Below are 136770 nucleotides of genomic sequence, written 5' to 3' on the forward strand. Positions count from 1 at the left end.
TACTTTCATAGTGGATTTCCGAATTTCCACCTCACAATTTCATTTCATTATAGAGATATGTTTTGAAATTGAAAAACCTGCAGCGTGCTGTACACTACCTATCAGTTTCGATTGTGACCACTTTTGTAATTTACCGTTCAACAGTTATATCCTTTTATTATATAAATTTGTAAATTGTATCTTATTTGTATCCTAATAATGATAGAAATAACAATGTACAAACTGTGTCTGTCTTTGTACAATAACTTGAACCAAGCAAACAGATTTAAATTCGATTGGCACAGTTATTCCCGTGCTTGCATTGCCTATCATGATTTTCGTGATAGGGGGTTGCTGCTCACAAGAAAGCAATTAAACCAAGAGTTCCAAATGGTGAGGTCTAAATCATCCCTTCGTAAATTTTATGGACGCCATCACGAGTTGGTTGACAGTTATGGAATACCGTTTCACAAATGATCTCTGATATGTTCCTTACGTCGTAACTACAATCCCCTTCCCTTTCATGAATGTGACCTACCGAATTAGATCATTTACCGGATTTGTAATCACATAAGCAACACGACGGGTGCCACGTGTGGAGCAGGATCTGCTTACCCTTCCGGAGCACCAGAGATCACCCCTAGTTTTTTGGTGTGGTCCGTGTTGTTTATTCTTTAGTTTTCTATGTTGTGTCATGTGTACTATTGTTTTTCTGTTTGTCTTTTTCATTTTTAGCCATGGCGTTGTCAGTTTGTTTTAGAATTATGAGTTTGACTGTCCCTTTGGTATCTTTCGTCCCTCTTTTAAGCTAAGAATTAAAAACAAGTGTATTCTACCTAAAAGTTTTCATGTCATTATCATGCACAGGTTACCCGGGCTAAATATATCATCGGAAAACATATAAACATCTAAACCAAGAATTTGTTCATTTAGACAAAATAACCCAGAAACGTTGATGTAAGAAGTTGCAACCTTTATATTTGTGTAGAGCTCTTTACATATCTCCATCAAACTGCAGTCTCGTATCTTTCATACTGTACACTCATATTGACCTTTTATTTACTACGTACAAGGCATAGAAGATGATTTATATTATAAAATGAACATCAACACATTATATAAATACAATGAGTAGATAAACGGATCAATCCAGGACACAATTTACATAATCCCTGGTGTGACATGTCCTGTTTATTGGCAAGAAAGATAAATGGTGTTAATAACTCAACATAGACCTACATCTAAATCCGAATGTTACATGTTGTTAAGGACATTGTAAAGCCGTCACTATTTCCGTGTCGGAAAAACGCTGTTATCCTTAATTTGATAAATTTTTAAAAATATATTTACTTGTTGATTTTTTGATGATAGGTTTTTCTAGGTTAAAATGCAGTAAGGTATTATAAGAAATTATAATAAAGTTAACTTAGTTAGTGAGAGAGTTACTAATCGATGTCAATCCAATACCGGCAAACCTTTTTTGACATTTAATTATTATCTACCGTTTCTTGTCATCTTCGAGGCATAATCTTCTTTTTTCGAGGTGAATCTTCAGAAACAAATAAATGAAAAGTCTTCAACTTTGTACTTGTTTGGCTTTACAACTATTTTGATCTGAGCGTAACTTATGAGTCTGATGTAGAAGAAACGCGCGTCTGGCGTATTAAATTATAATCCTGGTACCTTTGATAACTATTTACACCGCTGGGTCAATGCCACTGCTGGTGGACGTATCACCAGCCCAGTCGTCAGCACTTCGGTGTTGACATGAATATCAATTATATTGCCATTTTAATAAAATTTCTGTTGTCAAAACTTTAATTATTTCGAAAAAAACAGAGGATTTTCTAATACCTATATACCTTAGTCATATATGGCTTTTCTAATCCATATATACCTTAGTCTTATATGGCACAAATATTTGGATTTTTTTGGTCCTCAATGCTCTTCAACTTTGTACTTGTTTGGCTTTACAACTATTTTGATTTGAGCGTCACTGATGAGTCTTATTTAGACGAAATGCGCGTCTTTTGTATTAAATTATAATCCTTGTACCTTTGGTAACTATTTACGTCACAGTACCCAAATTTAACCGAGTACCCAATTTAGAATGTCATCCAAACCAACATTTAAAAATGTTATGAGTGTTGTTTTTTTCGTATGATTTTCAATTATACACGACTTTCAACATAGCTAAATTCACATAGGTAATAGGTAAACATACTTTGATCCCATTATACAACAGATGAATCGAAGCACCCGAGTGATAAAAGTAAAATTGATGGCAACTTCGAATAAGACGCCAATAGAAGTTTAAGTTTCATAAAAGAGCAATTAAAAATGAAATAACAAAAATACTGAACTCCGCGGTAAATTTAAAACGGACAGTCCCTAATCAAATGGCAAAAAACAAATGATAAAACACATCAAACGAATGGACAACAACTGTCATATTTCTGACTTGGTACAGTCATTCTCAAATGATTCAAAGGGTATAGAAATTATGGGGTCAATGTTTTTACGGAAGTAATGTTCAGGATGATGGCATTTTTAGAACTTTTAATTACATAGTTAAGATATAAGGTCATTTTAGGTACGGTTAAAACCCTGTCTTTTATGATTCGGTATGAATTCAATGTTTAATTTTCGGAATGTTATAGTGAATTATGATATATCTACATATTACACACAGAATGGAAACTCGTGTCAGTTTCCGAAAACACGGAAATTAAAACAACTTTTAAAATCGGGCAGTGTCGGCAACCTCTTAATATGGTTTTTAATTCAGTGTTTCATGAAAGTGTAAAAAAAAGTAGACAATTGAGTTCCTTTAAGTGACCTGAATTTACATTTCCATCTGTAAAATATATTAAATCCTTTACAATAAAGACCTTACTTTTAATTGTGTTAAAATACCAGCCTAAAATATCTGTATATTAGTATGACAATATGAAATAGATTTGATCATTCTTTCACAAAGGCTTCCGTTACAGATAATGGATTATTATGTATTCAAATATGCACATTGCATTTGTCGATGATGAAGGATTCACATCCGTTTAAGATTGTTTATATTTCGTTCCTAATAAATTCCTTTAAATTTTCCTATCCCAGTCTTGACTAACAACCATATTATGTCACATATGATATCATTGTTTCAGTATCAGACGTTTAAGTCCAGCTGGAAACTCTCTAATTTGAGTTGTTCATCTGGTAAATCTTAACAAATTTCCCTCAATTAGTAGTTGCCTTACATTTCATCCTGAGACACATTTATTCTGAACTTTGACATTACATATGTCCTTCAATCAGTTTTATCTACTTTGTCTAAATTTATACCAGGTTTTGTAAATGACCCTGTCAGTAACAGTGTTAGCCATTGAAAAATATGTTGTGTTACTGTACAGTTGACTGTATTTATAGTGCGTGATATGAAAACATGCAACGCCTTCAATCTCGCTATTTCATCCCATATCATGGGTTATGATATAACCATATCAGGTTTTGAAGAAATTACTTTTAATAGATTGAACGGTAAACCTTAAACTTTCAAGTTGTGGCATCACTTACACCTTTTAGTTAAATTTAAATTATGTATTGGGTTATCAAGTGATCTGTGCATTAGTTGAACGTGGTAGTTCAATATCGATTATTTTAAAATTTGTATTGTTTTACTTATGATAAAATGGACTTTTTAACTTTTTGTAAATATCTCCCTGTGCATACAAAATTTGCAATATTTTTGTTTCTCATTGAGGGATTCTATGGTTTTACAAAAGTAGACAGAAATAGGAATGTCTGTAGTCGTTTTCTTTAGTTAAAAATGCATTAACTTATTTTCATTAACAACGTATTGATGTTAACTTATTTTTGGACAAACAGATAATACCCCTGATTAAACACTTATAAAGACAAACGCACTTTAGCGCAGATATTCTTAATTCGCAATAACTCTAGTATCTACGATAACATGTAAAATTGTTTTTTTTTTTCATTTATCACTTAATATTGCAACAGCTTCATTATAGGTAAAAAGTCACAAAATAAATACTTACCCTAATCTACGTTAAGACGTAACCAAAATTATATTGTCGTCGAAACATAGAATTTCTGTTATAAGTCATCATGTGCTTTGTATTCAATGGGAGAGGAAGGAAGTTATAAAAATAATAAAGCAAAAGTATTTTACAGAATTCTAATCTATTTTGTAAAACCCAAATCAAGATAGAAGGACAAAAAACCTGGAATTCTGGAATGAACCCAAAACAGAGCGATGTCAGATGCGTCGACAAGAAAACAATGCTACGCAGTTAAAACTTTTGAAATTTTAAAATACTAAGGCTTTTCTACCTCAGGAATATATAGATTACCTTAGCTGTATTTGGCAAAATTTTGAGGAATTTTTGGTCCTCAATGCTTTCCAACTTCGTACTTTTTTTTTACTTTTTGGATTTGGGAGTCACTGATGAGTCTTTTGAAGACGAAACGTGCGTGTGGCGTTAATATATATTTTTATCCTGGTATCTATGATGAGTTAAGTTATGTGAATCTATACCCCGTACAATTTCATAGCGTGAAAAGAACAGTCAGAAAATTTACAGATCAGACAGTTGTTCCAGTAGACAAATATATCCAAACCATGCAAAAATGGCACTAGTGAGTTGAGAGAAAAAAAAAGACTCTTTGTACTCATTCGCCATTTTGTGATGGTGTCTGTTTTCATCCATTTGTCTTCAGAACTCTGTTGGACCACTATTTTCAGGAGTGCATACCGGTAAATGAAGTCAATATCGTATGAACATTTTTGAGCGTAATGTGTTAACTGAGATACCAACACGCTAATGATGGGACGGAGGGAATGTTTCTACTGAGAAGTTAACAATTAATATGTAAAATTGTTTATCGATGATCGTGTATGATGTCAGAGTAAATATTTCCTGCTATGCATACATTAGAGACTATGGGATTAAAAAAAATAATCCATTTTCAGGTTTTAAGGTTCAACATATACGTCATGATAAGCTTGCGGAATAAATTACTAACGTTATTTATATCAGTGCATTTAGAAAGTTTAAAAACTGTGATGGTGTAATAACGACAATATTACATGCGAAGTGAACTTTGTAATAAAGGTAATTTAGAGTACAAATATATTACTAAATTGCCTTAAGGTGAACACAATTGGTATTATCGCAACGTAGATAATTTGACGATACAAGATCCGAGCATTTTGTTTGTTGCTATTGAGAATCGGAAGTTGCAAATAGGAAAACTGACTTATCACGTTGAAATAAACTCATAATAGATACCAGGACTAAATTAAGTATATACGCTAGACGCGCGTTTCGTCTACAAAAGAATCATCAGTGACGCTCGAATCCAAAAAAGTTAAAAAAGGCCAAATAATGAACGAAGTTGAAGAGCATTGACGACCAAAATTCCTAAAAGTTTTGCCAAATACAGCTAAGGTAATCTATGTCTGAGGTAGAAAAGCCTTAGTTTTTCAACAAATTCAAAAATTTGTAAAAAGAAATTTATAAATATAAATAGATGCTAGATTGTTATTGTCAAGATATCTCGGGACCTTATATAAGAAATAGTAACCCTGGACATTAACTAAAGTTGCAACCGATCATAAACGATGAATGGGGGAAGTTGTGGGCACGAAACTCATAACTGTCAACCGAATCATAATGTCGTCCGTAAAATGTCATGTCTTAACTTTTCCATTAAGAAACCTTTGATCAAAATTTTTCTTAATAGCATCAATCTCCTATTGAGAAAAAAAATAACGCGGATACAGGAAACGTCCTGTAATGTTACACAACTGGGAAATAAATATGAATATAAATATTCATTTTTCCTGCATGACCTCGTTTTAGAAAGAATTTATGTGTACACAACTTGGACAGCTAGTCGACGTTTAACAACACCATCATACTTTACATGAATGTTTATGCGTCTGACGTAGTATTTTGGATTGTTTTGTTTAAAATAGTAACTTAAATGGGAAATTCCCTGTAGGTAGTTGTAATTGTGTAGGATGAAAAAATCATGTCAGTGGGTCATACACATAAATGCATTTTCGCAGTTCAAAGGTGTATGTCTATCCTTTTTATAAAAATATATGCTTGTCGTTTTAAGAATTTTAAGAAACAACATGTACTGTGATAATTAACAAATAGTTTTTAAACAGAAAATCTACCGTATGCCCATACATGCATCTTCTACCTGCCTTTCAGAATTCAAACCACCTGAGCTTAGAAATGAAAAGGAGTGAATAATCTAAAATCGGTTTTCAATTCTTTCAAAATATATTCAAAATCAAAAACAAAACTAAGAATAATTGATCCATTTCTATAATTACCTTTGAACGGAATGTCATGATGAATATGTTAAAGGATTAAAGGGATATAACAAATTAAAAGTCAATATATAACTGGTCTTTTGTTTACAGGCGGATACGCCATCCAATACAAAAACAAAAATATATTTCATTTTTTCCAACCCGATAATGCATGATATCCGGAGTGTATACTAACCCTTCAAGCTTTTGGCATGTAGATATGAGCTACATCCTTAGGTCTTCGTTGCATCATTTTATGATAATTATATTCATAAAATACATGTATATAAAAGGTTTAATACGGATAATTAAACATATAAGACAGTACAACAGTCCACTAAAATCCCAAAATAAATTATAAACTCTTTTGAGACACAACAAGACTTATAAAAACAAACATAAAGAATCAACTCATAAATACTTGTCACGGGGAAAATAAACCTTCATACCAGCTTAGATTGTTGCAAATATTTTGGAGACAGTAGGTCACTTAAGCTGACTGGTCCTATAGACCTCGTCGTTGTAGGTCAGATATCATTTCACTTACACTAAACTTATGCCAATTATCATATGAGCATCAATATTAAAGTTTATGTGGGTTTTTTTTTACTCAAAAATTAACTAACATAACCAACAAGGTTTTAAACAAAAACTAATCTTACAATACAATTGAATGTCTAAAATCTAACCATACATGATAGAACTCATAAAACAATAATGTTAAGGATGTCAAGATTTCATTCTCTTTATGTTTCATCAGATTCTTCAGATTCTTCAGATTCATCAGACGAAAATAAAACTATGAACCTATCAACTAATAATATAACAACCTCAAACCGATGGCATATAATGGAACGGATTAGAACCGGTCCGTAATTATTGTCAATAGCAGTTGTTCCCCTTTAATGACGGTATGTAAACAATTCTATTTGTCTGCCTAATATTTGGACACTGTAATATAGACACATAATGTAATTAGCAAAAATATGAAACAAATTCCATCAAAATTACATTACTACTAAAACGTTCAACCGAATGCTTAAGAGTTTTCGTTTGGTGTTTACATTATCTCAGTTGCATTGACCTGTTCTGCTCATGCATATTCACACTATACATATTTCCAATACAGGAGTGTGCCCCTAACGCAGAAACTGCTCCAACAAAAATATAGGGGAAGAAAGATTTAAAATGACACTCCGTATATTTTATGGACCTCATCACGAATTGGCTGATCCTTACGATGTGTCTATGTGTAAACTAACTAAGGACATTTTTACCACGTCTTAGATTATGGTTAACCTTTTACGTCGTCTGTTTTTTTTAAGAACCGAACATGACCTATTCCCGAATATGACTGTTTTGTTGAGTGTGAATTCGCATTGCTATAAGACGTGTCATGGTATTTGATTATCCAACATTCATGTATTTTAGTTTTGATGTTTTATTACAAAATATGATCGGATATCGTTCACATATTCACCGTGTAGAACGCCACATGCGGGGTGTCGGCTATGTTTGACACGGGGTGGCAATTTCGAAGCGAAGAAAAACTGTCAAAGTAAGTTCAATTATCAAAATTTCTTTATTAAGAATTCTTAGTACCATATAATAATCAGCACGGAAGGAACTGAAACACAATCTATTTCCTACAAGCTAAATCAGTCGTTTTCAGTGATCTGTTTTCTCAAACACCTCTCCCTAGTTTTCCGTGTTGCCGATTTTGAGGCTTCATATGCACATTTCTGGATAAAAATCTACTTTAGACGACTCCCCTCTGCGTCATTTATATAGAATTGAATTCTTATTATGGAATTTAACCAAATACCAGCTTCATACTTAAAATTACTTGGTTTTAAAACTAGTTTTTCATCAAAATATAAAGTGTCGCTTGGGGTGTCGGATTGTGCATCTCAAGGGGTAGAGGCTTCCAATAAAAAATCGAATAGATTTGCATATGAATCATGTAAATCTGTCTTTTTTCTGATCCTGTTTAAATCAAACACAACTGTAATAACATGATAACAAATAAAAAGACTGAAAGTACTTCATTTTGCCTCGTTTTGAGCTTTTTTCATCACTTGGCGTCCGGCGTCCGTCGTCGTCGTCCGTCGTCGTCGTCCGTCGTCGTCGTCCTGCGTTAACTTTTACAAAAATCTTCTCCTCTGAAACAACTAGGCCAAATTTAACCAAACTTGGCCACAATCATCATTGGGGTATCTAGTTTAACAATTGTGTCCGGTGACCCCGCCAACTAACCAAGATGGCCGCCATGGCTATAAATAGAACATAGGGGTAAAATGCAGTTTTTGGCTTATAACTCAAAAACCAAAGCATTTAGGGCAAATCTGACAGGTGTAATATTGTTAATCAGGTTAAGATCTATCTGCTCTGAAATTTTCAGATGAATCTGACATTCCGTTGTTAGGTTGCTGCCCCTGAATTGGTAATTTTAAGGAAATTTTGTTGTCTTTGGTTATTATCTTGAATATTAATTTAGATAGAAATAAACTGTAAAAAGCAATAATGTTCAGCAAAGTAAGATCTACAAATAGGTCAACATGACCAAAATGATCAGTTGACCACTTTAGGAGTTATTGCCCTTTATAGTCAATTTTTAACCATTTTACGTAAATCTTAGTAATCTTTTAGAAAAATCTTCTCCTCTGAAACTGCTGGACCAAATTATTTGAAACTTGGCCACAATCATCATTGTGGTATCTAGTTTAAAAATTGTGTCCGGTGACCCCGCCAATTAACCAAGATGACCGCCATGGCTATAAATAGAACATAGGGGTAAAATGCAGTTTTTGGCTTATAACTCAAAAACCAAAGCATTTAGAGCAAATCTGACATTGGATAAAATTGTTAATCAGGTGAAGATCTATCTGCCCTGAAATTTTCAGATGAATTGGACAACCTGTTTTTGGGTTGCGGCCCCTGAATTGTTAATTTTAAGGAAATTTTGCTGTTTTTGGTTATTATATTGAATATTATTATAGATATAGGTAAACTGTAAACAGCAATAATGTTCAGCAAGGTCAGAGTTACAAATAAGTCAACATGACCAAAATGGTCAGTTGACCTCTTTAGGAGTTATTGCCCTTTAAAGTCAATTTTTAACCATTTTTCGTAAATTTTATATATCTTTTACTAAAATCTTCTTCTCTGAAACTGCTGTGCCAAATTGATCCAAACTTGGCCACAATCATCTTTGGGGTTTCTTGTTTAAAAAATGTGTCCGGTGACCTGGCCATCAAACCAAGATGGCCGCCACGGCTAAAAATAGAACAATGGGGTAAAATGCAGTTTTTGGATTATAACTCAAAAACCAAATAATTTAGAGAAAATCTGACATGAAGTAAAATTGTTAATCAGGTCAAGATCTATCTGCCCTGAAATTTTCAGATGAATTGGACAACCTGTTTTTGGGTTGCGGACCCTGAATTGGTAATTTTAAGGACATTTTGCTGCTTTTGGTTATTATATTGAATATTATTATAGATATAGGTAAACTATAAACAGCAATAATTTTCAGCAAAGTAAGATCTACAAATAAGTCAACATGAACGAAATGGTCAATTGACCCCTGTAGGAGTTATTGAACTTTGTAGTCAATTTTCAATCTGCTTCCTTTGTTTAATATTCACATAGACCAAGGTGAGCGACACAGGCTCTTTAGAGCCTCTAGTTAGTCATATAAAACATGTGATTTTGATCTCATAAATAGTTAAAAAAATAACTCAAATTGACAAAATATTTTGAGTTGAAGCTACAAAATGATTCCCTGTCCTTTTCAGTCACTATCATGATCGATAAAAAGTCATTGATGTGGCTCAATGCACCGAAAGATGAAGTAAACACATAGAGTATATCTCCATGTAAGATTTTGCCGAAGCCACCACTGAACACTGTCAATTTCCATCATTTGCATCAATTGTTTTCATCAGGTTCTTCTCAAAAGCGCTTGTGTATGCTCTAAAAAAACCAGTCACTCCGTAACTAAATCGATTTATCTCTGCAATAAAAAAAACACACCGGCATCTTTATCATCAAATGAAAATACTGCTTGAATGAGACCTGAAGCCGATGACACTCTATTCCCAACAATATTAAAAAGCGATTCAAAATCTTAAAAAACTCTTAGTATATGGCTGTTGATTCCAATCATTTATCCGAATGATAAAAGCAAAAAAATATCATCGCTTTTCGACAATATTTCTTTTCGGCTTTTCTTTGGGACGTTCAGATTTATGTCAAAACGAATAACATCGAAACTATGGTAACTGGCTACAGACGTTTTCACGTTATTTTTTTTTTATATTTTATGAGTGGACCAAAAATTAATGGATACGTTACCGAACACTTGTGTGAGCGCGGAATAAGAGATCCCCAAGATGCAGGAATTTATAATGCAGTTCCAAATCAAAAGATACTAGCATACCTTATCGCAATAGACATTGATATTCCAAAGAATTACCTCATCGCATGAACCTTGATATCCCAAAGTGTGACCTCTGATTTAGATATCTTGGTTCTAACGTTCTCCAGGCATTCTTTATCCTGTATTGAATATGTTTTATCCCCGGCTTAGTATATATCTAGGATTTTGATTGGTTAACGCACGTCGTTACAAAACCCATAGCCCCTGGGTGTTGCTAACCCATATCCCCGGACGTTGCTAACCATTATCCCGGGGAAATTCACGCAAGTTTTCCTTAGTTCCATGATTGCTCCTTGTGAAATATTGAATTCTATAGATTATCAATGATGTTTGTAATTACATATTTAATTCATTAACGATTTTGTCCTATTATGCCGATCATTTACACTCATTTCATTAAATGCATCACTTAACTGCCACATTTTCAAGGAATTGGACTACTGACCTAGCTATGCAAATGACCCACGTTGACGTCAAACCATCTATGACGTAACTCTCACAACATTAAGCGCCAAAATTGACTCAATCCAGTTTCTCTGTCTCCGTATTAAAAACGTCTTATATTTTACTACATGTAGGGTTCTACCAAAGGTAGTACCCTACATCCCGTAAAAAATATGTAAAATTTCCTAATTTCAATAAAACTTTTTTAGATAATGAAAAAAACGTTGTTTTCACGTCACACTTTGTACCCGAATTTCCATAAAACTCGCCCGATTCGGACTAAGACCGGGGATAAATTCGTTATCTACGTTCATATCCGTAGATATAGATATTTTAACACCCTTCATTACCCTGTACACCCTTTCGGCTACGCCTCATGGTGTACTGGGGTACTTCAGGGTGTTAAAATATCCATATCTACGGATATGAACGTAGATAACTTATAATGTGCTGATTCATATGCAAGTCTATTCGATTTTTTATTGGAAGCCTCTACCCCTTGAGATGCACAATCTGACACCCCAAGCGACACTTTATATTTTGATGAAAAACTAGTTTTAAAACCAAGTAATTTTAAGTATGAAGCTGGTATTTGGTTAAATTCCATAATAGGAATTCAATTCTATATAAATGACGCAGAGGGGAGTCGTCTAAAGTAGATTTTTATCCAGAAATGTGCATATAAAGCCTCAAAATCTGCAACACGGAAAACTAGGGAGAGGTGTTTGAGAAAACAGAGCACTGAAAACGACTGATTTAGCTTGCAGGAAATAGATTGTGTTTCAGTTCCTTCCGTGCAGTATAGTATATGGTACTAAGAATTCTAAATAAAGAAATGTTGATACTTGAACTTACTTTGACAGTTTTTCTTCGCTTCGAAATTGCCACCCCGTGTCAAACATAGCCGACACCCCGCATGTGGCGTTCTACACGGTGATGTTGTTAAATGTCTTGTCGTTTGTTGTTTTAATGTTGGGTTTTTCTCCCCATTCGTATGTAAAAGTAAAGATAATTGATCACCCAGTTCATTTATATGATTTCAGTATAAAGCAACTATAGGTACACGATTTATTTGTTTTACAGTTTGATTTAGAAGAAATACCGATATGGTTAGATAATACAATAATTCATCTAATTCTCAAACAATTCTATATAAATATTTGTATGTAATTGTTATAAAATAACAATTAACATAATTATAAACCTAATCTTTAATAAAATTTTCCTGTCATTTCACTCTTGTGGCGTTGATACAATCGTGTATCGGACAGTTTGCAGTTCTTTTATGCTGGGGTTTTTTTTTTGTACTGTCCTTAATTATTTTACGTGTTCGTTGTTATTTTGTGTTTAACATGTCAAAAAATGTACTATTACCCTGAACAGCAAAGGTTACAAAAACTCAGCTCCGAAAAGTAAATGTACCAATTTGACTGAAACCGTCCCTTCTATGTACTTCTGAACTAAAATGACGATTTCTTTTACCAATTCTAACGTTATAATATATAAATCTTGAAACCAGCAAAATTATCTGAATCCTAAAAAAAATGTTTGTCATTTGATGCTTAACATCAATTGACTCCTAATTTTCGCAATCTTAGCTTATTTCATGAAAATTGTAATAGAAAATAAAAATTAAAATATAACGAACTCCGAAGAAAACGCAAAACTGAAAGACCGTAATCAAATGGCAAAATCAAACGTTCAGACACATCAAACGAATGAATAACAACTGTCATATTTCTGACTTGGTACAGTCATTTTCTGATGGACTCAACCTGGTTTTATAGCTAGCATACAATAAACAATAGAAACTCTAAACAATAACACCAAGGCAAGACATAACAAATTACTTACATTACTTAACTTATCAATTAACAGATTTTTGGACAAACAAAATCGTTGCAAGAATATATTAAGTGAAAAAATATCATGATTCCTTATTTTGTCAGGACCACGATTCAAACTCCTGGGGGCTTTTGGGATTATGTTTTTTGATAATTTTGCCTTCCAATGAGATTTTACCGATGGATGTTTTTTTTTTTAAAAAACAGAGTTCAAAAGTCTTTAAGGTTGATTGTTTACATTAAAAATTCTTATTTCTGGTGTATTTTTCCCATTACATGATTGTAACAAAAGCACATGAATTCCTTTCGCAAGTTCCATACATTATCTCTTTCTTGCTTCTGCTGTGGAGTTTGACTCATATCCACGTCAACAGCTTATTCTTTATTTATGAACATTTCAAACTGTGTAAGCTTCTCTTAGAGGTTTTGAAAGTCCATATACCTGATATCGCAAAAAATCCACCATTTCTTGAAAAGCTGCCTTAGCTTCATCTAAATGAAATATTCCTGATTCGTGTGAAAATAGGAAAAATCCATGAAAAGCGTTTTTGTAGTGTTTAAGCTTTACTTTGTTTCCATCTCCATGTATCCTATTAGTATACATTACTGCCTCGTCTCGTAAAACATCGTACTGGGACGTGATTACATAGGCTTTCGGAATATCTTGCATATTCTTGTGCATCATGGGTGATAGAGTCTCGTTTGTGATGTAGGTTTGAAGTCTCATAGCGACAACAAAATCGTGTTCCCTAGGAATTATTGTAGTCCTATTAGTAATTTTCAAATATGTAGGCAGATGTTTTGCACTGTCAATTAGATTAAAATGCGATTGTACAGTTGCTGGAAATAAATGTTTATTTTCAGTAATTTTGGATGCAAAAGCTATTGGCTGTCCAACGTAGAGAAGCCAATGTAATGCCTCTCTTTCCGGTGAAGTTATACCCGGAATAATGTCAACGTTGTCTTGGTATGACGGTGTTTGAAAATCTAGCATTTGTAAAACTGGGTTTATCAGTATCTGAATCATTATTTTAGTAGGGAAATGTCTCGCTACTGCAGCTGCAATACCTCCACCTGATCCATCGCCAGCAATTACAACTTTATTTGTATCTACATTTACACCACTCTTTCCCGCCAAAACTTGCCACGTGACATCTATACAATCAGAATATCCTGCTGGAAACGGGTATTCTGGTGCCTTCCTGTAACTAAACAAACAACACATATATTGCATGGTAAGCAATGATGAGTTTGAAGATAAACAAATACAAATGATTAATTAAAAATAAAACACAAAAATCTCAAAAATTGTATTGTTTTGGCTTAAATTAAAGATAACTTTTCATTGGATGGTGTTAGAAACAATTTTTTTAATTAGATTTGCTTAAATATTTGTCTCAGGAAAATGTTGTAACAAAACACCTATTTTTACATCGGTAATAGTGCAATTTTTAGTGATAGTTTGGTTATAAATCTTATGACAAATCATCAAATCAACTCCAATATTATGTTATGTCATGCATGCTGTACCATGGGGCATTTTGTTTACAAAAGAGTTACATATTTTGAAAAAACAAATAAAACAGACAGCAACCAGTATATTGCAGGCTCCTAAATTGGAAGAGGCAAATAGTGAAGACTTTTCAAATGTCAATGGTCTGTATCACAAGTGTATTAAATATAACAGAATCAAGCTTCATTACATAACAAAGTCAACACAGTAATATCCAAGAACGGTTCCAATATGAGATTAACTTCTCGTGAAGACAATATCTTATCATATATATTAAGCTTTCATTTTCAATCCGAAAATAGTATCGCGCATATTACCGGGTAATATTTAAAGTGTATAATATGCATGATAACTTAGATCTTCGTTGTTTGTATGGTACATCAATCCACAGACATAACAGTCTAACAGCTGTTTATAACAGTACATGCACAAGTAAAAAAAATAGATGAATTTGAAATTAAGGTTAACAATTGAGCAAAAAGGGCAAAGCCCCATACACTAGTCCGTTCATTCTCGAGTATTTGGTGTAGCGTTTCATTTATTTTGGTGGACAGTCGTTTGTCATATCAAGATGGAGAAATACTGTATGTTGGAAAATTTAAGAAGGTGTCTTAATTTTGCTATGTTTGCGCATTGCATTTTGTTATCCAGCTATTCAAATCCGTGAAAAACAAACAAAGTGAAGATACAACCGCGATTACAACTCGACACCAAAATAAACGATATACGGTAATACAAAGTATGATCAGCTACATATCAACATCAGAAAAGACCAACCAAATGTGCAAGTATTAATCAATATAAGGACAACAATTAAACGAACCGATGACAATGTAGGGACCAATATCATGTCCGTTGTATTGCGTTCAAACACATGTGCACGACAAGAGTCTATTTGTTTGTGTTCAAACAGGATACACGTTGACTGTTTATTTATACATGTACCATGAGATCTCTTATGATGTCTGTAGTACAATAGAAGTTAAAACATGATCGTGGTTTTATAAATTAAATAATAATGACAGATTAAATGCAACATAATACAAAGCGTTTTATACTTACAGACAAATTTACATTGTCACTTTATTTGTGTGTTTAGGATATTAAAAGAATCAATATGGTCAATACGGCTGGTGTAGAAGTAAAACTTTCCAATTCCGAAAATATGAAGTTATACTCACACCACAAAACAAGCCAACAGAATGGAGAAAGAAACAAAAACCAATGTACCAATTTATCAGCAAAAGGTGGGAATTGGGAAAAAGATTACAAACAATTTATAAAAGTTATATTTGCTGAGAACAAATTTTTCACTACAGATTATAAATATTTTTCTCACACCGGTCAGGAAATGTGAAAATAGCATGAAAATTAAACAGTCTGCTTTAAAACTTCATATAAGTAAAATCATGACCGTAATTGTATTCTTCCCAGCCATTAAAAAATTAAATCACAAAAATACTGAACTCAAATTTCAAAAACGGAAAGTCCCTAATCAAATGGGCAAAATCAAATGATAAAACACATCAAACGAATGGACAACAACTGTCATATTCCTCACTTGATACAGGCATTTTTAAATGTAGAAAATGGTGAATTGAACCGAAGATAGTATAAGTAATAATAATTATAGATACACACTCATAAATTAAAATAAATATATCAGTTTAACCCTGATTAAAAGTGTCTTTACTTACTCAATTGCTATTACAATCATCTTTGTTTTGTTAGACAAGTTTTCTAAGTAAGAACTGTATGTATCTGAAATTGAATGTATGCGTGATATAAACGTCGTTTCATAATATAATCATACATAAAAATAAAAAGAACAAGGGCTTAAACATGTACATGAAGCATTAAAATGTTAATAGCAATAAATGTGTTTAATTCTTCAACTTATTTTTGATTTCCTTTGAAATACTAAATATTGATTTCCTTGAATAACAAACTCGTGATGATTTAGAAAGCTTTGGTAAATTCCCCTCAAGACAACGTGACTGCGGTGTGGTAGCTGGTGTCGCTATAGTAAAAGTTTCCCTATAATCGTATTTTTTAACCGACATACAGTGTTAGTGGTCAAATGTTTTCTTTGATGTAGAGATGTAAATACCTACGCCTTAGTATAAGTTTTGTCTAAAGTATAAAGACGTTATTGCTATAAAAGATAGTGAAACTGTATAGTTTTGTAGTGTATGTGTAAATAAATGTAAGAAAAAAATACTACCGGTATTTTTAATAGACTTGTATCCCTCTACTAGCATATATACAAAGGAAAATTCCATTTGATAGATTAAGGATTTAGTGTTATCAAAATCTGTGTAAAAAAATGAAGAAAAAAAACTATTTTAACTTAAAAGAATATATCTCCACCACGCATAACTCTTATTCTTTACCCGACTTAGGCTATACTTTTTGTCAATTTTGTTTATAATCCTTTCAAATTAGTGATAAGCATTGGATTTCCAAACAGTTGGGCCCTAGCTTCGCTGAAAAGACTTTTTTAGTCGAAATCCGCCTTTGTTGCAGAAAATTTGGTACCGTAAGTGTTATTCCCCTTAAAGCTTTTCACTATCAGGCAATTTTTTAATACAATACACCCTTCTACGCTACCCTTTCTCAAATTAACGGAACAATATCTTCAGGCTTGTACTTGGAGGTTCTAACAGATTTTGTTGTAATTCCAAACATGTTTTCAAATCAAATTAAAGATGAATGAGAATTAAATGCATTTTTTTCGATAAAACTTTGAATATTTACCCAACAGTGCGATACAAAGGAATTTTTTGTTTAGGGTAAACAGCTTTATATTGCTTTCCGAATAAGAAAAACATGTGTGTGGGTAAAATATTCCCCGCCATAGATTCATTTTACAGTAATGGTGTGGCCAACATATTCTTAATAGCAGTGTATAGTGGCGAACAGCATTTCGAAGGTATCGATATATTTTGAATTTCTGAAATCATTTTATAAAGTGTTTAGACTTTTTGATTTTTTAAATATCTCAAGACTCCATCAAGTTTTTAACTTTGATATATGAGTTAAACAAATGATAGGCAAATGCCTCTTTATAAATCTGCTCTCAACGTCAGATGAACTAAAACTGTGTTAGTTAGTGGTTATATTATTGTTGTTGTTGTTGTATGCATTTAACTAAAAAATATCTAATGTTTTATGACATATTACCAGTTAACATATTAGATAAAAAGATAAAAAAAAAAAAGTAATTACTTTTTATAAAAGTAAGGAGATGTGGTACAATTGCCAATAGGACAACTATTCATCAGTCAAAATAAAGTGGATGTATGTAATAAACTATATGCCACCGGAAGGAATTCAACAATGAGCAATTCTGAGAGCCGTGGTGTCGTGGTTAGTGCATCGGACTACTAACACAAATGTTTCTGGTTCAATTCCCGTTCCGGGATAAAAATTTCAGGGACTGGGTTTTTGGCTCTCCCTTGAAACCATTGGCGAATGTGGTCTTGAGGAAACGACGAGTTAGACCCCGTTAACACTGACAAAAAAGATCGATCTTTGGTCCAGTGTAAACGGAGTCCAAGTCCGGAAGACGACGATAAATGGCTGATCGGTGTTAAGAGAGAGCCATATCTCTTGCACGTTAAAGACACCTTTTATTTGTAGATTTTGGAAAAGATCAGGCTAACGCCGCTACAAGACAGCACTCTCACCTGCAAAGCAGAAAGGGATTAATATAATTTGCAAAACTTGTTTCCCAATCCACTATAAATAAATATGTTTAAACTAATGAAGCAATTCCCAATTCGTATAGTTAGCGCTGACACATCATTTTATATTTAAGATATTAGAGAACTTATTTTCCACACGTTGTTTGTGTGTTGTCTAAATCAAACTCTTCTATGAAAGCGAAATTTGTGAAAGTGTCATCATTTAGTCTACATGTAAATATATGCAAGGTGGTCAGTATAGATATTGGGAGGACGCGTTCTGGTAACTAATACATACCTGTAGTAAACCATGTCCACCCTCCTCCGTGAATATAAATAATAGCCGGTAATGATCTTGTCAATTTAGTGGGCTTTATTATTTTAACTGGAACATTGGCTATTATGGTATCGGTAACCTATGAAAAAAAACGAAATACAATTTTGATACATGTATGTTTAGCACTGAGGTTAAGCATGAATGTAGAACAAGAGACTGCAATGAGAATGGTCGGTTGCTGGAGGTTTTTTTTAATAAGAATTGTTATAGATTGAAACCTACTTTGTGGTTTGCATTGAACTATTTTATGAAACCTTTGATAGAAATGAACATTGTGAACAAAAACAAATATGCGTTCATTTAATAATATCCTCTAAAAATTAACGGATTCAATATTGGAAGTTGGTGAATTACTCTACTTACTACGGACACACTTCAGAAATATGATACCTATGTTTTGCCATCTTATTACTGGTTTAAAAAATTCCAGCAGAAATAACGAGTTACTATGAGAATTGAACTCGAAATATGAACTTTTTAATTCTTTGATTTATCTTCAAAGTCAACATTCGGACTTTACTTGAACTTTTTTTTAACAAAAATGTTAAATTCAAATCCGATTTTGAATCCACTAACGCGGAGATTTCACTAGCGTAAATAATAAAAATATAAAAGCAAAAAAAAACCCAACTTATTAATAAATTAAAAACAAAAAATAAAGTGATTAGTTTTTAAAGCTTTTAGTCAAATTCCGATTTTCGATCATATTTGTCTTAATAGATTAAATATAGAAATTACAGCCTTTGTAAGTTTCATAAAAGATTTTGATCAGAGTATCCCTAAAAGGTTTCTACAATATTCAGAGTATCCCTAAAAGGTTTCTACAATATCAGAGTATCCCTAAAAGGTTTCTACAATATTCAGAGTATCCCTAAAAGGTTTCTACAATATCAGAGTATCCCTAAAAGGTTTCTACAATATCAGAGTATCCCTAAAAGGTTTCTACAATATCCAGAGTATCCCTAAAAGGTTTCTACAATATTCAGAGTATCCCTAAAAGGTTTCTACAATATTCAGAGTATCCCTAAAAGGTTTCTACAATATCAGAGTATCCCTAAAAGGTTTCTACAATATTCAGAGTATCCATAAAAGGTTTCTACAATATTCAGAGTATCCCTAAAAGGTTTCTACAATATCAGAGTATCCCTAAAAGGTTTCTACAATATTCAGAGTATCCCTAAAAGGTTTCTACAATATTAGAGTATCCCTAAAAGGTTTCTACAATATCAAAAATTAAAAAAAACGAATTTGAATGATTCCAAATATTATAGCTGTCTTTATCAACAATCATTTTAGTTGTCAAGGTCTCCGCACTTCAATAATATATCTTTTTAAAGACCTATATATGTTATATTCAAAATCTAAAATTACATTTGTAGTACTAGTATATCTATAGTCCTTACGAAGAATCAAACGGAAACAAGACGAGCAATAAAATATCTCGTAATATATTTCATAAAACAAAAACACCATTTGAATGATGTTCATTTTTTTTGGAGGGCAACAAACTTCTATAATTGTATAACGAACATTAATGTTTTCATAAATATGTCCTTCTATGTGGTCTTATTGAGGTCACAAATACCTGAACGTCCGGATTTTGGCTGTAAACACCATTCATAACAAATCCAAAGCCATTGTTGACGATGGATTTGATTGGTTGAGAGGCCGGGTTTATATTCAGCATAAGGCATAACTTCAACTGCAATGTAAAGAAACAATGAGATTACTGTGTATACATTTGCTTGTTTTGTACAGGAAGACGCCTATAGTTCTGATTGGCAGAGGTGTTTGGCCTATATTTCAATTTGATGCATGTAATAGTCTAAAAAATCAGGAAGCAATGTGAAATATTCATTTATATCTGTTAAACAAACATACACAACATATGTTTTGCAATTGTAAACTTCTTGACATACGTCACATACTGCTTAAAATATATTGTTCTTTGAGTGTTACTGAAATAGCAATATATAACCCAAGCACTAGTATAATAGTATATCATTCAAACTTTAAATTGTCATGAAGATCCGAAAAGATGAATTAGGTATAACATGTGTTACCTTGACTCACAGGTACTTGTTTCTGTCTAAATGAAGGTCGACCTTCCCATTGATAAAAAATGAGTGTCTGTGCCTTGACTCCCAAATCTTTAAACTAATCGTTAAACTAAAGCCGATGGGTTCGATCGTGCGTTTTGCTTGCAAGTATCACACTCTTTATAGATAAAGGAAGAGGTGGTATGGGTACCAATGAGACAACTCTTCAACAATTTATAAAAGTAAACCATTATAGGTCAAGGTAAAACCATCAACACGAAGCCTTGGTTCTTTGCATGTTAACGCACAATTGCAATGCGTTTATGTAGTCCGTCTTTATGACGTCTTTCAACTTTTCCCTTTCCGTTATATTTTCTTTGTATTTTGGCAGTCAGATCTCCAGTTCTTCATCCCGTTTGATTCACTCTGTAAAACTTTCTTTTGGATTTTTTTATTTGTTCTTGTCCTGAATATGCCATAAACATTTGCCACGGAATGTTAAAACACAACAATTAATAAATATATAAATAGAGTGTGCTGATACATGACTTACGATACTGATGAGTACATAAAAGTCATGGAAGTTTGTGCCAGGTTAACTTGAGGTAAACCCTTCACCAAGTTAGACAAAAATAAATCTAGAAGATTGTCAATGCATCAACAGTCATTATAGTCAGTACAACACAAAACGGAAAGCTCTTTACATGTGATCAACGCAATACAAGTAACTGAATTAAATTGAAAATGAAAATGAGGAACATGTCAAAGCGACAACAACCAAACCAAAGAACAGATAACAGTCGTAGTCCACCTATGGATATCCAACGCACCGAGAAAAACCCGCATCCGAAGGGAAAAAAAGACCACTAGACTAGCAGTTACTGAAATGAACTCCACACCTCAAATAAACTTATTGAAAGAGAATGTCTTGAGTCTTAGGAAATATGAAACATAAAAGTAAAAATGATATCAGGCTTCCCGAAAGTGTAGGCATAACTGCACCAAATTGGTCACTTCAGACTTAGCTATCTTTTAATAAAATTCGTTAAGGGAATGGAACTCATATGTAATGGCGAACAACTGTACAAATTGTCGGAAATATTGATACCAAGGTAAAACGTTATTTGAATTTAATAAGAGGGTTAGAATCTTTTCAAACACGTGGCTCATCGGGTAACATTGGTTTTAATTTAACCTTTTCGCATATACCGAGTAAAACGTGCAAAATTAATATAGTAATACAAAGCTTAGAGGTTGACAGAAAGGATTAAAACCATCCGTTGGTTTGCGATATTTGTCTTGGACGACGATCTACTCGTTCACTGTCTTACTTATGATATCTGGTACGTACTAGTATATTATATTATGCACATCGAATTAACAAAAGACAAAAACTGATATTTTGTTTTTATATTCAACAAATTTAACACTTTTTTTTTTACGATACTCACATAATAATTTGCTATCCTCCCTAATTCGTCTAATATCCTAACAACATTTGGTTGTTTAATATTGTCTGGTAACGGTCTGTTGAGAACTACATATATTCTGTATGATGCAAAAACCACAAAAATAGTCAAGAACAGTAGAAACTTTCTCATTGCTATCCTTGTAGATCTGTTTTAACAATGGATTTGACAATGATTCAATATTTAAGAAAATTCGTATACAAATTTATTATTATTATCAATGCAATTTTATCTGGAGTTAAACATGTAATAACAAAGAATTTTCCAAGGCCACATAAAAAAAATGTGGTTTAAAAATTAAATGGTTGAACATTTTTTTTATTAGCTAATGAATGTCGTTGAACGTTGACACTTTCATATTTTTTTAAGTTTTTTACTGATAAAATTTATCAGAAAATGATTATGAAAAAATATGATCTAAACTTTTATATATATGTATATACAAAAACCAAACCTAAGAATATATTTATCAGGCCTTAATATTCATTGTTTGTATTTATAAAATGATAATGTTTGCTCTTTGACCTACGATAATGAATTATGGCATTCATTGTACGATACGATTCGTTATTAATATGAGCGTTTCTGTAATATTATTTTCTACTGATTATTGTGTCATACTAGTATTTGTTTTTCGTCAGGATGCAGAGGGGCCTCGCTGGTCGAGTGGTCTAAAGATAAAAGTAGTGAAACTACTGCACCGCAAGTCTCTCAACACTAAAGTTGTGAATACGAATCCTTCACGTGACTCCAATTACAAATTTACTAAGGATAACCAGCATTGCTGACGAATATCGGTTGTATACTTAAGTCAATCCGACATTCTCTACTTATAACAGGCCAGAACGAAGTAGTCAATTATGCATAAAGTGGCATTAAAACGCTTAAAATCAAATCAAACAAGGAAAAAAAGTATTTTTTAAGATTTGAGTTATCTTTCTTAGTATGTTCAACTATTGTGATTGGTATGAACTGCATGTGCTTTAAAGATTTAAAGAACGTCCAGTGGTTGTTAATAGCATAAAGAATAAAAGATACATATAAATTCGGGTAAACAAACATGTACATGTAACAATAAAACATCAGCTTTGTAGAATTTTTTTTATCTATTTTCATATATATATATGATAAACACTAGAAATAAAACACATAACACAGAAAGCACAACATGCACATCATGCATAGCATAAATACTGTTTTACACAAAACAGCCGAAGTCCACCAGGGTTCATGTATTTTGAAAAAGAAAACAAACTAACCAGAAATCTGATTATCACGCAAGTTTATGTGTACTTTATGGATGAAGAATTAGAATTGGGAATTATGTCAGTTGAAAAAGAGCTACACAAAGGAGATGAAATTTGACCATATGTGCCACAAAATAAGTACCTGCTATGAATGTCTAGCTACAATTTGCCAAAACGGAGAGATGGGCTTCATTATGACCTCAACTGGTTGAACATGTTTTTAGACACAGCTTTATGACATACGGACGTACAGACGGAAAAGTGTCAAACTAAATGTCCTATCCTCTTCGAATAGGGGATAAAAACTTAAGTGCTAACTAGCTTATTTTTAATACATACTGTAACCTCTGTATATAAACAAGTGCATCCACTTTGGATAAATGATGCAGAGAATATTTTTTCCGAGTCATGTGTAACCAACCTTTCAAAAAAGAAATCTCAATATAAAGAGCACGTCCTACTTGTGTAGTCTGATACTGGTCTGGCATCTCAGCAAGGTGGCCTTCTTAAAGACTATGTACAACATACAACAGGACGCCAGGGCACTGTCAATATAAAAACTATGGGAATTACCGGCTTTAACTTAGAGCGGTAAGTTCCTGTTTCGAAATCCTACTAGATCCACGGCCCGAGCCAGTCAAAAAACAAAATGCTCACGGACGTCAAAAATCTCGGAAAGACTAACACTAAACTTGAGTATTGTAAGTACAAAATATATATATTACATGTACTACTACTGGATTGAAACACCAAATTAATAGTATTAATGAGTTCCAATACAAAACCACTCTAATCAAAATGAAACAGTATGAGTTTGATAGTCTGAAATCTAGAAGATGTTGTATTGCTAATGAATTCGAAACGATCGAACCTATAGAGCATCACGTCATGATAAATTGTCTGCGTACAAGTATATCATAGAAACTCTATGATTCACAGTCAAATCTCAAATTGTAATGAAACATTGTTGTCCACAGTTGAATTCAGAGAAAAATACAAGAATCTGCATTGGACTGCTAAGTCATCATTCACATTAAAGAAGATACATATATTTCCCCCAAAATATTTAAGTATATTTTTCTCATTGTTGAAGCCTGGACAGTGACCAATAAATGAATACATCCATGTATTTTGATCTGTGGTGGATATTTGTCTTATTGGCAATCACGCCACATCTCAATATTTTAAATTACAACTCAGTTAATGAAATGTATGCAAGTTGGAAACACAAGGGACGAGTATCTTTTATCCTAACAAGAAAATAATGCTGTGTTGTTTCTCTTTATTTTACCAGTTGTTTGTTCCTATATATATTTTTGGACTAATTGAGGATATTTAACTTCCAGTGGCAGATATTTTATGCAATCTAAACGGGAAAATTTGTGATATGAATCCTTCTTTTTATTTGACAGATAAGCACAGTTAGAACAATGTTTTACCTACTGGGTAGCAAGGTATTAGTATACAGGAAAATATGTAACCTTACCTGAACACTTTACTAGTATTTTCCTTTAAAGAAAATCAGTCTTTTCTTTATTGCATCCTAAGTAGAACAGTAGCATACAATAATGTTCGAGATTTTGACCGATCAGGGGACCAAACCTGTGACCTGCATTCGGAACAATCCTACTACCACCACAGTTAAACGGCAGTCACACATATGTACATTAGTAAATGCAGCCTGCATACACGTATGAAGAAACATACATGAATGCAGAAGTGATACAGAAATTCTGATAAAACATCGAGGTGATTCTGCAAATATTATCATTATCTGACAAAATAATTTCCAATCTGAGGGTTAACATTCACTCACTAATTGACCCTCACAGGGCGTTATCAAAACACTAGTTAGTAAACCTGTTTTTTTTTATTCTGACCAGTGGCAAATAGGTCATACATCTTCAGTAGGAATATTTAAACACGAATTTTCTATAAGTCATCCTTTTTCAAAACAAAAAGATAAGTTAAATGACTTGGTCTCGATTTGTTTCATAAATACAGAATGGCCAACGTCGACGCCAGGAACTTGTCTAAGGGAGAGATACATCCTTCTTTCTCAAAAATCACTGATTCAAACAAAACAATCTCTGAAATTTACATTATTAAGATGCTTGATTCCTTGATCGACAGCATATTGGTATTTTTTTACATTTGGAGGAAGTGTTTTTCAACATACAATCGACTTTCCCACGAAAACAAACTTTGCCCCTCTTCATAACGACATGTTCCTTTGTTAATATGAGGCCAGGAACTTCTTAGGAAGAGAAAAGTCGTCAGAAGTATTCTTAAACTTTACTTTCCGCTTCATAGATGAACAGATTTTCTCTCAGAGAATAATTCAAAATGTTGTGACTATGTGGAAAGCATTATCCCAACAAACTTTTAATAAACATATACAACATATACAGCTAAAACTGCCTCATATGTTGAATTACATCTAGCAATTGATAAAAGAGATGATTCTCCCAGTTTCCCCAATTGTTAATTTTCTATTTCTATGTAGCAATATTCCAGCATTGCCTGCATACAGAGCAATTTAAAACATCTCCCAGTTGATGCGATATTCCAGGGCTTGTATTGCCTATCATGATTTCCTTGGTAGTTGGTTTACTGCTCACAAGGAAGCAATTAAACCCAGAGTTTCAAGTGATGAAGTTTAAACTGTGCCTTTGAATGTTGAATGAGGGCATTATGAGTTGGTTGACCGTTATTGAATATGTTCCTAGTAACTACAACTCAATCCCCTTATCCCAATTGTGACCTAAGGAATCAAGATTTTTTAATTGGGAGTGTAGAAACATGAGTAACACCACAGGTGCCACATGTGGAGCAGGATCTGTTTCTCCTTCTGGAGCACCTGAGATCCCACCTGGATTTTGGTGAGTTTGTGTTACTCAGTCTAGTTATCTATTATATGTTGTGTGTTGTGAACTATTTTTTGCCTGTTGGTCTTTTTCTTTTTTAGCCATGGTGTTGCCAGTTTATTTTCAATTTATGAGTTTGAATGTCTCTTTGCGATCTCTTGCTTCTCTTTATACAGATAACTAGCAAATAATATTTCTTTCACATATATTTAAAAGACAAAATCGTCAATTTAAGGCTATTTTATTACATCTGATGGTCATATGTGCAAGGACAGAAACAATAACCTTGGTCAAATGATTGTATTTTTATAGACATATTACAGTCAAATAATACAGAATATGCTGTAGTCATGCTTTGATAACATATTTCAAAGTAATAAAACTATCTCCCAATACAAAATATGAAAAAAGATAACTATGAAATTATAAAAAGACATTGTCAGTTTCTAGTATTTGTAATGTATGCTTTTTTAAAGTTTCAGATGAACAATAAATACTCAGTATTTAGCTTTGTCAGTTTCTAGTACATGCATTTGTAGTGTTAGCTTTTCAAAGTTTGAAATGGATAATAAATACTCAGTATTTAGTACAGGGTTTAATCCAGAGATTTCTGAAACAATGATTGGTACCCAACAAATAACAACAACTTGTCATGTGATGAAGCAATGGACACAGATTTTCATAAATGATATACACAGTATAAAATAGGGATTAAGTATATAACACTAAACAAGCTTTTTGTTTGCAATTTGTTTCCACAATAAGATGAATTACCCTATTTTTGTCGTTCATATTTGTCAGATATTCAAATTCTTTTTGCCTCAAAATATTTCTAACTGTATCTATGCACACAATCTGTTTATCAATTTTAGATGTGCAAGCTTGTTGGACAAATTTCATCTTTATAGTTTTCATACTTAGTAATTGTTTAACATAATTAATCATTTTCAGTGCTATATTTATACCGGTTGTAATTTAATTTGATGAGGAAATATTTTCTGTAACACATGTTCCTATAGAATAAATCATTTTTTGTCTATAAACTATCAAAATTTTAAAATAAAATTATTCACAAAAAATCTGTGTAATTGAAATTAACTAAGAACAGCTTGAAACATTTCTTAAATGTTCATATGATATTGTAAAATCAGTGTGTACAAAAAAGGAAAGTACCAACAGTACAATGATCAATCCATACTTCTATATTTGTTGAGGTAGTTGATTTGAGCATGAAATATGGTGACTGATACATAGTGGAACCAATGATAATGGAAGCTGTATTTCTTTAATGATATAAGTGGCAGTTTATATAAATGTTCAAGACGGTCAGATGTGGGAGAGTTACCAGACACAGGCAGATTTCTGAAATTGTTTTTTACTGTGTAAACTACATGTAGAAACAGCTATGATTTTTCTTGAGAATGTATACAGTAAAAGAGTTTGTTAGAAGATCCTATATATGTTTATAACATTAAAGGACATTCAAAAGAAGCAACAAAGTTACAAAGTACCTTAGTTTTATATATGACCTTCTCTGTTTCAGGATTATCTGAACTTTAAAACACAGAACTTATAGATTATCAAGAATTTTACTTTAAAAGTAAAGGTAAACTTTTTTCTACAATCATTACATAAAATTCACTCTATTTTCTTACAAAAATACAGAACATTCACACATAATTTAACAATATACAACCATACAGAATGTCATCTTCATTATTTTAAAGATTCAGATTTTGTATTTTAAAAGGTTTGTGTATAATTAATATAGAAGCAACCTGTGCCCATTTCTTTAAAGAAACCATAAAAATAATTTAAGTTTAGAAATTTATTCGTAAAACAATCTTACATGCAAAAATATTCAAAAATAACAGCTAGGTAAATTGTGTTACAAAACAGGTCTAAGAAATTATAGATGAAGAAATAATCCTTAAAATAGATCAGTCAATAGAAATCAGACATACTACCAAGTAAATAAGGTACAACCCAGGTATTACCTGAACAATTTCACCTGATCAAATGTCGTTCAAATATTGCACAATTAAAGGATAGCTTTTTCAAGAAAAGTATAACGTATAACAATTATTTTTGCAATAAATCTATATAGTGACCACAATTGCAGTTTTCACGATAAACTTTAAAATCTATGAAACAAGAAGCTAATATTTATGAAAATTTTAGTTGGATTCTGTTAATAAACTTGTAATGAGAATTTTAAAAGCCCAAAAATATTTTCAAATGCCTCGACTGGTGGTCTTGTGTTTAAGAGTGAAGACCGCTATTCAAATTTGCTTCTCAAGAACATCTCTGAATTGTGTAGCATTTCAATTAAAGATATAAGCCAGGTGAAATCAGTTAGGTAATAACAATTTAACAACAGCCATCAACAAAAACAAAATCATTCATTCTTACAGACACATCTTCAAGTCCACAATTAAAAATAAATAACAAAATTGATCACAATACCCTGAGTTGAATATGTAATAAGCCCAAGAACAGTTTGTAATCAAGTAAAAATAACATCTCTCAAAAATTCTACTTAAAGCTTTTCGTCAAATATTGTTTTTTTTTTACAAAATACATATAAAATATCCATTATGGATTATATAAAAATTCTCATATACTGTTTCATTTTCCCAATATGTGGATATCTGTAGATTGTTGCTTACAGTTCTTTTTGATAAAGCATTTAGTACATTAGATTAAGGTGGTACCTAACACTTCAGGGAGATAACTCTGTAAAGTCAGCTAATCGTTTTAATTACAATGTGTTGTAAAAGGAATATTAAGCTTCTCAATGATCCAAATTGGTGGTTGTCAAATTGCTATATAACCAGTGTAATTTTTCTGACAAAATGGTTGGTTCAAAAAATTTTAAATTTTTAAATTTTTGTTAAAGTGTCAAAGTAAATACTTTGACAAAATTTTATGAAAATTAAACGAGCCAAATTAATTTTAGTGAAAGTGTTGGGTACCTGCCTTAAACCTTCTAACTGATATCTCTTACAATCTTTTTTTTTCATATACAAGTTGACAATCAAAAATGAAAACAAATGGCAATATGCTGGTAACATAAACATATAATAAGTTTCCACATGTTAATTTCATAATGTGGTAAACTTTTTATGCAACTAATGACAATTTCTTTATCTTCTATCCTATTTATTCAAACATGAAAACAACATAATTTATTGTATGACTACACTTAAAATTTAAAAAAAGAAATTTACATCTGACAAATTATGCAAATTACTTAAGCAAATCAGGGCAGCAAAATATCACATGACAAAATATCCTCTAATGAGATTCAAGTAACAAAATGACTATACAATAAACAATGGATTTCAATATGCCCTATTTAGCATCAATAAATGACTATAATATTAATACATATAGAAATCCTAATGCGAAATTTTAATTTTACAAAATACAGATTGTGTATATATATTGATAAATAAACTGTTTCGCTTTCTTAAAAGCATAAACAAATAATTAATTCCAAGTGCCTGTTTCAAGGTATTTCATTTCAAATGAGGATTTAAAAATTGTGAAAGTAGAAAATTTACAAAACTGTGAAAATTAAATATATAACCATCCTTTATCTTTAAATAATCTGTTTACATTCCAAGCATAAGTCTTGAGCAACCATTTTTTAACCATAACAATTACCCATCATGCCTCATGATAATGGTGGTAGTGATGGTGATGATGGTGTTCATGTATATGATGATGTTCATGTCTCTGTACAATCACTTTTTCACCATCCTTGTCAATTGTATGCTCTTTTTCAATCCATTCTGCAACTTGTTGCATTGCAAGGTCATGGTCCTTTTCTCGCTGTCGGTGTCGCCTATGATAATGAGAAGCTATTGCTGGCTCAATGTTCATTGGCAAACTTAACGGCCTGAATTTGTGTGATTTTGATGGTGAGAGCGAGGAGGAAATTGTCTTGTGATGTCCTTTCGGTGACCTACTTGCAATTTCCTGTGGGTCGAATGACTTTGATCTAATATGATCTACCCTAGATGTCAAGTCTAAATGTTTGGGTAAAAATTCAACCTCTTTTTTCACATTGTCACATTTATGTGGAAGGTCATTTGACCTTGACCTTTGATGTTGAGTATCCTCACACAATGTATTATTTTGTCCCTTTACTGCAGTGTGCTCGATTCCAGCCAAATCGAGGTAATAATTCCTACGATCTTGACATTCCTTCGCCCTTTCATTAACGTTAGTTGCACCATTGTTTTTACTACAGTGTCCACGGTGACGTCGTTTGTGATGAGAATGTTCATGAGTATTTCCTCTACAATCAGAATGATGCCGTCTGAAAAGACAAAAAAATAATATTTAATTACTTTATAAATTGGAATTACCTCCCTTCAGCCATCCAAAAAAATTGATTATTTATTTTAATGGTTTGTATGCATGATATGTTTTTACTCTATAATAATTCTCTCAAACCTTTTTAAATTGTTTAATTTACTGAAACTACATAATTGTTATGTTGAAAGACTACAAGATGTTGCTTATTCACCATGTTTTGTGTTTACGACTTAAACAGCAATAAAAAAACAAATACATGTTCAAAGCATAAAATTCACACAAAACATTGCATGATGCTGTCAATAAATTTTAAATTGTAGCAATGTTCAGAAACCGTAACATTATGTGATCTAGATTGTAAATATGTATGTTTAAAGTGCATCCCGCCATTAATCTTCTGGACTATTTAGTCAAAGGTGTTCTCAATTGAATTTCAATACCATTCAAAATGCACTAATGACAAAATGCATACATTGAACACTTTTAATCAATTAGAACAGTTAAGTTTTAATTATTCATTCGTTATACTTTGTCATAATTAAATTCAATTTGAAAATTAAAAAAGAGTGTATGGTGTTCAATGAGAGGGAACTTCTAATTATACAGCTGCTAGACAGACCTTCAAGGCTCTTAAAGACAAAAGATATTCTGTTTTAGACAGTCACATGCTTTTCACAGACATACAATGTCGGAACATTTTTAAATTGTCCCGAATATATGAGGTTTGGGAAGCCATGAGTGAAAGATACATTCAGTTAATTTGATTGATTGGTTGTTGTATGGTTTAGATTATTGAATTTCAATACCATTCAAAATGCACTAATGACAAAATGCATACATTGAACACTTTTAATCAATTAGAACAGTTAAGTTTTAATTATTCATTCGTTATACTTTGTCATAATTAAATTCAATTTGAAAATTAAAAAAGAGTGTATGGTGTTCAATGAGAGGGAACTTCTAATTATACAGCTGCTAGACAGACCTTCAAGGCTCTTAAAGACAAAAGATATTCTGTTTTAGACAGTCACATGCTTTTCACAGACATACAATGTCGGAACATTTTTAAATTGTCCCGAATATATGAGGTTTGGGAAGCCATGAGTGAAAGATACATTCAGTTAATTTGATTGATTGGTTGTTGTATGGTTTAGATTACGAAAGCAAAGGATTTTTCAGCAGCTATAAGACTTAGACAAAAAAACTGGATTAAAAATTCCTTACTTTTTCTTGATAATGTTAGCTAATTATGATGGACCCTAAGCATACAAGTATGTACTGGACTATAAATAATACATGTGTAATCGTAAACAGAAATTAGATCTGATGAAAGCAGTTACAAGAAAGACTTTCTCTTAATCACCCTGATCACATAAAAGGCATAATTATACTATTGTCTTTGATGTAGATTATTTATTTCTATGCAAACATGTTTTATCTGAAAAAATGAATTATACTAAGCAAGTTATGTAGGCCTTTTGGGAAATGTTCAATAAACACATTAATCAACTTCATAGAACATATCTCCTGTGATAATCGTACCATATTGTTTACTTCACAAGTTCGGTAAAAATCAAAGAGAATCTTGAAATGTTCTAGTTTATTAGTTTACATACAAGGTATTTCAAGGGTTTCTTGTTAAATAAAATGTCAACTTGCTCTATTAAGGCATTGGCAATACAAAAACGGACGGCAGTTCTGTAAATCATACTGTTTTCAATATCGTTCAATTTTTGAAAATTAAAAAAGCCTAACATGTGATGCAATGTTTGTTTGGATTGATATTTTATTATAACATCAGTATTAGGATAGTTTTTCTTTAAGAATGGCTTCAAAGAGTGAATAAAACTTTCTAGATTGTCCTAACAGCAAGTTCTCAATACTCCCTCTAGTAACAGGTATATAACGACAAACATTTAAAAGTCGTTCCGAGTTTAATACTCCTGAATTCCAACTAACCATACAAAAGAAGTTATCAAATAGTGGATTCTCTTCAAGTTAGTCAAGTAAATGAATTTCAAAATACACTTTAAATATGGCCCCATCCTGATACAAGATCAAACATTCCACATAGCTCATTTTCCTGAACCCATAAACCTAGATTTTTTAATAGTAATTCTAACATCTAACGTCTACTGATAATCAACATAAAATATAAATATAAAGTAAAATAATCAACAAGTTGTTTCAATCCAATGATCAAAGATATCCTCACAAAAGAAATAGTAAATTGATATCTGTAGTCAATAATTATTTGTTATAATATTATCTTTTACAATATTTAATTTCAGTCTTTTAAATCTAAAATAAGAACCTGATCTGTTGTTGAAAAATTATGCAACTTTTTTATGAAAATAATTTGTATCTTTTCCAATATTAAGCAACGGATCTTTAATCTTAAAGAAAAATGTTTCCTTTATAGTTTTATCATATAACTTTTTTATTTTAAGTAAACCTTATCTGATTCCCCTTGATGAAAAAGTTCAGTAAAATGTAGTTGGAATCGTTTACAAGAAGGTTTAGGTCCAAAACCCTTGCTATTCTGTAGTAAATGTTAAACTGAGATACACTTTTAAAGGATATTGACCCTTACAATGTGGTCCACTCTATCATAAAATTAGGCCCTTCAAGTTCTAACCACAAAAGAAAGGTTACTAAAATTGATCATGTACCAAATAGTTGGAATTCATTCTAAATCTTGCTTATTCAGATGCATCATTACCGATACAAATAAAGTTACTGTAAGAACTGTTGTAGTGAGTTTGATATATAAAGTTATTATAAGTGTTGTTGTAGTAAGTTTGATAACTATGATTGCCCCTTAGAGCTGTCCCATGGATTTTTATAGAGATTGTCAAATTTTACCCTAATTACAAAAAAAAATCCTCTAGCTATTTCCAATGTTTATTTTTAGTTTTTTTTTTATAGCCACCATTAAATCATACATTGAAATTCATCAAATTATGACATTTTTTTTTCAATTAAGCAAGTAACCTTCAATTTATGATAATAAAAAAATTCTTCACATTAAGTACTATAAACCTGTCAGGACTAAATTCATTTGAATACTTGTTGCCTGTGATTATTATAAAACATTAATGTGATCCTGAACATTAGTTATGGTTGATTAGTTAAAGAAGTCACACCTGATTGAACAAAGACAGGTATAAGATCAAAGACATTTTGATACACATCATATCTTTGATGTTTGAACTGTATAGATATGCTAGTAGTTGTAGGTTAAATTAAAGGGGTCCAAAGGATCATCATGTTCATATTTATAAATTAACTTTGGTGGTTCTTTTAATAAATACTCTTTAAGTCAATAGCAAATTTATAGTTAAGATTTTTTTTGTCCTATACATAAATATTGCATAACTGCGGTTTCTTGTGTCTTATCATATATATTATGTTATTCTCTTTATCTTATTAACCTAGTAGTCAACCTCACTTAAAAGACTTTTAAAAAAACTTATAAAATCTTTAATAATTCTTCAACCTGTACTTTGGGTAAGAATTTGACACTGAGAAGGGCATATCTTTTTTCAAAATTGACACATACTTTTAAATCAAATAAGATATAAACAGGTGTCAAGGTCAAATACATTTATAAGACTTCAAACAATTCTGGTTAATCTTCGAAAACTTATAAGTATCCTTTTCCAAAATCTTTATAATTATGAATTTTTAAATGACCCTTGAAAATATTATGAAAAGTATTTCTAACATTTAAAAGTGTTTCATGTCGAATGAACAAAGTGAACACGAAAGGAGCCTCTTCAAGATGGATGGATCGCTTTCTTTGATTGAAATAGATGTCGCAAAAACACTTTAACAACAAATTGATTTGGTCTTTTAAATCAATTTGTATCCAAATATTCATCTATATAATGAATTCTCCCATGTAAAACAGACTTCAAAGAGATTTTCTTCTGGTGTGATCAAAGTTGATTTTTTTCCCTTTTGGTTTTTATATATTTTTTCCTGTGAGGACTGATGGGTTCTTTGTAAAACTATTTTCAAACGACAAGTGAGTTTTGATCAAACAGCACAGAAACATTACTACCTTTTACATGAGTTTTTTTCTACTGAATTCATTCTCAAGTTTAATTAGGATCTTAAACAGAATTCCAGCTCTCATTGTAAACATGTATTATTAAGAATCTATCTAAGAATGCAATATTAAAACTACAGTGATAATTTATAAGTAATGGATTTGAAGTTGGTAATTTATGAGTACTTTGGCCATGAGGGGTCGAAATGTAGATCACTTATGCTGTACACCAACAAACTTTTCAAAATTCTTATTTCATGTTAAGCTCGAATTTGAAGTCACTATATTTTCACTATTTTAAACATTGTTTATGTATTCTTTAAAGAATATATCCAAGTTTAAAATTTTTGTCACAATTTATATTTTTTTATTTCTTTACTCAGAAGGGAAAAAAGTTGAGTTTACAGTAAAGATAAAGTTTAAAATTTAGAAAAATCAGAAAAAAAGAACTTGTCAGTCAGCATTGATAAAATTAATGTTCTGAAATGCCTTATGTTAGTCAAATTCCTCAAAAGTGTCTGAAGGCCAAAACTAACTAAGCCGTATCTCCTATTTTTTATGTTGGTACTTTATTGTTCTGCTCTTTGTTTAATGTTAGAGTGTTAACGAAACTAATGTCCTTTAACACTTGTCTAACACAAGTACAAGTGTATAATCACTCTTTGGGTCTTGAAAACCCTTTGCATATTTGACCCCTTAATCCTGTGTGTATAAGCAGACCCTTTAAGCATAACTAAGCCTTGAGAATGGAGTTTCTATCAAGTTAACTCACCTAAGTTGTTTAATGTGATTGCGTTCCATATTTTCTTGCACTAACTCTGCCAACTGTTGATGTTCTTGCGAGGTAAACGGTAATCTCTTTGGACTTTGACATTGACTTAAATTGTTACCATAGCAATGTCCTTGTTTCTCACTATTGCACTGTTTCAAGGGCATTTGTAAATTTGCCTGTGTAAGATTGTTTACTTTTTGTAACTTTGTAGTGTCCTTGACCTTTGAAGTGTCCTTGCACTTGTCCTTATTTTCTTTGGACTTGGGTGACCCTTTGTGACAGGGTGACAATGACCCATCTGGTCCCACTGTTAGTCTGAGTTTTAATGTTTTTGTTCCATTTGAGGGTATTTTGATAGAGGATCCAACTGCATCATATAAAGCTTTCAGCAAACTGGATAAATCCTGGGAAAGATATAAAAAAACTAAATAAAAAATCAATATATATCAGGTACACCTGTTTTTTATATTTTTATACCCAGTCACTCATTTTTTTTTCATTTTCATTTGTAACAGGTTGTATTAAATAAATTGTCCCTCTACACCCCCCCTCCCCTTCCTTTTTCCCCTGTAACTAGTTAACCAAAGAAAAAATACCATGAAGTATTTATTGAACCAACCCTCTCATACATTTTCCCCTGAAATTGCCTTTAAATTTTTTATCTGCCAGTATATGTTGCACTGTGCTAGCTTATTACTAAAATTCATCATTTGTGCATAGTAATGTTTAAATGGAACTAAATCCTTTTAAACTAAATAAACCTCTAAAAACTGGTGTGATTCCCATCAAACAGAAAACATAAATGTAGAAATAATTTTCCTGAAACTAATGCATGAAATCTATTATATCTATATTCTTTCAATTACTAATACATCATGTAATATAATTGCTTTGACTAAAAATTGTACGATTAAAGTACATAAATTAATAGGATATAACTCAAGCTGTTGGAAACATATTGCATGCCTCCCAACTCCAATACTAAAAGTCCCATCAGTTTAATAATTAAATTCCAAACACAAGCTTTTGTCTTCAATTTTCAGAGGGATAGATCAAAAGCAACGCGGACATCAATAAAATGTTTAAGTCATCCTTTGAAAATTATCTTTAGCTTTAAAAATCAAAGAAATATCATAGATAATTACTCAAAAGTAATAAAAAATGCTTTTTCCGAGCCACAGCATGCGTCAGACATATTTTCAAGCCATTTGCCCACTAGCAACTTTTTTCGAGTTATTTTGATCCTTAATTAATTGCTGATCAAAGGGTAGTTATTGTCATTAACTAAAGCCTTTAATCCTAGTCAGTAAATATCAAAGACAATTAAAAAACTCTTCATACTTCAGATTTTTTTTCATCATCAAAATGTATGTCTGCCAAAGAGAGATTAAGGCGATGTTGATATACAAACGTTAACAAACAATCTTTGTTAAAAGGCGTCAAAAAGGCAGAGAGCCAACATGATTTAATCTTGCACTCAAATTCATTGTGCTCTTGAAAATTTAGGAAGGGAAAATTTGTTTATATGCTAGTGTAGATTTTTGTTGGCAACAAATGTTTCTGGCATGGTTTATATTCAAAAGAAGAGAGAGACAAAATCCAACAAACAAAACACACATTTGCTGTATTACCCAAATCTCCTGTTTAAAAGCTTTTTTTTTAGCGGCTTTTACTGTTTACAAATGCTTCTGAATACTTATTTGTCATCCATTTTTCAACTTTTAACTTTAGTGGGTACTTTTTTATTAAGTTACCATACGGCCTTCAACATCCTTTTGCAGGTTGTGTATCTGGTTGGTATTGAAGCACTGAATAAAATGCATCCTGGAGGGTGCCACTGTCTCTCCACTTAAAACGCTTTCAATAACTTTTTTGTGTCGCTTTTAACAAAAAAAATTTGTTGATACTTTAAGAAGTTATAATTTTCTTTTATTAATTAACTTGACAACTGTCACTATTTGGCAAGCTTCTACTTAAGCTTCTCAATGTTAAGCATTGAGACATGGTTATACACTTTGATAACAGCTTACTACCTTTTAAATTGTCTAACATTTCATGTTTAATATACAATCCAGGCTGTGCTCATGTATGATTTTTCATGTTGAATCCATATCAGTATTTCAAAGGAAGATATATACACTGAACTATTTTCATGTCTTAATTTGAACGTTTCATCTTACCGAGTTAAAAACTTCAAAGTGTGAATCAAATTGATAATTTTAATGATTCCTTAAAAAGAAATAAATTTGCTTTTAGAGGCTTTTAATTAAAGAATACCTTCCAATTTCTGTTTAAATTGAAAAATTTAAATGCTATAAATTTTTCATATAATTTTTCTTGTCCAATCTTTAATATGCACCATTGCAATTTCACATCAATAAAACTCACTTTAGCAATGAAGTAATAAATTTCTTAGGCAATTAAAACGCTACAGGGATCTTGATTAATAAACTGTCAGATGACAAAGAATTAGAATAAGAAATGTTGTTATAAATTAAATTAGAAATGGTTTACTGAATTAAATCATCAACCATAACTGTGACTAATTGAATTGGATATATAATGTATAACTGGTGCTAAAGAACTGGTAGTTGGAATATAAATCAAGTAAAGGAACCAGTTTGTAAGCAGGGAATCTGTTTTTACATGTATGGGTCTGCATAGAATTGGAAGTTGAATAAATTTTTATGCAGCGAATCAGACTTTCTATGTTTCTGTTTACTGATAAGAACTAGACAGTACTTGAAATATTATATATTCCTACTTAAACTATCACTTTGAATTGAAAATATTTTCATAAACTTTTTTAAAATTAATTATAAAACCTATTTAACCCTTCACTTCTTTTAAAATGTAGCCATAACAACTGTTAATACCTCTTTTGTTACTTTGCCTTGCCCATCGAAATCATACAGAGTAAAAGACCATTCTTGTTTGTTCTTCTCTGTACTTTCAAACTGTACACCACATTCAAACTCCTAAAAAACACAATAAAGATGAATAAATGTTGATGTGCTACTGAAACATAACAGGAAATAGTTGCTTATTTGAGTAGGTTATACATACGTTTTGAATGTTATGGGTAACTCCTATACATTTAAGTATAGCAGTAAGTTTGTCATTTACATTATAACGTAAATTAAGTGCTTGTAAGCACTGAAAGATAAAGATTGTGTTACTTTATCAGTGTGAAGTAAAATTAAATATTGCATTGTCAATAAAGCATTGGTTGTAGATATTTCAACTACAATTATGGACAATGGGAGATAACTCTAATTTTTAAAGATGACTTTAACAATGACATCACTTATATTTTTAGAACAGATATATAAGATTCCTGCACCTTGCAAATGTCATGTAATTTTCTTGACAGATGTAACATGGTTGTGTGACTTGAATATATATCTGGACATATACATGTATTTACATTGATAAATTTCTGTCAATGTTCATGGATAGGATGTTTAGAATGCAGGGGCGAATCCAGCCATTTTAAAAAGGGGGGTTCCAATAGTCCAACTACATGTCCCCATCCAAATGCATTAGTCGGTCCCACCCCCCAAAAAAACAGAACCCTCCCCCTGGATCCACCACTGGAATGTTCAATATGATCAATGCACTATAGTTTGTGTATCAAAAAGGTAGTGATAAGCCTTGGAAGATTTCTAGATATTAAGGCAGTAACATCAGGTTTGAATTGCAATTCATGTAATCTTTACCCCAAAACAAAATCATGATTAGTATCCTACTACATTTTCTAGTAGTTACTTTTGACGAGTAGTAATATATATTAAGTTAGCTTAATAGTTCTTGCTATAGTTTAATAGTTGTAAAACACATCTAAAAGATATTGCAATCTTGAGGGAAAAGTACATATATATAGCTATCAGACATTGATTAACTAGCACTTGGTAATTTCCTCTGAAAAAAACGTGTGAGAGAACTACTATTTTAGCTTTACTGATAAATCACAAAGTGAATGGAATATGGGATTAAATAAGTTTTACTGAAGTAAAGCTTTGATGTCATCCCCTAGAGAATAATTGACCACTTTGTTCTTGTCCCAGACCTACTATTTTATTCATTTCATCATAAAACCATGGTAATTTCTAAATAACTTTCAATTTCACACCCTCCTATCAGGAGAAGATCAAGTGATTGGCTTGAGGTTCTACTAATAAATCTTCAATGAAATCAACACAGATCTGAAGAATTCAAACATAGCATCTACACAGATCAATCCCTTATCAATCACTCAGGTGAGACAGATCAAAGGGTCCCACCTGTCATTAATGATCATTGCTATATAAATAATTTCTTTGTAGTGGTGAAAACTCCAATCAGTGTAAAATGTGCCCATAAGGTGTAAATGGATTAATTAAGAATATAGCTTGCTATCAGAAACAACTCTATAGACTAGCAATGGAGTGCACCTCACTTTAAATCAAGAGGACGAATTGTAATTATTGACAACGTCCTTACAATAATACACCTTAAGTTTAATTTTTATAGCTTTTTCTTAAAACTCTTCAGACTTTTGATTTAAGGTGTGTATTGTTCACCTAAATTCCCTCATACAATTTATCTGCATTGAATTTCACAAATGTAATGGTAAAAACTGTGCAAATCAGAAACTTAATTAGTTCATCCTCTTGAACAATTTAAATAAACTTTAAATCATCATAAGCAACAATAATTATTGAAGTTAATAAAATCTTATTAATCAACTTTCTAATTGATAGTATGGCACTTCTAATAAATATGATCATTTTGGTCAATATTCATTATTTGCCCCCCCCCCCCCCCCCAAATTTTTTTTCCGGGATTTGTTGAAGTAACAAACAGATATAATGTCACTTATTTTATGTTGCTGACCGCATATGATATGGTGACATAAAAAATATTTCAAGCCAAAAACTCAGCAAATAAAAACACTTTCTCATAGCAGACTTGAAAAGTACTTTTGAAAAACAACACCCAAAAGAGGAAAAATCATAAAAAATTGATTCATTATTTTAACCATATCATAAATAAATTATTAACAATTTATTATATCTTAGCATTGCCGCTCTGTTGTTATTGCCATCAAAGATCTATAACAATTAAACTTCTGTTTCTATTAAGGATAAAAAGACTGGCGGTATGCTTTTGATGCCCACTCTTATTTCTTTGATCCTGGAATATGATAAAAACAATAGCCTACCAATGATAAATATTGTACATATAAAACTAACATTATGGTCCTGTTTATATTTTTGATGTTTTGATCATCAAACGGAAATTGTTATTTCTGATCATCAAAAGATCATCAATGACTGACCATTAATGTGTCAAAGTGACCACATTATTCAGGTAAAAATATACTGGTCAAACTCGGTCAGCTTATGTTGTCCTTGTGAAGGACTGACCATAAGGGAAATATTTGGAGGACAAAAAAGGGTAATATATACATGGCCTAATCAAATTTTGAAAAATAATAAATGAAAATTGCCAGTCCAATATTTACATACAGAGCAAATACATAAGGCCAGCTCCCACTAGCCACTTCCATATATTTTTTCTTTAAAAATTTGCTGTTTTGTCCAACCAAGGCACTAAATGACAAAATTTTGCCTTTATATTATCTTTAAGTAGTTAAGTCCCTTTTGTTTTACAAGTCAATAGATTAAAACATCAGTGGTAATTTGAAAACTGGTTTTGTTCCCAATTGAAGTTTCCCAAATGATCCTCTTGGACAATTGAATTAAGGGTCAAAATGTTTCATTTCTAACAGGGCAGTGTTAATAGCTGGACATCAAAGGTCGAAGGTCAACAGACAGCCTGACGATATATTACTAAAGGCATTAAGTGTAACTACTAAATTGATGGACAATTTATGTATTGTTTATTGTTTACAAATATCTACATGAGAAATAAAAGCCTTCCTGTGATGTTTACCTATATGGTCAAATGTCATAGAGGTGTAACAGTGTGATGAAAGTTTTATAGTTTTGTTTTATTATTATAGGAGGGGCATAACTTATCAAGCTTCACTTTTTAAGAAAATGACCAGTAAAAAGGGTCATTTTTATTAGCATTCAAGTTAAGATAGAAAAAAAACCCAATAACAATACACAAGTTAGGATTCACCAACAATGTCAAAGAATATAAGGACCTCAGCCAATGTTTAGTATAATTTGTTTTAAAGGAAATTGGAACTTTCAATTTATGCATATTTAAAAGTTGTGATGATACAAAACGTAACCAGGAATTATATCACAACAATTAAAGATATATATTACTTTTACACACTTTAAAAAAAAATATTCTGGAAATTTTTATTTTTTTTAAAATTATAAGACCAGGACTATATATACAGTGGGTATGCAAGTACCAGGACCCAATCTGTTATATGAAATATTTACTTCATACTTGCATGCCCCAAACATAATTCCCCAGTCATAAAATGTGTCAAAACTATACTTTTTTGTTGAAAAATTATGTTTCCACCTTTAATCCTTCAACCGTTAAATTTTAGTGCATATTTAAAAGAACTAACTGTTTAAACTGCACATACTTTCAATTATTTGTACATAAAAATCACTAAAATTTATAATATATACTTAAATTTTTTCAGGACAAATACAATTTTTACACCATTATTAAATTTTAGTAAGTAAAACTAAAAAACACCTATAAATTTTTTAATAATAAACTGAATTTATTGACAATCTAAGAAGGATCTAGGTTTATTCTTTTGAAAGTTGTGCTTTTTGTTTAATGACATCTGCCTTCAGAATGGAAAGTTTGCCCATTGATTAATTATTCTGTGTTATCTACTAGAACCACTATGTACCATCCACCCTTCTGACTTGTACCAACCCACATCCATCGGTATGTTCTCAACAGATGTCTCAGAAGTCAAGTAGATATTCACGCAACCACCTCAACTAAGAACGGAACTCAAAAGGAAATATTGATCAAACGGACTCCACAATGAAGCATTAAATTATCCTATAAATACCATTACGTTTAAAACATTCTTTTTGCTCTCTCTCTCTCGCTTTCTGTTTACACCTGTTTTACCCATCGTTATAAATCTGCACTTTGTTGAGAGTACAAATATACACTGAATGCATCTGAAAGCTTTTGAAACTTCTTGATCATTTGCTTTCACATCTCTCTTATTCATCAAATAAACTGAGTATTTTTTAAAACATCATAGATAAAAGAAATGGGTTTTTCATTACACCCTAAAGATGGCATATAAAGCGTAATGGAACATGATACAAATTTCACTTCAAAGTACAAAATTGTATTTAACAAGTTTGTTTACCTACCGATCGTAATGGAATATATTTAAATTGATTCCGATATATTTTCCCCTATCACCCATTAGACATTAAATTTCCCTTTGATTCGGAGAAGTTCTTTTTAATAATGACTTTATTTATACTTTTATTTACTTCTGAGCGGTTTCTGTTTTTACAAAGTAAATCATAAAAGGTCATGATTACAATGACCTAATTTGTAAATCATGCATAGAAAAAAAATGTGATAACCATTAATTTGTTTTCATTTAACCACAGGAATTCATTTTAGGTCGGAAACTTTTTGATGCATTTCTGAGTATGTCATTTTATATCTTTTAACAACAAAAGGACAATGGTGTATCAACATTTACAATTATTTTTACCTTAAAGGGTAACTCTGAACATCTGCAGTGTTTAATCCAAATTTTATGTCATTTTGTATCCGAAAAAAGCTCTGATGGGACGGAATTAATGTTCGATGGAAAAACGATATCTGACCTTACAATTTAAGCTACTATAGTATATATACTATTTAATATAAAAAAGAAGATGCGGTATGATTTGCCAATGAGACAACTATCCACAAAAGACCAAACTGACACAAATATTAACAACTATAGGTCACCGTACGGCCTTCAACAATGAGCAAAGCCCATACCGCATAGTCAGCTATAAAAGGCCCTGATAAGTTTACGTACGGAAATTTGATTGAGATTGAATGCAAGAGGGGAGCTGTACATTGCATTTCTGACCTTAAAAAATATTATTTATCCCCTAGCAAATCATTACCAAGACTTCTTCCAAGTTGGAGCTTTAAAATTGCAAGTGCTTTAATATTGAGGGGTGTCAATTTGAAACTGACTTTTAACCTTCAAATTTGGAATGTCATACAATATAAGCTCTGCTCATGTGAATGGTTAACGAAGATTTTATGCAATACTCAGGATATCTGCCTATGGTTACTGACCAACAGACAAAAAATAACAGAAACAATATTTCCTATCTGAATATTCATTTAGAGGTGTCCTATAGAAGTTCGTTGAACTTGACAACATATAGGTAATTTCTATCCCAATTTTCAACTCAACATGACCATGATGACCTAAAATTAACTTCTGCTGTGATGAATCTGTTCATACCTCAATACTTAATCGATTGTCTGTTTCTGTTCCTGTCTTGTCTTTTTCCTCTGACTGGTCAAGTTTTTCCAGGTTATTGTCCAATGTTAGTAACTTGTTGTTGTGTGACTCCATCTTTGGAGGAGGTAGCTCCACTGTTAAAATATGACATTTAACTAAACATTTATTATTTTAAATAGCAAAAGTAAAGTGACAAATACATTTTTTAGAAGTCTTTTAAATAAAAGGTAGTAATTTGTTGTACTTATTTATGTCGGTCAATTCAAATTATCAAACTTAAGAGGTCTAGTACATATACATGAAGTTATAATTTAAATTTAAGCATAATTTAACATATATATTTTCAGTTTGAAAACTACATCTTGCGTATAATTTTATAAGTTTTTTTCAAACACATAAAACTTTAAAAATTGATCAACTTTCCAACCCTGATAATTAAAAGTACATCTTACCCCTCAGAGGCACACTTTCCCCTCCTTTATCCTCCAGACTGACTGACAATTCCTGGAATTAGAAAAATTCAAATGAAAATCAAAATGTTATGTTACATCTAACAAGCTCCCATCAAAAATCTTCTCATCATTGTCAGTACTATCAATCTTCCGATCGCTTTTTATAGATCTTAAAAAATATCAATTAGTCAAAATGTTTTTGACTCAGCTGTTTCCCTGAATCACCATCTAAAGAGATGAGTAACAAATTACCTACAGCTATTGATATTTATTGATTTTCAATTCACTTGATCCACCCTTTTTTTAATATCAATTATATTCAATTACTCAAGTAATTAACAAGTTCATATTTCACCCCATTGATTTAATGATTCGTTCTTTAATTGTACCTCAGGAATCTGCTGCATAAGCAGCTGCTGCCAAATTCATGTTTTTTTCTTCAATTTTTTATCATTTGAACTTTCAAGTTCCATCTGACGGACAGACACTACTGTTCATCACTTCTGATGTGTAAGTGATCATTAAAATTCAAGTTTCATCCTAATTACCAATGTAAATCAACATTATTTTTGGTGGTCTTTTGAATTCAAAGAAACTTAAAAACAACAGAACATAAGTATATTTATTCAAATTTCTAAACACCATTCTTAAGATAAGTGCAACAAGAGCACATTAAGGTAAACAAGAAAAAAATGTTTTCTTCTAAATCTTGCAAATTGCACATTTGGTATGCAACAACCTATGCAAAGGAAAGGACTAAAAATCTGGAATATATATTTGTGCATAATTGACAAATAGTTTTTCACCTTCAAATCTTACAATTAAAAAACACAAATCACTTCAATACTAATTAATTGCTTCATGTTAACAACCTAATAATTATAAAGCTACTTTTTCATTTATTTTCAAAACTAAATTCTTTCAAAACTTTTTTTTTTTATCTTACATGGTTACAAAGCACTGAATAAGGTTTTCTGCAAATTCATAAAGCTCCTAAAGTAAAGATTTATATAGGCTTTCAGTATTGATGCAGCTATAAGATGCTGATCTTTAACTAATTATTATAAACTGAGAAAAAGTAGAATGAAATGTCTTCCTTTCATTAGATAAAAACAAATATTTCACTAGAGTCAAAGTGGAAAAAAACCTCTATAACAGATTCAAACTGATATTTTCATATATTTGTTATAAATAATTTGTTATGAACTCCAAACAGAAAAAAATCTATTTGATTTTGTTTAAAATCTTACAATAGTCACTACGAAACCACTGAATATTCATTAAACAATTTGATGATTTTATATGCAAAATCTGAGTCCCATTAAATTCCCCTTTATCATTAGACAGAAGCAGGTGTAGATTGTCCTACAAATTGAACATCTGCACATATTCTATAGCTACCTTTCCTAACTGTATACCCTATGGAAATATAACAAGCAAATTCTGATTTTTTTTTATAAAAGTTCACAATTATATTTCTGACAAAAAAAGCTCTATTGTATTGTAGTAATTATATTTATAAACAAACCTTTTGGAAAAGAGCTAAATCCAACATTTTTATATTGCACAAACTTCCAAATTATTTCCAAACACAAATGACTACTCCAACCAGATTAACACTATACACCAGATAAAATGTACATCTAGTATTCTGCCAATCACTCTGGGGATGTCATTTCCAGATCAATAAATTTGTCACAACATTCTCAACACTTTCTCACTATCTTCATAGTATTTTCATTGATCAAAGTTAAAGGGGGCATCTCAAAGTGTAAAATGTTTATTAAATACAACTATTTAGACAATCTGGCATTTAATATTCATTTTTCTTACATAATCTTTTATTGAAGTATAATTATACACCTTATAAATCTTTTGTCCCTCCTTTAACCTCTTAAGTCTTTATAATCCCCTAAGGTTATTTTTAACAATGTAACAATAAAGTAAACAACTTGTTTGTTTTTTTAAGTTCTTTTACTATTATTCTGATAAATATATTTACAGTACTACAAAAAGGTCATTGCTTTCTGCTAACACAGAAAAACATATTAGCCATCAATTGATGCTAATTGTGCAGTAATTTGGTGAAATAATGACTGGCTGTTCACACTTCTAGCTCAGATAACACATCTAGATCAATACAAGGTATCAATTATTACATTGGTTTATAATGCTTTCTGTAATTTCTGATGCATCAATACTAAATTACCTCATCTGCAGAAAAACAAAACAAAGCTAAAGAGCCAGTTCACATATGTAAGCTACTGTTATGACAGTATAGGTGAACTTTGAACCAGCAAGGCAGAGTTACACTTTGGGATCAATCTAAGGACCATTGATTATCATAATATTTTTTATTTGCAGAATCCAGTTTTGAAATTGTTATTTCACATTATAAGCAATTGCTATCAGATGTTATTATTGTTAAAAATATTTCATATCATTTGATATAAAAAAAAAAAAATATTCAAGCTCTTTATCTTTTGATTCCGTATAGGCAGAACAAAATAGGAAATATTTGTTAAAAAGGTTCAAACGTCATTATAACTAGAACTGACTTATGGCACTTTTGTATATTCCCATAAAACCCCCAAACCAGTTTTTGGCAGGCGACTAGTAATGCCTTAGGGTAGACAACTCTTAATATTACAGCATAAAACATGGCACTTATGTCATGTAAGAAGGTATAAAACACAAGTTCCAAGTGATGAAATGAATGAATATTGACTGTTAATGACTGACCATATATATGTCATATTGTATAAGTTATGGTCAGCTATGACCCACAGGGGAGATGTTTACACATGCATAATTGTAAAAACATTTTCAAAAACATTAACAAGGTTTTTCAGGTATCTTTTTCTATAAACCTAGCTATTACATGTACATCACTCACTAATAAATATCCTTTATTGAATTCAGGTTGACAATTACATCTAATGTGAAAAATATTAAAATTATATCAATTAAAATTTACAAATCAATCGAAAAATTTGAAATAAAATTATGAATAAAATTTGGTTTTTGTTAAATTTTTCTTTAATTCTAAATTATCAAGATTGACAATTTAATCAAAATCTGAATAATACGTAATAATTTAATTTCTTTTCAAAGTTAAGTGACCCCATTTAGAACTGCAATCAGAAAACACACATTGACATTTAAATAATTCTTACAAATGTATCATAAAATTATATATATATGTTCATGTATTTTTTTTAATTTAAAATTGAAATCTGACATGTTGCAAAAATTGTGAAATCAAATAAACATACAGAAATATGAAAATAAAAAAGTTGATAATAGGCAAAATTATGAATATAAGGAGTTTATCAGTGAGTCATCCTGCAAGCAATAAACCATTTAAAAAATCTTCCCTTATTAGGTGAATAAAACTATGATAGAATTTTGATTTCCCTATAGAGTCACCTTTTATCATTATCGCAATATCAATTTTCATTTTTTTTTTATGTTTTCACATACTTAGCGGAACTTTGAGCAGTCCAATACTACAAGAACGTAATTGAGTTGGGAGTTCATTTCAAACACGTAGTAATTCTGTTATATGGTCCACATCTGTTTGAAGTCTATGAGCTTTCTGTGATGAAAGAGAATTTTAGATCAAAAGTACAGGAAAACTAACTTATTATTACTTATCTCAAATGTTGATATGTTCTGATGTTAAAAAAATCAAAGCGATCAGTCCAGTGGCACACCCATCCATGTTTGTAGTTCCCTGATATATACATTCCCTTAAGTAGACTTCAAATGGAATAAATTGTAAATCTATAATTATATCAACGTCTGCATCATTGGTCAAAGGGTTGACACTGTAAGTAAACTCTGTCACTTTTGATAATCAAAGAGAGATAACTCTTAATATGATCAACAAGGGATCTTTCTTCTTAATAAAATAACAATAATGAAAGTAAAAACTCAGTAAAAATTGAAGTGCTGTCAGGGTTTATTTAGTTGGTTTTGCAATTTAAAATTTGCCATGTGTAAACTTTTATACATTGATGAAAACAACTTATTAACTCATTCAGGAGAAAAAAATAGTATTGTCTTGAGTCTAATAACTCATGAAGAGTGTATGAAGAACTCGTCCAGTGGATTACAAATTTCCCCCAAATTTCAATCACATCTCTTGAGTTCACTGGATGGTAGAGGGCACAGGAACATGCCAGTTATTGTTGTTATTTTTTTGTATTTGTCACAAGAATCTTGTTTAGTATATGACAATAAAGAATTAAAATTATTAATTGATAAATAGTAGATCAAGTTCAATTTGAAGACCATTAAACCATTCCACCATTAATATTGGATGAGGTACAACCTTTGTAAAACTTTCAAAAGCAAAACACTGTCTATAATTAGCCTTCGAAGGTTTAAATCAATCTTCTGCATTATGATTTCCAAGCGAAACAGAGTTTTTATCTCTTTAATTAACACATAGCCCATTCATTTTATTTGAAACACTAAACTTTTTTTTCAATATGTTATTACCATGAATTTTGAATAACTAAACAGCTTCTCCCATTATCATTATACCCTATACATTAGATAAAACCTGTCACATCAGGCAGGCTGCATATCAAAATCAAATGACAACGATTTTTTTTAACAATCTTTGTAAATTCCCTTTGAAATTTGATCAGGGATTGGAAAATTGGAAGGTTTATCGCAGATTTATATTCCATCAGTAAATTATGTATGAAATCGTGAAACGTTTTTTAGTCTGCGTTTGTCAGAAATGAGACAATGATTATTCACCAGGGAACTATTCAATATGTAACCAATCTCTTATCAATATTTAATTTTGTATCATATTTCAATCGTATTTATTTTTTAATATCTTTTTATTGAAGTTTTCTGTTTCCTGTTGATTTTACATGGTTTTGTGAACAAACATCAAATTGAATTAAATTATCGATAAAATCAAAATCCTGGTATTTTTTTTAACAAAATTCACAATTACGATGAAAAAATCATTGTCTTCCAGAAACAAAGATCATCAATGACATCCATATCTCAATACATAAAAATTCAAAACTTGTTTTCATAGAATTTACGGACTTCAGTTTTTAGTCTCAGAGAACCATACAACATGCAGCCTGAATAACAGTTTCTAACATATTTGGTAAATAATTGTTAATTGATAAAAATGACCGTTGGTCACATGTCAATACATTGTGCCTACCAGTACATTACCTTAATAGAGCCATATGAAACATGGTTTCTTATGTACTTTTTAAGTTATCTAATTCAATAGACAGATGAAGATGTGGTTTGAATGCCAATATGACAACTCTCCATCCAATGCATGCATATTCATGTATAACTAAGTCCAGACTGTTTGCACATATCTTTTCATTAGTAATGATTATATATAATGTATTATCAACAAACTGTGCAATTTGAGGAAAGAAATAACTGTTTTCTTCTAATGGTCAGAGGCTAATTCAATTACCCGTGCAAAGTATTCAAGGACTTTTCTTAAAATGTTAAAGAAGTTTTCTAGCACCTAGAAAAGTTTGACAAAGTTTAAGAACTACATATCTGTTCTAAACATTTTCACAGGGGTAGCACTGCTGTACACCCTCTCTTTGCCTAACTCACAGCAGATTGTATTAAACTACCAAGTTAGAACATTTTCACAGGGGTATAGCACTGCCCCTCTCTTTGTCTAACTCACAGCAGAGGGTATTAAACAGGGGCGGATTTAGGCAGGGGCGTGGCGGGCGTGCGCCCCCCCTAAAATTTGCAAAGCATGGGTTGTCTTCAACTTTTTTAAGTATCACACGAGACCATTCCATGCATCTTTTTAACATTCAAAGTATATAAAACAGTCAGTTTAACAGGATAAGCATGATTACGAATCAACTTACCTACAATTTATTTAAGTTCTATAAATATTGTATACTTCAATGGAAGGTGTCAAACGCGGAGTTTTATGACAAATATAATGTTTGGCTTTATAACTATTTTGATCTGAGCGTCACTGTTGAGTCTTATGTAGACACATTGCCGATGTGCAAAACAACAGTTTTATTTGTGGTGTTCCTGTATTTCTTTATGTTACAACTACCCGCACTTTGTCTTCCAAGGTTTTGTTAAGATATTACCCGATATTGCTATATGGACAATTTTACAACAAGTTCTGGTGTCTTGGTTGTAGATGGATTTGCATACTGAGGAACACAGAATCAAAATAAAATGTTCATATGATCTTCAGCTTCGGTTTTTAGGGCTACAGCTTTATAACTGTAGCTTAATAAACTCAATTATGCAATATGAATTCCTTAGTGTGTCTAAGGAGATTGTTGCAGATTTTTCCAAATTAGGAGCTCGAGACAGTTGCCATCACTACTGCCGTACTCGGAGGTTTCTCGTGGACCAGGGACATGTTGTTTACCTCTGTCCGTCCATCCGCCAGCCAGTCACTTGATATTTGGTAGGGAGGAACCATTAGGACGTATACAAATCTAATAAAATCGTTATTGTTTCCCCCTGAAGATATTCGATTGATTTATAAATATGAATGCAACACAAGTTTTCCTAGCAACCATTGACATAACATCGCTATATTTTTTATATAAAGGGTCAGCTTGTGTACTCCAGACTGAGGTCTGTCTCTATCCGCATTGTCTTAATTCAGTCCCGTTTCCTGGGAAATATATGGGGGTAGTCTCAATGAATGGAACATTAAAGATTTCTTGTTAAATATGGCGATTGTAAAGTTGTTGTTAGGGGAGGATCTGATTTATGCGGTTTCAACTTGAAACTTTAATTTTTCCCTTGTTTAACCACACAATAATTCGTGATATTAACTTCATTGCACCCTCTTTAGAAAAATATTTCAATAATTTTACCTCCAAAAATTTTTCGCCTCGCTACGCTCGCCTAATATAAAAACTTTGCGCCCCCCCTAACTTGAAATCCTGGGTCCGCCCCTGTTAAACTACCAAGTTATAGAACATTCATCCATCTGACTATATGGATCAAGGACATATTTGATGGACATTTAAAGTACTAGCTAGCTTGCAAGTTCTTTACCAAGACTACAAAAAGTTTACAACTACATGGAAAATATTGTTCTATACTAATAAGTATTCATAATTCAAACTCAAAAACCTTTAAAAATGATACAACTGGCAGTAAAAAAGTTAGGCATACCCCATTAAGTAGGCAAAGAATTCCCTCAAGACATAATTATATATCTATAATTCATATTTCTGCCTTTTATCAACTAATTGGCAATATCTAGACAAATACATACAGACTCATAATGGAATAAATAATACAGATATGTAATTCCACCTACTTATATTCATCTGATAACCATATTTCAAAATTAAATAGGAAATATATATATAATTAATCTAAATGAACTGCTGTTAATTTTCAGTAGAAAATAATGGATAAATAAAAAAGGTTAAACATGAAATTATTCCATTAAACATGATAACACTATAATAGCAGTAAGCAAATTAACCTGGTGGATTATTTGATCCCATAATTCAGTAACTTATAATGTAGCCAGGTTGTCAAAACATTATCAACCAAAATGTATGCAGTCCTTCAATATATATATATATAAGCTATTGTTAAACTTGGAAAATCTCATGTCTTAAATAAGCTGATATCATGATATCAGCCCCAAAAGCAAGATATTAAGCAATCTTGTAGAGTGCTCATCACTGTAAACCTATCCCCCTTTTGCACTTGTGCCTATATGCATGCACTATCCTATTATTGAATAAAGCGTAGAAGAGTAAATGACCCTATAAATTACCTTATGTTTCCATTCCCCTCATTCTGTCAGACTCACACACTTACTCCATCCAATACTCACACTTGCCAAAAACCCTGAACAATGCTTTCACCTACGAAAAACATCTACGAAAAAAATACTCCACAAACACCAAACAAACCTAGAAAACGTGATCAAGGCGTTGTACTGTATGAACACATGATAACTGGATGTTTATTTGAAGGTATAATTATCAAAACATATTACATATTTCATAAAGCATTCCACATTACATAAACAAATGATTGTGTTAATTGCCTGTCTATTGTTATACAGATAGTCACATGACCACCCAAAAAAAGCATACACTAAAATGCAGGATATACGTCATCAAAACTTTAGAGATATCTAATGCATTGAAGGGGTTCATTCTTTAGAGGGGGAACGGGGTAAGGGAATATAGTAATGAGGGGTGGAAATACAGATGTGGGGATGACCTGTGTGTTAACTACCTGTTCTTAACATCAGGTCTTAAAAAGAGGGGATATACTTAAAGCTTAAACCTCATAGTTTGAACATTTGTAATTTTACTACAATGAGAATATTCAGACATTTTGTGATTTCAAGGCCGGTTTTAAAATACAGAATATTATCTTAAAAATTTATAATATTTTGCTATATATATCTAAATTGCAGTCTAAAATAGGCTAATCTAAGATACACAAGCATATTTCAAATTATTATACTTCACTCTCAATATTCCATTCTAGAAGTCAAGTCCACTTTTTAGAATATTCCACAAAGTGTGCCTAAATATATCACATTACAGAGATAAGTAAGAAAACAGAGATACCTTTAACTTCAAAGAGTTTAATGCTGGATTTAACAGCTTCTCATCTGCATCATAAGTATTTAGTAAACAAAAGGATGTTTCTGGCACTGGAAGCCAGGTCTTAATTGTAGATTTGAGATGAAAATAAATAAAACTATTCCAGACAAAATATACACTCAAAGAGAAACTGTTTAGAGCTTATCAAATGGATGTTGATAGAGTAACGTTTTCTGGGTAAAGGGTCTACCTAAATCCATAGTACAGAAAGCATGTCTGAGTCTGAATATTGATTGATAATTAATGTATCTTTGACAATGGTTGTTTAAATGTGTACAAATAAAATTTCATTAAGCATGAATTTAGTTACAGGAAACTGAAAGCACCTTATTATACATGTACTCAATTCATCTTCAAAATCAGTTAATCAATCAAGTACTGCTATATCAATTATGAATCAAATTGTCATCCTTCTTAAAGATTCACTGCCCTTATATCCCAATAGTTTGCAATACATCAGACAATCAAAAGACATTAATTAAACCCTTTTCTTATATTTGGTGGAAAATCCTACCACACATATCCAGCCTCTACCCACTACATGTATGTGCACATGTCTCATTTACTCTCCCTATACACATAACTTACATAGGCACTGTATAAACCCAATATTTATTACCCTGAAAAGTAATATCTGTCAGGCCATGATATGTTCACCTCAGAGTTTGTTGTACATTTATTGGTGAACTTTCTGGAGGTTTTATATATTAATCACAGATATGTCTACCAGATAATGCACTGACTGATACAGACATTGCAACAAAACCCATCATTTAGCTTTCTATGACAGCATTTTTGTAAAAAAAAAAAAATACTGAAAGATCATGAAGATGAAAACAATGTTTTTTCCCTTAAATAATCAAAGAATTATTTTATTTTTTTTGCTTTTGGAAAAGTTCACTTGAAGAGCTGAAATAGGACAATTGCTTTTGCAGGTGTGCTTTTGCAGGTGGAATGTAATTTGGCTATTTGTCCCCTTCTATACAACAAAAACAAACTATCTAAAGCTTCCTTTGAGCAAATCTTAAACCATTATTTACCCAAGTGACAACCATTTTGAATTTGTATTCACACATAGTGCATGGTGTCAACTATGATAAACTAATACAGTAAGAACAACAGCCATTTTTATTTTTAGCTCACAAATTTTTGAGAGAAAACCTTCCAAACAAATCTAGTTCCATTTGGATTCAGGGTTTGTCTAAGAAAAAAAACCCTGTAAAATGATGATGACACAAACACAATTCTGGACCTGAAGACCAACTTGATAAAAAGAATAAATTGTTGCATATTACACATATTATCCCTTTAGGGCCTTACATTTCCATTTTCTAAAAGTCTGATTTATCAGATGTCAATATGATGATGCTGATTTCATACAATTATTCATATCAATCATTGTAAATTTCCAAATGATTCATAAATCTTCCAAATGTTTCCTTCCATTTCCAGATCACCAAGAAGATTTATACCATTTCCCCCCCTAATAAAATATCTTTCATGTCAGAATTATCTTGTTTTTATAGGAAAACATGAAAATGTGTTCCCCTATCTGTTTTTATCATTGCACTATGTGATAGCAATTAATTTACATTGCACAGAATAAGGTACTAATGTTCTGATTAGTGTGAATAATCTTTCTAATCTACAAATCATGTAATAGATATATTCAAAATGCATTTACAATCTAGAAAATATGAATAAAGCAAGATGTAGAATATATGCTGATGAGATACCAATTGCCCTTAAGCTTAGCTCAAATTATAAGGGTGATCATAGACCCACTACCTTCACTATAAATTTACACTTTATTCAAGATTTATATCTCAAATTTTCAAACTAGAAATTCACAAATTACATGCAGTCTTTCGGGTGAAGTTGGCATTTTTTTGTACATGACTGATTATAACATAATATACCAGTATAGTTTGCAAAGTCATTTTGTATAAGGCCTTTTTCATATTTTTATCTTCTTGATTTGTTATATTTTAAAACTATAATGCTATATGCTGCTAGCAATGTATGCACTCAGCATCTTCTTCTGACCGAGATTATATTTTAGGATTACACTGCAATAAGTACTTCAATCCCAATTTACTTCAGAAATATGAAATAAAACATGTTAGAATATTAAAGACCGTCATACCTTATCACTATAAAATACCAAGAGAATATGCAACACGAAATTCTAAGTGGCACTTAATGTTTCTGACTAACTAGTTTACATACCAATTACAAAATATATATGTTCTGTCAGAAAAATGATATCAAGTGACCTTTAGGTGAACAGTAATGGCTTAATAAAGTCCTATTAACTATAAATTATTACACCATTTTCCATGTAATTAAGTTATTATGACACTACAGTACAGAACTCAGTCTCCTGAAATCTGATACATGTACTTGCATTTACTTTTATAGTTGTATGAACTTAGTCAACTCATCCATTTCATACAACCGGCAAATAGTAATTCAGTCTTGATCAGCTAGCATCAAATGATTCTTACCTAGCTCACAGTGTCTGAATTCTGAACTTATAAGTTCAATTTTGTTAATGAATGGTATTTCTTAACAAAGGTTTTAGACATCTTCATCTTTGTAGCTTCTAATATTCATTGTCATTCCATTAGTTATCTCCCTTTTCAATTACTAGTAGAGTTGTCTTCCTTTGGGACATATGAATTGTGGAATATTACAATAAGGCAAGGGAGAAAAGATTCAGGTTTTTAATGAATCTATCCACTTGTATATAAGATAAAAATTTCAAAACTTAATTAATGTTAATAAATAAATGTATATTGAGATTTATAGGACCTAGCTGTTCTCCAAAGTGCTACCAGATTGAACCTTATGTAAATGAAACATTTTCTTGACATTGAAAAATCTTTCCCATCATACCTGTATGATTTTATATACTTATTTAAGCATAAAAATATCTCAAACTATTTCTTTTATTATTGCTTTCTATTATATATAATAGCCATCTTACTTACTGATCATAAGATGATTAATTGGTGTTTTCAAAAATCTATCTTCAAATAGTTTCTTGCAAATCCCTTATCATTACAGTAGAAATATTTCTTTCATGTCAGAAGGAAATTCCTGAAGTGTTAACAACCTTAGAAACATTCCCTAAAAACAAATGTTTTTTTAAAACTCACCTAATTTCTTGATATTTACAATTTATCTGCTGTGTCACTTTAATCCTTAGGCTTTATAAGGTATATAAATCTACAGAAAATCAGATAATCATTGTAGTAGATCCTTGTTAGTCCTTATTACACCTAAATAGACTAAGAGTAATCCAAAATACCCCCAAAATATGTCTTGGATTATGTACAGCGATATAATACAGGTATTCACAAAACTTCCCCTTTACTCAGGTGAAGGTCAAATATAGTATTTTGACATCTGTTTTTCCTTATTTTCCTGAAATTGATTGTTTATTTACATTCCTCGAAACCTACATCACAACAAAGCTTGTAAACAATTTTGGCAAAAAGCTATATTGAAGTGAGATAATGAAGAAGATAATAGGGTATAAGGTATCTCATTATTGAATATCTAACACCCACATCATCATACAGGGATTATAAATAATATGCAAAAAAAACATCTCAAATTATGAAAAAAGATATTTAACAATATTTTTTTAATTATTTAAACTGTACACCTCTAATGTTTATTTTTAATAATGTGTAATATTACTTTGAATGAAATGTCAGCTGTTTGGTATAAACACCTAACCAATAACACTTTTTCAAGTGAAGTAGCACTTTTCACTGAAAGAATTAAATTCATCACTGTCTATACCAGGTTAATGTAGTATGGGAGGAAAAGAATACTCGATAAATGTTACTCAAAGTCCCAAATCTTTGGGAGACCTTAAAATAATATAGTTCAGGGTTAATGACCAAGACATGATAAACAATATAGTTCTAAAAATTCAAAGGACCTCAAATTCCTCTTCCCCCTTTTTTTATATATATATTTCACACGTTTCCTGAAACATCTCCCTTTTCCCTATAAACTGAGCATCATATTCCATTAAAGAATTGATCCTCAAACAGGCCAGGCATGACATATACAATTAACACATTCTTGTGCAATAAAGGGTAGAGGAAACAGAGTATTATTTGCATCTGGCCTGACACAACTATCATTTACCCAGAGAACATTTGGTTCAAGTATTATTGCATTACTAAGTGCATTCCTATGTCTATAGCTTTGATCATTATGACTTATAATAACTGTCATATCACTCTCCATTAATGTGCAATACATAATTCTGTCTGCCCTGTTATTGACTTTCAAAGTTCACCATCAAATATTTACCATTACTCTTATTCCATTCTGTAGATTTTTTTCTGTTTGATCTATTTTTAGGTGGCAAAGAATCGTCAATTTGCAATTTGCAATTATGTTTTTATCTAAATCCTATCCACTCTTAGGTCATTGCTGTTTTTAAGCATTATGTGATACTGCAACCAATTTTTTATCACATCAATTTATTTTGGTGACTTTCGGCTCGTAATAATGAATTTGAGTGCATACATGCATATTTATTTATGTCAAACTTGAATGTTCTCTTTATTGCAGGACAGAGACCTATGGAAGGTACTTGGTCTCTGCAAAGTTGGCTAGAACAGCCAATGGGATGAGATGTGGTATGGGTGCCAATGAGATAACTAGATCTACTCCATCCAAGTCACAATTTGTTTAAGAAAACCATTATAGGTAAAAGTACAGTCTTCAACACAGAGCCTAGGCTCACACCGCACATCAAGCTTAGAATAAAAGGCCCAAAAAAGACAAGTGACTTAAACTTATGTAAGTTAAGTATACATACATTACATTAGTTTACAGTTATCCAACTTGATGCTCTTCAGTCTTCAATATAAGCCCAAGAATTTGCATCAAAATGATGTTGAATAAAAAGTGAACTTATCTCCTGCACCACTTAAAAAACACAATATTTTCAAATTAAACTGTTACATCAATTATATTATGTTATTTCACAGATGCCACATGGTTTCTTTCTCAATTTATAGGTGACAATTGCAAGAAGAGATTAAAATAAATACACAATACCAATCAAGAAATGTATCTTTTTCTTTCTTATAAATATGTGATTTTGATTTTTTTACAAAATTTATTTTTTTCAATAAATTGCAAGATTAAAATATTAAAAAAAAACATCATTAAAATTAATTGGGTTTTCAAATTAATCTTAAAAGTCAGGATAAACAACACCAAGAACATTTCCACCCCAAAAAAAAATAAACACCAAAAATTAAGAAAAAAGGGGGAGGGTCAACCCCACAAGTGCCTGTGCATTTTCCCTAAACTTTTAAAGTTTAACAATTTTGTGTGTTTTAAACATCTGTTTGTTGTAATAATATCAGTCGCCTTATCAGTATGAAATGACAGATTTATAGCACTACTTAACCATTTTATAATTGAGAGAAGATATGAAATTTTCACTTTCTTGTGCATGGATGTTGGACTGTCTTTATTGCTCATATAGCTGACATTCTGAGGACACTTTCCAACTTTGGACTGCCAGTCCTTTAGAAGGTTACAACTTGTGGTCAAAGTCCAAGAAATTTGTAATTATCTCAGAAAAGGTGGTTCCTAATTGGACAAAAATATCCATTGAAAATCAAAGGTCTTATATTATATAAAAAAATAAAAAAATATTACAAAAAATAGAATTCTTCTTTAATCTGAGAAATATGGTCGAGGAACAAATCTGAACCTCAGAAATTGACATCAGTATACTTAGGTAGTTACCTTCAATAGCAAAATTGTAAACAACGTTCTTATTTACACAAGGTATACAATTATTTAAAATATTCAGGTCAGATTTGTTGAAAAACCTGAGATAAAATTGTTGATAAAAGTGAATGACCAAATTATTAAACTTCATTCATATTTAAACCTTCCACAAAAATTGATCTGCCTTTAACTTCAGTGTTATATTCATCTACAAACAAACGCTGTGTTGAATAAAAGATCCATTCACCCACATTTAAATAATTTAATGTTCAAGATTATAAAAGATAAACAAGTTTAATTAAAAATTTTCTCGATTAATTTTTATACCATCAAAAGCTGTCAACAGACATTTATTGCAAAGCTTCCTAATACTAAAAACTTATTTTGCATAATCAATATTTACAAATTGATCTAGTAGTATATAAAACTAGAATTTTGACCTGCTTTTTTACCAATAGTAAATACTACATGTACTAGTGTATTTAGTTGAAATTTTTTTAGAGAAGTACAAGAGTTAGACATCAATAATGATATTGAGTGCAGGGTGGCACAGTGTGGCATTATTCAGCTATTTAATCTGCATATCTATTTTAATGAGTGAGGGAAGGAGTAAAACTTCTAAACTATTATTCTAAATTCACTGAATTAAATTTTGCCAAGTCAGCATATTCTTTTTCCATGATGGATTTTTCTATTACTTTAATTTCAAAGGTAGGTGGTTCCCTCCATGTCATCCAGCTTTCTCAATCAATATGAGCTCAATTGGCTCCATGATAGTCATAAGAGTTCTAAAACTGGCATTTAAAATACCAAAACTCAATCAATTCTATCAAATATATCAGATGCAGTCTGCCTTAGATGGTGCAGGTCCATCTACCCTTTAACCTCTTCTTCACTATTACCAACAACCTATTTCTTCTTTCAATGTTTCAATATATATCATGCACACCCAGCATTAATAGCTTTCTCATTCTTAAGATTATAGTTATACTATATAAATATATCCTTGTTGAATCGTCCTGAATAATGTACCCAGATTTACATGCTATTTTGAATCCCTTCTATTCATAATATGTCCACTATTCCTATATTTGATCTCCTAAGATTCCCACAACAAACCTATTTGACACCTGTGACTTAAGGTTAATATAGGTGTACCAGGATCAGCCTCTCTTTGATGTCACCTGCCCCATTAAATCTGAACTGACAACCATGTAATGTTTCTGAATCAGATTTACATAGATCTGTTGGTAAATAGTCTGTCATCACCTGATACTGGATGCCCAAATAATCTTACAGGAGTAAGTGGGAACAGTTAGTACTATATAAGTATGTTAATACTCCTGAAAAGTGGCAGTTTATTAGCATTTCCATCAAAAGGGGAACAACTGAAAAATATAAGGGATGACAGATAAAAATCAGAAAAATGTACTTTAAAATAATCATTATGGGAGCCTGTTTTTTTAGAAAGCAAAAACTTTATTTCATGAAATCTGGCAAAAAAAAGTCAAACAGATTGTGTACATGTTTCTGAAAAAACACTGATTGAACTTATTAAAGTGATGTACCTTTAAGCCGATTTCTTTCTATAATGCGAAATTTTAATTTTACATTTTCTCTTTAATCGAGATACCCATTTCCTTATTGCACAGCTGCGTTTTAATTTAAACAGAATAGCATTTTAACAATGGTGTGTTAGAATTTTTATAAATACCCACTCAACAACCACTTAACATAAAGTTAAAGTAATTTTTACAAAATATTTTTTTTCAAAGTTTTATGTAAATTAGTTTCTATTTCTGTATCCATTAAAAGATTTTACAAATTGCCTGTAAATATTCTACTCTCATTACTATAGTATCCCTTTAACGATTTTGTATTTTATCAAGTTTACAGCACTCAGGTAAATATTCCAATACTGTATTATGATGGAAATATTACTTAATACAGAACTGCTATTACAGGTGATATGTCAGGTGATGTCAGGAAAAGTGTTATCTTATTGTCAATACTTCTATCTGATAATAACTTTACAAAAATGGAGATGTTTTAAAAGTTAATGAAATTTCAGAAAATATCGGCATAATTTGTATGATTTGTAAAATAATATATAGATATAGGAAGATGTGGTGTGATAGACTATTTTGGATACCCCCAAGTAGGTGACCAGAGGTTGGACACAGTAATGTATAATTTCAAATAAGTCGTTAGAATGCCCATATAGACTTGTGGAATGTGACTATAAAGGTAAACTAATTTAAAAGGTGACTAATATAATAATGCATTGCATGGTGAATCAAGAACTTTTTATAAGGGTGGCTCCAGTCATGCTTCAGTGATTCCCTATATAATCACCCATATTTTCTGACAAAAGAGATGCCAGCCCTGCCCCCCTCCCCCTGGATCCACCTGTGTTATGCAAATATAGTTTATAGAGAAGGGTCAAGAATTGTCCCTATAAAGATAACGTTACTAATTATGATGAAGAAGCAACCCTCTACATGAAACAGGTAATAGAAGTCTCCTTAAATGTCATTACAGATTATCTAAAATGACTCAAGACATCCCAAGTGTAACTAAATATAGTTTATATATATATTCCTTTAGCTGGGGAAAAGTCCTGTTAGACAGATGGTACAATTACTGTCATTCAACTGGTATCCCCTAAGACTGCATTAATATTCTACAACTGGTACCCTCTGAGACTGTATTAATATTCTACACAAATCACCTTAGTTGTTATTTCAATAGCTGACCAACTTAACTCATCCCCCAAATGAAATTAATCATTCTGGACAGCTCCATAGAATTTCTGGAGTTATTTGAAATATTACAGTTAGAGGTCCAACACAGGTTTTTCAAAAGTCTTAACACCTGAGTGTAATTTTTCATATTTTTAGGTACCAGTAGCAAAGTTTATATTAATGGTACCAGCATGCTTAAACCTCTTTCTTTTTGCTTAGATATCATTATCCACAGTCTCTGTCATTTGTGAAATGAGAATTACCCCTTTCAATCTTTCAAAACATGAGAAAAATAATCAAGCTAGGAAAGAAGTAATATAGCTATTGCTACTGCCCAGAATTCTGTTTACAAGTGACTCATCTTGAATGATAAATGAGGTTGAGTGACAAACTGTGGTTTTGTACCATTTCCATATGTATAGAGAGAACTTCTGTGGTTTCCTTTATCTTCAAAACAGGTAGCCAACATCAAATTATTTATTAACTTTGAGCCTGACATCACTTACATCAAACATAAGGAAGCTTATGTAAAGGAAAATTACAAACTGTGGGGCTTGAAGGTCATAGTCAGTGGTACTCTCTGATATAGCTATATGTCAAATGTGCACCATACTTGCCACATACTGCCTTCATATGAGGCATTGAAGCAAGTATAAATTAGTTTTTAAAAAATGAGAATTTTTACCAAAAACATGTAAATTAACGTGCATATATTTTGTTTGATCAAACTTTGTAACCTAAGGTGAGTTAGGGACAAAACACCAGAGCAGAAAACTCTAGGAAAAGACATTTCCTATAAATTAAAAGTTTAAATTACAATTTCAAAATTACGTATTCTGGGACTGGCAAATAGGCAATATCAAAACAATATTAAGTAAGTATTTTGACAGTAATGACAAGTCAAAGATGTTGAAGGCTCTAGTGATATATCTTTACCTATCCTAATTACAGGTATACAATCTCTTTGATCTTTACTACATATATGTAAATATCTGAAACCTTGAACAGGTGTGCCAAAATGAAAACACCACATAAAGTTATCATGTGGACACTTTACCTAACCTTATACAAATCTTTATTTCAAAAATATCAATAGAGCATATAATTTGTTGTCCAGCCTACAGTATATGCAAAGTTCAACTTGTGGTCACTTTTCTTAAATCAAAGAGAAAATCTGTTAGATTGTCCTAGTTCAAGGTAAAGGGAGGTAATTCTAATACAGCCATTTGAATTCTTAGACATGGGAGATAACCCACACATTTTGACCTGCAACAACCAAATAATAAGAGTTTGGATTTGTTGTCTCAAATCAATTTAACTTGACTTTTACAAAGTATATAATCTACCAATTCGGACATTAGGTCCAGAAAAGAAAGACATCAGGCTGATGTTCCAAGAATTCTAATATACACAGGGGGACATTTTAAAAATTAGTTTATGCACTTTAGTCCAAAGTACATTTGTAAAACAAGTACAATGACCATCACTATAACTATAGTTCTGTGCCAAAAATACTGTTTACTTCAAGGTGGCTTATGCTTTCATTCAAGGTATGTTAGAAACTTGGTTTTATCTTTAGTAAGATAATGTAATGAGAAGGTAAACAAGATAACACAGACAAAATAAATGTGTTTGTATAACTTAAAGTAAAACATTTATATCAGAAAACACATTACTGTAGATATAATCAGATAGTACAGAACAATGCCCTGTGTTCATGGAGTACATCAATAAATAAATGCCCTGATGGTTTCAAGAACATCCAGGTGAATGGACCCACCAATTTGCCATGGATTTTCATGTCATACATGCACAAAACAGTTAAAACCTTGCATTCATCATAATGTCTAATTAATGTACTGTATTCAAATTTCAATGAACTGTTAAGTTATTTGACTTTGCAGATAGATTGCAGACAACTGTGGGTTCAATTGAGTCCTTTAGAGGAGTATAACAAGTTACTGAGTACAAAGAAAATAACACTATAAATTTTGTACGTCTAAAGTCTTTTAAAAAATTTACCCTCACCTGATGAAAGCTAAAACCCTAAAAATTTGATTCATTTTCCTGCTCATAATAAGCTGAACTTCCAAGTAGTCGGCTCTTAGTTACCAAACTGCCTTTTGTCCTTTCTGACTAAAATTATTTACTCCAAAAGTATATATATATTATTAAGATTAAAAGATTTGAAGAAAATGAAGTCGGTTCTTAAAACCAGAACTTACCCTTGTGAGAAAATGGTTGATTTAAGTCTGTAAAAGTTAATAGGGCTGATCATATATAATGGACAAAATTGTTATTTCCATGATAATTATAAAACTTCATTTTTTTCATTTTTTTATTTTTACGAAATCCTACGACATTTTTGTTAAAACCCAAAAATATCCCTATTATCATTATACCTACTGAAATAAGCCTTTAAATAAGTGTTTTCCCCCTAGTTTAATTAATACTTGGTATATGTATTAGTAGTACTCTGCACATCCTCTAACTATTAATATACCTGACAACTTGAGCAACTTTTAATACAGATGTCATTTTCAGGTAAACACCTTCCTTTTATCTCATCACTTTGATGTGCTTAATTACAGGTAAAAAACAATTTGACATCATTTGAAGTTGTTAATTACAGGTCGACAAACAACTAGTTAACATTCCATGCCTTGCTTCAAACGTTTACCCTGATTAGCTTTCTGCCATTAAACATGCAAGGATTACTTTTCTTTTCATTTCGGAAGGAGAAAAACAGCATGAGAGAAAATTTGAAGCAATTTCAAGCTTTTCACAAGTGTAACTTTGTGTAAGTGTAGTTCAAACAGGTTAATATTGACGATTCGTTCCACCTTTAGTAGAAGGAAACATGGTGTTAAGAACCAGTAGAATATCCGTTATTGATCTATACTGTGGATGTAAACCACTAACATTTGTTACCGATTTTGTCTCTGTAAATTGGATTAGAGACGCCTAAACTGACAATTCAGAGAAAAAGACATAATCAGAAGTGAATATCTCCAAGACAGAGATGACATATTAGATGTCTGGCTTTTTCAACTTAACATGATGTCTTCACAGAAACCTATCAATTTGGTATAAATTAATTTCTAAAAACCCAAGAATTCCCCAATACTACTGGTTATAGTTTCTGCACTCTAACATTTTAAATTCATGCACATGTTGTATAATGTTGGACAATTTTGGGGGAGCATTTAAGTTTCCCTGAAATAAAAAAATGTGAATAACAGTAAAACTTCTACATATTATGAACAAATTTTGAGCTTCCGTCATCCTGTAATTGACCATTGGTCAAACCATGGTTGGATGTACTTTACACCATAATCTGACCATGGTTGACCAAGCTCAAATCTCAAGTGGATATCTATGGTCAATTTGACCACCATGATTTTCGACCTTTATGACCATAGTCAATTTAACAGCCATGATCTCCCACCTTTATGACCAAGGTCATACATCTAACATAAGTTGACCATGGTCAATTTAACAACTGTAATTTTCTACCTTTATGACCATGATCATACATCTAACAATGGTTGACCAAGGTTGACCTTGGTATGAAGCACGGTTTACCATGGTATGAAGCACAGTTGACCATAGTATGAAGCATGGTTGACCATGGTATGGAGCCTGGTTGACCTTGGTATGAAGCACGGTTGACCATGGTATGAAGCCTGGTTGACCATGGTATGAAGCACAATTGACCATTGTTTGAAGCACGGTTGACCATGGTATTGAGCATGGTTGACCTTGGTATGAAGCCTGGTTGACCATGGTATGAAGCACAATTGACCATGGTATGAAGCACAATTGACCATTGTTTGAAGCACAGATGACCATGGTATTGAGCATGGTTGACCTTGGTATGAAGCCTGGTTGACCATGGTATGAAGCACAATTGACCATTGTTTGAAGCACAATTGACCATGGTATGAAGCACGGTTGACCATGGTATGGAGCATGGTGGACCATGGTATGAAGCAGGGTTGACCATGGTTTGAAGCAGGGTTGACCATGGTATGAAGCACGTTTCCCATGGTAAGAAGCAGGGTTGACCATGATATGAAGCCTGGTTTACCATGGTAGGAAGCACGGTTGACCATGGTTTGAAGCATGGCTGACCATGGTATAAAGCACGGTTGACCTTGGTATGAAGCACAGTTGACCATGGTAGGAAGCACGGTTGACCATGGTAGGAAGCACAGTTGACCATGGTATGAAGCACGGTTGACCATGGTAGGAAGCACGGTTGACCATGATGTGAAGCACGGTTGACCATGGTATGAAGCACGGTTGACCATAGTAGGAAGCACGGTTGACCATGGTATGAAGCACAGTTGACCATGGTATGAAGCCTGGTTGACCATGGTATGAAGCCTGGTTGACTGTGGTATGCAGCACAGTTGACCATGGTATGAAGCACAGGTGACCATGGTTTGAAGCATGGTTGACCATGGTATGAAGCAGGGATGACCATGGTTTGAAGCACGGTTGACCATGATTTGAAGCACGATTGACCATGGTATGAAGCATGGTTGACCATGGTATGAAGCACGGTTGACCATAGTATGAAGCAGGGTTGACCATGGTAGGAAGCAGGGATGACCATGGTTTGAAGCACGGTTGACCATGATTTGAAGCACGATTGACCATGGTATGAAGCAGGGTTGACCATGGTATGAAGCACGTTTCCCATGGTAGGAAGCACAGTTGACCATGGTATGAAGCATGGTTGACCATGGTATGAAGCATGGTTGACCATGGTATGAAGCACGGATGACCATGGTATGAAGCACAATTGACAATGGTATGAAGCACAGTTGACCATGGTTTGAAGCATGGTTGACCATGGTATGAAGCACGGATGACCATGGTATGAAGCACAATTGACCATGGTATGAAGCACAGTTGACCATGGTTTGAAGCACGATTGACCATGGTATGAAGCCTGGTTGACTGTGGTATGAAGCACGGATGACCATGGTATGAAGCACAGTTGACCATGGTTTGAAGCATGATTGACCATGGTATGAAGCACGATTGACCATGGTATGAAGCATGGTTGACTGTGGTATGAAGCCTGGTTGACTGTGGTATGAAGCACGGATGACCATGGTATGAAGCACAGTTGACCATGGTTTGAAGCATGAATGACCATGGTATGAAGCACGATTGACCATGGTATGAAGCATGGTTGACTAAGGGTTGGGAGCCATCTCTGATCTGTAAACATCCAATTTATGACTCCCTTATACTGCACAATTACCATTTACAAATTTGCATATAATATGCCTCTTTCAAAATTAGATTAAAAATGTACTAAGTGTCTTCTTAATGTACCAAGTGTCTGTTTGTGAATAAGTCACATCCAAAACAAACAATATATATACTGAGCAGGTCACCTCTACAGTAAAATGACAATAGGTGATCTTCTAGCTTTAATTACTAGAGGATCAGGTTCACACTTAAAATTCATTAGCTTGTTATAGCTACACATATTCTCTATTAATATTCTTATGTTATCTGTCAAATGGAGAATAAAAAGCCTGAGGAAAAATTGATTTAAAAGACAGTCTAACTTTACATCTCTTACAAAACTCTGACTACAGAAAAGATGGTTTGTGAAAGGGTTTAGAATTACACCACAAAGTTCAGCATAAAGATTTTAAATTTTTAACTCGCTGGTGGCAGTGAAATAACACAATTATGTTCTATGAATAAATTCCGTGTTTTTTATGCATCACTTTAAATTCAGAAAGTATTGCATGCATTTATTATTGGAATTTTGTAATTTAATTTTAATTTTTGCCATTTGGAGTTTAAATTATTGCAATTATAACCCTGTTGCATTTTTTCGCCATAATAATAACATCGCAATAATTCATGAATTTACAGTATTCTTTGATTTTTCAGCTCCATATACATTTCCTTACTACATTTCATGCACTGTTAACGATTTTGAATATAAAAAAGAAGATGTGGCATGATTGTCAATGAGATAACTCTCCACAAGAGACTATTAATGACATAGAAATTAACAGTTATAGGTCATTGTACAGCCTTCAACAATGAGCACAGCTCATTAATACAAACTTTGTTACAATTCTAAACAGGAAATTGGCCTTTACACTCATACAGCATAGTCAGCTTATTTAACTAATCACCAGCTGTTACTCATTGCTCATCTTTACTAACTTAATTTGCAATGAAATTTATAAAATTAAATACTCTGAGATCAAGGTATATGATATTTGGGGGCTGCTGACATTTTTTTTTTTGTCAAACAGGCAACAAAAATATTAAGACAGCTAGCATGGTCAGGTTAACTATAAAAAAAATATCTTCAGATTTTATTTTTCAATAATTAAATTGTTAATTGATAGTACAAATAGGTCTCTTCATTAATAGTCACCCTTTGAAAAGGTCAAACACTGAAGGAAGTCTTTTAAATGATACCAAAGAACAGTGCATTTGAATTCCTACATTTTCAACAAATTCTTTTAATTTCCATTGAAAAATTTATAAAGTTTCTTTTCATCTTATCTAAATTACAATGTCAATATCAAAATTTGACATATCTATCAAACGATCATTAAAGATGTTATGTATCCCTCCTTAAAAAAAAATATTTATATTATTTCATCCCTTTATGTAAAAACATTTTATCTCTCAGCTGTTTTTTATGTCAAACATTTTTTTCAAAAGATGTTATCCTTATTGTATACTCTCCCAAACATCAACATCAATACACATTATTAATCGGTGAAATTGACACAAGAAGAACGTTTTACTTTGATCTTTTGACTATGATTCGTGGCAGCTTGAAAGAGATCTCAAACTTAATCTTCAGTTTATATACAAGTCAAAATCTTGTTATATTCTTCACTTTTATAAGCCTACAAAAAATGTCTACAAAAACATTCTGAAAGATGAAAGTTGTTAGTTCAAAGCAAGGACTAAAAGGGATATTTTAAAATATTGTATGCATATTTGATTAATTTTCATTGTGAGAAATACAACATTGTCAATTAAAATGCACATCATTTCATTTCTTTGAACTCGATGCAATGTTTTTCTTCTTCTTTTTTTGTTAAAAAAAAGTCATTTCATGAATTGAATTAAAATATCTTCCATTTCAAATCAATACTTCTCAAACAGGAACATTTTATATGTATGAATATATATTTGCATTGGGAGTGCAAAATCCAAATAGTACTTCAACTTCAGCAAAAGCTATTTCAGGTTCATAATGCAGTTCAAATAAGAGTTATATGAATATTAATATTATATGATATTCTCTTTTTCTTTGATACAAAAGATCACAAAAACTTAGCAACTTCCGCCAATGTCATAATTTAACAATTAATTACATAATATCCATACCATTATAAAGGACTGATCATTTTACATCATAAGTCGATAATTACTTCCTTTCCAATTCAGAATACATGACCAAAAAAATCGGAAAAATTGAGGATAAATTACATGGAAACTCATTGAAAACAGGATACTTGATCGGTGATTTGAGGATTGGATGCAATCATACAATCAATCGTTTCTGTCTGGCTGTAAACAAGACTGAATAAAATACATCAGAATTGGTATTAAAGTTCTGGAATAATTAATCAAACTGAAGCTTGTACTCTATAGAGAGATTCATAGCCATTTGTCATACAGAGTTCTTGCCCAACAATTAATCTAATTCTAGTTTTCAGGAATGGCCGGCCAATTTTCAATATAAATCTACTTGTATAGTTTAACTTTCCAATCTGATTGTAACATAGATCCTGTTCCCACACATCACTAACATGACTAAATACAAGGATCTTGTTTGTTTTGTTTGTTTTAAAGATGTGACTTTTTAGGAAACTGAATCTCGGGGGAAAAAGTCAGTGTCTGAAAAAAATCAACATGCACTGCACACACACTCAATATGAATGATTTGAGAATCAGAACCAGCAATAAAACTTGTGGATACAAAAAATAAGATTTCATCATGCACTCAAATATGATCCAATATGCTCCACAAAAATATTGTGTATTTATTTATTATATTTGACAATTTGCTTGGCTTGCTGTGAGTGAATATGCAACATTTTCAACAATGTGATGTTTTTTTACAAAGCTTTTTCTGCGACAGAAGCCTGTCACAAACTGATTAATTATGCTGTTATTACTACTGATACTTAATGTATTGACAAAGCTTAATATAGGATATGCTTTTGGAGCCATTAGAAGAAAGAAAAAAAAAGCAGAACTTCATCTGATATGGTGACTATTCTTCTGAAACAATAGCTTTGTTATAATCTAATAAATTTTTTGACTGTTTTTCAAAATTTGAAACAGCATTAAAATATTAATAATAATGATACACATTGTAATTCGATACTCCCTGAGATCAACTTCACAATCAACTGACGATCAGATATTTCATAAAGCTAAAATATGAATTTCAGACATCAAAGAGAATATGGAGATAATATAATCAAACAGGGGAGACAAACAAGGAATAATTTGAACACTTTAAGTTTGAATTTCTTCCTGCAGCTATACAGTGTCACAAACCAGACCAAGTTACATACTTAATCTTAATTTTACATCTTATCTTTTCCCATACTTATAAACTTATTGAATATGAAACAGTCACAATTCCAAGACACTTTGTAAGATGGATTTCAATTTGAATCTATAACTTGTTACAATCATACACATGGAGATTTAAGTCAAAATTCCTACTTGCACAATTCAATTCAAACTGTACGAATTATTTTCCTGCATCTGATGCTGATCATAAAATTGCACCGTTTTGGTTTTTTTTTTTAATTTGAAAACGGTAATTATAAACAGTAACTTTAATCTGGATCCAAGATTTTAAATCAAACAATATTTATAGTTCATTACTATTGACTTTAATTTGAATGAATTGATTTGAATCAGTTTTCAAGCAAATATCAAGTCTTCAATGCAAATATTAAATATATATACAACGTGTCTGAATTCAAGCATAAAATTATGCATCAATTGACCGATTTTCCTGACATTTAATTTAGAGACAAAATTTGCTATCCCTTCATAACACATTTTTGTCTATCATAGCTCAATTAACTCACTTGTATGTTCATTTCTAAAACCCTCCACCAGCAAGCACAGATCTGTCAAAGTACAAGTATTTTCTCACTATCATTTTTCTTAATTGCATAATAAATCTTGCAAATAAACAATATTACTTAATGACTTGCTAATACAATTCCTCACAGCTGGATACAAAGCATGTCATAAAAAATCTCACCCTCCTTGAGAAATACATGTCATAGATTGCATAATTAACTTAGAACCTGTATGATATGATTACTTAACTACATGTACATGTACCTGTATGCAAACCACAGGGTGGCAAAAATGAAATCAATCAAAATTTAAATTATCCTGGTGAAATGTACATAGATAAACAATGATATAATTGATAATTACAGGTATTTCTAACATCAAAGTGATTGATCACCTGTAAAGTTTACAGGTACACAACAAAGTGGAATTAATTTATGGTCTAACCTAAACAAGCATGAGATTTTACAGATGAGGACCATCTGTCAATAAATAATAATTAGTAAAAGTTAAAGTACAAATTTATTACCATATAAATGTGATTGGATTAATTGGGTTTTAAAATGAATTTAACTAATTTAAAAACATGTTTCATATGATATAACAGATATGGTTGATATTGTCTCAGACACAGATAAGTTTTACCTTAAAATAATACTACTAAAACCTAGCTTACTTCATAATGCCTGCAGAACCGGTGACAAAGCATATATGTCCAATTAGCATGTGGAAATCCTAGAGAAGCTATGATAAATTAAGATTTCGCTTTTAGTGTTGGCCAACCTCTGAGCTTGACACAGTATCTTGGTGTATCACTGGACAATATAGAACTATATACTGGAAAAAGTCAGATGTATCATTGAAACAATAAGCTATAAAAGCAAATCTGTTTAAAAAAAACTTTTTAACTTTTCTTAATTACTAAAATATACTGCTCTCTTTTCTTGATGCAGACTCAGCATTGACATAAATGATTCTTTACAAGCTACTCAGCCAGAAAGCTTTTACACTTACCCTTTTCACAAATATTAAAAGAAGCAGGCAAATTTTATGCACCAGTTAAGATGGCAGTATTAGCAAAGTTTTTAAGGATATAACTCTTAGATAAATCAAAGGAAGCTTTCATGTGACTCAAAATCATTTAGATTATAATAGAGATAAAATATATGCTTTTAAAATTTCTTTAAATTTAATATGGCAGCTCAAAAAGAAGTATGATAAAAAGTACCAGCAAATTACAATATGCTTTGCAAGTGAAAATTCTTTTTAGTTTTAAAAACTTTCATCATATTCATTTTTTTGTTAAATTTCAATTAATGAATGATCCAAATACAGTTGCAGTGACCTATATATAAAACCCTTCACTGATACACCAACTTGATACCCTTATGTATACATTGCTTTAATATGATCTAAAGAGATTTTGTACTCTTATGTAATCGTTTCCTCTACTCAACTAACTCAAAGGCAAACTTATGTCACTTCCAATCTATAAAAATCCAGACAAAATACATTTGGCCTCTACTCTAAACATTTAATCGTAACTTTAAAGTCAATGCCGAAATTAAATCGAAACCACAAGAATTTCAAAAGACTAAATCAAGGTGAAAATCTACCTGATATTTAACGAACAGATATAACGATATTCAGACCAATAAAATATTCTCAATTATTTGTACTATTGAGTAAATAAATGAATAAAAGAAAGAGTAAACAAAGGGATAAAGGCGAGAGTACACAAATGAATGAAACACATCAGTCTTATCAAGGATAGTTCAAAGAGAAATGCCGAAAATTGTTGACAAAAATAGTTCTATCGATATGAACATCTTAAGCGGGTGCAATATACTTCATACTGATAGTTGAAGGGCATCATTCTACCAATATAAGTTGAAGATTCTATCATTTCAAGAGTTTACAAAGCAATCAAAGGTGTAAAATAGGTTTAATCTTTTATCATGATTATTATCAAATATTTATAGACATTTTTACCTAAATTAATATCTAACCTAAAAGTCACACATAAAGTCCACTTCTCTGCTGATCTTAGCAATATTGTGCCGTTAATATATAATTATACTGATTTCTTGTATGTTAGACTTCAGTTTCTTACAATTTTATGTCAAGACACAAACCTCCTTTAACAATAAATGAAAATATTTTCAATAAGTAACTCTATATGGTTTGACTATCAGTTCATATTGTGCACAAACATATACATTACAACTCAAAGAGATTCCTTTTTTCTTATTCAATTGATAGTGTTTCACTTAAGTGTGACATTTATCTCAAAAATCTTTGTACAATCGTTTTTAAGTAAGATCAAATTTAAGTTTAAAGGACTCTTAGGAGAATATTTTCACAGTTTACACATTACTTTGTTTTTGTTATTATGTTATTGTAAGAAAATCCTAAAATTTCCCACGTTTTTTAACTCTCAAGCTTACATTATTTTTAAATATAAGTTTTAACAAGAGATTAGTCTTTTTTCTCCAAATTTACCAAATCATTTCAGTTTTACTCAAACTGCCATGCAAATCATTAATTCTGTAAAAATGAACTTTTCGTTTCATAAGCATAGCAAGAGATATTTTTAAACAGCAAACATGGACTACAAACATGATCGCGATATAAATATTCAAAGTGTATCACAAATCTATCTTTTATCCGTGGATAAATTCATTGAGGAAAGGATGAACAGCTTCATGTGTTATAATTTCATCTGAAGATTTCATGCAAATGAAATGAAAATATTATTTAAAAATTCCGTCAACAAAGGTGATCATACATGGCATCCCAGTGAGAATTTTCCTTTAACTGCTTGTTACAGTGTTTATATGTCCTTTTACTAACAACCTCTCTGCGGGTCGTCACCTTTTTTGTTCAAAATTAGCATGTAAAATGTACTACGGAATACAAAAATAAACTGTCGTTCTTTCTACCTGAGCGAGTTACAAAAACTTAGCCACTTATAATGCAGGGATATCATTTGGTTTCATACATTTTTTCTCACAAATTAATGCCTTAGTGTTTTCAGGCGATGTTGTGATTTTTCATTTGATGTTTTACACTTGTTTAACATGAATAAAATTTCATTTAAAAAGGCTGATAAGCTTGTTTATATCCAATATTACAACTCGGTGTCTGTCACGGGTTTTAAGAAGTATGTTACACCATCAATGATGTAACACGGTGGTCCTAGTACAGGATAGTATTTTAAAACTTTAAATTCTTTTAACAAAATAAGGCAGTTAAAAAATTCCATCAATATATATATGGCAGAGTCGGGGAGAATTGAAGCAGGACTTTTGTCAAAGATTCAAATTTTACAAGCTATTACAAAGCAGTTACTTTGAGAAAAAATTATATTGATTTGTAGTACATAATTGTCAAAAATACTACACAGTTAACTTTCATAACAAAATCAGCCACCTCAAACAAAGACAAACAAAATAATTTACAACCTTCAAAATGTTAAAACCCAAAAGCATTCGTTTTGTACAGATAAAAGTCAAACCATGATATTTCTTGACAAAAAAGAAGCATTCCGCTTCCAACCCTCAATTCCTTACAGAATCTTACAGCTGGAAAATTTTGTTCACATGCTCTTTTGCTACATATTTGAGTTATATTAGCTTAATTCAAAACTTCTTTATTCAATTCTGACAACACCAAAAGAAATGTTTCAGCAGTGCTTTGCAGTAACATACTTGGGGGCAAAAAGATCAAATTATTTACATGTATGCAATGTCTGCCAATTCCTTTGGTACAATCAGTTAAGTGTAATTACATGCTCCTAAACTTTTTTGTGAGAAATATCAGATTAAACAACAAAACAAGTTTATCTTCATCAGAACAGAATGCATGCTTCTAATGTAAAATGTCCTTGTCTGTTTTCATGGATCATAATTGGTATGTTAATTACTGCAGGGGCACAAAGACAATAACGGTATATTTTTTCGTTTTGTTTATTTTGTCTGGATGTTTTGATAGGAAATCGATTACCAACATTGTTTGATCCTATTCTTGACAAGAGTATTCCACTAATTAAGTCTATATCTAGTTGGTATATCAGTTCGGTAGTTTACTACCGATCCTGTGATCGCTCTACCGCTACACAACATATCATCGTCTTTATCTCAGTCTTCCCATATCTTTTGTACAGAGATTCTTTTGTTGAATTAAGTGGATCTTAACTGCATTGTTATATTTCCATAATCATACTCTTATTAAATCATGAATGAACACAATTTTGCATTCCATACAAATAGTCTGGGTTACAGTAAGTCTTTAGCACAGGTATTAAACTTAAAATTCGATCAAGATTTTGTTGTTGAATATTTCATTCAAATTATTTTATCTGAAAATCCACAATTGTAAATAAGAAGCATGAATGTAGGTAGGTCTTCATAACCATAAGGTTGAAGGTGGGAGGTCATGTGACCATAAAGATCAAAGAGTAGACAACTACCTGAAAGTGCCAATTAGAGAACTAATACAATATTGTACTTCGTTAATTGTGTTCAAGTTATGGACAAATAAACATATATTTTTAAATCCTGTCATTTGTTCATTACACATTTGAGAAAGTGTAATAAATCATATGTCAAGAGTTTCGAATAGTTTTATTCTGTTGCTTTAACAAAAAGAAAGGAGAACAACTATAAAATCAAGAGGTATACAAATTATACCAGAATACTTCTTGTGGTCCTGGATATAAATTATGCTGAAAGGGTTAACTTCCATAGGAAACCTAATTAATCTTTAGTTCAGAATACTCAGCAATTTTCATATATATATATATCTATAATTTTCACAAATTCATCATTGCATTTCTTCTGCATTGATAAAAACTTAGAATTACAGCTTGTCACAGCCCTCAGTCTGTCCATGTACTTAATTTATTTAAAGTATGTTGACAAAAGTAGTATTTTACCAATGCATGCAATGGTTGGAAGCAATTGGTACTTTTCCAGACTAGTTAACTATAAGTTTAGTCAGTGGCAGTTTTTCACATGATTTGACTGATGGTTTCTTTGTTCAATGTTAAGTCCAGTTTTTCCATTTTCTAAAGTTAAAGCACAGAGGCAAATTGTTAGAAGGTGGGTTAAATAGGGCCACCAACCATTAGTAAAAAGGGGGATCACAAATATGTCAAAACTTAAAATATCTCAAGAGTTATAACAATTTGGTCCGTTGGTTCAAAATGGTTAAGCTAATTTTGTCTTTTAGTAGAATACTAAAGACTCATATCAGCTTAAGAGCAGAGTCATGTAGCTCTTTTTATATCAGCTTAAAGTGTGAGCTAAATATAAATGATAAAAAAGGTTAAAAATATCTAAAAATTGTCCAATTAATGGCATGATAATCTTTCAAACAAAAACTCTAAACATAGATGTAGAATAAATAGACTGGTTTTGAAAAAATTTTCTTTCAAAATGGTCTCATTTATCAAACTAAGCAATATGTGCAGTTTTAAAAAAAATCATTTCTAATTATTGAAGGCATTATACATGATTGTTGTTCCAGAAGCAGTACTTAGACAAGGAACAAGTTATGTTTAAGAAATATAAAATAACCTTAACTTACACCTTGACCATTCCAGCCCTGCTGGAGCCTTTTCTAACAGCTCTCATAAAAACTGACAATAAATTCTTTCTGTAATCCAACAAAGTATTTGTTTATCTTGAATGCCTGTATCATTTGATCTACCCACTGCCAAGGAATGAAAAAAATATTGCTCTGGCAAAAAATAGCATTCTTTTTAAATCCTGGCTCTCTAAACAGTATCAACATCAGACGCATGTGTCAGTAATTACCATCTAAATCTCAGGTCTCAACTTCATAAAGATACTTACTTCTGATCATAAAGCCAACAAAATGCTATCATTTCCCTAGTATAAAAAAACATCACAAGATCTTCTTTTACATACACCACAAAAACATATGTTCAGGATATTAACTCTGTGAGAATGCAATGAAATTTTTCAACTTCAAAATGAAAATTCTATAAAAATAGTTGTAGCCTGTGGAACTTTCCAATCTTTTACAGTTCTATGAATTCAATGGCTAAAATTTTAATAGAAAAGATTGTGCAGCTCTCATCTTTCTTAGCTTCAGGTATATTTTCTAGAGTTAGGGTGGTTTTTCATTCACTCAAACTTCTGACAGTAAAGTTTGTTTTTCTGTATATAAATCTGTTTTTTTATGATTATCTCATGTGGTTAGTAACTTGAGGAGGTAGATAGGAAAACTGTTGTGAATGTAAACTTTATTTCCACATTTCAGTTTTCTCCGCAACATATATATAAATCATTCAAGTATGTAAATCATATTCTGAAGTGTTTCAGTTACAGCAAGTACAATACCTTCACCCTATTTTCAAATATGAAATCAAAGCCCTGGTACAAGTATATATATATGTGTTCACACAAATGTTCTTACAAGAGATCATTTCTGTTTCTTACACAAACATTGATAAAGAGCTAGATATTAATGATTTAAGGTTTGTTCGTGTTCATTGATATTGCTCAATAAGTTTTCTGGTTGCTTCACAGTTGCCAAAATTATATTAGTTTTTGTTCAATTTTTAGTTTTCTGTTTGTTTTGATGCCATATATATTTGCGAGTCTTTTCAACTTGTCTTTTGATCCTAATGTTATCCTTTCTTTTTCATATTTATTACTCCTTCTGGTCCTTTCTAATCTTTTGAAATATCTCCCTGCTGGTCAGTATAGGTTTTGTTCATTGTTGAGGGCTATACGCTGACCTTAAACATGTAAAAAGTTGTAATCTTCTATGTCATTTGGTCTCTCTAGTGGAGAGTTGTCTCATTGTTAATTCTACCACATCTTCGTATTTTATAAAACTGCCTGAGCACACTTATTTCCTGTTGTTGTCACTCTGTATCAAGCTCTGAACAATACTATGTTGGATTAACTTGTTAACAAGCCATATATACCTAAAGAGATCTGAGCTGCAAGAAAACTCAGGTTAATCCTTGCATGGTTTATAGTATAATTATCAGATCAGTACTTACCGTTACAGAATTATTCAAGTTGTAATTGGCCAGATTAAATCCTGTTTTTGTCTGCTTTAAAATTTGTTCTTCCATTAAAGCTTTATTAAACTGTCCATTCACGAGAAAGCATTCTGCTGTAAATAAAAATTAAAAGAAATCATATATAACTTATAAGCCTAAATTCAATGAATCATTTTAGTATCAATCTTTCTCATTCTTTGAAGAATGCATATATTAATATATAAGTTCAATGCATTAAGTTTTCTTAATGGTGTAAAGTAGTTTGTTCTTTAAGGGTGTTACAAAGACTACATCAATGACTCATTCACAAAATGTATTTAAATAGAATACCAAATCTGGTTTCACATTTAAAGCAGAAACACAGCTGACTCTTCCAGAATGAGAATGCATGAGTTCTTCCTGTTTTGAGGTTTCCTTAATCTTCCATTTTCTATGCAGTGTTTTTGGTGCTATTGTTTGTCTTTCTACTACTTCATGTACTTATAAATGTTTGAATGTTATTGCCCCTTTATAAGCAGGTAGACTTGTTACTGACAATAGTATTTTAAAATTTTGCAAAGCTAGATATAATATACATGATATTTAATTCATACCTGCATTAGCATTGATTGTGACTTACAGCTCTGGAGAATTTTAAATCAGTCATATTTTTCACAAATTTGAATAACTAAGGAAATGCACAAGTCAGCAAAAATATGACTTTCAATAATCAAAAGCCACACAACGCTTTTTCTTTTAAATTTTAAAGCATTATATGGAAGAAAAACAGTTTTCAGATCGGCCCTGAAAATATAGGGTTTTTATGGTATCACCAATTCCGTCAATTTTTTGTTTAGCCTAAAGGATTTTTAACCATTTTATGATTCATGTTTAACATTACTTCTGATGTAACAATACATGTGATTTATTCTCAAAGCATATTACAAAGCATTACAAATGCTTGAATTCCTCCATGGTCATTTCACACTGAAGCTGAAAATGATTCAGGTGTTATTTCACAAATCTTTTTCACTTGCACTTGAGCGCAATGACTAAGTACCCTTAAATAGGTTTTGAACAATAGCTTTGTCGTAACGAGACTCTAACTGGATGAATATTATCCTTTCTGTTTTTTTCTCCTTCTAGCATTTATTATATGATTGGTCCTGTAATTACGATAAAAACTTTCCTGATTTATCCGGTATCGTATCACCAATACTTTCTTTGAAGGAGAAGTAATGACAAAGGACATCAAACAACAATATGTTACTTTTACAGCCCAGTTTATTTCTTATAAAATTGTTCACATATTTTAACGTTTTTTTGATGGTCAGTACACTAACATGTCATGCTATAATCGTTCTTGTAATTATAAAAAAAGTGCATCTCATTATCATGATGGATGGCTATTAAAAGTCCAGCTGCAAATTAAATGCATATTCAAGCATACATGTAGAACATGTTAATGTAATATCAATATGTACCCTGCTTTTAGAAGCCATACATGTGCACTTGGCTGTTTTTTTAATGCGCAAGTTCTCATATAAATAGTTTGCAGGAAGACATTTCATCCTACTCTGACACAGGGCCCCCCTGACACCTGGAAACATTATTCTGTAATCTGCTGATCAGTCTTTCCTCTTACTCCATAATCATCACATGCTTAGGGACGACATCAAAAGTTCAATGAAGGATATAAAACTTAATTCACTTAGTTTTTTCACTGACCCCCACACCCTCCTCTTAACTTAATTTGGGAAAAATTGATTGACCAATAGGGATATATATGTAAATTCGACTTTATGTTAACAAAACTTGCAACAATGTTGACCCCCCCCCCCCCCCCCCCCCCACCTCAAAACTATTTGATTTAAAAGTTTTTTTCATCCTACATCGATCTTTTGATGTTGTCCCTTAACTGAGTACTTAGCAGCAATATTAACTAAATTCTAAAGTCTTTGATAAGACCAAGCTGGGGATCAAACCACAAACTAAAGTGTTGTCCCCCACTCACAGATCCACAGTGATCATGCTATCACAAGACACTTGCCATGCATATCATTAAATCATTTGGCCATTACCATCTGATAGGATGGTGGTTTAACTCTTAGCTATATGTATGTAAGATAACAACTATAAGGGGACAGCACATGTAGTCTTTACTTTGAGTATTATTTAAATGAAAAGTTAAGTTATCAACCCAACTTTTTGTATTCTATAGATCAACTTTAATCATTTGTTAATGTAATTGGCATTTTCTTAAAGGTATCGTCATTTTGGTTCAAACGTCAACCTTAAGAACTGCACCATCAACACAGTTGTTGCTGTTCTGGTAAAGTAAGTATCACAGACTTATATAGATTATGCTTGCAATGCGCCATCTAATGATGCCAAAAACAGAAAAATTGATACATTCTTTGTGTCTTTAAAAGTAAGCTAGCAGTATTTCAAACTCGCTTTTAAATTTTGTTATACATGTTATATCTGTTGTTTTTACAATCTATAATGGACAATCTCTTGAGACCTTTACAATAGTCAAACCTAAACTCTTATTTCATAAAGTCACTTTATGTTAAAAAGTATTTAAGAATTGAATGCTTCTTTTTGTAAATTTATTGGGTGGTAAAAGCGTTGACCGAAGTACATTTTGTATGAAGCGCGGAAGCGCTTCATTCTAAAAATGTATGCACGGTCAACACTTTTACAACCCTTTAAAGTTTCAAAAAGAAGTATTCAATACTTATAATTACATTTTTTTAGCTAAAATCATGAAAACTCGATTTTTATCCAGTTTTATTTAATTCATTTTTTGTGGGACCTCGTGTCTTCATGCATGATAAATGTTATTGTCTGATGCAATTGTTTAAAGCGCAAAGTGGAAAGGGATTAATATAAGTTGCAAAACTTGTTTCCCAATCCACTATAAATAAATATGTTTAAACTAATTGTTTACGGAATAACATGTTAGCCAATCAAAATAACGTATTATAATGAAACTTACATCTAATGTAATTATTTGACATAAAGCATTAAAATTAAATATAAATGATTTTATATCATGAAGAAGTTGACATCTCAAATTATTTCCGATAAATCATCATTTGTGATCATTTGTCTTTTTAGTTTGGCTGGCCAACACTTAAGTAGGTTTTCACATGAAAATCGTTTGTGCATGCGCAGTTTTCATTGATTTCTCTAAAATACTTATCTACATATTAGATTTTTATTTAAAAAATACTTTCATTAAACATATCAAGTTCATGAACCCTCCGGTCCCCATTCACGACACTAGACAATATGTACATACAGCTTGTCCTATATATAGTCATTTCATATATATATACTGACAGTAGATGCAAATTAAAGCAGCTTTTAATAATTACGCTTAATAGTTGTTCATTTTTTCGGCATTGAAATTGAAGGTTTTTTTTTAGCTGTCATTTGGTATATTTTTTTACATTAAGGTAAGGCATTATTATATAGTACAATAGTCCCAGACACCAGTATTAGAGAATAGGACGTCAAGATTTCATATAAACACCTTTAGTTAAACTTGTACTTGTTTATTTCCTTGATTAACTGTTTTTAAGAACTTTAATAATGATGAGATGAGAAAATTACAGAAGTATTAAAAAAATTCTTGAACTTTGCTCCATTTATTTAAAAGTCAATAAGAAGTTCTGAATGTACTGTCATGACTGTAACTGTATTATAAGTCATGATACTTTAGTACACCTAAGTACTTGTAATTAACACAGTTTTGTGGAAAACTGAATATTTGATTTTCTTTGTTATGTATTATCATAATTATTGTTCACAGGTAGTAAACAACTCTTCAGTCTGTCAGTCTTAGGGTTCTCATGACCATTTGAAATGAAGTATTTATAAAGTATTTAAAAGTGCTTTTCCTTTTATGTTTTTTTTCAAATGTTCTAGCTTTCAAGTCCAAATAGAAATAATTAAGTGGGGAGGTTATAATATCTTACAAAATGGTAGCTGTCACAAGTCAGGAACCCTCAATAAGTGAAAGTATTTACATGCAATTTGTCATATATCTCAACGTTTTTAGAGTATTTGGACAATGGTATTTATTGAAGCTCTTTGATTGATTTGAGGTTTAACACCACTTTTAGTACTTTAGACTCTATATATATTTGACTTCTGCCAGCTTTTTGAAGTAATAGATTTTAGCCAGTCTCTGATTGCCCAGCTGGTGTAAAGCACATCCAACCATGGTGTGACCATGGTGAGCGATGGTGAGCAATGGTGACAATGGTTGTTATTTGACAGGAAAATAGGAGAGAACCTCGACTTTCAGCAGGTAAACTCAGGCAATCTATTATAAGTCAATTGAGATTGGAGTCAAACCCACCTACTGAATTATGTTTTCCTAGCTTTTTAGTCTCATTAAGGTTGAGAGCAGACATGTACGTATACAGACAGGTCTTTTTTAAGACTATAATGTTGTTGACCATGCAATGCCACTACTGGAGCAGGATCTTATTTAATATCATTTCGTATAGCCCCTGGTAGCATCCTTTGTTTTAATTGGGGTTAAAGTGTTCCTTTGGGTCTTTTGTTTTTTCTGTGTTATTTCGTGTTCTTGACCTTTATTTTTATCATTTCTTGTTTAAAAACATCAGATAATTTCTTATAAGTTCTTTTTTTCCTCCACTTTATATGTCTTAATGTGTTGTGTGTTGTTGGGTTGTTGTCTTCCTGATTTTCTTTTACATACATCCCATCAGTGGCGGATCCAGAACTTATCATAAGGTAGGCCTGTTGACTGACCTAAGGGGAGCCCTGACAGCTCCTGTGATGCTTCAGGGATTCCCTATAAAATCAACCAAATTTTCACCACCAAATGTCATTTTTACTGAGTTTAGTGTCATTAGTATGAAAAAAGAAACAGTACAGTTTCATGAACAATTTACCTGTTCAATTTTTGACAAAATTACCCTTCAAAGTCATGAATGAAATTTAACATTAGTGATTTATTTTATTTATAACTTTATTACCTAAGTTAAATTCACAAGGCTTTGAAGTCTAATGTGAGAAAGAAGACAATTTTCTCACAAATTCCAAAATAGTGAGCAATGAATTGTAAAATAATTATTGAGAAAATTGAATAGTTGAAGCTTCCATGGTCATCCCTTTATAACTTTCTTTGATATCTCAAGCAATACTTAATCTTTGTGCAATTTTATTCAATTATTTTGCCAATTATTTTATTGGAATGGCAGGATGACATGGAAAGTTGTACACTCTTTTTAATTGATTGAACAAAAACATGCATCAGAAAAGAAAATCAAAGTTAATGTTAGGGCTAGCCACATACTAATTTCTAACCCCAAACTCCCCCTAAAATTCCTTAAGATACAATGTACATTATAATTTTGCTGAAATGCTATGAACTACCTGAGCAAGGATATACAAATCATTGGTTTGAGATTATACATGTACATGTAAGAAAGTATGATTTTATTGTGCAATAATTTCCAGTTTGAAATTGAATTGAAAATAAATGTCCAATAAGCTGGCTATATTTTCTCTTGAAAGTCTTGGATTATCATGATATTATATGAATACCAGAGTTTTATATATATGTTAAATTACCAGATTTTATAAAGCCAAATATTAGTCCCAAAAACTATCAGTAATGAAAACAATTTGTTTGCAACAGTAACTCAATGTAGTTACTCCCTTGGAAGGGATGTAACTCATTTTGAAATTGAGTAATGCCCTTTAACGTCAGGCGTCAAACGGTCATTTGTTAGGGTCAAATTGATTAAATTTTTACCATGATTTGTCGAACTATCCTTATTGTTATTCGTCAGAGGTCTCAAATAATCATTGTTACAATCATTTTTGGGGAAAATTTAACTCAGTCAATTTTCTTATCAATTTTCTTATCATATAAAAGAAAGTGTACATTTTATTGTTATGCATCAAAAATTACTGTTAACCACATTTGGAAAGAATTTTTACCATGATGTTGATGGAGGTACCCCGGTTACCACCATCTTTAAGGAGGTGACTAAATAATCAAAAAGTGCTACAAGTACAATGAACATTGAACATGTGTTTTCTTTAAAAAAAAAAAAAAAAGTATACCCCACAAGACGTTAATGGTAAAAGTTTTGTTAAACATGTTAGATGAACTGTTCAGAACACTTGACCTTAAAGTGCAACTCAAAAATTACAATATATATGCTTAATGAAGATAAAAACTTAGGGTTCATTTGATGTAATGAAAAGGAAAAAGATTATATATCACATTTACTTATAATATATATATCAATTAATGATATTAATTAACATACACTCACTTAACTATGCAGTCCAACATCCATGCACAAGAAAGTGAAAATTTCATATCTTCTCTCAATTATAAAATGGTTAAGTAGGACTATAAATCTGTCATTTCATTCTGATAAGGCGACTGATATTATAACAACAAACAGATGTTTAAAACACAAAATTGTTAAACTTTAAAAGCTTTAGGAAAATGCACAGGCCCATGTGGGGTTGACCCTCCCCCTTTTTTCTTAATTTTTGGTGTTTAATTAATTTTTTTTTGAAATATTCTTGATGTTGTTAATCCTGACATTTTAGATTAATTTGAAAACCCAATTATTTTAAATATATTTTTTTTTAATAATTTAATCTTGCAATTTATTGAAGAAAAAAATTGTGTAAAAAAATCTAAATCACATATACAAGGAAAAAAAACCTACCGATTTCTTGATTGGTATTTTGTATTTATTTTAATCTCTTCTTGCAATTGTCACCTATATATTGAGAAAGAAGCTTAAGCCATGTGGCATCTGTGAACTAACATAATATAATTGATGTGACAGTTTAATTTGAAAATATTGTGTTTTCTAAGTGGTGCAGGAGATAAGTTCACTTTTTATTCAACATCATTTTGATGCAAATTCTTGGGCTTATATTGAAGACTGTATGACAAGTATCAATTGAGGAAAAAAATTGTTCAACAAAGGTTCAATTTTTCCCAAAATCCATAACAAGCTGAATATTCAAATTAAATAAAAATTTAGATATATATTCACAATGTAATGTACAAATGATTACAATGATTACATGTTCAGTGGAGGACATATTAAAAGGGGGAATCAAAACAAATCTGTATTGTGGATATTGTCTTGTTAATCAGCTAAAGTAGGGAATTATAAGAGAAACTAGAACAGAGCATCTATACGTTTTACATTTATACAAAAAGTAACTAAATTCCTGATATATGGTTCTACACTACAACTAAAACATAAAAAGTTACATTGTGTACAAATGAAAAAGTGTATGTTCACAATAATTAAATGTCATTGATAATAAAGGGTTCATCACAACAAAACTATTTAACCTAATGTTTTCAATTTTAATCAGCCAGCTCTACACACCATAAGTAACACAGGACGTACCACTATGTAGGCTTACTGTATTTGTTTACATTTCTATGTGCAATATCATTAACATGCAAACGTTAACAACGTTTAATGTTTCTTCTGCAAATAACTTGAAATGATAAATGAAATTACTCCAAATAATCATTTTATTAAACAGTTTCGTTTTGTATCCCAGAAGGACCCCTCGAATACACAGATGACATGGCCGAAACTGGACACTGAAATATTGGTCACACAAACTTACCATGTTTGCTAGCTTGCTTCCCCATGTCCCAACTGCAGTTCCATCAAAATATCCCTCTAATAATCAATAAAGTTACAAACTTAATCCAAACACAATTCTAAATTTGAAAATTAACCACTTTCACACAAAAAAATCCACTAAAATAATTTGTTCCACAGTGTGTGTCTCAACTATCGATCATGAACTGTAAAAGGTGGGTGGAGCTTAAAATTTTTGTGTATCTGATCGACAGCTAGCCTTCCACGAGGGGAAAATATCAAAAACTACTTTGTTCTGCACAAATTTAATATTTAATTTTGTACATGCATTAGGGAAAATGACAATTAAATTAAATACATTTTAATTAGAACTATACAAAAAACATTTCGTTTTATCTTGGTCTAAACGTGTACAATCTGTATGATGATTTATTTAATAATTTTCCTTTGATGTTTATCGGGCAATTTACATTGGTGTGTATTGAAGTGTTTATTGAAAGAATTTTCCTTTGATCTCTACCGACAGACGGCGTTAGGCCTTGGTGCTTAGCATGTTGACATGCTTTCAAACATTTGATTGTAATTCAAATGGTTGAAATCTGATACTAAATGTATCGATCGTACTGAACAGTGGGCTGGGATCACTTGTAAAAAAGTCAGCACAAAGTGACTGATAGGTGAACAAAACGCGAATAAATAAATAAAATAACGAAGATGACAAAAAATCAGGAGCAATGTCCATTGGTTTTATTGTTCATTGTTTTCAGAAATGGGTCACTTGTTTGATGAGACTAAATAGAAGGACACAAAATTATAGCTACTTAGAAAATCGAAGCGCCAACTTCAATTTTTTATCACAAGGAATCGGTTACTTGGTCAATCGTTAAACTCTCCATTTATATTTTCCCATTTCCACTCAAATTTAACCACTACAAAAAACATGAAGATTCAAGAGGTGGATTCAAAAGTGGTCGAATTTCGCTGATATTGTGACCATTTAAAACCATGCCCTTGGGAAATATACTCCCTTTTCGAATGATATTTTTACAAGTATTCCTTAATATTTGAACTTATTTGAACTTATTAAGGTGTTCTTGATCTTATCCATATTAGTTTACAATAACAGTAGTTTAAATAAAAATTAAATCTTAAGAATATGATTGTTATTAAATATAAATACCGGTATCGGTAAACACAAATAAATTATATTGAGTGACTAAAAATAATCTCAGTTTGTTTAATTTATTTTTTCATTTTCTTTCAAAACCTTTAAACACATGCCTCTAGATCTCCTCGTGTTTGCTTCTATTCAGAATTATCATATATGATGCTCTCGGTCTATTCTTATTTTCCAAAAAGAATATACTCGGATGGACATCATAAAAAAAAACTTCTGTCATTGTAAATAACAAAAGCAGAAAGTTTAGAAGTTGTAAATAGTTACCTTAAAAATTAAAGCACACAAACATAAGGTATAGAAAAGGGAGGGTCAATTTCCCCCTGCCTGTGATCGGACCACTAAACTTCAAAGGAGCCTAGATCCGTCCATGCACCCGTATACCGCGTAAAATCTTCAGATGCGGCAACTTTTATGTACTATACATGTAATTTTTTTTTTAAATGCAACCTTAGTTCGTCCAAAGCGGTTTTCAGTCATAATTTAGTATAGATCTATAATGTTAGTATACTTTCCAGTATTTCCCAGGTCCATTGTGAATTTTATTTTTTATATATTTACCCAGGAAAGTCTGACCGCCTTCATGGTCTCGTGGTAGCATGATCGCCTCTGTTGTCTTGTGGTTGCGTGCTCACCTCGTTGTAGCATGCCCGCCTGTGTTGTCTTGTGGTTACGTGCTCGCCTCGTGTTAGCATTCTCGCCTCTGTTGTCTTGTGGTTGCGTCCTCATCTCGTTGTAGCATGCTCGCCTGTGCTGTCTTGTGGTTGCGTGTTCGCCTCGAGGTAGCATGCTCGCCTCTGTTGTCTTGTGGTTGCGTGCTCACCTCGTTGTAGCATGCTCGCCTCTCTTGTCTTGTGGTTGCGTGCTCGCCTCGTGGTAGCATTCTCGCCTATGTTGTCTTGTGGTTGCGTGCTCGCCTCGAGGTAGCATTCTCGCCTCTGTTGTCTTGTGGTTGCGTGATCGCCTCGAGTGCAATATATCGTTGGTTTAATGCCCGGCCGGGTCAATTTTTTTTTAAATTGGTGCTTCCTGTTTATACCCAGAAGCAAATGACACAAACGAGTTAGAGAAAAGACGGTCGTATCAAAGTCATAATAGGAGTCTTGTTAAAGTAACAATAGAATAGATATAGGAAGATGTGGTGTGAGTGCCAATGAGACAACTCTCCATCCAAATAACAATTTATAAAAATAGACAAGTCTTCTGGTGGACTATTACCTTTTGCACATGCTCGTTAAAATCCGACTCAATGTGTCGGTCTGGCACACACTTATAAAAATCCGACGATACGATATAATTACAAGTTATAGTCAATTCTCCACTATGAACCAAAATAACGTAGCAGTATACACATATATATGCCATCATACGGCTTTCAACCATTTTAAAAAAATCCCACACTGAACACTAGGAGTAATCCATACAAGGTCCCGAAATGATAAAATAATTTAAAGCACGTCAACCAAGAAAATACGGCCTAAATGTATGTTATTTAGTCATTGTAAATATGTTTATATATGTGCAAAACACAAATATGATATAGAAAATCAGACGACAAGCACTGAATTACAGGCTCCTGGTTTTCAGAAGACAAACATAATGTGGCAGGGTTAGATATGTTTAAGAGCGACCAAGCCTCATGTCACCCCATGCCGTCGACAGTGGTGTAAAGTCAAGAACAAATTACAAAATTCAGTTGAAAAAGGCTTAACTAATATCGATACGAAGCACAAACACAACTAAACCAAAAATTCGAAAGACATAAAGTACAGTTCTGAGAGTACTCGCTGTAACTGAAAGGTTGTTTAAATGTATTAAAAACTTGTGAAAAAAATCATATATCTAAGACTAGAATATCATTCAGTACGCATACAACATCCAATAGATTTAGTGATATTACGTAATTAACTGCATGGTTGATATCTACATCGCATAAGCATGTTTTCTTTCTTTTTAGTATCGATTTACACAATACCATACTGTCTACATGATCTAATAACAGCCTAATAGTAAAACCGATCATGGGATGATCAACAATAACCTTATACTGGGTACCTTATGATTTATTTTATTTTACCGAGGATTTGCAACTATACAAATCCTTGATCTTACATTACTGTCCAGAAAATTCGGTAAGATACGTGATTTAATTTATGTGCCAAGCAGGCTTGTTGAAGGTGTAATAAAGAAAAGTATACAGTATCGAATGGCAGCATAAGAGCCTTCACCATGCAGTATTAAGCATGACCGTCCCTTACATATATATATATAGGGGAGGAGACAGTGTCCTCAAAATTTCAGATAATGATATATTACTCAACGCAAAGTTTTAAAAGCCGTAAAAAAAGTATATTTGTATCCACAGAAACACCAAAAGACAGCACCATGGCAGAAAGAAGTATCAAAACGAAAGTTAGCCATCATGTTCAAATTTTATAATTTGATTATGCTGTCACATGGAAGAGAGAAAAAAATATACTGCCATAAAAGTTGGCAATTTCAACTAAAGCAACAGAAATCATGATATTGGTATTTTAAAATGTTTAAATATACAAGTAAAACATGATGTCAGTTTAATTTGTAAAACTAAAAGAGCGACATGCAGTGAGCAATATATAACGGAAACAATTTAAAGTCAATACAAATCGAAAATATAAGACTTATAGCCTATGAACTCTTATTTTCATTTTCTACCTCATCAGTTTCGCAAATTAAAAAATAGTTGGAAAATATACTTATAATGATGACTGGCGATAAAGTAGAACACTGTTCAAATACAAATGTTATCTATAGATGAGCACTTAAGAGCTCTTAAAGTGATTGCGCAGTCCATCAAGGGCACACCGAGTTGAAGAAATACTTGAAAAATTTAACGTTCAAACAGTTTACATAAAAAAAAAGCCTTTGAAAGAAAAATTACAAGAATGTTATGCTTGCCAACCTTTACTGAAAACATTAGATTTTTCTGGTAACGCAACAGTTTGCATAGGTGAAACCATTTTAGTGTTAGGGAAGCCAATTTTGTATTTGTCAGGTGGAAACGTCAGAAGACAGATGATGATATGTGATATGTAACAGAATTAGAAGCGTTTTTGGACGCAAAACAAGATCTCGAAAAACCTGTGACAGACAATGTTGTTACCAATAGTCCAACTACTGTTACGCCGAGGACCAGGTCAAGCAGTGCAAACAGGGGAAAAAATAATAAAATGTCATTTGGAGGCCCTGAAAAATTTCAGGAGGTCCTCAATAATTTAGGGATAGTCTGAATTCGTATAATGGCGGTCCTGAATATACGATTATTTTACCTGAATTAACCCAGACTTAACTAATCGATCAGATCGGTAATCGAACACTAATCGATCATTTTTGATCAGTAATCGATTGATGACTTGAAGTCATCGATCAGTAATCGATCAAACTCTCTAGGGAGTTTGATCGATTAGTGATCGATAAGATGACTGATCGATTTAAGACCGATTACTGATGGATTAGTGATTGATTAATGACAGATTAGTGATTGTATTATAATTGAGAAAACAATGCTTTTCCAGAAATAAGCCACCCCCTTATGGAAGACATCAGTTGTGAAATAAAAATTCCGTGGAAATATTTTCACCATTGCCAAAATTTTCTGGAATTCCAGGATATACTCAGTAATACATGTTTATATAATATGCAGTCGTAACCAAGAGAAACGTATATAAAAGCTTAGTCCTAACATATTCCTGATTAAAACTACATTTTTGTAGGTTTACCCATGTATATTAGTCCTAATAACTATGACGCCTTGAAAGGCTATTGTATTTTTTTTCTTTTACGCCTTTCATTGACGGAAGGCGTCAAAGCAAAATTTAAAATAGCCATCCAAGATGTCATTATTATCGATATACAAACCCTATTTTTTATATGTGTGCATGTAACAAATTTGGTTGTAGAGGGGTCTAAATACAGCACAAACTACATTTTCCAAAAGACCGTAAGAGTGAAAAAATAATAATTTAACAACAACATTTGACTTGAATATAGTAATATATATATACTTCCATGGTTCGATAAATATTTGATGCCTTTTAAGTAAATGATCTTTGTTAACACATCAAAATAAATTTTGACATATAATATCAGCTTCAGACACTTGTGATGTTATTATCTGGTATTAAGAGGATGAAAATTGCAACCAAGTTAATATTATATTAAAATCTGTATTTTTCATATATAAGGATTAATCAACACAAATAAATTGTGGAATTTGATATATATCCTTAACTTTATGATGAAATTTAGGGTTTGTCCTATAACATTATTAACTAATGCCAGATTTTAGGTCACAACTAAATAGCCAGAATTTTACAACAGGTAATTGATACATCATTTATTCAAACACACTTGTTAGTCTTCACAGCAGGATATTGTCTAATTATCACAATATTGTAGAAAACTGACCAGAAATGACCAGCTGTGGACTATGACTCTACCATGGATTGCAAAATACTGATAAAAATAAATAGATTGTTATCAGAGTCAGTGGAAAACTGTCTATTGACTTTTGAATTTACATACAGAAGATCCCCCCTTTTTTCTGAAATTTAAAATAGTCTTAATACAAGACAATAGTGGAGTATTTGTGATTAGTGTTTTATTTTAACATGAAAGCTTATATTACTTAAGATTAGTAAAAATGAATATGAATAAGAAATTGAAGATGTTTTTAAAAAGAACTGAGTATGTGCCTGCTGAGTGTGCCTGTCACAAGTCAGGAGCCTGTAATTGATTAAGGTCTTTCCTCTCCGTGAGGAAAGACCTTATTGTTTTTCGCATGTTTTTTTTTTTTTTTTTTTTTTTTTTTTTTTTTTTTTTTTCATCCAGCATTTGTTTGACATGGCCTCCCCTCGTTTCTATTGGAGTTATCAAAACCAAATATGGACCATCGGTAGACCTCATTATGAAGTATTACCAGATGAGGCTGTGTAGGATTTCATCATCCCCTTTAGAAGTTATCTCCCTTTTATTGATTTTTTTCAACATGGCCCCCCCTCGTTGTTTTTAAAGATATCATGATCTTATTTGGACAATAGGTACATCTCATCATGATGTATTACCATATGAGGCTGCAAAGAATTTCATCATCCCCTTTGAGAGTTATTTCCCCTTGAAACAATTTCTTTCCTTTGCTCATTTCTCAAAAAATGTTAGAGATAGAATCGATTTGAAAACGGCAACATGTACAGGAACAGATGGCAATGTTAATGAACATATACAATCATTTTGTTATTAACCCTTATAAGGAGTTATTCCCCTTGAAAAATTGTATACAATTTTAGAAAAAATCTATTTCAAGAACTGGAAGTCGTAGAGACTTGGGACATTCACCAATAATCTTTAATTCATGTGACCTTTAATATGCACCCAAGGTCAAAGGTCACAGAGTGCAAAAAAAAATTTCGCTGCAATTTCAAGCTTACATATTAGGAAAACGATAAGACTTTGCTGCCTACATACAGCGTATAAAATGTTCCTCTCGACGAACTCTACATTTTATATAATAAGCCCAAAAATGTCCGACCGTCTGTTCAAAAGTTACAACGGGATGATTATTAAAAGTATAGTATTTTGTGTATATCTTTTTAAAGGTAACAGATATCAACCTACTATAAACTGCAAAGATGATCAGTAATTCAAGACCTTCAATTTGAGGTCAATGTCAGGTCATGATGAAATTTCACCTTGACCTTCACATTCTACTATGACCTTGACCTTGTGATATTTGAAAGGTCAAGTGGTCCTGAGTTGAATGGTGGTAGTCTCATGTTTCCACGACTTCCGGTTCTCAAGTTTGGTATTGCATCATATATTTGATGATTAATTGTGACCTTGGTGAACTTTGAAATTGTCCCAATTCTTTTTCTCTAATGTTGTCCTTTAACTGTAGATCATTTATCATTTAACAGATTTGAGATTTCTATTGTCCTTTTAGAGATAATGCAGTTTGAAGTTTTGCGAGCGGCGGCATGTATTTCTGAATCAACACCAGCTTACCACTTAAAATGTTTTAGAAATTGAAGAGGTTAACCTAGTTATATGATTGACCAAATACCAAAAACATTCCATTGAGAAAAACATCAAAAAATCATTTTGAAATTTTCATGTTTTGCATTGACTTTGTAAGTTTCATAACTTCTATTTATATCGTTGATATTGCATCATTTTTGGAACTTTGTCAAATGGGGTCATCTGATATATCAAATTGAAGGTCTCAATACACTCTACTTAAAAATGAAAATTTTAAACCTCTTTTTCATCCCAGGTGGAAGGGTGGGGTCATTTAGTGCAAGAATTCAAATTTCTCAGATGGTAAGGTTGTCTCATATCAAATGAAAGAACATAAAGCGTACATTTCAAATTTAAAATTGACGTCCCCAAAAAATTGTTGGATGGGGTCATTGAGTGCAAAAAATGATTTTTTTTTACGATAGGGTTGTTGTATATCAAATGAAAGGTCATGATGTGTACATTTGTAATATCAAATTCCCAACCTCCAAAAATTGATTGGATGGGGTTATTAAGTGCAAAAATCAAACTTTTTAGAACATGGCGTTGTCGCATATCAAATGAAAGCTCATCTACCCTGTGTTACATATATCATGCTTCCGATCTCAAAAATGTAGGCGGATGGGGTCATTAAGTGTAAAAAGCGAAAAGTTTCAGAAGGTATGCTTGTCGTATATCAAACGAAAGGTCATACAAAGAACATTATGAAAACATCACTTTTACAGGAAAGACCTTTCAATTGTTTTACAAACAATTGAGATACTAGTCTTTTTCTTTTTTTTCTTCCAACATTTGTTTGACAAGGCCTCCTCCCCTTTCTGTTGAAGTTATCAAGACCAAATATGGACCATCGATAGACCTCATCATGAACTTTTACAAGATGAACTTTTGTAGGATTTCATCATCCCCTTTAGAAGTTATCTCCCTTTTATTGATTTTTTTCAACATGGCCCCCCTTAAATGTTTTAAAAGATATCATGACCTTATTTGGACAATAGCTAGATCTTATCATGATGTGTTACCATATGAGGCTGCTAAGGATTTCATCATCCCTTATGAGAGTTATGTCCCCTTGAAGCAATTTCTTTCTTTTACATTTTTCTCAAAAAGTATTCAAGACAGAATCGATTTGAAAACGGTAACATGTACAAGAACAGATGGCAATGTTATTGAACATATACAATCATTTGTTATTAACCCTTATAAGTAGTTATTCCCCTTGAAAAATTGTGAACAATTTTAGAATTTTTTTATTTTCAGAACCGGAAGTCGTAGAGACTTGGGACCTTCACCAATAATCTGTAATTCATGTGACCTTCAATATGCACCCAAGGTCAAAGGTCACTGAGTGCAAAAAAAAAATTACGCTGCAATTTCAAGCTTACATATTAGGAAAACGATAAGACTTTGCTGCATACATACAGCGTATAAAATGTTCCTCTCGACGAGCTCTACATTTTATATTATAAACCAAAAAATGTCCGACTGTCTGTTCAAAAGTTACAACGGGATGATTCTTAAAAATCTAGTATTTTGTGTATATCTTTTTTAAGGTAACAGATATCAACATACTATATACTGCAAAGATGATCAGTAATTCAAGACCTTCAATTTGAGGTCAATGTTACGTCATGATGCAATTTCACCTTGACCTTCACATTATACTATGACCTTGACATTGTGATCTCTGAAAGGTCAAGTGGTCCTGAGTTGAATGGTGATAGTCCCATGTCTCTATGACTTCCGGTTCTCAAGTTTGGTATTGCATCATATATTTGATGATTAATTGTGACCTTGGTGAACTTTGAAATTGTCCCAATTCTTTTTCTATAATGTTGTCCTTCAACTGTAGATCATTTATCATTTAACAGATTTGAGATATCTATTGTCGTTATAGAGATAATGCAGTTTAAAGTTTTGCGAGCGGAGGCATGTATTTCTGAATCAACAAGAGCTTACCACTTACAATGTTTTAGAAATTGAAGAGGTTGACATAGTTATATGTTTGACCAAATACCAAAAACATTCCATGGAAAATTACACCAAAAAATCATTTTGAAATTTTCAAGTTTTGCATTGACTTTGTAAGTTTCATAACTTCTATTTATATAGTTGATATTGCATCATTATTTGCACTTTGTCAAATGGGGTCATCTGATATATCAAATTGAAGGTCTAAATAAACTCTACCTAAAAATGAAAATTTTAAACCCCCTTTTCATCCCAGTGGGCAGGGTGGGTTCATTTAGTGCAAACATTCAAATTTCTCAGATGGTAAGGTTGTCGCATATCAAATGAAAGAACATAAAGCGTACATTTCAAATTTCAAATTGACGTCTCCCAAAAATGGGTTGGATGGGGTCATTGAGTGCAAAATATAAATTTTCTTTAAAGATAGGGTTGTTGTATATCAAATGAAAGGTCATGATGTGTACATTTAAAATATCAAATTCCCGACCTAAAAAAATTAGTTGGATAGGGTTATTAAGTGCAAAAATCAAACTTTCTAGAAAATGGCGTTGTCGCATATCAAATGAAAGCTCATCTACTCTGTATTACATATATCATACTTCCGATCTCAAAACTGTAGGCGGATGAGGTCATTAAGTGTTAAAAGCGAAACGTTTGAAAAGGTATGCTTGTCGTATATCAAACGAAAGGTCGTACAAAGTACATAACGAAAACATCACTTTTACAGGAAAGACCTTTCAATTGTTTTACAAACAATTGAGATACTAGTTTTTAAGGTCTTTCCTCTCCGTGAGGAAAGACCTTATTGTTTTTCTAATGTTTTTTTTTCTTTTTTTTCTTCCAGCATTTGTTTGGCTCGCCCTCCTACCGCTTCTATTGGAGTTATCAATACCAAAATTAAACCATCAATAGACCTCAACATGAACTTTTACCAGATGAACTTTTGTAGGATTTCACCTTCCCCTTAAGAAGTTATCTCCCTTTTGTTGATTTTTTTCAACATGGTCCCCCCAAAATGTGTTAAAAGATATCACGACTTTATTTGGACAAAAGGTAGATCTCATCATAATGTATTACCATATGAGGCTGCATAGGATTTCATCATCTACTTTGAGAGTTATATCCCCTTGAATCAATTTCTTTTATTTGCATTTTTTTCAAAAAGTATTAGAGATAGAATTTAATTGAAAATGACAGCATGTATTAGAACAGATGGCAATGTTTATAAACATAAACAATTTATTTGTTATTAACCCTTATAAGGAGTTATTTCCCTTTAGAAATTAAAAATATATTTTCAAAAATTTATATTCGAGAACCGGAAGTCATAGAGACTTGTAACCTTCACCAATAATCTTAAATTCATATGACCTTTAATATGCACCCAAGGTCAAAGGTCACCGAGTGCAAACAAAAATTACGCTGCAATTTCAAGCTTACATATTAGGAAAACGATAAGACTTTGCTGCATACATACAGCGTATGAAATGTTCTTCTCGACAAGCTCTACATTTTATACAATAAGCCCAAAAATGTCCGACCGTCTGTTCAAAAGTTACAACGGGATGATTCTTAAAAGTATAGTATTGTGTGAATATCTTTTTAAAGGTAACAGATATCAACCTACTATAAACTGCAAAGATGATCAGTAGTTCGAGACCTTCAATTTGAGGTCAATGTCAGGTCATGATGAAATTTCACCTTGACCTTCACAGTATACTATGACCTTGACCTTGTGATAGTTGAAAGGTTAAGTGGTCCTGAGTTGAATGGTGCTAGTCCCATGTTTCTACGACTTCCGGTTCTTAAGTTTAGTATTGCATCATATATTTGATGATAAATTGTGACCTTTATGAACTTTGAAATTGTCCCAATTCTTTTTCTATAATGTTGTTGTTCAACTGTATATCGTTTATCATTTAACATATTTGAAATATCTATAGTCCTTTTAGAGATAATGCAGTTTGAAGTTTTGCGAGCGGAGGCATGTATTTCTGAATCATCAAGAGTTTACCACTTAAAATGTCTTAGAAATTGAAGAGGTTGACATAGTTATATGTTTGACCAAATACCAAAAACATTCCATGGAAAAAAACACCAAAAAATCAATTTGAAATTTTCAAGTTTTGCATTGACTTTGTAAGTTTCATAACTTCTATTTATATAGTTGATATTGCATCATTATTTGCACTTTGTCAAATGGGGTCATCTGATATATCAAATTGAAGGTCTCAATAAACTCTACTTAAAAATGAAAATTTTAAACCTCCTTTTCATCCCAGGGGGACGGGTGGGGTCATTTAGTGCAAACATTCAAATTTCTCAGATGGTAAGGTTGTTGCATATCAAATGAAAGAACATAAAGCGTACATTTCAAATTTCAAATTGACGTCTCCAAAAAATTGGTTGGATGGGGTCATTGAGTGCAAAAAATAAATTTTCTTTTAAGGTAGGGTTGTTGTATATCAAATGAAAGGTCATGATGTGTACATTTGATATATCAAATTCCCGACCTCCAAAAATTAGTTGGATAGGGTTATTAAGTGCAAAAATCAAACTTTTTAGAACATGGTGTTGTCGCATATCAAAAGAAAGCTCATCTACTCTGTTCCATGTATCATAATTCCGATCTCAAAAATGTAGGCGGATGAGGTCATTAAGTGTAAAAAGCGAAAAGTTTCAGAAGGTATGCTGTCTTATATCAAACGAAAGGTCGTACAAATTACAATACGAAAACATCACTTTTACAGGAAAGACCTTTCAATTGTTTTACAAACAATTGAGATACTAGTTTTTTTTTTTTTTTTTTTTTTTTCATCCAGCATTTGTTTGACATGGCCTCCCCTCGTTTCTATTGGAGTTATCAAAACCAAATATGGACCATCGGTAGACCTCATTATGAAGTATTACCAGATGAGGCTGTGTAGGATTTCATCATCCCCTTTAGAAGTTATCTCCCTTTTATTGATTTTTTTCAACATGGCCCCCCCTCGTTGTTTTTAAAGATATCATGATCTTATTTGGACAATAGGTACATCTCATCATGATGTATAACCATATGAGGCTGCATAGAATTTCATCATCCCCTTTGAGAGTTATTTCCCCTTGAAACAATTTCTTTCCTTTGCTCATTTCTCAAAAAATGTTTGAGATAGAATCGATTTGAAAACGGCAACATGTACAGGAACAGATGGCAATGTTAATGAACATATACAATCATTTTGTTATTAACCCTTATAAGGAGTTATTCCCCTTGAAAAATTGTATACAATTTTAGAAAAAATCTATTTCAAGAACTGGAAGTCGTAGAGACTTGGGACCTTTACCAATAATCTTTAATTCATGTGACCTTCAATATGCACCCAAGGTCAAAGGTCACAGAGTGCAAAAAAAAATTACGCTGCAATTTCAAGCTTACATATTAGGAAAACGATAAGACTTTGCTGCATACTTACAGCGTATAAAATGTTCCTCTCGACGAGCTCTACATTTTATATAATAAGCTCAAAAATGTCCGACCGTCTGTTCAAAAGTTACAACGGGATGATTATTAAAAGTATAGTATTTTGTGTATATCTTTTTAAAGGTAACAGATATCAACCTACTATAAACTGAAAAGATGATCAGTAGTTCAAGACCTTCAATTTGGGGTCAATGTCAGGTCATGATGAAATTTCACCTTGACCTTCACATTTTACTATGACCTTGACCTTGTGATATTTGAATGGTCAAGTGGTCCTGAGTTGAATGGTGATAGTCCCATGTCTCTACGACTTCCGGTTCTCAAGTTATGTATTGCATCATATATTTGATGATTAATTGTGACCTTGGTGAACTTTGAAATTGTCCCAATTCTTTTTCTATAATGTTGTCCTTCAACTGTAGATCATTTATCATTTGACAGATTTGAGATATCTATTGTCGTTTTAGAGATAATGCAGTTCGAAGTTTTGCGAGCGGCGGCATGTATTTCTGAATAAACACCAGCTTACCACTTAAAATGTTTTAGAAATTGAAGAGGTTAACCTAGTTATATGATTGACCAAATACCAAAAACATTCCATTGAGAAAAACACCAAAAAATCATTTTGAAATTTTCATGTTTTGCATTGACTTTGTAAGTTTCATAACTTCTATTTTTATATAGTTGATATTGCATCATTTTTGGAACTTTGTCAAATGGGGTCATCTGATATATCAAATTGAAGGTCTTAATAAACTCTACTTAAAAATGAAAATTTTAAACCCCCTTTTCATCCCAGAGGGAAGGGTGGGGTCATTTAGTGCAAACATTCAAATTTCTCAGATGTTAAGGTTGTCGCATATCAAATGAAAGAACATAAAGCGTACATTTCAAATTTCAAATTGACGTCTCCCAAAAATGGGTTAGATGGGGTCATTGAGTGCAAAAAATAAATGTTCTTTTAAGGTAGGGTTGATGTATATCAAATGAAAGGTCATGATGTGTACATTTGAAATATCAAATTCCCAACCTCCAAAAATTAGTTGGATAGGGTTATTAAGTGCAAAAAATAAACTTTCTAGAACATGGCGTTGTCGCATATCAAATGAAAGCTCATATACTCTGTTTCATATATTATAATTCCGATCTCAAAAATGTATGCGGATAAGGTCATTAAGTGTAAAAAGCGAAAAGTTTCAGAAGGTATGCTTGTCGTATATCAAACGAAAGGTCGTACAAAGAACATAACGAAAACATCACTTTTACAGGAAAGACCTTTCAATTGTTTTACAAACAATTGAGATACTAGTTTTTTAAGGTCTTTCCCCTACGTGAGGAAAGACCTTATTGTTAAGGTCTTTCCTCTCCGTGAGGAAAGACCTTATTGTTTTTCTAATGTTTTTTAAGGTCTTTGAGTGCAAAATATAAATTTTCTTTAAAGATAGGGTTGTTGTATATCAAATGAAAGGTCATGATGTGTACATTTAAAATATCAAATTCCCGACCTCAAAAAATTAGTTGGATAGGGTTATTAAGTGCAAAAATCAAACTTTCTAGAAAATGGCGTTGTGGCATATCAAATGAAAGCTCATCTACTCTGTGTTACATATATCATACTTCCGATCTCAAAACTGTAGGCGGATGAGGTCATTAAGTGTTAAAAGCGAAAAGTTTGAAAAGGTATGCGTGTCGTATATCAAACGAAAGGTCGTACAAAGTACATAACGAAAACATCACTTTTACAGGAAAGACCTTTCAATTGTTTTACAAACAATTGAGATACTAGTTGTCGTTTGTTTTTGTGTTACATATTTGTTTTTAAATTTATAAATAAGGCCGTTATATCTACCTATGATTTGTAGTTGCATAGTGCAACTACAAATCATTGTTCTGGACAAATCATTGATACGGTGTAGCAATGTTAAGAGTTTTTTCTGAAAATGTGTTGATTAAAGGGAAACTTTCAGCAGAGACCACCCTTCTTTTTGTCATTTTTTTGTATCACTGTTTTGATTTATTGATTTTTTTCATAATTTTGTAAAATTAGTTAATTTGAATTAAGATTTTTTGTTTTTTTGATTTTCTAACTATTTCAACCTATAGTTCAATAAATGTTAGATTAAGTGTTTCCTGGTAGAATTTTGTCTTATAAGAATATCAGTTTACATGTGATGTTTACATGGTTCTGGTCATTAATTAGTTCTGCACAGTGAAATATTTTGAAGGAATTGTGACCTTCATACTATTTTATAGGTCATTTCATTTATTCACCAATGTTCTATTTCTTTTGAATCCTATGGATAGGTTTTAATGGGATATAATACACAATGTAGCACCTATTGAATAATCTGTTTTAATAAGATGCCAGTATTTCTTGAATACTTTTTGAAGTTCTTCTGCTTGAGGATGATAATATGTAATGAATGATACTTAACATCTATTTTAAATTTTTCTTTTTCTAAATTTTATGTTTTCGGTCATGGAATTTGATAGAATTTGATTTACCAATTTCAGTTAATAAAATAGTCTTTCAATACAGAGTTTTCTTTCTGGTTTGTGTTTCTATGTGAATGAATACCTTTGCCTTTAATATAGAATTTAAAGTTCAAAATGGGTTGGTTTGGGTTTTGATGAAGATGTTGGAATTTTTCTGTATTTTTTTTAAAGCATTTCATATCTTAAACACCAGTATTTTGATGTGTTCGTCTTTGCATGGGGATTTCAAGGTCTAGAAATTTTATGGAATGATTATTGCATTCCTGAGTAAACTTTGGCAGGTAGTGTTGATGAATAAATTGAGTGGTAGGGATGGGCTGGTCACCATGGTCACTATTTCAAGCACTATTACATATTTCATGATAAAATCTTGAAATTTAGATGGAGGTTAAGTTTTCAACTTGCCTGTTTATTTCACAAATGTCTGAAACTAATTAGATGACATCTTGGATGGCAATTTTTAAATTTTGCCTTGACACCTTCCGTCAATGAAAGGCGTAAAAGAAAAAATTTAAATAGCCTTTCATGACGTCATAGTTATTGTACTAATAAACACGGGTAAACCTTCAAAAATGTAGTTTTTAATCAGGAATATGTTAGGGCTAACCTATCAGATACGCTTCTCTTGGTTACGACTGCATATTGTATAAACATGTTTTACTGACTAAATCTTGGATTTTTTTTGCATATTTAGACAGAGACATAAATTCAAAACTAAAAAAAATTAAAACTGATGTCTTCTATAAGTATTGATTCAATCCTTTACACTCAAATTTCCAAACGATATTGGCAAAATCATGAAAAAAAATTCCAGTATCTTCTTAGCAGTGAAATGATTTTAAATTCTAGAATTCCAGGTAATTTTGGCAATGGTGAAAATATTTCCATGGAACTTTTATTTCACAACTGATGTCTTTCATAAGTCTTATTTCTGGAATAGCATTGTTTTCTTAATGATAATAAAATCACTAATCTGTCATTAATCAATCACTAATCCATCAGTAATCGGTCTTAAATCGATCAGTAATCTTATCGATCACTAATCGATCAAACTCCCGAGAGAGTTTGATCGATTACTGATCAATGACTTCAAGTCATCAATCGATTACTGATCAAATATGATCGATTAGTGTTCGATTACCGATCTGATCGATTAGTTAAGTCTGGATTAACTCATGCCTTTTATAACTTGATTTGTGGTCGATATATTTAGAAAAATATATTTTCAGAAATTTATTAAGTGACGTGAAATGTCCCCACATTCAACGAACATGTACAGTTTGTTGGTGTATTTTGTTAATTGAGGTTAATTCGACATGACCAAGCTAAGAAACAAAGAGTACGGTGGTTGTTCAATACACAATGTTGATGGTGAAGCTTCGGGAGTCAAAACTTGTAAAACTGAAAAAAAATGTTCGATGCATTGTATTATATACATGATAGATCACAATTTTTTCTATTTGATGAGTATCTATAGTTTCCCCGCTGTCCTGGGTTTTCAAAATTTCATGGCAAATCTTTGCAAAATTATTTGGTTTATCATTGGTTTCGTTAATTGCAAGAGCATTTGTAACTCAAAGCTGAACCTGCAAGTTGACATTTGTGGGAATAAGCCACACTGTGATATTTTGTATTACGAGGAGGAGCGTATTTTCTATCAGAAAAACTGCGTCTGTCGACATTTTGTGAAAAACGACAGACTTATCAGATATGAACAGGTTCTTGCCACAGTGGAAGACATAGAGAACACATCAAGTGGACAAAGTTATGCCATCTCGTACGAATCAACGCTTTAGAGTTTCGAAATTTTGATATGTATATACTGATTTATATAAAAAAAGAAGATGTGGCATTTTGCCAATGAGACAACTTTCCACAAAATGCCAAAATGACACAAACATTAACAACTATAGGTCACCGTACCGCCTTCAACAATGAGCAAAGCCCATACCGCATGGTCAGCTATAAAAGGCCCCGATAAGACAATATAAAACAATTCAAACGAGAAAACTAACGGCCTTATTTATGTAAAAAAAATGAACGAAAAACAAATATGTATCACATAAACAAACGACAACCACTGAATTACAGGCTCCTGACTTGGGACTTATTATATTTGAACTCGGATACATACAACCTTTGTCAATCACACTCTTAACTTGTTGTATGTGGTTTAAAGGAAATCCATGTTCAAGCTAAGTTAAAAGGCTTCCATTCTCAATTGTATTTTGTCAGTTTTGGTTCATATAATGGCTGATATGCGTAAATTAAGGCAACAGTAGTATTCCGATGTTCGAAATTCATAAATCGATTGAGAAAAAAACAAAACCGGTTACAAACTAAAATTGAGGGAAACATCAAATATAAGAGAACAACGACACAACAGAAACACTAAAATGCAACACACACAGAAACGAACTATAATAAAGCAATGGCCATTTTGCTGACTTGGTACAGGACATTTTAAAGAAAAAATGGTGGGTTGAACCTGGTTTTGTGGCTACCTTAATTTATGGCAATATTATATATATAACATTAAAATGACAACATTACATGATAGGACTACAATACAAATAAATGGGAGAAGAAACAGGACAGAGAAACACACAAAAAATAGCTATCAAAAGGTAACAGGCTGAAAAACTATTCTTAAGCATCGCTTATTCTAAAGGGCTCGTGTATATCATTGCAGGGGCAAATGCGATAACGAAACCACCTACAACAGGACGAAAACAAATCATTGTGTACTGAAAAGCAGCAGCAGAAAAGACAATTGAAGAGCATTTTAGAATAAATATATTTAATGAGATTACCAGGGGGAATTGAATCATTCTCCAGGGTTTTATTTGTTGCCACGTTAATAAAAGACGGTTTTTGGCAAATATTGGTACAGAAATACATTATTGATATTCCGTTTAGGAACAATTTTCCACAAGAACCCAATCGACGGACGAAATAACTTGCGCATAAATTCAGTCCCAGAATCTTGCACCCTTGAAACTATGCTGCGCTAAATTGATGACCTCTATCCAATTTTGACATCATTGTTGCATGCATAGGTTTCCTAGTAGGTTCATGCTGCTGTGAATGTTCGTTTACAGCTCGTATATGTCGAAGACAAGTATAGGATCAACCATGACCGAGTCTAGGCGGTGTGACCTTTCGATGTTAAACATACATGGGAGTTACACAGTGGGTGAAATATGCACCGTTTCAGTTTTACAGCGATGGGATGTATTTGATTATCGTTAGATTAATCTCACTTTCAACTTTTTGGAACACCACGACAAATAAATAAAATAAATGTGTCATTTATTTCATACACATTTATTTCATCATGTTATTCTTTTTGCAATTGATGAATACCTCAACATGTTTAAGTTTTTTTCATGCGTTTTGTCCTGACACCTCAAGGTCTGTTCATTCAACAAAGAAACAAAAAAAAGAGAAAAGTTTTACCAATGAAATATGTGGCTTATGTGGGCCTATTAGTCTAAATATTCTCTCTCTATATCGAGGGTTAATTTACGATCATTACTTTCACAGCGATTTACTGCCTTATGACAATTTCTTCCAAATATCGACGAAAAACACACGAAAAGGTTATTGATGAATACCGTCTCATATCAGAGCTTCTGTTTGCAAAAAAAAAAAAGTAATTTGCAAATTCCAATTTTGTGCAAACGAATGAATAATTACTTGACGTCATGTTTCCTTCCAATTTAATGAACACTGATGGCTTAATTCACGGTTTGCATGCCCAATTAGTTTGCTAGTTTAGAAATTAAAGACTTAATAAAAAAAAATAATAACTGGATGATTGACGCCGTGTTACTTTAAAATAGTAGTTGTTTAGATTTTAGATTTTTAAAAGCATAATTTTTACATCAGAACATTGAGGAACAATTCCAATTTTGAAACCCTTCTATCGAATCACTGAAGATATCACGTGGCTTCAAATGAACGACATGCGTTTAACAGATGAAAATCACACGACAGTAATTTTCACACACGGATATGTACAATTTTCCATGTTTATTGTCTTTGCATCCTTTATATAGTGAGATTTATTTCTTGTCAAACAGAAGCCATGGCGAGTTCCGTTAATTTACCAGTTAAATCTGTTTTTTCGTTGTTTTTTTATAATTGTAATCAAACCTCATCGTTCCTGTGAAGCCGTACGATTTTCACAATCACATAGTTGAAATTAATTGGCCAAATACGTCATACAAAGTATCAAAAACCCTAGTAGATATGATCTGCTATGTTGGGAAACATTGACGAATAACGGAGAAATTACATAGCCGCTTAACATATGGCATGTTCGAAAGGGACCGAACTTGCGGTTTGCATGTTTAATATTTCCATTATTTTGAAATGGTTTTTTCATGGGTCAAGAATGAACCACTTTCCGTAGAATGTACGTAAGACAGAAAATCATAGAAAAATAGTCATGGACCAATAATAAAACAGGACAAAAGTCGCAATTCTGTTTTTGAATTATTTTCTTTACATTAGAAAACATGTACGAATTGGCTAATGAACAATTATCTAAACTGTACTAAAATGAATGTATGTAATAAAAAGTGAATATGTCATGATCTTTCTGTTATAGACAACAAAATATTTTCATCAATTTATTTGTGACTTTTTTCCTGTGACTTTTTGTTCTATCAAATTTGTGACTTTCTGTCCGCTTACCCCTTCTTAGATGTGGCATTATATGTCCCCATGCATTATTCCTGACATTGTCTGAGTATTTATTCATCCTAAACGGCCTTACGGACACCATTGGACACCATTAACTACCACATTAGGGAAGGCAATATTATCAGCTTACGGACAACATTAACTACCACACTAAGGAAGCAATATTATCAGCTTACGGACAACATTAACTACCACATTAGGGAAGGCAATGTTATCAGCTTACGTACACCATTAACTTCAACACTAGGGAATGCAATATTATCAGCTTACGGACACCATTAAATACCACATTAGGGAAGGCAATATTATCAGCTTACGGACACCATTAACTTCCACACTAGGGAAGGCAATATTATCAACTTTCTGACACCATTAACTATCACATTAGGAAAGGCAATATCATCAACTTACGGACACAATTAACTACCAAATTAGGGAAGGCAATATTATCAGCTTACTGACACCATTAACTATCACATTAGGAAAGGCAATATTATCAGCTTACGGAAACCATTAACTACCAAATTAGGGAAGGCAATATTATCAGCTTACGAACACCATTAACTATCACATTAGGAAAGGCAATATCATCAACTTACGGACACCATTAACTACCACATTAGGGAAGGCAATATTATCAGCTTACGGACACCATTAACTACCACATTAGGGAAGGTAATATTATCAGCTTACTGACACCATTAACTACCACACTAGGGAAGGCAATATTATCAGCTTACGGACACCATTAACTACCACATTAGGGAAGGCAATATTATCAGCTTACGGACACCATTAACTACCACACTAGGGAAGGTAATATTATCAGCTTACGGACACCATTAACTATCACATTCGGGAAGGCAATATTATCAGCTTACTGACACCATTAACTACCACACTAGGGAAGGCAATATTATCAGCTTACGGACACCATTAACTACCACATTAGGGAAGGCAATATTATCAGCTTACGGACACCATTAACTACCACATTAGGGAAGGCAATATTATCAGCTTACGAACACCATAAACTACCACACTAGGGAAGACAATATTATCAGCGTACGGACACCATTAACTATCACATCAGGGAAGGCAATATTATCAGCTAACGGACACCATTAATTACCACATTAAGGAAGGCAGTAATATCAACTTACGGACACCATTAACTATCATATTAAGGAAGGCAATATTATCAGCTAACGGACACCATTAATTACCACATTAAGGAAGGCAATAATATCAACTTACGGACACCATTAACTATCATATTAAGGAAGGCAATATTATCAACTTACGGACACCATTAACTACCACATTAGGAAAGGAAATATTATCAGCTTACTGACACCATTAACTATCACATTAGGAAAGGCAATATTATCAGCGTAAGGACACACTTAACTACCTCACTAAGGAAGGCAATATTATCAGCTTACGAACACAATTAACTACCACACTAGGGAAGGCAATACTATCAGCTTACGGACACCATTAACTATTACATTAGGGAAGGCAATATTATCAGCTTACGAACACCATTAACTATCACATTCGGGAAGGCAATATTATCAGCTTACTGACACACTTAACTACCTCACTAGGGAAGGCAATATTATCAGCTTTCGGACACCATTAACTACCACATTAGGGAAGGCAATATTATCAGCTTACGGACACCATTAACTACCACATTAGGGAAGGCAATATTATCAGCTTACGAACACCATAAACTACCACACTAGGGAAGACAATATTATCAGCGTACGGACACCATTAACTATCACATCAGGGAAGGCAATATTATCAGCTAACGGACACCATTAATTACCACATTAAGGAAGGCAGTAATATCAACTTACGGACACCATTAACTATCATATTAAGGAAGGCAATATTATCAACTTACGGACACCATTAACTATCACATTAGGGAAGGCAATATTATCAGCTTACGGACACCATTAACTACCACATTAGGGAAGGCAGTAATATCAACTTACGGACACCATTAACTACCACATTAGGAAAGGAAATATTATCAGCTTACTGACACCATTAACTATCACATTAGGAAAGGCAATATTATCAGCTTACGTACACCATTAACTATCACATTAGGGAAGGCAATTTTATCAGCTTACGAACAGCATTAACTATCACATTAGGAAAGGCAATATTATCAGCTTACGTACACCATTAACTATCACAGTAGGGAAGGCAATATTATCAGCTTACGGACACCATTAACTATCAAATTAGGGAAGGCAATTTTATCAGCTTACGAACAGCATTAACTATCACAGTAGGGAAGGCAATATTATCAGCTTACGGACACCATTAACTATCAAATTAGGGAAGGCAATAGTATCAGTTTAAAGACACCATTAACTACCACATTAGGAAAGGCAATATTATCAGCTCACGTACACCATTAACTATCACATTAGGGAAGGCAATATTATCAGCTTACGGACACAATTAACTACCACACTAGGGAAGGCAATACTATCAGCTTACGGACACCATTAACTATTACATTAGGGAAGGCAATATTATCAGCTTACGAACACCATTAACTATCACACTAGGGAAGGCAATATTATCAGCGTAAGGACACACTTAACTACCTCACTAAGGAAGGCAATCTTATCAGCTTACGAACACAATTAACTACCACACTAGGGAAGGCAATACTATCAGCTTACGGACACCATTAACTATTACATTAGGGAAGGCAATATTATCAGCTTACGAACACCATTAACTATCACACTAGGGAAGGCAATATTATCAGCGTAAGGACACACTTAACTACCTCACTAAGGAAGGCAATATTATCAGCTAACGAAAACCATTAACTACCTCACTAAAGAAGGCAATATTATCAGCTCACGAACACCATTAACAACCACACTAGGAAAGGCAATATTATCAGCTTACAGACACCATTAACTACCTCACTAAGGAAGGCAATATTATCAACTTACGAACACCATTAACTACCACACTAGGGAAGGCAATATTATCAGCTTACGAACACCATTAACTACCACATTAGAGAAGGCAATATAATCAGTTTACGGACACCATTAACTACCAAATTAGGGAAGGCAATATCATCAGTTTACAGACACCATTAACTACCTCACAAAGGAAGGCAATATGATCAGCTTACGAACACCATTAACTACCACATTAGAGAAGGCAATATTATCAGCTTACGGACACCATTAACTACATCACTAAGGAAGGCAATATTATCAGCTTACGAACACAATTAACTACCTCACTAAGGAAGGCAATATGATCAGCTTACGAACACCATTAACTACCTCACCAAGGAAGGCAATATTATCAATTTACAAACACCATTAACTACCTCACTAAGCACGGCAATATTATCAGCTTACGGACACCTTTAACTACCTCACTAAGAAAGGCAATATTATCAGTTTACAGACACCATTAACTACCTCACTAATGAAGGCAATATTATCAGCTTACGAACACCATTAACTATCTCACTAAGGAAGGCAATATTATCAGCTTACGAACACCATTAACTACCACACTAGGGAAGGCAATATTATCAGCTTACGGACACCATAAACTATTACTATAGGGAAGGCAATATTATCAGCTTACAAACACCATTAACTATCACACTAGGGAAGGCAATATTATCAGAGTAAGGACACACTTAACTACCTCACTAAGGAAAGCAATATTATCAGCTTACGAAAACCATTAACTACCTCACTAAGGAAGGCAATATTATCAGCTCACGAACACCATTAACAACCACACTAGGAAAGGCAATATTATCAGCTTACAGACACCATTAACTACCTCACTAAGGAAGGCAATATTATCAGCTTACGAACACCATTAACTAACACACTAAGGAAGGCATTATTATCAGCTTACGAACACCATTAACTACCACATTAAAGAAGGCAATATAATCAGTTTACGGACACCATTAACTAACAAATTAGGGAAGGCAATATCATCAGTTTACAGACACCATTAACTACCTCACTAAGGAAGACAATATTATCAGCTTACGACACACCATTAACTACCACATTAGAGAAGGCACTATTATCAGCTTACGGACACCATTAACTACATCACTAAGGAAGGCAATATTATCAGCTTACGAACACAATTAACTACCTCACTAAGGAAGGCATAATGATCAGCTTACGAACACCATTAACTACATCACCAAGGAAGGCAATATTATCAATTTACAAACACCATTAACTACCTCACTAAGCAAGGCAATATTATCAGCTTACGGACACCTTTAACTACCTCACTAAGGAAGGCAATATTATCAGCTAACGAACACCATTAACTACCTCACTAGGAAAGGCAATATTATCAGCTTACAGACACCATTAACTACCTCACTAAGGAAGGCAATATTATCAGCTTACGGACACCATTAACAACCACATCAGGGAAGGCAATATTATCAGCTTACGGACACCATCAACTACCTCACCAAGGAAGGCAATATTATCAGCTTACGAACACCATTAACTACCTCACTAAGGAAGGCAATATTATCAGCCTACGGACAACATTAACTACCACACTAGGGAAGGCAGTATTATCAGCTTACGGACAACATTATCTACCACATTAAGGAAGTCAATATCATCAACTTACGGACACCATTAAATACCACATTAGGGAAGGCAATATTATCAGCTTACGGACACCATTGACTACCACATTAGGGAAGGCAATATTATCAGCTTACTGACACCATTAACTACCACATTAGAGAAGGCAATATTATCAGCCTACGAACACCATTAACTACCTCACTAAGGAAGGCAATATTATCAGCTTACGGACACCATTAACTACCTCACGAAGAAAGGCAATATTATCAGCTTAAGGACACCATTAACTACCTCACTTAGGAAGGCAATATGATCAGCTTACGGACACCATTAACTACCACACTAGGGAAGGCAATATTATCAGCTTACGGACAACATTAACTACCACATTAAGGAAGTCAATATCATCAACTTACGGACACCATTAAATACCACATTAGGGAAGGCAATATTATCAGCTTACGAACACCATTAACTACCTCACTAAGGAAGGCAATATTATCAGCTTACGGACACCATTAACTACCTCACTTAGGAAGGCAATATTATCAGCTTACGGACACCATTAACTACCTCACTAAGGAAGGCAATATTATCAGCTTACGAACACCATTAACTACCACACTAGGGAAGGCAATATTATCAGCTTACGGACAACATTAACTACCACATTAAGGAAGGCAATATCATCAACTTACGGACACCATTAAATACCACATTAGGGAAGGCAATATTATCAGCTTACGGACACCATTAACTACCTCACTTAGGAAGGCAATATTATCAGCTTACGGACACCATTAACTACCACACTAGGGAAGGCAATATTATCAGCTTACGTACACCATTAACTACCACACTAGGGAAGGCAATATTATCAGCTTACGGACACAATTAAATACCACCTTATAGGCGAGTGACTTATTTAAAAAAGACGCTTAGTTAACGACTTTAATGCACCCACCTAAAACACGGCTGTATCATATATCATTCGAAAGGTGATAATCTGTACTTTCTGTTTTGCCCGGTCGTAAAAAAATCGTACGGTTCATTTTCTGTTAAATCAAGGTCGAAGGTCATGAAAAAGCACTCCAATTTTTGCGATTATTAAATAAAACGCTATTTTCTAATTCTTGTACTCTAAAATTATTCAAAAGATCATATGAACTTTATGGAACATGATACATAATTTCCAAATCAAACAAAAAAATAAGAAATTCGATGCGCAAAATTTCCCGAAAATTGAAATTTATCACAAATCCTTAAAAAAATAAAAAATTATTCAAAAAGCAAATTATAGCTTAGGGAATCGATAGTTGTATATATTTCAGGTTAAGGAATATTTGTTTTGTAATTTTAAGATGTAATTATTGATTTTTGTTCATGGAACAGCCTTCTATTGAAGTGTTTGCAGTTGCCCAAAAATCTGACATCTTCAAATAGCGATCATTTTGTTAATCTATGTTTAAATAGCACATCGCTAATTGTGAATATCAGGGAAGAGAATGAGATTTCATAATAAAAGAAGGGATATTTCAAGTTAGAACATAATATATGCGAGGTAATTGAGGTTAAACTGTTTTTAACTAAGTCAAACTGTTTTACTTTTTGTAATTATGTGTAAATGCAAACATGACTTTGCGACTAAATCGTAGGCAACATTGAAATAAGTAACCTTGGTTAGAAACACTTGGTTGTCTAGAGCGGGATGTAAACGGACTAAATGAAATACGGCTGCTTCTTAATTACTTAGTTTAAAATCGTGTTATATTAAATCATACTAAATGTGTTTAGAAGTTTAATCGCTTTAATTATTTGAATACAAGATGCTTTGAGAATTTTCTACATAAGCTTTAAAAATACAAAAGCATGTCATTGTGTATGTAAAACACTATAAGCAGTGTATAATAACAAAATGAAAAAGTAAAATACCCTTTCTGACCTTATAAGATCATTCGCTGTTTTAGGAGTGATCGTTTTCATGGTATGCTGTGTTTTGTGGACTGTTGTTCGTCTCTTGGACTTTAATTTCATTTTGTTCATGGTTTTAATTAACTTTATTTAATTCATTGTTTTAGATGTTGATTGTCCCTTTGGTATTTTGTTTACTTTAAAGACATTAAGTTGCAGTAATGAAAATCGGCTAAAAAAATCAACTCAAAGTAAAGTGAAGAAGATAAACGCAATAAGACAAATATATCCCCGAAAATACTAAGTAACTTAATTTGCTCACGGTGATATATATATAGAACCAAATCGTTATCATGAAACACTGATTTATCATTTTAAAACCTTTTACTACTTGAATAGCGACGAAACATACCAATAGGACATCAAAGTCATAATTAAAAACGAACTGACAAAGCCGGGCAACAAACGAACAAGACAAGCAACAGTATACAAAACACAACATATAAAGCTACAGATTGAGTAACACAAACCCCCCCAAAAAATTTGAGTGAACTCAGGGGCTCCCAAAGTGTAGGCAGATTATGTTCCACACGTGACAACCGTCTTAGTTTAAACATATTTATTTATAGTGGATTGGGAAACAAGTTTTGCAACTTAAATTAATCTCTTTCCACTTTGCGTGTGCGAGTGCTGCCTTGTAGCGGCATTAGTTTGCTCTGTTTCGAAATCTACAAACGTGTGTTTAACGTGCCAGAGATATGGCTCTCTCTTTACACGGGTCAGCCATTTATCGTCCCCTTCCGACGGACTTTCATTGTTTCCTGAAGACCATACTTACAAATGGTGTGTAGGAAGAACCGAAAATTCAGTCCCTGAAATTTTCATCACGGAACGGGAATCGAGCCAGGAACCTTTGTGTTAGTAGTTCGATGCACTAACCACCACACCACTGCTCTCTTTACCCGTCTTGTGGCTCATGTATTTCCTAAATCGGTGCCAAGCCTTATTCGGTTGGTGACATTCACGGCAGAGATGACTGCAATTTGGTTACGTCGATGGAACTTATCAGTCGTCATCTGGCGAAACAGATATCTCATAATAGTCAACCAACTCGTAGTGGCGTCCATGCAATTTTCAAAGGGCTGATTTCAACTTTGCATTTGCACTCTGGTTTAGAACCATGTTTAAACCACCATTTTTCTTCAAATGTCCTGTACCAAGTCAGGCCTATGACAGTTGGTATCCAATAATCTGTTTCTTTGTATGTTGTCGTGTTTTTTTTTTTTGAAGCAGTTCAGTGTTTCTGTTATATCGTTGTGTTCCACTTACATGTATAGTTGATGCGTTTCCCTAGTTTTATCTTTGTGACCCGGATTTATTTCAGTTACTAGTAAAGCGATTGATCACTATTGAATAGCAGTATACTAAAGTTGCTTTTATTTCAGAGGAGTTACGGCTCAATGAAATCGGTCTCCTCCTTTAGTAGTATAGATATGCAGGCGTTGCTATAATGTTGTTAGATAGAAATGAGAAGTTTATAATTTTGTAGAAACGGGTGTTTTTATTGGTTGTTTTATGCACATTTCTTTTGTCGTAAAACTTTTTCTCAACCAACCCTCATCGTCGATTTCAAGATACGTGACGGGGTAAACTATATCTGTTGAGTCTTGTATTTCAAATTTCAATGGAATATACGAGTCCAACATTGTCACAAAATTTGCACTATTCAGTGAGATGACATCATCTATATAGTGGAAAGTGAAGTTTCAAGATAATGATAGCTTCTTTTCAGTCGTCATCAGAAACTCTTGCATGAAGTCATCCTCGTATGAAAAATGAACTAGTCGTTCAAGCTATTCCGGAAGTCTAGTTGTAACTAGAATTTTTGCGTATCAATGGATATTTTTCATCAAAATTATTGTTATTTTATGAATTTATACATGTAAACAATGAACAACGCAATTCAACCAATCAAGAAATCAAGTTTTATAATGTGTTTACTAGTTTTTTGAAATTCTTTGAAATTTCAATTTTCATCAATTTATTTTTATTTAATTTGGTCTAAATTTTCAATTCACATAAAATAATTAAAAAGGTCTTTTCAGTACATCAATATTTATAATGAAGCTACAAATTAAACAATTAGAAAAGTCAAAATATGTTTATTTAGACTGGTAGTTACAATGCAGGTTGCAATCTCTTAGTTTCACCCCGTTTATTTCAAGCTTTAAGATGATTCGCGCACATATTTTTTTACTCTAAATTTTTCAGATTCTTAAGAATTTGTTTATTAAATCTTTAAATTGACCACATACAATTTTTAACTAGGAAGAAATGCTTAAAACAGTGTTTTCGCAGATGGCGGTATTTTGTGCAACTGTATGAGTTGTTATGATTTGCTGTTTGATAAGAAATAAGCATAATTTTAGGAAATTTAATGATGTCGAAAACTTCTTTGTTAGTCATTACAGGGTTTTACTTAGTTTTAAGGGATTAGCAGTTGCACAAGAAGGAAAATTTGGGTTTTCAGACATTTTGTTAACTTTCACTCGAATTTCAGGAAACATGTGCTCGCTGTCAAAAACACGCTTTAAATATTCAAAAATGCATTTGAATAATGACTGTTAATCTCTCTGCTAAAAGTTTTAATTGTTTGCATATGTGAATTGAGTATATAAAAGTCATATACTGCAATCAGGCTGAAATCTTCGAAAATATGCACTTTTTCGTCCTTGGCCTTTGATCTCGATTTGACGGAAATTGCACCGTACGATTTTTTTACGACCGGGCAAAACAGATAGTACAGATGTGTAGCTTTAAAATGATATATAATTTAGCCGTGTGTTAGGTAGGTGCATTAAAAATTTAATTTTATGGTTAAAGTCACTCGCCTATTAGGGGGAAGGCAATATTATCAGCTAACGAACACCATTAACTACCTCACTAAGGAAGGCAATATTATCAGCTTACGGACACCATTAACTACCTCACTAAGGAAGCCAATATTATCAGCTTACGGACACCATTAACTACCACACTAGGGAAGGCAATATTATCAGCTTACAAACAACATTAACTACCACATAAAGAAAGGCAATATCATCAGCTTACGGACACTATTAACTACCCCCATTAGGGAAGGCAATATTATCAGCTTACGGACACCATTAACTACCACATTAGGGAAGGCAATATTATCAGCTTACGGACACCATTAATTATCACATTAAGGACAAGTATAATTTAAAACGGAAAGTCTGTTAACAAAATGACAAAATCAAAAACGCAAACACATAAAACGAATAGAAAACAACTGTGATATTCCTAACGTGATACAGGCATTTCCATATGTGGAAAATGGTGGATTATACCTGGTTTTATAGATAGCTAAACCCTCACCAGTATGATAGTCGCGTATAATTCTATCATATTGCCAATAATGTGTGAGCCAAATATAGACATAAAAGGTTATTATGTAAAAATTTCGATACAGCAGTCAACATTGTGTTATTATTCTAATCATTGATGAAATAAGTAAAGTTACTGCAGTTTCCAATAAATAGCGTAAGCATTTGAATTGAATATTTTCGATTGCTGGTATCTTTTGTGATTACAAACCCAACTCAGCAGCAATGCATCAAATGAAATCCGGAGAAAATGTCATCTTTGGAATACAACTGAACAATGGTGATGTCTTGAATGGTCGGATTATTTTTTACTGGAAATTTTTGTTTACACGAAAAAAAATATAATAATATATAATGAAAATTGAAAATATTATTGTGAAAAAATGTTTCAGCATGAATTTTACTTTAAAAACATTTTTACTTTTTATTTTACGATATATTTTACCTCACATGTTTGCTGCCTAGAAAAAAGAAGAAACTGGTCAATTAACCCAATTTTTGTATTTTTTTTTTGAAGCAAATTTGTGTATAATTCATTCTCCACGGTCAGGAAAGTAATAAGACCAAAACAAGTAGTTAGGTGGTTTTAGAAGATGTATTGATTTTCAGCTTTACAAATTTATCATTTATTTTACATTAAGATACATTGAAGAATTGCAAAAAAGTTAAGAGTAATTAAGCAATGTATAGTGATTAACACAGCCTCAGGTGCCAAAGACGTACTAATGAGGAAGTAATCTTTGTTCGCCGACAGTTTACGACTTTTTTACTGCTGATTAATGAGTTTTAAGCTTCTTTATAACGACATTTTTTGCTTAAGATTCCCTCATTATAAAATAAAATTATATAAAAATCATTTATTTGTGTTTAGTTTACGGAAATCGGATACAAAAAACGTAAAGATTTAATTTTGGTTTTCGCTTTTTAAACTGGTCATATCTCAGTGAAAGACTAAATGTCGACCTTTAAATTACAGAACAAAAATGTAAGACATGCGAATTCCGTTGACAGTAAAAGGAAATTTTCTGTTATAAATGTTATTACAAGTAATACAAAAGAAAGTGACCAAAATGAAGCGGATGAAAAAGTTTTACACTCTAGTCGTTGGAAATCTTTTATCAAGAAGAAGAATGTGTTTATTTCCAATAAATGGTCCCACAAGGAGAATAGTACGATATAAAACATACATAAGACAACTTTACAAAAAGAAACAACAATAGTGTAGTATACAAACAGGTTGAACGTCATGATAATTATACACAATGCAAAAAATATATCTTTCCTCCTTCTCAGGTACACCCCGAAATGATTTTTTTTTCTCTCTAAAATAAATTGACAATGTATTGCAAAAGCCACAAATGGACGGTGCTGCAAGGCAAGGTTGGAGATACACTCACATGGTATGCATGAATGTACAATAGATATTTAGGAAACGTTTGAATAATAATGGTAACGAAACCTTTGATTAAACAAAACAGGTTTATAGTTTATACACAAACGATTATGGAAATGTATACACAGCAAAAGGAACATATCTGTTCAAGAGGGTATATCTACAATCAGTATATAAACATTATTGTTGAAACGTAAATGGATTATATCAAGAAGAAAATGTACATCTTTTATCGTCCCAACACATTTCCAGTAAATATACCTAGCATATTTATTTTTATTTTTATAGAAGGCTTTAAATGAGTAAGGGGGGAACCTATCGCCCTAACCCTAATGCTGTCTATTACCCTAACTCTAATGCTGTCTACAACCCTAACCCTAATGCTGTATATTACCCAAACTCTAATGCTGTCTTCAACACTAACCCTAATGTTGCTTATAGCCCTAACCCTAATGCTGCCTATAACCCTAACCCTAATTATGTCTATAACCCTAACCTTAATGATGTCTAATACCCTAACCCTAATGTTGCTTATAGCCCTAACCCTAATGCTGCATATAACCTTAACCCTAATGATATCTAAAACCCTTACCCTAATGATGTCTATAACCCTAACCCTAATGTTGCTTATAACCCTAACCCTAATGCTGCCTATGACCCTAACCATTATACTGTCTAAAACTTTAACCCTAATGATGTCGAAAACCCTAACCCTAATACTGTCTATAACCCTATCCCTAATACTGTCTAGAACCATATCCCTAATACTGTATATAACCCTTACCCATACGCTGTATATAACCCTAATAAAATGCTGTCTATAACCCTAACCCTAATGCTGTATATAGCCATAACCCTAATGATGTCTAGAACCTAACACCTAATACTGTCTAGAACCCTAACCCTAATACTGTATATAACCCTTACCCATACGCTGTATATAGCCCTAATATAATGATGTCTACAACCCTAACACTAATGCTGTATATGACCCTTACCCTAATACTGTCTAGAACCCTTACCCTAATACTGTATATAACCCTTACCCGTACGCTGTATATAACCCTTACCCGCACGCTGTATATAATCCTAACCCTAATGCTGTCAAAACCCTAATATTAATGCTGCCTATAACCCTTACCCTAACACTGTATATAACCCTTACCATTACGCTGTATATAACCCTAATCTAATGCTGTCTATAACCCTAACCCTTTATATATATATGTAACACTCCCAAACGTGTCCTTCCCCCCAAACGTGTCCGATTCCCCAAAACGTGTCTTTTCTCCCTAAACGTGTCCAAAATGTACAATATTCCCCAAACGTGTCCGATTTCATAACCCCCAAACGTGTCCGATAATTGTTATTTGCCAAAACGTGTCACACATCTTGTAGCGCTAATACATGTATCTCCTAAATAAAATTGCTGATAACGTTTACGGCAATTCTATGATGGGAGACACAGATGATGAAGTTGTCATTTATCAGATTTAGTTAGTTCAATGTTCAATGTAGGGTTTTAATGATTATAATAATTGCAAAATTAATCTGTTATTATTAATAAACTTTTATATTTATCTGCATATTGCATGGCGGGCTTTTAACAGCATTTTTTCCCTCTCTTTTGTCAATAGTTTGTGTGCATTTTAAAATCTCATCAAATCATAAACTGGTTATCCGTTATTTTAATAAATTTTAGGGTTCCAGCATCACTAAAGAAACACGATAAAGAGACATAACATCCAGTGCCACATATTTCATGCATAGGTTTTATAGATTTTTTTTTATGAATATTATTATTGTGTGATCAACGCTGGTTTTAATTGCAAATTTATTTTGTAGTGTATAAATAAACTTTAGACTGTTGATTACGTATTGTTCAGACACAAGTACTTCATGTATATTTAGAGCGAACACTTGTTTTGCAAGTTTTAATGTTTTTACAGTTATACTATAACCAAATAAAGCTTGATATGGACACGTTTGGGGGTTAGTTGGGAAATGGACACGTTTGGGCGTTTATACAAATGACACGCTTTGGCGCTGTTTTCAACTAGACATATTTGGGGGAATCGGACACGTTTGGGTGGAAGGACACGTTTCTGAGTGTTACATATATAATGATGTCTATAACACTAACCCTAATACTGTCTAAAACCCTAAACATAATACTATATATAACTCTTACCAGTACGCTGTATATAACCCTAACCCTAATGTTGTCAATAACCCTAACCCTAATACTGTTTATAACCCTTACCCTTATACTGTCTATAATCTTTACCCGTACGCTGTCTATAACCATAACCCTAATGATGTCTATAACCCTAACCCTAATGATGTCTACAACCCTAACCGTAATGCTGTCTATAACCCTAACCCTAATGTTGTCTATAACCCTAACCCTTATACTGTCTATAACCTTTACCCGTACGTTGTCTATAACCATAACTCTAATGTTGTCTTTAACCCTAACCATAATGATGTCTATAATCCTAACTCTAATTATGTCTACAACCCTAACTCTAATTATGTCTACAACCCTAACTCTAATTATGTCTATAACCCTAACTCTAATTATGTCTATAACCCTAACTCTAATTATGTCTACAACCCTAACTCTAATTATGTCTATAACCCTAACTCTAATTATGTCTACAACCCTAACTCTAATGATGTCTATAACCCTAACTCTTATTATGTTTATAACCCTAACTCTAATTATGTCTACAACCCTAACTCTAATTATGTCTACAACCCTAACCCTAATGCTGTCTAATTACCCTTAACCTAATAATGCATAATTCCTTACCTTAATACTATCTTTAACCCTAACCCTATGCTGCCTATAACCCTTACACTAATACTGTCTAAAACCCTAACCCTAATGATGTCTATAACCCTAACCCTAATACTGCAGATAACCCTAACGCAAATGATGTCTATAACCATAACCCTAATGATTTCTATAACGCTTATCCTAATGCTGTCTATAAACCGAACCCTAATGATGTCTTCATCCCTTACCCTAATGATGTCTACAACCCTAACCCAAATGCTGTCTTTGACCCTAATCCTAATGCTGCCTATAACCCTTTCCCTAATACTGTCTATAACCCTAACCCTAATACTATTTATAACCCTAACCCTAATGCTGTCTATGACCCTAGTCCTAATGATGTCTATAACCCTAACCCTTATACTGTCTATAACCCTTATCATTATGATGTCAACAACCCTATCCATAAAGACGTCTACAACCCTAACCCTAATTCTGTGTATAACCCTAAACCTAATGCTGCCTATAATCCCAATCCTAATACTGTTTATAATCCTAACCCTAATGCTGCCTAAAACACTTATCCTAATACTGTGTATAACCCTAACCATAATGCTGCCTATAACCCTTACCCAAATGATGTTAATAACCCTAACCATAATGATGTCTATAACACTAATCATATGCTGTCTATAACCCTTACCCTAATGATGTATACAACCTTAACCCTAATGCTGTCTATAACCCTAACCCTAATGATGTGTACAACCCTTATCCTAATGATGTCTATAACCCTAACTCTAATAATTTCTATTACCTTAACCATAATGCTGTTTATAACCCTAACCCTAATGATGTGTACAACCCTTATCCTAATGATGTCTATAACCCTAACCATAATGCTGTTTATAACCCTAACCCTAATGATGTGTACAACCCTTAACCAAATGCTGCCTTTAACCCTAACCCTAATAATTTCTATAACCCTAACCCTAATGATGTGTATAACCCTAACCCTAATGTTGCTTATAACCCTTAATCTAATGCTGCCTATAACCCTAACCCTTATACTCTCTACAACCTTAACCCTAATGCTGTCTATAACCCTAACCCTAATGATGTGTACAACCCTTATCCTAATGATGTCTATAACCCTAACTCTAATAATTTCTATTACCTTAACCATAATGCTGTTTATAACCCTAACCCTAATGATGTGTACAACTCTTATCCTAATGATGTCTATAACCCTAACCCTAATGATGTGTACAACCCTTATCCTAATGATGTCTATAACCCTAACTCTAATAATTTCTATTACCTTAACCCTAATGCTGTTTATAACCCTAACCCTAATGATGTGTACAACCCTTAACCAAATGCTGCCTTTAACCCTAACCCTAATAATTTCTATAACCCTAACCCTAATGATGTGTATAACCCTAACCCTAATGTTGCTTATAACCCTTAATCTAATGCTGTCTATAACCCTAACCCTAATGATGTATACAACCCTAACCCTAATAATATCTATAAACCTTACCCTAATACTGTATATAATCCTAACCCGTATACTGCCTATAACCCTAACCCTTATACTGTCTAGAATCCTTATCCTTTTGCTGCCTATAACTCAAACCCTAATACTGTTTATAACCCTAACCCTAATGATGTCTATAACCCCAACCCTAATGCTTTCTATAACTCTTATCGTAATGCTGCCTATACCCCTAACCCTAAAACTGTCTATAATCCTAACCCTTATGATGTCTATAACCTTAACCGTTATGCTATTTACAACCTTAAGTCTAATACTGTCAATTACCCTTACCCTATTGCTGTCTATAACCCAAACCTTTATACTGTTTTTAAACCTAACCCTAATGATGTCTATAACCCAAACCTTAATGATTTCTATAACCCTAACCCTTATGCTGCCTATAACCCTAACCTTAATGTTGTCAATAACCCTAACCCTAATGTTCCTTATAACACTAACCCTTATGCTGCATATAACCCTAACCCAAATGATGTCTATTTCCCTAACCCTAATGATGTCTATAACCTTAACCCTAATGATGTCTATAACCCTAACCCTAATGTTGTTTTTAAGCCTAACCCTGATAATGTCTTTAACCCTAACCCTATTAATGTCTATAACTCTAACCCAAATGATGTCTTTAACCTAACCCTAATACTGTCTGTTATCCTAACCCTATTGCTGCCTATAACCCTAACCCTTATGCTGTTTAAAACCCTAACCCTAATACTGTCTATAACACTTACCCTATTGCTGCCTATTACCCTAACCCTAATGCTGCTAACAAACCTAACCCTAATGATGTCTATTAACGTAACCCTAATACTGTCTATAACCCTAATCCTTATGATGTCTATAACCCTAACACTAGTGTTGCTTGTAACCCTTAACCTAATGCTGCCTATAACCCTAACCCTTATACTCTCTATAACCCTAACCCTAATGATGACTATAACCCTAAACCTAAGGATGTCAATAACCCTAACCCTCATACTGCCTAAAACCTAACCCTAATAATGTCTATTACCTTAACCCTAATGCTGTTTATAACCCTAACCCTAATAATGTCTATAACCCTAACCCTAATGATGTCTATAACCCTTACCCTAATGTTGCTTATAACCCTTAAACTAATGCTGCCTATAACCCTAATCCTTATACTCTCTATTACCCTAACCCTAATGATGTCTATAAACCTAACCCTAATAATATCTATAAAACTTAGCCTAATACTGTCTATAATCCTAACCCGTATACTGCCTATAACTCTAACTCTTATACTGTCTATAACCCTTATCCTTTTGCTGCCTATAAATCAAACCCTAATACTGTTTATAACCCTAATCCTAATGATGTCTATATTCCGAACCCTAATGCTTTCTATAACTCTTACCGTAATGCTGCCTATACCCCTAACCCTAATACTGTCTATAATCCTAACCCTAATGATGTCTTTAACCCTAACCCTAATGCTGTTTACAATCTTAAGTCTAATACTGTCAATTACCCTTACCCTATTGCTGCCTATAACCCAAACCTTTAAACTGTTTTTAACCCTAACCCTAATGATGTCTATAACCCAAACCCTAATGATTTCTATAACTCTAAATCGTATGCTGCCTATAACCAATCCTAATGTTTTTTATAACCCTAACCCTTATGGTGCATATAACCCAAACCCAAATAATGTCTTCTACCCTAACCCTAATGATGTCTATTACCCTAACTCTATTGCTGCCTTTTACCTAAACCCTAATCCTATTTACAACCCCTTACCCTAATGATGTCTATTACCCTAACCCAAATGCTGTCTATTACCCTAACCCTATTACTGTCAATAACCCAAACCCTTATACTGTCTATAATCCTAACCCTAATGTTGCTTTTAACCCTTAACCTAATGCTGCCTATAACCCTAACCCGTATGATGTCTATAACCCTAACCCATATGATGTCTATATCCCTAACCCTAATGTTGCTTATAACCCTAACCATAATGCTGCCTATAATCCTAATCCTAATACTGTCTACAACCTTTACCTTACTGATATCTATACCCCCAACCCTAATTATTTCTATAATCGTAACACTAATGATGTCTATAACCCTAACCCTAATGTTGCGTATAACTCTACACCTAATGCTTCCTACAACCTTAACCCTTATAATCTCTATTACCCTTACCCTAATGCTGCACATTACCCTAACCCAAATGTTGTCTATAACCTTGACCCTTATGATGTCTATAACCCTAACCCTAATGCTTTTTATAACCCTAACCCTTAAACTGTGTAAAATCCTTACCCTAATGCTGCATATTACCCAAACCCTAATGTTGTCTATAACCCTAACCCTATGATGTCTATTATCCTAACCCTAATGATGGCTATAGCCCTTACCCTAGTGCTGCCTATAACCTTTACCCTAATACTGTTTATAACCCTAACTCTAATGTTGTCTCTAACCCTAACCTTAATGATGTCTATTACCCCAACCCTAAAGATTTCTATAACCCTAACCCTAATGATGTCTATCACCCTAACCCTAATGATGCGTATAATCCTAAACCTAATGCTGCCTACAACCTTAACCCTTATACTTTCTATAACCCTAACCCTAATCATGTCTATAACCCTAACCCTTATGCTGCCTATAACCCTATCCCTAATGATGTCAATAACCCTTACCATTATGATGTCTATAAAACTAATCATAATGCTGTCTATAACCCTTACCCTAATGATGTCTACAATCCTAACCCTAATGCTGTCTTTGAGCCTTACCCTAATGCTGCCTATAACCTTGACCCTAATGATGGCTTTAACCCTTACCCTTATACTGCCTATAACCCTTATCATAAAGTTGCTTATAACCCTAACCCTAATGCTGCCTATAACCTTAACCCTAATGATGTCTTTAACCCTAACCCTAATGATGTCTATAATACTAACTTTAAGGTTACTAATAACCCTAACCCATATGATGTCTATAACCCTATCCATAATGCTGTTTATAACCCTAACCCTAATAATGTCTATTACACTAACCCTAATGATGTCTATAACCCTAACCCTTATGTTGCTTATAACCCTTAACCTTATGCTGCCTATAACCTTAATCCTTATACTCTCTATAACCCTAACCCTAATGATGTCTATAACCCTAACCCTAATGATGTCTATAACCCTAACCCTAATACTGACTATAATCCTAACCCTAATTCTGCCTATAACTCTAACTCTTATACTGTATATAACCCTAACCCTATTGCTGCCTATAAATCAAACCCTAATACTGTTGATAACCCTAACCCTAATGATGTCCATAACCCCAACCCTAATGATTTCTATAAACCTAACCGTAATGCTGCCTATAACCCTAACCCTATTGTTTTCTATAACCCTAACCCTAATGTTGCTTATAAGCCTAACCCTTGTGCTGCTTATAACCCTACCCCTTATGCTGCCTATAACCCGAACTTTAATGATGTCTATAACCCTAAACCTAATGATGTTTATAACCAAAACCCTAATGATATGTATATAACCTTAACCCTAATGATGTCGATAACCCTAACCCTAATACTGTCTATTACCCTAACCCTATTACTGCCTTTAACCCTAACCCTAATCCTATTTACAACCCTAACCCTAATGATGTCTATTACCCTAACCCTAATGCTGTCTATTACCCTAACCCTGATAATGTCTATAACCCTAACCCTTATACCGTCTATAATCCGAACTCTAATGTTGCTTATAACACTTAACCTGTATGATGTCTATAACCCTAACCCTAATGCTGCCTATAATCCTTATCTTAATGATATCTATAACCCCAACCCTAATGATTTCTATAACCCTAACCCATATGATGTCTATAACCCTAACCCTAATGTTGCGTATAACCCTACACCTAATGCTTCCTATAACGCTAACCCTAATGATATTTATAATCCTAACCCTAATGATGGCAATAGCCCTAACCCTAGTGCTGCCTATAACCCTCACTCTAACACTGTTTAAAACACTAATCTTATGTTGTCTCTAACCTTTACCTGAATGATGTTTATTACCCCAACCCTAAAGATTTCTATAACCCTAACCCTAATGATGTCTTTAACCTTAACCCTTATGTTGCGTATAACCCTAAACCTAATGCTGCCTACAACCTTAACCCTTCTACTCTCTATAACCCTAACCCTAATCATGTCTATAACTCTAACCCTAATGCTGCCTATAACCCTATCCATAATGATGTCAATAGCCCTAACCATTATGATGTCAAGGAAACTAATCATAATGCTGTCTATAACCCTTACCCTTATGATGTATACAACCCTAACCCTTATGCTGTCTTTGAGCCTTAACCTAAAGTTGCTTATAACCCTAACCCTAATGCTGCCTATAACCTTAACCCTAATGATGTCTTTAACCCTAACCCTAATGATGTCTATAACACTAACTTGAAGGTTGCTTATAACCCTAACCCATATGATGTCTTTAACCCTAACCTTAATAATGTTTATAACCCTTACCCTAATAATGTCTATTACCCTAACCCTAATGATGTCAATAATCCTAACCCTAATGTTGCGTATAACCCTAAACATAATGCTGCCTTTAACCTTAACCCTTCTACTCTCTATAACCCTAACCCTAATAATGTCTATTACCCTAACCCTAATGATGTCAATAATCCTAACCCTAATGTTGCGTATAACCCTAAACATAATGCTGCCTTTAACCTTAAACCTTCTACTCTCTAGCTATAACCCTATCCATAATGATGTCTATAACCCTAACCCTAATGATGCTTATAACCCTTACCCTTATGCTGCCTATAACCTTAACCCTAATGATGTCTTTAACCCTAACCCTAATGATGTCTATAACCTTAACCCTAATGATGTCTTTAACCCTAACCCTAATGATGTCTATAACACTAACTTTAAGGTTACTTATAACCCTAACCCATATGATGTCTATAACCCTAACCATAATGCTGTTTATAACCCTAACCCCAATGATGTTTATAACCCTAACGCTAATAATGTCTATTACACTAACCCTAATGATGTCTATAACCCTAACCCTAATGTTGCATATAACCCTAAACCTAATGATGCCTATAACCTTAATCCTTATACTTTCTATAACCCTAACCCTAATGATGTCTATAACCCTAACCCTAATGATGTATAAAACCCTAACCCTAATACTGACTATAATCCTAACCCTAATTCTGCCTATAACCCCAATTCTTATACTGTATATAACCCTAACCCTATTGCTGCCTATAAATCAAACCCTAATACTGTTGATAACCCTAACCCTAATGATGTCTATAACCCCAACCCTATTGATTTATATAAACCTAACCGTAATGCTGCCTATAACCCTTAATCTAATGATGTATATTACCCTTACCATAATGCTGTTTATAATCCTAACCCTAATACTGTTTATAATCCTAACCCTAATACTGTCTATTACCCTAACCTTATTACTGCCTATAACCCAAACCTTTAGACTGTTTATAACCCTTACCTAATGATGTCTATAACCCCAACGCTAATAATGTCTATAACCTTAACCCTAATGATGTCTATAACCCTAACCCTAATGTTGCTTATAACTCTAACCCTAATGATGTCTATAACCCTAACCCTAATGTTGCTTATAACTCTAACCCTAATGCTTTTTAAAACACTAACCCTTATGATGTTTATTATCCTAACCCTAACCCGAATGTTGCTAGTAACCCTAAACCTTATGCTGCCTATAACCTTAATCCTTATACTCTCTATAACCCTAACTCTAATGATCTCTATAACCCTAACCTTAATGATGTAAATAACCCAAACCCTAATGATTTCTACAACCCTAACCGTAATGATGCCTATAACCCTAACCCTAATGTTGTCTATAACCCTAACCATAATGTTGCTTATAACCCTAAAGCTAATGCTGCTTATAACTCAACCCTTATGCTGCCTATAACCCTAACCCTAATGAAGTCTATATTCCTAACCCTAGTGATGTCTATAACCCCAACCATAATGATTTCTAAAACCTTAATCCTGATGCTGCCTATAGGTGTGATACCACCAAATCATGGTACGTCACATCCGGTTGCATACGAAAGTAGGTCTAAAAAAATATTCCCTTGAATTTGACCGTTGTAGGTAATTAATCCTACATTTTATTGCAGTAAAACTATTTCTGTGTCATAAACATATGTCTTGGGTATTTCAAAACACCATTATTTTTTATTTGTGATTTCTACAGAAAAGTTTGTAATCTTGAGGTTACATGGTGACTAAACCTTGTACACAGATGTAATAAGGGGAGAAATTTGATTGGTTAACTTCCAATGATGGTTATTTTCTTATATGCAATGAAATGTTATGTGAAACTTTTTCCATAGAAGTGGACAGGATAAAACTTTACTCATGCCAAGTATTTCTTTATTGAAACAAAGATAAATTCTGCACAATTTTTTGAAAAGTTCAAATTTAACAAAGACTAATAGGGGAAAGTCAATGGTGGTTATACACCTAATATGGGAAGCTGTACATGCACCTATGGCCTTGTGAGTAATCTCCTGTGTTAAAATTTCTTGCTATTTAAGTGAAATAATACAAAAAATGAAATATTCTGAGTGGATTGAGTCTCCAAAACACATTTTATGAGAAAATTGTCTTGAAATAGGACTATACCATGAATATTCAGAACAAGCCATACTAAGTGCATATATTTTTTTTGAGGTTGTTATATTTTGCTATGATATAACATTTTCCTAGATAATGCTTGAATAAATATATAGTTATAAGTAGATGAAATTATTTTTAATGGTGTAACGACAAGTTATTCACTAAAAGAGAAGCCTTTTATGTCCCTCTTTGGAACGCGGCGTAAATTCAATTTGTACGTAAGGACTTATTGAAACCTCCATGGAGACAGTAAACTTTTATATGGATTGTTCATTCTGCTAAAATGCTTCAATTACTCATTTCTTATACCATTTCTACCATAAATGAGTGAAAGTTACCCCAATATTTTTATTTATTGGCCTGAAAAGTTGAAATTTTGAGGAAATGAGAGGTATGAATTGACCCAAAGAGACCTTATAAAGACGACAAAGAGGTTTATAAGTGGTATTTTATCTTCCTAAAATCATCTTGTGGTTCATTTTCAACTGTTTGTAGGCAGATAAGATAGATATTTGATCATTTATTTGTCCACACTCTATTCTATCTTGATGCGGCTTGGTTCGGATTTGTCGAAGAAATGTTGCTTGAATCGCTGTAGATGTCGTCTTTCAATAAACTAGATTTTTCTCCAACTATTGAACTGATTATGACAAAACTTGACAGAAATGCTTGAAATAATCAGTATAACAAAGGGTAAAAGTCACATTCAGTTTATTGAACAAAAAGGTATTCTTAACCCTAAACCTAATGTTGTCAATAACCCTAACCCTAATGTTCCTTATACTAATGATGCATATAACCCTAACCCTAATGTTGTCTTTTACCCTAATCCTAATGATGTCTATAACCCTAACCCTAATGACTCTATAACCCAAACCCGAATGTTGCTTATAACCCTAAACCTAATGCTGTCTATAACCCCAACCCTAATGATTTCTATAACCCTAACCCTAATGCTGCCTATAAGCCTAACCCTTATGTTGCTTATAACCCTTACTCTAATATTGCCTATATTTCTAACCCTAATGCTGCCTATTATCCTAACCCTAATGATATCTATAACCCTAACCCTAATGTTGCTTATAACCCTAACCCTAATTATGTCTATAACCCTAACCTTTATGCTGTTTATTAACCTAACCCTAATGATGTCTATTACCCTAACCCTAATGATATATATAACCTTAACCCTAATGATGTCTATAACCATAACCCTAATGATGTCTATAACCATAACCCTAATGATGTCTATAACCCTAACCCTAATGATGTGTTTAACCCTAACCCTAATGATGTCTATAACCATAACCCTAATGATGTGTTTAACCCTAACCCTAATGATGTCTATAAACCTAACTCCTATACTGTATATAACCCTTACTCCTATACTGTCTATAAACCTTACTCCTATACTGTCTATAACCTTAACCCTAACCCTAATACTGCCTATAACTTTATTCCTAATATTATCTATAACCCTAACCCATATGCTGTCTATAACCCTAACCCTAATGATGTATATAACCCTAGACCTTATGTTGCTTATAACCCTAACCCTAATGCTGTCTATAACCATAACCCTAATGATGTCTATAACCCTAACCCTAATGTGTCTGATAAATAAAGGCAACAGTAGTATACCGTTGTTCAAAACTCGTAAATCCATGGACAAAAAACAAATTGGGGTAACAAACTAAAACCGAGGGAAACGCATTAAATATAAGAGGAGAACAACGACACAACACCGAAACGCAACACACAGAAACGGACTAAGCATTAGACAAAATCCCACGAGAATAACAAATATAACATCTAAACCAAATACATGAATTTGGGATAAACAAGTACCGCGCTACGTCTTATCTTATTAATATCTCAAAAATAAGAGAAAACAAACGACACAACATTAAAATGCAACACACACAGAAACGAACAATAATATAACAATGGCCATCTTCCTGACTTGGTACAGGACATTTTTAAAGGGGAATAAAAATGGTGGGTTGAACCTGGTTTTAATACTATCTATAACCTAACCCATATGCTGTCTATTAACCTAACCCTAATGATATATATAAACCTAGACCTTATGTTGCTTATAACCCTAACCCTAATGCTGTCTATAAACCCTAACCCTAATGATGTCAATAACCCTAACCCTAATTCTGTTTATAACCCTAACCGTAATGCTGTCAATAACCCTAACCCTAATGCTGTTTATAACTCTAACCCTTATGCTGTATATATCCCTAACCCTAATGCTGCCAATAATCCTAACCTTAATGCTGTTTACAACCCTAACCACAATGCTGAATATATGCATAACCGTATGGTAGATATAACCCTAATCATATTGCATTTTATCCTAACCCTAAAACTGTCTAAAAACCTAACCCGTGTGCTGATTTTAACCCTAACTGCAATGCTGTTATTTACTCTAATAATAATAATGCTGTCTATAAACCTTACCATAACCCTTATCAAAATGTGGTCTTTAGCCATAACCCTTATGCTGTCTTTTACCCCAATCCTTATATATGTGTTCTTACTTTATTTGTGATTGTGACATGTCCTTTGGTATTTTGAGATATATATACATGTATATCTATTTCCTTGCTAACATGATAATTGAGGGAGAAATTATCATGCGCCTAATATTAGTCTTGTTGTGTTAATAAAAACTTATGCGCGCGAATAATACGTTTGCGCCATTGAGTTTTAGACTACATAAACGTCTTTAACCTTAACCCTTAAGCCGTCTGTAACCCTAACCCTACTGCTAAATATAATCCTAATCCTACTGCTATCTATAATCCTAATCCTTATGCTGTGAATAACCATTATGCAGTCTATAATCCTACCTTTACCAATGTTGCTGAAGATAACATTATTCACAATAAAATTAACGGTACTAATTTTCCTGCACAAGATGCGCATTTCGACAATACATGTCTCTTCAGTGATGCTCGTGGCCAAAATATTTGAAATCCAAAGCTAATATAAATGATGAAGAGCTATAATCTAAAAGGTCACAACATTTACCCAACAACGCTAAACCGAAAAAATTATCATAACTCTTACCCAAACAATAAGCATAACAATTACCAAAACAATTAGCATAACCCTTACCCAAACAATTAACATTCCCCTTACCAAAAACAATTAGCATAACCCTTACCCAAACAATTAGCATAAACATTACCCAAACAATTTGCGCAACCCTTACTCGAACAATTAGCATAACCCTTACCCAAGATGTGGTATGATTGCCAATGAGACAACTTTTCACAAAAGACCAAAATGACACAAACATTAACAACTATAGGTCACCGTACGGCCCTCAATAATGAGCAAAGCCGATACAGCATAGTCAGCTATAAAAGGCCCTGATAAGACACTGTAAAACAATTCAAACGAGAAAACTAACGGCCTTATTAATGTAAAAAAAATGAACGAAAAACAAATATGTAACACTTAAACAAACGACAACCACTGAATTACAGGCTCCTGACTTAGGACAGGCACATACATAAATACTGTGGCGGGGTTAAACATGTTAGCGGGATCCCAATCCTCCCCCTAACCTGGGTCAGTGGTATAACAGTACAACATAAGAACGAACTATAAAATCAGTTGTAAAAGGCTTAACTCTTCAGATAGACAAAAAATACAAGTGGACGTGGCCGGATACTTATACATCCCGATACAAAAAGACACAATAAACATAACCGTTTATACCCAAACAATTAGCAGAACCGTTACTCAAGCCGATGCTATCGTGAAATATGATTTTTCTTGGTTGAACAAATCTTAATATCTCCCTCAGACATGGGAAATAAATGTATAATATTACCCTGAATTTACAACTAGAAGGAGTATTAAAATGTGTACAGAATTTGTTAAACCACTGTCGCCTTGTGCTTTGAACTTTTACAAAGCTGAATACGGCTGTGCTTCACTCCCCAGAAACTGTGTGCAGCATTGTCGATATGTCTTTTTTTGACAGCAAATCAAAGATAAAACAGACAATCCAGAGTGGAATTATAAAAAATGCCCCGCGATCTAAAGATGGTTGATGTCAAAATAAATAAAAAAATTAGCAAAATGACTTAATAATGTTTTATTATATATAATACCAGAAGAACAGACATCTTTTCCCTTAAATCTCCTTATATTCAATCATTATAAAAAGACATCAAATGACTGTATCGTTTTTGATCTTCATCAATAATTTCAAATAAAGATCCCTATTGTCTTCCAATACCTTTGACCGTCGTCATCTGTTTTTCTTTGAAACAGATATAAACATACAACAAAAGAATTTATGGCATAAAATATAATGAAAAACTAGGAATATCCTTTTATGCTATTTGACACGAAAAACTTCAAAGATTGTGAAATAATCTTTTCTGTTGTGGCCGATCACTTCAAAAGCAAAAAAAGCTTTGTCTTAATTAAAACTTAATGCTTATTACCTTTGTATATTTCTCTTTTTTCCTTTTTACTTAATATTAATTATTCTAAATATCATCATATTGACGACAACAAGCTATTTTTGACAAAGACATTTAAAAAAAAAACTATAACTCGAAAAGTTGGGTTAGTAAGTAAACCAATAAACATTCCAACCCGCTTTAATTCGACTCAGAACCCAAATCTTATCATGCGCAAGTGTAAACTATGCTCAACCTCCCAATGTCAAAAGTTTACATACGAATAACCCTCTCCGTCTCAGGCAGATCTCTTTTCATAAGACAAGTATAAGTATACATAATAATATCTTATCTGAATTTGTTTTTGTTTTGTACATTTGGATGAAATTATACATAAAAACAGAAGTTTCATCATCTTGGGAAAAGATAATTTTCGATGGAGTAAAATTATAATCTTGAAAACGAGTACAAAGACCCTTTTTTAAATGAGTTGGTATTCTATGTTATTTGTTTTAATTTTCAAGAAGGAATATATTTTTTGAATTGGATTAATTTACAGTAAAAATACCGCTTTAAAAAATCAACAATGAACAATAATTATAAAACTTAACTATTTCCATAAAATCGATACACAAGTGGAGAGTATACGATTTGAGTAAGATACTCCAAACCTTTTTGCAAAGATTCAAAAATCTTTTTGCAAAAATTCAAAAATCTTTTTGCAAAAATCCGCAGCTTTTTTCTTCTTGAAAATAAGTGAAGGATGTGTTCCCAAAGGGTAGAAATGTCAAGGAAATCGAAATTTAAAATGAACAAGTTTAAGCTTTCTAAAAATAGCTATGGACTGCATCGCTCTACGCTAATTCAAGGTTATATGTGTGCATGTGGTTGTTAAATTAGTATTGGATATCTGGTATTTTTAGATATTGATTGATATAGAATTAAGAGAATGCGTTATGCACCCATGGTTAAAAAAATCTTGTTGAAAATTGACTTGAAAACAATTATAGATTTAGACATGACTCTTCAGATGCGCCTGTCTGGAGGTGTGCCTATGTTGTAATCAGTTATAAAATACAGATAATGGATTTTGTAAACATTGTATAGGAACATTTTTTAGCAAAGCAAATCGTGCAAATTGCAGAGTAACAAAGCAATAAAACACGCATTAATAATATAATTGATATTTCAATATTGAATTTATCTGTGAAATGTATGCATATATATAATAACACGAACAGTTGATCGGAACTGAAATACACATAGTTAATTTTCCGGAATTTGCTGTCTTATCCTGAACGAGAAAAGTTTGTAATTCTTAATCTCATTTTAGCAAATAGCTGATGCTGTATCTCAGCCTCATTTTATGCAACCAATCAGAATCTACACGTGATAAGTAATTTATTCAAGATGGCGTGTATTTCGACTGAAACTGATAGCTCCGCTCCGTGTTGCGAAGCAACAATGATTACTTAAATGTCGACCACATTTATCTCTGAATCTGGCGCATAAAGATATATTTTATTACTCATTTGAATTAACTACGTGAAAAATAGTTTGTATACATTTTTTTATAAAAAAAATCACCAAGGAATCAGAACTGTGTGTATATTAATTTGACACTGGGTGTTGAGCAGCAATCTATCCTCAGAATGTGTTCCTTCCGATCGTAGTGCTAATAGGTCCTTTGTGAAAATATGGTTTAAACATCATCGAATACTGATACAGGTTCGCCAAAAAATAACGGAGAATATTAAAAATATTTCATAAAATAAAATTAAAATTAAAATCTCTAATAATTTACAATTTACAACTATGAGTGTTAGCTAGTCTGTGTGCTCTGGAAATATTTTAAAAGATGTCAGATATCTGTTTCTATTTTTATTTAAGTTGAAATTATTAGCTGTTAATAATTTGTTTTAACTTTGGGATAATTGTTAATTTAGTGCATTTAAATAAAAGTCTACCATAAAAATTGATTCAGACTGATAAATATTTTTTCCATTTTTTTTCTGCGACGCAATTGTAATATTTTCCATTTGGTAGCCTCTGGGACTATTATACTAACGCGGTATAATAGTCCCAGGTATCCTATGACTTAAAATGATACCAAACTATTGAAATACCATGTCTTCAAAATACGTCTTGTTTATCGAGATGGGCAACAAGGGAAAGTTTTCAATATACATGCCATATAGGCATAAACGTATGTTTTGCAGATCATTGAAGGATCAATATTAAAATATGAAGATGAGGTATGATTGCCAATGAAACAGCTATCTACTAAAGTTAAAATGAAATTGATGTAAGCAATTAAATCATGCGTACGACATTTAACAATGAGAAAACTCCTTATCGTATAATTTGTCTGTTAATCGTCAAATAATCATAAGAGAGAAAGGAGAAATATTGTAGGGGTAAATTCAGTAAAAAAATATACTTCATCAGGGACCGCCCATTTAGGGGAGAGCTTTCTGTCTAAAAGTGAAGTCATGTGCTCTTCTGATTGGTAAATAATGTTTGTAATAAATATTTTTTGGTAGATGGATCAAAACTAGAGTTTAAAAAAATAAAAAAATAAATGCTGAATGTACTAATTTTTTTCCCTACAGGGTTGAACAGTAATGGGGGTCAGTGTAGGAATTCAGTGCGAAACTACATTGTTTGTAAACAAGGCCATGTGAATGCCAAAAAATGCCGCATGACCCTATGTTTTTATTGTTGCAAAAGATAGGGCTACATTTGTACTTTCATGAATGATATATGAAAGATTTTAATTTCTAAAGGTAAATCAGGTATAAAATTTCCACACATAGATTAGCATTAAAGTCAATGGGAGATTTTTTACTGAATTTACCCCTGTATCACACTCAATGCAATGAAACATCCTGTCTTATAGCAATAGTATTTTAAACTGAGTATTTTTTCAAAATTAGAAAATATTTACCATGGGCTTATCAGAAGATTAGGGAACGAATCCATGAGAGTCCGGATGAGGAGCTGGTGTTTTTAAGGTCTTTATTGTTTAACCTTTTGGGCTATTTTTTATATTCTCACTTCTTTATTCAATTTGCCGATCATTCTATTTTCTCTATTCTTTAATTTAGCAAACCATTATTTTATTTGTATAACCTATTGTCTCTATTTTTTATTTCTTTTGGTCAATCAGTTTTCTGTAGTCTGGCTCCTGTATTCTCTTTTTTTTTTTTTTTTTTTTTTTTTTTTTTTTTAAATATGTACGGCAATCTTTCACTTGTATCGGTACTAAAGGGGTAACTTTTATTATATAAATATTATTCCTATTTTACTATATTTTATCTTTTTTTATTTTTATTTTTTCTAATTTTGTCCCTAATTTAAGCTCCTTTAGCACAATTAAATGTGTATATGACCAATATTGTTTTAAACATACACATGTACCCCAATTTAAGTGCGTCAATGTTCTTTTTTGAGATAGTACTTGTTTCACTATATAGTTTAGTATCATATACTAATCTTATATGGAGTTTTCTAAAAAAAATAATTCTAAATTTAAATGATATCTTAATAGTATACTCTTCTTTCTAACGTCTGCTGTACAGTACAGTATTTTGCTAAATCAGTGTAACATCTTACATAGATGTCCTTTAAAAAGCTATTGGCACATCTATATCAAATTGTATAATAATCTGTAATGAGGTGAAACATTGCGAATACTTTTTTAATGTACGTCCACACACAAATTATATCTTGTCCCTTGCAGTGACGGTTTGCAGTGTCAATAAAATTCGTTTAAAACATTTTCCATTTTATATAGACATGATACCTTCTACACGACTTTATGTGACATGTCAGATATAGTTTAATGGCTAATTTGTTCCTTTGCTCATCTCTTTAGACGTCGGTTTTTGATTTCAAATGACATTTTATCTTTTTTCAAAAAAGATCAGAAAGCTAACATTTTCACTAAAAAGTGATGCTTCAGATATACATCCATTAGAAGCTTCAGAAGATCAAACAGTTTCTCTAAAGGCTCCAAAACTATTTTGTTTGAGTATTTTTGAAAACATGAAATCTTAGAAAAGATAATAGAGCTAATGGGGTTGTTTATCCATAAATAGACGGTTTTATAATTATAATTTGATGATTAAACGCGTATTGTTTTTGAACTTCTTTCCTATTCATTTCATAATCGTTTTCAAAGGAACATGAATCAAAGAGACAACTTGTAACAAAGAGATTAAACAACTACTTCAAAAGAAGTAAGCTTGTATTCTACTAATACGCTTCTTTGAAATTATATTTCGATCGTTGGTCAAAAACGACTTTTCCTGAAAAAAATGTATCGAATTCGTTAATACGCGATCTTCAAAGGAAGACAAAAAGGAAAGTCCTGAATCGTTGATGTTCACTTTGCGTGCGTTTAACAGCCGAACAAAAGTTATACAAAGCTTTGCTTTTGAGCTCTCTGCTTTGTGACATACTGGCGTGTTGATGTGACTTATGCACAAAGGTTTTCATCGGTTTGCGGTAAAAGCCAACTTTTTTTTTTTTTTTAAATTTTCATGCTGATCAAAATAATTAATTTGTCGTGCCTTTATTGCGACAGAAGAATTGATAGAACAAACGGATAGGGGATATGTTAACCAGGGTTTTATAAACGCGTTTAGTCTGGTCACATTAAGTAATACTTATACGGAATCCTTCAAAGAAGGCTAATCATAAAACGGACATATAACTTCAAGCAAACTATTGTCGTATTATTTTCTTGAACAAGATATGTTTATAAGTGGTATTATAGGGACCGGTCATGTGAAAACTGGGGTAGTGGTAAATTAAGGAAGAGCATTGAAAATTGTTGGGAAAATAAAGAGGGCAACAAATTATTCTATGTTTCA

The 136770-nt window shown here is 32.4% G+C and overlaps 2 protein-coding genes across 8 annotated transcripts; both read right to left on the bottom strand.

Moving 5' to 3' along the window:
* Window positions 1–13264: 13264 nt before the first annotated feature.
* LOC134723587 (arylacetamide deacetylase-like) lies at window positions 13265–22290 on the bottom strand. Its single transcript, XM_063587159.1, has 5 exons — window positions 22081–22290; window positions 20176–20292; window positions 18552–18669; window positions 16265–16328; window positions 13265–14262 (listed from the first exon to the last, which is right to left on the bottom strand). Exons 1-5 carry the CDS (start codon window positions 22228–22230, stop codon window positions 13452–13454), a joined length of 1260 nt encoding a protein of 419 aa, XP_063443229.1. The 5' UTR covers window positions 22231–22290; the 3' UTR covers window positions 13265–13451.
* A 4147-nt stretch (window positions 22291–26437) lies between these two features.
* On the bottom strand, window positions 26438–85421 carry LOC134721597 (protein naked cuticle homolog 2-like). 7 transcript variants are annotated; one of them, XM_063584695.1, is made up of 7 exons: window positions 85218–85421; window positions 77568–77680; window positions 44248–44299; window positions 43796–43929; window positions 38241–38342; window positions 35365–35768; window positions 26438–30539 (listed from the first exon to the last, which is right to left on the bottom strand). In XM_063584695.1, the coding sequence occupies exons 1-7, from the start codon at window positions 85240–85242 to the stop codon at window positions 29885–29887; spliced, it is 1485 nt and encodes a 494-aa protein (XP_063440765.1). In that variant the 5' UTR covers window positions 85243–85421; the 3' UTR covers window positions 26438–29884. The 7 variants fall into 7 exon arrangements, with proteins under 7 accessions (XP_063440765.1, XP_063440764.1, XP_063440767.1 ...); XM_063584694.1 differs by having other exon boundaries at window positions 77568–77683; window positions 85218–85420; XM_063584697.1 differs by lacking the exons at window positions 77568–77680; window positions 85218–85421 and adding an exon at window positions 70534–70720.
* Between the last annotated feature and the right edge of the window lie 51349 nt (window positions 85422–136770).

This window comes from Mytilus trossulus, chromosome 6, assembly GCF_036588685.1.
Source record: "Mytilus trossulus isolate FHL-02 chromosome 6, PNRI_Mtr1.1.1.hap1, whole genome shotgun sequence".
Lineage (NCBI taxonomy): Eukaryota > Metazoa > Mollusca > Bivalvia > Mytilida > Mytilidae > Mytilus > Mytilus trossulus.

Bases quoted from the DNA above. Each gene is read 5' to 3' on its own strand.
- LOC134723587 (XM_063587159.1), bottom strand. From the start codon at position 22,230: ATGAGAAAGTTTCTACTGTTCTTGACTATTTTTGTGGTTTTTGCATCA. The intron at 16,329-18,551 runs GTATGTATTAGT...ATTCAATTTCAG, and splicing joins GTGGACATGGTTTACTACAG to ATACATACAGTTCTTACTTA. The intron at 14,263-16,264 runs GTAAGTAAAGAC...TTGTTTGTTTAG, and splicing joins ATGATTGTAATAGCAATTGA to TTACAGGAAGGCACCAGAAT.
- LOC134721597 (XM_063584694.1), bottom strand. From the start codon at position 85,242: ATGGGGAAGCAAGCTAGCAAACATG. The intron at 43,930-44,247 runs GTAAGATGTACT...ATATTTTAACAG, and splicing joins GGAAAGTGTGCCTCTGAGGG to TGGAGCTACCTCCTCCAAAG. The intron at 30,540-35,364 runs GTGAGTTAACTT...TTGTCTTTTCAG, and splicing joins AATCACATTAAACAACTTAG to ACGGCATCATTCTGATTGTA.